The 111,046-nt window shown below is 31.9% G+C and overlaps 4 protein-coding genes and 2 long non-coding RNA genes across 10 annotated transcripts; 2 read left to right on the top strand and 4 right to left on the bottom strand.

The window, feature by feature from the left end:
* Nucleotides 1–2,785: 2,785 nt before the first annotated feature.
* Nucleotides 2,786–39,758, bottom strand: LOC139528123 (syntaxin-like). Of its 2 annotated transcripts, none has more exons than XM_071323952.1 (11): nt 39,619–39,758; nt 37,435–37,515; nt 36,224–36,323; nt 27,031–27,105; nt 25,259–25,332; nt 16,291–16,399; nt 13,251–13,324; nt 12,179–12,316; nt 11,189–11,299; nt 8,193–9,779; nt 2,786–7,169 (listed from the first exon to the last, which is right to left on the bottom strand). In XM_071323952.1, the coding sequence occupies exons 1-10, from the start codon at nt 39,649–39,651 to the stop codon at nt 9,699–9,701; spliced, it is 876 nt and encodes a 291-aa protein (XP_071180053.1). In that variant the 5' UTR covers nt 39,652–39,758; the 3' UTR covers nt 2,786–7,169; nt 8,193–9,698. The 2 variants fall into 2 exon arrangements, with proteins under 2 accessions (XP_071180053.1, XP_071180055.1); XM_071323954.1 differs by having other exon boundaries at nt 8,193–8,497.
* A 27-nt stretch (nt 39,759–39,785) lies between these two features.
* LOC139528125 (GTP-binding nuclear protein Ran) lies at nt 39,786–47,977 on the top strand. 4 transcript variants are annotated; one of them, XM_071323957.1, is made up of 7 exons: nt 39,786–39,864; nt 43,183–43,225; nt 43,826–43,910; nt 44,540–44,665; nt 45,495–45,682; nt 46,332–46,502; nt 46,888–47,977. In XM_071323957.1, the coding sequence occupies exons 2-7, from the start codon at nt 43,196–43,198 to the stop codon at nt 46,930–46,932; spliced, it is 645 nt and encodes a 214-aa protein (XP_071180058.1). In that variant the 5' UTR covers nt 39,786–39,864; nt 43,183–43,195; the 3' UTR covers nt 46,933–47,977. The 4 variants fall into 4 exon arrangements, with proteins under 4 accessions (XP_071180058.1, XP_071180057.1, XP_071180059.1 ...); XM_071323956.1 differs by lacking the exon at nt 39,786–39,864 and adding an exon at nt 39,957–40,054; XM_071323958.1 differs by lacking the exon at nt 39,786–39,864 and adding an exon at nt 40,039–40,263.
* An 8,493-nt stretch (nt 47,978–56,470) lies between these two features.
* Nucleotides 56,471–81,270, bottom strand: LOC139528124 (18S rRNA (guanine-N(7))-methyltransferase-like). The gene is made up of 11 exons (XM_071323955.1): nt 81,153–81,270; nt 77,189–77,226; nt 76,001–76,096; nt 75,359–75,441; nt 69,702–69,798; nt 69,240–69,336; nt 60,461–60,511; nt 59,414–59,499; nt 58,888–58,995; nt 57,370–57,459; nt 56,471–56,842 (listed from the first exon to the last, which is right to left on the bottom strand). Exons 1-11 carry the CDS (start codon nt 81,195–81,197, stop codon nt 56,788–56,790), a joined length of 846 nt encoding a protein of 281 aa, XP_071180056.1. The 5' UTR covers nt 81,198–81,270; the 3' UTR covers nt 56,471–56,787.
* LOC139528106 (uncharacterized) lies at nt 70,840–73,502 on the bottom strand. Its single transcript, XR_011665526.1, has 3 exons — nt 72,966–73,502; nt 72,151–72,219; nt 70,840–71,389 (listed from the first exon to the last, which is right to left on the bottom strand). It is a non-coding gene; the product is annotated as an uncharacterized lncRNA (long non-coding RNA).
* Nucleotides 78,292–80,854, bottom strand: LOC139528126 (uncharacterized). The gene is made up of 2 exons (XR_011665531.1): nt 79,776–80,854; nt 78,292–79,204 (listed from the first exon to the last, which is right to left on the bottom strand). It is a non-coding gene; the product is annotated as an uncharacterized lncRNA (long non-coding RNA).
* Nucleotides 81,271–81,669: 399 nt separating the features above from the next.
* Nucleotides 81,670–82,311, top strand: LOC139526546 (dnaJ homolog subfamily B member 9-like). The gene has a single exon (XM_071321705.1). The coding sequence runs from the start codon at nt 81,670–81,672 to the stop codon at nt 82,309–82,311; it is 642 nt and encodes a 213-aa protein (XP_071177806.1).
* The last annotated feature ends 28,735 nt before the right edge of the window (nt 82,312–111,046 follow it).

Here is a 111,046-nt window from a genome sequence, read left to right as displayed (position 1 = left end):
AAATGTTAAGCAAACAAAATGAAACTACCAAGTAAGCCTGAACTGCTTGCCACTGTACATTAAGCAAACAAGATGAATCTACAAGTATCCCTGTAAGCCTGAACTGTTTGCCACTAAATGAAACTACCAAGTAAGCCTGAACTGCTTGCCACTGAACATTAAGCAAACAAGATGAATCTACAAGTATCACAATAAGCCTGATCTGTTTGCCACTCAACATTTAACAAACAAGATGAATCTACAAGTATCCCAGTAAGCCTGAACTGTTTGCCACTGAATGTTAAGCAAACAAGCTGAATCTACCAGTATCCCAGTAAGCCTGAACTGTTTGCCACTGAATGTTAAGCAAACAAGATGAATCTACCAATTAAGCCTGAAATGTTTACCACTGAACATCAAACAAACAAGATGAATCTCCAAGTAGTGCAATAAGCCTGAACCGTTTGCCACTCAACGTTTAACAAACAAAATGAATCTACAAGTATCCTGGAAAGCCTGAACTGTTTGCCACTGACTTTAGAGCAAACAAGATGAATCAACCAAGTAAGCCTGAACTGTTTGCCACTAAATGTTAAGCAAACAAAATGAAACTACCAAGTAAGCCCGAACTGCTTGCCACTTGAACATTAAGCAAACAAGATGAATCTACAAGTATCACAATAAGCCTGATCTGTTTGCCACTCAACATTTAACAAACAAGAGGAATCTACCAGTTTCCATGTAAGCCTGAACTGTTTGCCACTGAATGTTAAGCAAACAAGATGAATCTACCAGTATCCCAGTAGGCCTGAACTGTTTGCCACTGAATGTTAAGCAAACAAGATGAATCAACCAAGTAAGCTTGAACTGTTTGCCACTGAATGTTAAGCAATCAAGACGAATCTACAAGTGAGCCTGAACTGTTTGCCAATGAACATATAGCAAACAAGATAAAGGAGTAAGTCCGGTAAGACCCCTTTTTGGCCCCAAAATATAGCAGTTTTACAAAATTGTTAAAATGTAAACGTTTAGTTATTTATTGGACAGTAGAATGCTTCTGCTACATAAATATGGGCTGTTTTTGACATTACAATGCACATATATCGGGTACTAGCACCATTAAGTCATGCTAAATTACTGAAATCTTCACAATTCTAGCATTTTAGTTAAATTTTAGACGGTTTTCGTGCCGCATTGGTGTTCATCCTTAATATTGAAATGTAGTTGTATCTTATGATAATAGATAACATATATAAAGGTTGAGGATGAACACGGATGCGGCCACTTTCATTTTTGACAAAAACCATCTGAAAAGTGACATTTTTCGGCATATTTGGTAGATTTTTCATATTTAAGCTTGAATCGGATCGTTTGTAATGACTAAATCAGTTAAAATCTTTCACAAAAACTAATTGATTCAAATCAAATAGACACTTAAATGTTTAAAAAGTGGTCAAAATCTTTCGTCAGATGAACCTGAAATTTGAGGCCAAAATCGGTCCTTACCGGACCTACTCCTTTACAAGTATTGCAATAAGCCTGAACTGTTTGCCACTGAATGTTAAGCTAACAAGATGAATCTACCAAGTAAGCCTGAACTGTTTGCCAATGAACATTTAGCAAACAAGATAAATTTACAAGTATTGCAATAAGCCTGAACTGTTTGCCACTCAACGTTTAACAAACAAGATGAATCTACCAAGTAAGCATGAACTGTTTGCCACTGAACATCAAACAAACAAGATGAATCTCCAAGTATCGCAACAACCCTGATCTGTTTGTCAGGCAATGTAAAACAAACAAAGATGAATCTACCAGTATCCCTGTTAACCTGAACTGTTTGCCACTGAATGTTAAGCAAACAAGATGAATCTACCAAGTTAGCCTGAACTGTTTGCCACTGAACATTAAACAAACAAGATAAATTTACCAAGTAAGCCTGAATTGTTTGCAATTGAATGTTAAGCAAACAAGATGAATCTACCAAGTAAGCCTGAACTGTTTGCCAGTGAACATTAAGCAAACAAGATAAATTTACCAGTTTCCCAGTTAGCTTGAATTGTTCACCACTGAATGTTAAACAAACAAGAGGAATGGACAAGTATCTCAGTTAAAATACTCTCATATATATATATGTCATTTGAACTTTGCAACAAATTACTGCTGCAGAAATAGCTCTTTGTATTCTTTTTTTTTTTAATAAAGTATAAATCAATGAAATTCAGCAGGAGCCCCAACTTAATATTCAATTTCTCGTAATTATGAATGAATAAAGAAACTGTTTTGTACTTTGATTGATTGCTGGTTGGTTTGTGTTTTTTTAATCCTTTACAGATGCAGCAAAGAGATCAATTTAGTTTAACATAACAATTCTTCTCAGTTTACTATTTTCTGTTGTGACAAACAATGCTATGTTCTATTTTTCTGACTTTTGTTGTCTGATTTTAAATGTCAAGTACAAATTTTAAAAATGAAGTGTTTTTTTCAATTGTAGTAAAATACTGTCAATTCAGAAATTATTGCTTGCATTTATTATTGCCAATTTGTCATTTTATACTAAAATGTGTTCGAAATTTTTGCAATATTGAGAAAAATCACGCTTAATTTGTGTAAAAAATTTCAAAATGCCAGTTTAAATTATTGCGATTATAAACCTGTAGCATTTTTGAGAATATATGAACAATGCAATAATTTCTGAATTTACAGTAACTCCTTTCTTAGGTTTTAAATCTGAAATTACACCAAGCGATACAAAGAAAAAGAATGTGCAAAAACAACGACATCAAAAATAAGGAAAACAAAAAACTTAAGATGAAGAATTCTTTATTCTACATAATAAATATTCATGAGTGTTAGACTTTATAAATATTCATGAACAGAGCCTGAACTGACAAACTATACATGTAAAAAAATGAATATTACACTAATATAAAATAATCACAAATAAATACACATTACTAGACAACAGTAAAGCTTAAGAGAATAAAGACGAATATACAGAAATATTATTAACTGCAACCATGTAGAAATTTCTAGACAAAATGGCACAAAGAAGTAAAACTGACTTGAATTCTTTAACAAACGGATAAACTTAAATTTACTGGTGGGAGAATAGAACTGGACACAACAGGGAAATTGAGGAAAATTTAATAATTGCTATTTGCTTTATAAGAATCTAATTGATACTAAATCAAGTTGATCATTGGCATTATCTTAATAAATAAGAATTGCTTTGAAGTTGTGATGACTAAAATCCCTTATTATGGTATGTTGTACAAACTGATATATAACTTAGACAGTATACATTGCAGTTCATACGTAGCAAAACTCAATTAATGTAGGAAAATACATGTATGTGTCTATTGCTATATATAGACTAGAACTATAAACATAAATACATGATAAAAAATTGTAAAACTAAAATTCAAGCTCCGTTCAGAAAAATAACAACTTATATATATGTGAGGTAACAATGATTAACAGTTTAGATGGGTAACAGAGCATAACATCTGGCCACATTGCCTAAGACACGTGGCTTTGATGCCACATGGCCACACATGGGATTCTTTGAAGAGTCAAGAATGGTGGAACAGGGAAGACCAATAAGTTATAAAAATAAAACTTTTTAAAGAAAAATAATGCTGTAATTTGAACATTTATACTGACCATTTTAGCTTACTTGATTCTATGATGGAAGAATCAACAAACTTCTATTGCCAAAACCATACAAGTGTTAACCACTATTTTGTTCGTACTATTTTAACTTGATCAAGAGCTGCTTTGAAATGCATGGTAACATTTACCTGGTTTCAAAAACTAACAATTGTTTTTTAAGGAAGCTCTTTGAACAAGCCAATTGCCTGAAATGTGTACACTTATATTGTTTTGGGGGTAAGTTCGCATCATATCTTCAATCAGTTATTCAAGTAATTATTGTGATCCTTTTAACATACCTTTTTAATGTTTATAGCCCTTTTATATTTGATTAAACTCAAGGGGATACAGATTTTACTTGAGATAAGAATTCATGTGGGATGAAAACAAATTAATCTAATTTGTCAGGTCCTTTCCAAAATACATTTTTTTTTACTCAACTAATGGTAGCAGTGGAACATGTTATTAAGCTTATGTTACTCATGTCATGGTTTATAAAAAAATATGGTCCCCTAGGTTAAAGTCTCATTAATGTTGATATTGGACCCATTGTACAATGTATTAAGATCACACAAATCTTTAAGCTTTTATTGTTTCAAAACACAATGAGTGATTTCAAAGGGGCAAACACCTTTCCAAATCTAGCAAAAATTGCCACTTTTTTTCAATACTTAATTTATTAAATTTCACTTTTTTTCTATGAACCCTTTTTTTTTTTTTTAAATCAGAACATGGTATCTATCCATTAAATGCACATTTTGTTTTCTTCATCTTCTTGATTTATGTTTTTAATTTTTAACATTAATAATTGAATTCATGATTTGATTTGAATGTAGAAGTCCTGTAGAATCACAGAATGATTGTCACAAAAATAGAATAATAATTGATCGTAAAACTATGTGCAGGTGACAAAAACTTTTATAAGAGCTAATCCATTCAAGCAAATGTTGAGTGGGGAGAGTGAATTTTTATTTTTCGACAAAAGTCGTTTACGGTTTCTGGTCCATTTGATGAATGCAAAATTTTTTCCCCAAAGAAAATGTGTTGGTTGTTTGGGGAATTCCTGAGGGTCTCTACCCTCCCCACTAAATGGTATTGTGTGATAAATAGGACTTCAAATAACAACAATGAACAAAATACAAATACACATGTACTTCGCAAATGAACAAAATCACAACTAATACATAAACATCAATTTAAATGCACATTCTATTTATTTTTAAAATTGCACCAAAAAAAAATAATAAAAAAATAAGCAACAAATCAAAATGAATTTATAATTTCTTTAAGTGATTTGAAATCATGTCATAAATCTGATCAAAAACTTTTGATAATTACAATATTCTATATTTTTTTCTAAAACAACCCTTAAATTCGCTAAATAAAAACAGAAATTAAGAATCTATAATTTCTAGTAACATTCAATTAAATTTAACACATAATTAGAACAGACTTTCATAAAAGCAAAACAGGCATATTAAGGAAATCCTACTGACCTAATTTTTTGTGTCCACCATTGATATTATTTTGAAATCACAAATTTTTATCTATATCTAAGTGAATAATGCCAGCAGGCAACATAATAAGATTAACAACAATAATTATATACACTTATATTGCACTAAATCCAAAATATAAGCGCTACAATGAAAATGAGCTGCAACATATAATAGTACTACAAAAAGCATGATAACGTACAACCTTATTATGGTATAATTACATAATAACCTTGTTAATAAGAACCCTGATTTTTTTTCTCTCTTTTTTATAACAATTCCTCAGAGATGGGTAAATTAAAAAAAAAAAAGAAAGTTACCTTTATTTATTTGTGTTTTTGAAGTGATTTTCGAAAACTAAACTATATTCTTCAGTAAAATGTGAATGCATATGCCGATAGCATACAACACAATTTGAATAAGGATCACAATTCAATCAAAGTACAAAACTTACATTTTATCTTTTAGTCATCATAATCTAATTACAGAACCATATCATAGTCACCTTATATTTGCAAGTTTGATTCACAAGGTAGTATCAAGCATGAATGGTTTTGAAAGTTATATATTTTCAAACTTTTTTAGGTAAGAAAAATTTTGACAGTAAAGGTATTTGAAATCTAACAAGGTATTAGTGTACTTAGTAAATTTGCCTTGGAATTCGGAAATACAAAGAAATGTCTTCCATAGTAAAATTTATGTACATTGTACCTAAAATTCACAAAATGCTGGATATAAACCCAGTTTTAAATTTTTTTTAAATTTTCAAAATTGAACAAATAAAGCACAAATAAATTTCATTAATAATAATCAACTAAATTGTTATTCTTATTCGATTAATTTTATATTTCCTTCCATTCATTTAAAATAACGTAACTAGAATGAAAATGAAACTCTGATTAATCAAAAGTATAAATACAACCAAAATAAATTAAATACAACCAAATTTCTTTCAAGTATGCAGTGGTTTTGTCTACAGAAATGCTGAAATTTTCGAAAAGACCATGTCTACAGCTTGAACTCTTGAAAAATACACTTACTTCAAACAAATGACATATAAGGACTAAATGATATAATGTCATCATTGATATACATGTAGCTATAAAATTTTGATTAGAAATAGAAAACAAATTTAATCTTAATGCATCTAGCTCTTTTGAATCACACTGTATGTATTGTAAATTTTCAATATATGCCTACACTGAACAATTATTTTTGACACAACATGAAAGAAATTTGCTTGTATCTAAGAAAAGAAAACATATTTACATAAATAAAATTATTGCACATAATCTGGATTTCAGAGGTCCTGGGGTCTGACATCTCAATAAAATGCTACACTTCAACTTTCATATACTAGCTATATACAACTTATGCCTCACAAGAAAGTTCTCATTAGCAGACGACAGTTAGAATAGGTACATTAAATACAGTTTGAAACCATAGAGAATGGTTTCTATCTTCAGGTTATATTTCTGTACAAACTTGACATTAGAAAGTTCGATTAATTTAAAAAAAAAAATTTTGCTGATACATTTTGTACCATTGTAATCAATATGAATATTTATGCAACAGTTAAAGTAAATGTATAGCATTTTATTAAAAGAAAAAAGTTTTCTCTTCAGAAATCACTGATAGCACTAAAAAAATCTACATGTAAGTTTTGTCATCAAGAAAATATGACAGATCTTTGCACTAAATCACTGCCTCCCTCCAGTTAAAAAAAACATTTTTTTGGAAATGAGTGGTTTTTCACTTATCAAATATTCATTTTTAAAATAATGCATTAAGTTTGTTCTTATTATATCAAATAGTGGTAAGTGGGATCATATCCGTCAACTTATTCCAAAAGACACTACCAATTATCCCTATATTACAAATGTTTATTTTTATCGATCGATATACAAAATTTAATCCTCAACTTTCATCATTGATTTCTGTGACACAACAGAAAATGACCGTCAATGACAAAAATGTGTTAACCTATCAGCATCTTGGCTTTAAAAAATAATAAAGAGCATTGAAGTTTCAAAAATAAATCTAAACAAGAATGTGTCCAAAGTACACGGATGCCCCACTTGCATTATTATTTTACATGTTCAATAGACCGTGAAATTGGGTAAACAATCTAATTGGCATTAAATTAGAAAGATCACACCATAGGGAACATGTGTACTAAGTTTCAAGTTGATTGGACTAAAACTTCATCAAAAACTACCTTGACCAAAAACTTTAACCTGAAACTCACACTTTAATTTTCTATGTTCAGTGGTCCGTGAAATTGGGGTCAAAAATTTAACTTGGCTGTAAAATTAAAAAGATCATATCATAAGGAACATGTGTACTAAGTTTCAAGTTGATTGGACTTCAGCTTCATCAAAAACTACCTTGACCAAAACCTTTAACCTGAAACTCACACTTTCATTTTCTATGTTCAGTGGACCGTGAAATTGGGGTCAAAACTCTAATTTGGCATTTAAATTAGAAAGATCATATCATAGGGCACATGTATACTAAGTTTCAAGTTGATTGGACTTCAACTTCATCAAAAACTACCTTGACCAAAAACTTTAACCTGAAGCCAAAAACTTTAACCTGAAATTTGCACTATCATTTTCTATGTTCAGTGAACCGTAAAATTGGGGTCAAAACTCTAATTTGGCATTTAAATTAGAAAGATCATATCATAGGGCACATGTATACTAAGTTTCAAGTTGATTGGACTTCAACTTCATCAAAAACTACCTTGACCAAAAACTTTAACCTGAAGCCAAAAACTTTAACCTGAAATTTGCACTATCATTTTCTATGTTCAGTGAACCGTAAAATTGGGGTCAAAACTCTAATTTGGCATTTAAATTAGAAAGATCATATCATAGGGCACATGTATACTAAGTTTCAAGTTGATTGGACTTCAACTTCATCAAAAACTACCTTGACCAAAAACTTTAACCTGAAGCGGGACAGACGGACGAACGGACGAACGAACGGACGAACGAACGGACGGACGAACGGACGCACAGACCAGAAAACATAATGCCCCTCTACTATCGTAGGTGGGGCATAAAAAAACAGAAGACAAAAAAAGGGCGACAGTAAAAGTGCAAAACCAATACCATATAAAGTCGGTAAATCATGAAAATGTAAAGCGCTGTTGAACAGACAAAATTTTTCGTCTTAAAACAAACTGGTCTCAACACAAGGTAGCACCAGCGAAGGCAAATTGATCAATCAGCACTGAGCATTTCTGGTCATTTATAATTAGGCACATGCGTTATTCCTTAAAATACTTAAGATAAAGTTATACCAAGAATAAGTGCTATAATAGCTAACAAAACAATGACACAAACTATAATCATAATCAGTTTCTGAAACGAGAGAGAAAAAAACAACATGTATAAACAACATTTAGACATAGAAAATAATATCAAAATAAAATAAAATTGTAATGCTGTGTTTAAGATTGGTCTTTTGTTTCAAATGCACCTTTACAATTATCTTCAAAACAAAATGGTGATTTATTTATCTCGCAGATATAACAACATGCTTGGCATCCCAAATAAAATAGTTGTATAATAAGGTGAAATACAGTACAACATAAAGGCTTCGAAAGCTTGTGTAGTTAGAAATATACACAACACCACATAAATCAAGTTCTATCAGAATAAATCACTTGATAATCCCCCCCTTAAAAAAAACAATTAAACCGTAATACTGAAATGACTTTTTTGAAACTCAGAAAAGCCTTTTTCTGAGTTTCTTAATTCCGAAAAGATTAACAAAAGTATTTTTGTACTTAAGCACAGGCTTATATTTCGAGTGATGTGTATATTTTTATATGGCAGAATATTTTACAGTCACACTCCCTCATTCTAAACACCAGTATTTATTGCTAATATTTTCATTTCAAAATTCATAAACTGAAATGCAATGGTTTGCAATTTACTGTTTCAGAATCTAATTGACTGTATGTAATTTCAAAGCTCGTATTTAGAAAATGAAACATACCCGTAGCCAGGGGGGTTCGGATGAACACCCCCTTGAAATCAAATAAGCACTGTTAAAGTCAACGTTTTGTTCAAATTGTGACTGTTAAAGTCGAGTTCATGAGTCCAATGAACCCCTCCCCATGGAAATTCCTGGCTACGGGCCTGTGAAAACTATGCTAAATCATGGATTGAAATTAAATTATTTCGACATATGGTAACTTAATCAAAGAACTTCAGTGCATTTAAAAATAAATAATACCCAGAGTGCATTAGATTGTGAAAAGTTTCTTGTCACAACATTTTGGTGTTTGGTTTTGAAATTATTACCCAGAATGCATTAGATTTTAAAACAGCTTTTTAAATCCGCACCTGGTATTCTCTGAATTGAGTTTTCATCTCAAAATAAATTCTAAATATAAATTGACCAGCTGATGTTTTTTTTACATGCTAAAGTGTGACTGTAAATATATGTAGGGAAATGGTTTAACAATATTTGGTGATCCTGTCATAAAATGATGGAAAACAGTTGTTCATAGGTTTGAGCAAAAACGAGACTTAACATCATAATAGTATTAGTTCACTAAATTCCAACGCTTAAACCAATTATAAGTGCTATAACAGCCAACAATACTATCACACATATTATAATCATTATCATTTTCTGAAATGGAAGAAGAGACAACATTTAAACAACATATAGACAAGCATGCAGAGGAATTAAATTTCACCAGTGGTTTGATGGCTACCTTATTTTGACATAAACACTAAATGAGTTTAAAGTTTCCAAATAAAATAATGCTTGTGTGGATAATAGTTTGATTGATTGTTGGTGTTTAATACTATTTTTAGCACACTTGGCTATATCATACCAGCTATTTTCATTGGAATAGGAAATTTATATACCAGGAGAGAGCACACTTGGCTATATCATACCAGCTATTTTCATTGACGAGGAAACTTGAATACCAGGAGAGAGCCACCCCCTTTCTGAAATCCTCTAGTCAATTAAAATCAGAGTAATTCACACCTTGCCACAAGCAAATTTCAAACTTTATTTTTGAAAGGATACATTAACGGCTGATTTATACTTTGACATTTTTCATCCCTTTTTGATTATTGAATAGACTGATATCAAGAATCTCAATATTTTCAATGGATCAAAAAAAAATTCAGATTCTGACCTCACAAATTATGTTGGACATAATCTTGAATGACATCTGGACCAATTTGAATATTTAAAACAGTAATGCTCCATAATGCAACATTATTGCTGAATTGATGCATTCACATTATTTGATCAGCCCATGCTGCATGTTTATAAATATTGTTAAGTTCAGTCATTGATCATGATGAAAGATAATTCAGAATAGCTCTGTCTTTGGGCATTAAGCATATTTATAATATATATGCTTTTAGTTTGGGTCTTTTTAGAAATTTTCAAAACTTGACCACACAAAATTAGTAATAATTGATTAATAAAAGTAGCCATCAAAACATTATGCATATTTGACAAAGGAGTTAAAATGATAATCATTATTAGCCAAGAAAAGACCTGTAGAATTTGTTCAATTGAACTGGATATTAATTAGTAAACATGCAAGCTTTGACAACATCAATAAAGATAACTTATTGAAATTTCTCTTAAACATCATGAATATAACTGAAGGACATGAACAGATAAAGCTTGTGCAGACTTGAGTGTTAAAATAAGCGTGAGAACAGACAACATTTACTCAGGTATATATATAAACATTGGATTGGATAGGTTTTGGTGATTGTTGTGCAACATCTCCTAGCTGTATGCCTAGATTTTGCTTATGACTTTGAGTGCTCTTACATATTCTTGACTTATGATTTATTTTTAACATTTGTTCTTTTTTATTCTGATTGTTACTCATCTTTTCCAATGTATTGTATAAACTTACCTTCCTATCTAAAAACGTTTTTATGGTTGTCATATAATAATTTTAAGTGTTTTTGAATTTTGTTATTTTAAGCATACCCAACTAGGTTTACTTAAGAATTTTAAAGTATCACATTTGAAAGTGTATTTTTTAATAGTTAACTTACCCGCCGTGCTTTACTTTGGTATTTTACAGCTTTTTTAGTGTCCATTTTGGCTGTTTCTATATAATCAACTGCTTGTTCAACATTATATTCTATACGATCTATCATTTCACCCTATAATGACAAAACAAGAAAAAACCTACTTCATTGCTTAATAATAAATTATTAAATCGTTTGCTGAAGAAATATGTACCTGTTTCTGATTTCCATAGTGGAAATAATTCCAGTTGTTGAAATTTTACACAATTCCATAGATTTTGTTCATAAAGATATTTAAAAAATAAAGGACAAGGATAAGTTATATATCCCCACATCCCCTCAGAAGTCAGAATAATAATTATACTATATTCTTATTCCTAATTAAAACACTATTTAACATTCTTATCTTCTTACTGTTCACAGAAGATATGGGCTCATTTGCACTGTCAAGTTAACCAATCAAAACATATGATTAGAAGGAAGATTTTACTCATGTTTAATATAATCTTATAAGTTTGTTTGTACACCGACTCTCTACTGTATTTTTTGTATCAAAATACTGTTTCCTTATAGTGTGGTGATTGGACCCTTAATTTACTGATCATGTCATTATTTTAAGTCTTTCATTTTGACCTTTATACACATTGATATTGTCATTTATGCTCCATTCACAAAAAATCTTCCACAATTTTTTTTATCATAAATTACACTGAAATGTAAATGTTTCCTTAATATTTGTTACTGGTACCATTTTTGTGAAATGATTTGCAGATTCGTAATCTCATGTTAAGGCTGTTCCATTAAAACATACATGGTACCCAGGGAAGGCATTTTAAAACAAAGTGACCACCCATAGAATCAATTTTAGAGTCTTGCATACATTTAAAGCCAATTAAAAACAATATTTCACACACACCCATAGTGGCAAATTTAAGTTGTCTTCCCTTGCTCCCATGTATGTTTTTATGGAACAGCCCTTATTGAAAATACATCACATGTTTAAACTAAGCTCACCTGTTGTTCTACTAACATAGCCATATCCATAAACATGTCATGTAATTCACGTATACTATTTTCTAATTTTATAATATCGTTGTGTCTAGCTTCAATATCTGCAAGTGTTTGTTTAGCTTGCTGTGTTTCCATTATGATCTACAAAATACAGAAGACAAGTTCAGTTAAATTTTCATTAAAATATGTAGATGTATTTCATATACTTTATAATTTTACTGATTTTCAGAGTGCAGTTTAAGGTGGTAGACCTTGGTTCAGGGAGATAACTCTTTAAATCAGTTATGTGCTTGTTTAAGTCAAGTTTCATCAATGTTTTTCAAGCATTTACCTGAAACAGATTGAAAATAATCTATGTAACCTAGAAGCTTAGACTATATTTTTGAAAATGGTTTACACAAACGTACTGATGATTTTAAGAGTTATTTCCCTTAACCTAGGTCTACCTCCTTAAGAAGCAACCAAAAATGAAAATAAGTAGATGTGGTATGATCTCCAGTAAGACAGCTTTGCACGAGAGACCTGCCTCATGAACTTTAACTGTAGCTACTGAGCTAATTCAGCAATGCTTAGACTTGATAATTTTGACTATTCAAATCTTTTCACACCCAAATGGAAGAAGTGGCAACATACTGTGAACTAGTAAAAAAAACAAGTTTAAATATATCTGTTTCTTTTTTTTTTCCAATTTGCATTTTTCATTGTGTTTACATATATGCATTGTGCCATAAGATACATTTTTCAAGCTTAACTATGATTTTATGTGGTTAATTCTTATTGGACATCATTTCAACACAAAATATGAATCGGACAAAAATTCTGCACCTACCACAAGACTTAAATTAACAATCCTAGAGAGAACACTGAAGCAACTGAAGGTTTCTACAAAATTATGACTTTTTATTTGAAAGCAGTCTATTTGCAGTGCTAACCATGAATAATCACAATATACAAATTATTTTGATTTTGTTATCATCAGGCAGGCCTTCGGCAGGGATCACTACATAAGGTGAAGTTAATCAGGTCCTTAGTTTTGGTTTTACATATTGTTATTTAAATCTTTAAAAAATCTTACATCTTGCGTAAATATTTTAGGATTTCCTGATTCCAACATATCTTCTAACTGTTCATCTGTAGTTGTTCGACCAGCTGAAAATGTAAAGGGATGATTTAAATCTAAGTGAAGTGTATATGTACATGTTTATGCATATGGTGACTATACCAAAGTAAATCTTAATGTTAATAAAATACATTGATGCTTGCCATATATCAAACACAGGTCCTTTAGCACTGAAGGCAAGCACACTAGCTCCAGACCACAATGTTAAATTTATATTGTTATATTTTCACTTTTAAGCCATCATAATAAAAATGCTCTATTCAAATTATCTAACTTAATTATTTTGGCAATAAATCAGTCTTTCAGGAAAATAGTGTGTAAACCAAGATAATGTACTCTATCTTTTGTTTTAAAGTATAGTCAATTTATCACATTCTGATGTTGACTTCAGACAAAACAATTCTGATGGATTGGCTTTTAATATTTTGTAGCATATAACATTGGTTGGAGAGTTGTCTCATCGGCATTCATGCCACATCTTCTTATATGTGTTGTGTACAAGTTGTAATGTTGTACAAATATATCTATATATACAAATTATAATTTGTACAGATATTTTGTACAAGTTGTCAGTGTTTAATTTACCGCTTAACACAAATGGATGATGCAAGCACACAGTCTTTTGTTTTGCATATTTCTGTCATATTTCCACAACTTCATGGTACAGTCTAAAACTGAGCATTGATACAAACACATTATATGAACACAAAAAGACTTTTTACGGATATGATTTTGGTATAAGGAGAAAAATAATATAAGAACTTAAATTATGTACTGTTTTAGGACAAGGGGAATAGCACTTAATGTTAGGTTAAAGTATATAAATTTGAAATTAAGACATCAAACCAATACATTTCAGAAGATAAACTTTTATCACCTGGTGCAAGAAGGTGTGTATCAAAAAACTTATAACTTGTACAAAAACCCTGTACAAATTATAATTTGTACAAACTTACATCTTGTACACAACATATGTATATATTCAAGGAGAGGTGTTTGTGATATTACTTTGAATCTGATTTTTTATTTTCTACTACAAAAGATAGGTCAGGAGGAAAAAAATATATTTAACTAGCCAAACTCTTAACCAAAACATTCTTAAGGTTAGGTGGTGTACTTGCACACACAAATTTAAAAGCATTTCAAATTGTTCCAGCGCTAAAATTTATGGCCGTACACTGCTTTGTGGCTTAAAAAGTAAAATTGAGGTCAAATCTTGTCAAAGGTCAGATTCAATAACCTACTTTTTCATTATTTACATTTTAAATGGTTACTTGACCAACCATCTTTACCATTATGCCAAAAAGTTAAGCTTTTGTCAAAAGATTTAAAAGATAAGGACTGTGGGCACGTCTTTATGAGAACAACAAGTCCCCCCTTTATTCAAAAATGAAAATTTTATCACAAGGAAGAATTAATATATTTCATAAGTCCATTGGTTTTTTCAGGACTTTTTGTTTTTAATAATGTTAAGAATATCAATTTCATGTTTTTTTTTTACAATATATCATATCCTGACAAAAGTTCTTCTATAAAAATATTTAAATCCATTGCAGATTAACATAAGGGAATTAATATTCCAATACTTTCCCAACAATTTTGTCAATAAACAGTATAAATCATGACTGTCGAGAAAGCAATAAATCATCGGAGATAATTAATCACAAGTCTTATCTCTACTGGAAATAATCCCTTGAGGGTAAAAGTCAGAGGCAGCTTTATATGATTAGGTCTGGATAATCTTTTCTATAAGTTATAACCGTATTTATGTAAAAATGTAGTGCCAAAACTTATAGTCCCAATTGCTGCCAATTAAAGAAATCAAAATTTTAGACTGAAAACAGCAAAGCCTTATAAATATTTAGAAGGCATGTTAAGGGGGTAGACCTTGGTACAGGGAGATAACTCTTTAAATCAGTTATGTGTTTGTAAAAGTCAAGTTTCCTCAATGAATTTTAAGCATTTACCTGAAACAGATTGAAAATAATCTATGTAACCTAGAAGCTTAGAATATATTTATGAAAATGGTTGACACAAACGTACTGATGATTTTAAGACTTATTTCCCTTAACCTAGGTCTACCTCCTTAAGGCCCCTTTAATGGCCTCTAATAATTTTTTTTTTCGAAAATCAAAATGTATTAATAATCTATCAATAATCTTCCCATAGATCCTCAAAGGACATAATTATGAAATTTACCCTTCAAGATATTGATATATATATCTTTTAGATTGTGCAAAGAAAATTGGTTTGTTTTGACATCTCGCACAGCAAGAGCTAATAAAAAGTATGTCTTTCTTTCAAGATTTAGTTTTGATTTTCAAGTTTGGCTGTTGCTGGTATATATATTGTCATAATAGTGTTTTTCATATTGTCGTATTTATAACCACATGTAAAAGTTACTTTGCAATCATAATCATGATAATAGAAACATTTGCACCTCAATGGTCATATCATTTAGTGCTAATCTGGGTATGAAATAAACAAAATTCTACATATCATGCTCTTGCTTATTGTTGCATTCTCTTCAAGGCAGCATTGTAAACTCTTGATTCTTTAATTTATTATAGAATTTTTCACAAGACCACAGTTTTTATTGGTAGAGGAAGCCAGAGTGCCGGGAGAAAACCAATGACCTTTCGATAGGAAAACTGACAAACCTAGTCAATTAAGATTGGAGTCGAATGCATCCGCAAGATCGGGGTTCGAACTCACAACCTAAGTGTTAACTGGCTAGTGATTACAGTAGTAACTACTTAGATCAATCAGACACTGAGCCCCCTCCCCAAATATGCTTGATTAACTGGCTCAGTTCTCATCACGGATCAACCATTTATGAATTTGTTTGCATGTGTTGTCCCAAATGTTGAACAAAAAGTATGTCCCTCATCAAGCTACAAATAAACAAACTCTTGTTCATAAACTTACTTATTTCTAACTGCCGTATTATTCTGCCTTTACATCTTTCTCTATAGTCTATTTGACATAAACTTACTTATTTCTAACTGTCGTATTATTCTGCCTTTACATCTTTCTCTATAGTCTATTTGACAGGAATTGTAATCATTCATAACTTCTACAAATTTTCGAGACAAAGTTGCATGCTGAAATAAAAAAACAAACTCTGTAAATGATGTTTATAAATGAATAAAATATTCAGAAACTAAATAAGGTTGCAACTTGCAACTCCCCCAGTCAAGGTTGCCCTTAGACGGATAAGGCTATTATTTTTAGGTCCATTTTGATCATATAGCTGTTCTTATCTTTCGGTAATTATAGATCCTATGCTGTAAAATATTTGGCTTCAGCATTTCTAATGGAAGCAAATCCAGTGAAATTTTTGGGGAGTAAAAAATCTATACAGTTAAAAAAAAAAAAAGATGCTAGTAGCATAAAGCCCATGCCAGTACTTGTAACGGTTTGAGAATTGATTTTAGAAAACAATTTCACAGTTGGGAAGATATCCGACTCCATTTACAGTTATCCTGGTAGAGACACAGGAGCATCTTTATAGTGCACATAGACAGAGGTGATTATATGTGGAATACACAAACCTGTCGAGGAAGAAATCACTTTTTTTCATTATCAAAATTTATATAGAACTTCAAGAAGTTATGAATTTAAACAGCTCCTAGGATTCAGTTGGTAAATGGTGAAAAACAAAATGCTGCAAAAAGTTCCTGATCAATAATACCTTTTAATTAAGTGTTTCTCCTTTTTTATATAGATTAGACCGTTGGTTTTCCTGTTTGAATGGGATACACTAGTCTTTTTTAGGGCCCTTTTTAGCTTACTGTTCGGTGTGAGCCATGGCTCTGTTAATGTTTGGAATGCTGTACTTTGACCAATAACAGTTTACTTTTTACAAATTGAGACTTGGATGAAGAGTTTGTCTCATTGGCACTCATACCACATCTTCTTATATTTACTAAAACCAACTTAAACCTGATAGAGGAGAGATGGGAAAACATAAATTAATGCTCTTTTACTGTCACAGGCAGGGGATAAATAGATCAAGGTGCACTTGATATATCAGCATGTGCTAGATTTTTTTTCAGATACACACAAAAAATTGATGGCTTTATTTATAAAATGCTGGCTTGTTTCTATGGGTTTCTCGACTTATTTAATTGACCAACATGAAAATGTAAGAATATGCAGAAAGTTGTGTTAAATCCACTCAAATATGCGGTAATGCTGTCAATGAAATAGTTATCTAAAAAAGACTACAGCGAAAACTTGTACAAATTTATCAGTTAGCTATGTTTATCTATTTAAGAAGTAAGATTTAAAGCTTGTCTGTTTAAAAAAAACACATAGTAACTTCTTGATATTTTTATATTTGTAATGTTGTGTTTCATTTGATTTTGGGTGAACAAAAAAGGCTGCCACAGCAATCTCAGACTCAGCAACGGTTTATTTTTGTGGGATGCTGTCTTATTCATTTCTACCCAATTATATATAATTCTAGTCAGAACAGGACATGCTAATAATAACATTCATCATAAGAAAGACAGAAAAATGCAATTGATCCACAAAAGATCTCAAAAACATTTAATTAATAAAACATTTCATGGAAAAATTAGTATGTCTTGGAAAAGATAGAAAACTATTCCATATGAAAACAAGCAGCTTCTTAGATAATTTTGAGTAGGCTTGCAATGTTTTAAAAAACCTGATGCACTTTTGTTTGTAACTAATTTAATACCAGTACATGAAATGAACAATACAATCTATTTCAACTGCCACAAATATCCATTAATCCTATCAGAGGTTTGTCTGACCCATACCGATTATAGTGCATCACAGAAAGTATTGCATGGTTTGTGTCCAGACAGCCAATAATCTTTACTGTTATTGCTTAAATTTTCTCTCATTTAATTGAAACAATTTTCCATTCAATGAAGCAAGATAGAACCCTAGATACTAACCTCTAGAATTTTTTATTTTTGTAAGATTGTGTTGCATTTGTTTTTGGGCGAGCTAAAAAAAGACTGTCAGAGGTCAGAGCAATCACAGACTAAATGACCTCTATATGTTTTTGGGTTGCTGTCTCATTCATTTTTACCTACTGTATATCTAATTTTACTCCTAATAGGACATTATCATAATAATATTCATCATGTGAAAGACAGAAAATTGCAAATGATCCACAAAAGATCTCAAGAACAATGACTTAATAAACATTTCATAGAAGAAGAAAACAAATAAGTCATGGAAAAAACTATTTCATATGAACACTAGCTCCTTGGATAATTTTGAGTAGGCTGGCGATATATAAACCTGATGCACTTTTAATTGTAACTAATTAAATACAAGTACATGAAATGAAGAATACAATCTATTTTAACTACCACAAATATTGTATAATCCCTTCAGAGGTTTGTCTGACCCATACCGATTATAGTGCATCACAGAAAGTATTGGTTTGTGTCCAGACAGCCAATAATCTTTACTGTTATTGCTCAAATTTTCTCTCATTTAATCAGAAACAATTTTCCATTTAATGAAGCAAGTTGTGACCCTGGAAACTGAGAAGAAATGTTTTGATCAATTTTGAACAATAAAAGATATGTTACAAATAGTCATAAATCTAATAATTCAATAATACTGAGAGTATCTGATTGATCAATCCCTAGCTAAAAAGTTTGAGTCATCAATTCTTTCAAAAAAATCATCAATATATTTTATTTATGACAATATGTAATATGGAGTAAGATTATATATTCATATGTATATGGTGTATTCTGCAGACTAAAATCTTTCTTATGCATGATTCTTTTATAAATTTAATCTTCATATGAATTCTGCAGACTAAAATCTTTCTTATGCATGATTCTTTTATAACTTTAATCTTCATATGAATTCTGCAGACTAAAATCTTTCTTATGCATGATTCTTTTATAACTTTAATCTGCATATGAATTCTGCAGACTAAAATCTTTCTTATGCATGATTCTTTTATAACTTTAATCTGCATATGTATTCTGCAGACTAAAATCTTTCTTATGCATAATTCTTTTATAACTTTTCCGTCAGAAATTGTTACATTTTATGTAGTTACTGAAATTGGATATCTAATATAACAGGAAAGTATCACTTGTACTGTTATGTAATGTGGAACAAATAGGTTTTCTTACATACTAAATTTGAATTTGACCTTATTATGCCCACTTCACAGATATCAGCTTGCCATGAGAACAATGTTAAAATATACAAACAAGTAAAACCAATCCACTTCTTAAATGAGTATGATAAACAAGTATTTGAACATTTTAAAATTGCCAGATACTCGGTCCTAAAATGTACCAGAAAATGAAGATATCTTATATGATCTTATATGTATGTATTACACAAGATGTGGGGTCCATTTCAATGAAATGCAACCTAATAAGTTCCCCTAAAAACTAGCTATCTAGAAGTCAAAATGTCTCAGAGAAACCATATTTTCTCTCTCTTAGTCAAACAACATTCATTATAATTCAGATTTTTTTTTATACATTACTATGGGAAAATTAGATAATAAAATTGAAAGTTTCTTGGTCCTTATATTTGTCACAGCAAGATATCTTACATATATATATCAAACTAGATGTGGGGTAAATTCTCTTTAAAATAGCAACTTAACAACCTGCACCCCTAAAATAGACATCTAGTAGTTAACATGTCATTGAAAAGAAATAAAATCATTGCTTAGAACAAATAACAACATGTAGTACACAAACAATTTAATGATTCTTTGGTCAGCTGGAACCACCATATATAGAATTATTACCCACATCAAATTAACCAAATTAGGAGACCAAAGACCCATTAACATCTAGCCTATAGGGAATAATACTGGTCAGAAAGACAGGTGACCAATGGACAATCATTTATCTGCTAATTATATCAGCATGTGGTCAATGGTGTAATTATCTACAGCTGTGGTCACTAACATGTTATTAGAGTTGACGTAAGGACAATATCCATATATGGGATGATTTCCTATGGGCTACAGACTTAACTTCTGAGTAGTAAATGATTCAACTCTTGAATTTCCTAGCAATTTTGTAGGATTATGATTTGTGGAAAAATATCAAACGAGCTGTGTCAGATAGAAATAGACCTTATACAAATGAATATTAAAACATATATAAGAACCCTACAAAACAGCCCAAAAGTTATTTTTTTATAGAACCCTACAAAACAGTCCAAAAGTTATTTTTTTATAGAACCCTACAAAACAGTCCAAAAGTTATTTTTTATAGAACCCTACAAAACAGTCCAAAAGTTATTTTTTATAGAACCCTACAAAACAGTCCAAAAGTTATTTTTTTATAGAACCCTACAAAACAGCCCAAAAGTTATTTTTTTTATAGAACCCTACAAAACAGTCCAAAAGTTATTTTTTATAGAACCCTACAAAACAGCCCAAAATTTATTTTTTTATAGAACCCTACAAAACAGCCCAAAAGTTATTTTTTATAGAACCCTACAAAACAGCCCAAAAGTTATTTTTTATAGAACCCTACAAAACAGCCCAAAAGTTATTTTTTTATAGAACCCTACAAAACAGTCCAAAAGTTATTTTTTATAGAACCCTACAAAACAGCCCAAAATTTATTTTTTATAGAACCCTACAAAACAGTCCAAAAGTTATTTTTTATAGAACCCTACAAAACAGCCCAAAATTTATTTTTTATAGAACCCTACAAAACAGTCCAAAAGTTATTTTTTATAGAACCCTACAAAACAGCCCAAAATTTATTTTTTATAGAACCCTACAAAACAGCCCAAAAGTTTTTTTTTTATTTGTATCTGTATGTTGGTGGTATCAGTTTGTAAATTTCATTACATTACAGTCATTACAGAAAATCATTAAAGTTTACAAAGACCTCTATTTTTTAGAATTTTGATCATTTGATTTCTTGTGCAAATACAAACTATCATTAGTTAATTAATTCTTTATTATGTCCTAAAATCATGTATAAGGCATCTGCCACATATTTGTTATAAATGATTAAATATTGCAATGTTTAGCCAGGACTTTTTATACAAATCAAATCAAAGATAATTATATTAGGATTTGTTTTCAATTAGATATAAATTAAATACAACAAAATTCAATTTTATTCTAAATGTAAATGCTTTATACAAATAAATTTTGAGAATTGTTTATTTTTCTGATTTCAACACTGGCAGGTGATTTTAATCTTAAAACGACATTTAATTCATTTATACATATTGATAAAAAGACTATTGTTTTCTGAAAAATCACAGTCCACCCTTTCTTCAACTCTTTTAAAATTTTATATGTAATCATGTATAAATCTTTTTTTAATGTACAACTATTACATTGAAAGTCAATATGTTTTCACAGAATATTAACAAGTTTATAATGATTGTCTCAATGAAGTTGGCATGAGAGAGAAACTACAGTATTAAATGGTTATTTTCACTGCCATAATAACCTATTTGAAATAATTGTTTTGAGAGTTTGGACAAGGGGACCTATTCCTTTTTTACCTAAAGCCTAGAACTTTTTTATTTCTTGGCCTTTATAATAGGCATTATAGCATTCCATAGTTATTATCAAATAATTGTTTTATCCTTAGAGAAAGTTTGGAAAAGTGAACCAGAACCTATTCCTTATTTTTATTTAGATTTGTTACCTTAATCATAGAACTTATTTATTTCTTGGCCTTATTAGACATTATAACATTCTCTAGTTATTAAATTTTTCGTACTAATCACAATGCTACATAAAACTAATATGTATCCAAACATGAAAGAGAATCTACAGTCCTGTTCTGTGTCAAGTTGAAAATAATCAAAGATTTTCTTTAACAATTATATAAGAATCAATAACAAATCTATACATGGAGTTTGAAGACAATGTTTTTAATAACAACACTATATCAGATAAACAAATAAAAGGCTATATACATCCCACAGTACTGAGAAAACAAGTGATAGTATAAAGCTGAAATCAATGGTTAAAGAGTAGGAGGATAAAAGAAATCAATTCTCCGTTAGTATATATCTATCAAACAGATAGTATAACCTTTAAGTCTCAAAATATTGTAATTTGTAATTCCAGAAAAAGGTTTTATTCTTATTCATGTTTTTTAGTTTTTCTTTTTCATTGAAAATCAGTGGCTGACTTAGAAATTTTCATAATTGGCTGCTCCAGTCATGCTTCAGTGATTTCATAAATAATCAACCAAATTTTTCCTGCAAAAGAGGGAGCCCTGGAAAGCCCTCTTAATCCACCTCTGATAATGACTTATGCGAGATTGCAATTGACATAAAAATGGGAAAGAACAACAGCCATTTTCATCATCCCAAATATTCAACCAATGATTTGTTTTGGTACTTTAAGATTGGCAACAGCAGACTTTATATGTCTCACTTCTAGGAAATGTATGAGACAGTGACTTATAGGAATAGCAGGATCCCTTACAACTCTTGTATGTGATATGCCATAAAGACCATTATTGTATGATGCTTACTGATGCACAACAAATATGATAATCACAAATTTTCAATTGTTTCAAGCCTCACAACAGGTTGAATTTCATGCTATATGGATTTGGTTTATAGAAAATGCATATTCCAGTTATACATGCTGTGTATCAATAAAAAATTAAAATCCGCCTTCTAGCAATACAAACATGAATGCTATCATGACCAATATAGCATAATTCATTCCCTGTATTTTATCGACTTGAAACATTTTAGAAAGGATTTCTACAACTGCTGAAAACAAAGAGGATTTCTCGTCATCTTTAATTAAAAGTTTTAGTAGTAGCAAAAATTGATATTCAATTACAGCTTCCAGCAGAAACTTTTTCCAAATGAAAAAAATATCGATGTTTTAAAAAGGGAAGTTTTCCAATATTCTATTTCACAATTCATAACATAAAACTGTAATCACTTCACATCTGTGAATTGAAATTCATAATTTTAAAAGTTTTAAATTTCAAATAATGATTTTTAGTGAGATAATAACATGCAACTGCAGCAAATTTTAGTGTAATCATTAGGGCATGAATCATATTTACTTAGCTTACTTTAAATTTATATTTAAGATTTGATCGGAAAAGTCAAAATCTGAAATGTAGCTGGGACTTTCATCCCAATAATTTCACAGTTGAATAACCATATTGAATATGGCAAAGTTCCAAATGTAAAAAAGTGTTTTTTTCAAGCTTTATGAAATTATCTTATTCTATTATTCAGTGTTTTCTGATGAATTAGATACAAATAATGCATTTTATGCATGCACTTATAAAATATAGAGTTTATAGTATAAATTGCATCATGTTTTTTTTTTTATGATTTACAAATCTATAATTTATTAAAAGGATGTCTTAATTGTCTAACTTTACACATGAACTAAAACCTCTATCTTTGATGAAATTTTCCTTAATTAGTAAATGTATCTTAGTCCTACAGGAATAATGTCTTACTTTCAAAGAGCCGATATCACAAAACACAAAATTATAGAGATAGGGTAGCTCTGGATTTTTTTGTGTGTGAATATCTTGCCAACTGAATTTATTCCCTCTCCTTATGCCCTACTTTGCCACTTGCTACTTGTGGTGGACAAGTAAAAGAGAAATTCTTAGATAAAGAGAAGAGTTTTGGAGTAAAGAGACACTCAACAGGATGTAGCTAATTGAAAGTCAAAAGCATAAACTGCAACCCAAGTTCAAACTAAAAAGTAAACTGTTATCCTTTCATGATATATACATGTATGTTGGTACTCAATGACTATAAGACATTGAAATTGATTTCCGATACTAGAAAAAGTTTAATATTTTACCATTTTTGTCTTGCTCCATTTAGAAAGCTCCTTTTCCAAATTAACCTTGTATGTTATATCATTTTACAATATTATATAATTTCCTAAGACTTAATGTTTTTTTTTTAATTTTCAATGCCTTATTGACAGATTTATATCATTTAAAGATTACAGAATTATTCAATTTTCAAGAATACTGCATTTAAAACCTTAAACAATCATAATATGTGTATCAAGTTTACTATGACTACATCATCATTTATTTATTGTCTTTTCGAAATGCTGGAACTAGGGACTTGCCAACTGAATTGTGTCCCATTCCTAATGTTCTAATTTTGCCACTTGCTACTTACATTTACTTAAAGTAAAGTAAAAGAAATTCTGAGATGAAGTGAAGATTTTTGGAGTAGAGGGAAAACGTCAGACACAGGGTTTCCAGTTTCCTGTTCCATAATCGATACACCAATCACACAAGCAATTGAGTTTACAAATAGTCCTCTCCTGCAATCAACTTAATGTACAACCATTATATAGACAGCAATAATTGATGACTGTAAATCGTTTTATCAGATGAATATTATTCCCATGAGTACTCTGCATATAAAAATTCATGACGTTAAACATAGACTCTCAAGCTATGATACCATATATTTAATAGGGAATGAGAAGAGACACTCGATCCATCTTGGGAACCGCAAACACCAGACTGAATACATTAGGTTTCTGCTGATGTGGCAGATATCCTAACATTTATGAAACTTTTTAGAAATACTGTGTGCTAAATTATAACAATCTCAGAAGTCAATAAATAGATTATCGAGGTCCCCTTCATGATAAGAGGGCCTCTTTAAGCATACCAGTATAATGAAAGAATCATGTAGGGTAAATGCTAACATAAAGAGGAAATATTTGTTGTTGTTGTTGGGTTGCTGTCTCCTTGAGTTATACCTAAGCCTCTTCTAATGTCACAAGTGTACAATGGTGATGTCACGCTTGATGGTTTGTTTTAGACATCAGGGGTTTATTTTTTTAATATGGCCATATAGTGAACCATGTAATATAGAGTATATTTAATCAAACCTTAACTAGTCAGAAACATATCAAATGTCCATGTGATTTGACCTTAAGTTTGCATATGTAAATATGTTTATTTATATATATCTATAACTCTAACCTGTGTTTTACGTATTCGTAAATCTGCCGATGATTTATTGGAATGTTCTTCTTGTTCTATATTTTGTTCTATCACTGAAAATTCAAAAGATGTCTTTATAAATATTTTTTTTTCACTAAAAACTTCCATTTAAATTATTTTTTTAATACAACAAGGGAAAATATTTATCTAAAAAATGTAAAATCATTTTTGCTTTTATAATACATGTACAAATCAAAGCCTGAACATGAAAAATGTCAAAAAAATCACAATCAGATATCAGTTTCTGGTTTTATATAATAATAGAACCCTGGCAAAACTTTATACACTATTAAATTGTACATTTTAATTACTGTGGATGCATTTATTTTCATGGATACCAATATTTTGTGAATAATCAGAATTGAAGAAAAATCAAAGTTCATGGATATTTGATTTCAATGGTTCTGTACTTATGAGTACTGTAATCTCAGAAATTAATGTGAGGTTTTTATTATTGCGAAAAATGTGACAGCTGTAAACGCAATTATTTAAACTCGCGTTTTGAAATTTTTATATGAATTAAACAGGATTTTTCTCAAAATCGTAAAAATTAAAATCACATTTAAGTCTAAAATGACAAAATCACAATAATAAATGCACGCTATAATTTCTGAATTTACAGTAACTAAAACCAATTTTGGGGAGGTACAAAGTGTCACTAGAGGGCACCACTAACTATTTATTATGTTTGTTGGCGGTAAAAGTTCAAATTTTTATCTAACAAATATTGCACCTTTTAATGTGTTGGTAGTACACCTTTATTTCATCAGTGGTAGCCAAAAAGAAACAGAAAATTTAATGCTAAAACAGTGCAATGCGTTTCAACATTATATACATGTATAGTGAAAAAAATTGAAATGTCAAGGTCTTAATTTTATATACAGTAAAAAAAATCAAAACAATGTCAGGGTCTTAATACTTTATAACAGTGAAAACATTTAAACGGTGCCAGGGTCCTATTATTATATACAACGAAAACATTTAAACGGTGTCAGAGCTTTACATAATGACAACCAATTACTGGGGTTTTATTGATGACTATTGACTAAAACTCTTTCTATAAATGTCATCTCCTCGACACATCTGAATCAATATAATACAAATGTTGCATTTGTTGTCAGAGGAAATTCAATTAAACAAAGTTAAACTTCAATAATTCTAATGGACAATTTTGACTTAAAGCTCTGCAAATGGATTTTTGAACTCTTTAAAATTGCTAGTGTGAAATGTGTGTGCAAAAAACTGATGATAAACTTCAATCATGGAAAAGCACTTCATTGGAAGATTTCTTACAGTTCTCTTTTAATTCTTTGTAAAGGTTTCTCAAACTAAGACTTCAGTAATCATACAGTGACATTGTTCTTTCAACACTATACATATTCTTTGAATAATTTGATTCAATTATAATTAAATGATATCACCGTTTAATCATTTTTCAATAAAATTTAACAGATCAAATGATACATCAACTGGTAAAAATAACTAGTATGTGCTCTCAAACCTTCCTTCTTTGTCTTTCTATAACATATTTCATAGGGAGGCCACTAACTTTAACAAGGAAAAAGCAGCTGTCACATGCACACAATTTGAAGAAAAGAAAACAGGGTAAAGTTGTGCTCCTACAGGAGTACTTATTTGCTTAATATCTTTATGGCTATATATAGCTAGTTTTCCTTGATCTTATAATTACCAGGACTGAGCTTGTAAAATTGTGTCAATATATTACATTGTATAAACAGATGAATACAAACCTTTTAATTTACCCCTGACTTTATTTGCTGTTTTCTTTATATCTGACATTAATTCTTCTAATTCTTCTTTCATTTCTGAAAAAAAAACAATATATCAAAATTAACTTGTTTGTAAAATGAAACACTTACATGTACATGATGTATATAATTTTATAATTGTAAAAATAATTTACAATTTTTTTAAATAGACAAGCTCTTGTCAAACAATATCATCAAACTGTCATGAAGTCAATCAAAGGATATACACATAATATACTTTGTTCCACAAATTTTAACATTTGATGACCATTCAAACTTTTTTTTGTTACAGGTCAAGGACTGAAGATAATTTCAGTGGAGGTAGTATTACAGCCAATTTTCCTGAAATCACATGTAAACTTCTGTTAATTTATCCTCTGGATGTAAATAACAAGTTATTAACAACTATACATTGTCTGGGTCTAACTCGCTTTTCTGGAGTTGCCTAAATCATGAACTCTTCAAATGGTATTAAACATTGTGGTACAATTTCAGAGCAATTGAAATACTTATACACAACTTATTGTCCTGAAACTAGATGAATGTTTGTTTTGGGCCCTAATTCCCAAACCTTTGGGACTACAACCTCCAAAATCAATCCCAACCTTCCTTTTGTAGTAATAAACATTGTGTTAAAATTTTATTAGATTCTTTTTACTTATACCAAAGTTATTATCCGGAAACCATCAGTCTTTGGAGGACGCTGACAATGCCGCCGACGACCACAATCTTGACGTGATACCAATATACGACCAAATTTTTTTAAAACTTTGTGGTCGTATAAAAACATAATGTCCCTAGGTGGAGCATAAACATTTCATTTAAACCACACTTAAATTCCAGGTTAACTCTTAAATTTGCTCTTGACCCAAAAATCTAAGAAAATTAGTATCTTGTATATATAATAATGAATCCAAAATATGTATAAATATGCTAAGATTCTTTTTGAAGGGGACTAACAATTAGGGCCTGATTAAGGTCATAAAGCAGAATATAATCAATGGTTATGAAAATAAATCAGATTATATCTAGTATTATGATCAGACTAAATTATTCAATTAACTTTCAGAAAAAACATGTCTCAATCGTAGGAAGTTCATTTGAATGGAAGAATCAGAAAATAACACATGTAAATCAATCAGTTATTTAACAATAGCTTTTATCTAATATATTTTTTCTTTAGGGCCTTATTTCATGCAGTCTACTGAATTACTATAACTATAATGATATTTCAGAGTAAATCACCAGTAATTACCATCACTTGCAATGAATGATTACAAAATTAAGTGATTTTAAACAGAATTACATATACATGTACTTTACTATATCATATATATAATATTAAATCTATATCATATAATTTAATGACATCATCACATTAAGTCTTGTTTAACTAGAGGATAGAGATGGGAGCTCTTGCCATTACAGAAGCTTGCTGCTGTGGCCAATCCAGATGGGGAGGGTCTGGAAGATGGAACCCCCTTTTTTTGGACAATCAATACATTTGAATGGGACATATAGTTGGAACCCCCCCCTCCCCCCTTTGACCTGGGTTTGGAACTCCCCCTTTTAAAATGGCTAGATCAGTCCCCTGTGCTGTCTCATCAATCTTAACCTTATTTCTCCTTTTTTTCAACATCAAGTTGAATTCTGCGAAAGACAATTCATATCCCTTCACTGAATTAATTTCTTTTTGCTTTGGTACATTACTTTAATATCAAGTTGCTATCGGATGGAATATACAGTCACACAATGAATAAAAGAAATATATGCTAAAGTAACACCTTAGTGTGAAGTTTCACTGGAATTCATCAATGGCATACGTAGGAGGATTTACTTTGCATGTACAAGACAAGTACCATTATATCTATCAAAGAAACCCATTAAGGTTACAAAAATGTATAAGCTTCTCTTCAAGCTGTTGGGCTAAAATTAGTTAGTTCATATAGTAAACTTTTTTCAAACTTAAAAAAAAATATCATTGGATGGCAAGGAAAAGATGCAGTTATCAACAGACAAAGATTTTAACAGACAGATGAAAGAACAGAACCTCCCCAGTAATGTAATGGTTCTAAAGATATCTTTTTGTAAAGATTTTTTAATGGATGTGTTGAATCAATTTCTACAAAAAAGCTGCCTTTTAAAAAGTCTAAGTTATATAAAATTTATGGGGTGAAAAGAGTTCTTTCCATCTTCCATTTTTTTTACGTGGAAAAGTGGTATATTAATCATCCCCCCAATTTAACATATCTGTCAATTTAATGGTTCAACTTCAGATATAAATTGTTTTTAAATTAAAACTTGTGTTGTAGGCGGGAAATCACTATCTGTCTTAGACTTAACTTTCCACCTACACCATGAACACTGAATATATAATAAATTTATCATCCAAATTTGTTTGGTCAGCCAAAAAAAACCCCTGAAAAATTCCACATCTTAAAAACATTCCGTGCTGATAGTAATTGTGACTTCAACTCTAAACAATATATATATAAGTTTGCCTGACTAATTATGAACTCCTTCTCTTTATTGATTTCTAAACCTTATACAAGAGGGTGAGAAACAAGAGTTTTAAATGAACTATCTGGGTCATTGAGTTTTACCATAAATAGCTAGCCTCCAAGTGGTAGAAGTGCAATTAACAATACCAGATAGTACTACATATACAGTTCAAGTTGATATATACATGATATACCAAACATGCAAATTCTTCAGAAAAATTATAAGGATTATTGTCTACAAATAAAAGGTATTTTTATATAAATATTCCCAGGGTTAACTTGAATAAAAGCCACTTTAAACGATTTAACAAAATTCAAACAAAACATTTCAATGAGATTTTTTGGGACACTTTATAGCTTGCTGTTCGGTGTGAGCCAAAGCTCCGTGTTGAAGGCCATACCTTGACCTATAATGGTTTACTTTTATAAACTTAGAATTGGATGGAGAGTTGTCTCATTGGCACTCATACCACATTTTCCTATATCTATGTTAAACTGTTTTAAACAACAATTTAATCATAATCTTGCTTATATGCCTCAAACTCACTCTTAACCAAATTCTATCTGATTGAGCATGCATTTTGATTTCTTTTTTACTAGAAAGAGTCAAACCATTTCAGAAAGTATAATTCTGTTAGCATAGTGACAAGATTATAAAGTGCTTTCAAAATACTAAGAAATAGAAAACATTCTTGTGAGGTCCAGCACTAAATACATTCCCGACCAGCAAACTGAATTATTCAGGATAAGTCTGGACAACAAATAAGCCTCTGACTATTACAATTTAATTATGATCAATGTGCATTATATTGAGTTTTCCAAAACAAATCAAGTCAATTTTTTCACGCTTTTATTCCATTATCGTAAAACAAGTAAAGAGCTTATTGATTTGATGGTAGCTGCTGAAGTACTATTAAAAGCATATAGCTCAATTTCTAGCATGTTGTCAATTTGCACCAAATCATTGACGGCAATTCTTTTGTAAACAAACCCTCATAAAGACATCAATCTCATTCAATAAAGTACAAGAATGAAACATCAGGTTAGGCTTCATAAAAGTATTAATGTCATCAAATCAGATAGTTATGTTCAGAGATAGCAGTAAAGTAATATAAATTTTGAAATTATTGCAATGTTTTTTTTTAATGGGATAGTATAAGATTTCCAATGAAAAATATCCCATTCATAATTTCAATAGTGATTTCCCTTCATAATTTTGACAGCCACCAAAAATAAGATGTTCAAGAATCTCAAATAATTAATTTACACAGGAATTTTTGAATTTGAAATATTCTAATGGGCAAAATGGTTAAAAACAAGCATTCCGAGAGTATTGCATCGCAAATACATAGTCCCCTACAAAATGCTAAATTGATCTATAGCTTGTCAAGGTATAAACTATAACAAATATCAAATCAATATCATCAAGTATGTTGAAAAAAGTGTGTAAAACTGATTATTAAAGTGAATTTTCTAAGTTCAAGCTAGTTAAGGACCATATATAATTCTGCGCAAAATCATCAGACAGAAATAACATTTCGAACTTGGTCTATAATAAAACTATATATACGAAATATCAAATCAATATTTTCAAGCACAAGTATCAAAGTGTGGAAAACTGATTTGTCAGACTGACGGATGGGCAGACAGACAAATCTAGTCTCCTTCGACTTTGGAGGTAGGGGTCTCAAAAGGTACATAAGCCTTTTAGTGCCCATAAATTTTTCTCAGTGGTCTAGCCTCTGAATATTTCTTTTAGGTCTAAATGATACTTTTAGGTTGAAAACAGGTATTAAACAATGTAACCAGATGCTTTGCAGGGCGCAGCTTTATACGACCGCAGAGGTTGAACCCTGAACGGTTGGGGCAAGTATGGACACAACATTCAAGCTGGATTCAGATCTAAATTTGGATTGTGATTAAATAGTTGACACAGCATAGGTTTCTGACACAGAATGAATGTGGTCTAATGAACTCAAAATATTTTTTTTGCCTTTGAGCAATTCACTATATGCTGTTGAATATTAATCCTCTCAAAAAAATGTTTGAAGAAATTTTCTTTTTATTTATGAAATCTGAAATGAGAAAAATTTACCCCCCCCCCTATTTTTTTTTCACATCCCCCTTTCCCTTTTTCCAAAACTGATCTCAATTCAAATTTCTAATGGAGTTTGCAACAATAACTACTTATTTAAATACATCATAAAATATTAAAATGTAAAATAAAGTGCTTGTTATCACTGAAAAGTAAAGATTGTTTTAATTTATCAGTTGGTAATAAAGTGAATATACATTGTATATTTTATAAAACAATGATTTAAGTTGATTCAACTACTATTCTGGACAAAGAAAGATAACTCCAATTGAAAATTTCTTGCTATTGCACAATATTGTGCAATTAGATATTTTTTGCTATTGCGCAATACTGTGCAATTGAAAATTAGATTTCTTGCTATTGCGCAATACTGTGCAATTGAAAATTTCTTGCTATTGCACAATACTGTGCAATTGAAGATTTCTTGCTATTGCTGAATACGTACTGTGCAATTGAAAATTTCTGGCTATTGCACAATACTTAATATAATAATTTTGGATCCTGATTTGAACCAACTTGAAAACTGGGCCCATAATCAAAAATCTAAGTACATGTTTAGATTCAGCATATCAAAAAAGCCCAAGAATTCAATTTTTGTTAAAATCAAACTTAGTTTAATTTTTGACCCTTTGGACTTTAATGTAGACCAATTTGAAAACGGGACCAAAAATTAAGAATCTACATACACAGTTAGATTTGGCATATCAAAGAACCCCAATTATTCAATTTTTGATGAAATCAAACAAAGTTCAATTTTGGACCCTTTGGGCCCCTTATTCCTAAACTGTTGGGACAAAAACTCCCAAAATCAAACCCAACCTTCCTTTTATGGTCATAAACCTTGTGTTAAAATTTCATAGATTTCTATTTACTTATACTAAAGTTCAATGGTGCTAAAACCAAGAATAATGCTTATTTGGGCCCTTTTTGGCCCCTAATTCCTAAACTGTTGGGACCTCAACTCCAAAAATCAATCCCAACCTTCCTTTTGTGGTCATAAACCTTGTGTTTAAATTTCATTGATTTCTATTTACTTATACTAAAGTTATTGTGCGAAAACCAAGAATAATGCTTATTTGGCCCCTAATTCCTAAACTTAGAATCAAAACTCCCAAAATCAATCCCAACCTTCCTTTTATGGTCATAAACCTTGTGTTAAAATTTCATAGATTTCTATTTACTTTTACTAAAGTTATTGTGCAAAAACCAAGAATAATGCTTATTTGGGCCCTTTTTTGGCCCCTAATTCCTAAACTGATAGAATCAAAACTCCCAAAATCAATCCCAAGTTGGGATTCCCAACCTTCCTTTTGTGGTCATAAACCTTGTGTTAATATTTCATAGATTTCTATTCACTTTTACTAAAGTTATAGTGCGAAAACTAAAAGTATTCGGACGACGACGACGACGCCAACGGGATACCAATATACGACCAAAAAATTTTCAATTTTTGCGGTCGTATAAAAAGTCTTGAATCAGAATTAACATCCCCAACCACCAGCTATCATCCTGTTTTACATTGATTCAGTCAATACCAGAAAATGTTTATTTCTTGCAAGTACTACTATAGATATATAGAAATATGATCATTCATAATTCATAACTTTTTACAAACAAAACAACCATTGTGTGTCATTCAATTATCCTGCAACAAATCAGTTCCATTTGAACTTTATCTACTGTAACTTAATTAATAGTTAAGTATTGGGATGAATACAATGAAACAGCTTGTTTCATGGGATTTTACCTTACATTAATCTGTATGACCTGGGTTCAACCCGAGCAACTTTAATTTCAAAACCGGATATTTTTGAATAAATGTAAATAGAACGAACCAATGTTAAACAAATTTATTGTTTTATTTATATGTATAACTTACACAATAAACTATTTCAGGATTTTATTAATTTAAACAATACTTATTCAGGTAAATTTTCACATAACAATATAATATATCTATATTTAATTATGTGAATCAGATTAAGTGACTGAGTATCCCAATTATAAGAATCGCCAGATGTATGAAAAGATTCCTGAAATTGCAATTATCTATTTCTAATTCTGCTTCGTAATTGTAATGCTCACAAATATATATCTAAAGTTACCATTGTTTACAGAACATCAACAAATAAACAAGATATTGTTTGGCATTTGTACATGCAGATGAACAGTTTACTGTAAGGCATAGAAAGGACTAAGTAAGTCAGTAAGTATAGCCATACAGAATATTTATAACTTTTTACAGCCAATAAAGAAGTCATCAATGTATGTAAACCAATCTGAAGTAATTATTTGAAATCCTGGTCAATAATCTTGTTGCCCTTAGCTGTCTTCCTTGGTGTATCTACTTAGGGTCAGAGCAAATGAATTTTCCAGGAATTAAAAGGTTCTTGGTCTGCCACTGTATGCCCATGGAAGGTCTTATGTCCAAGATATCTCTTAATTGTTTTGTTTTAAATTGTGGACAAAATTGCTCTTTTAAATTTTCATTATGGAGCCTCCATGGGGGAAATCCCCTGCAAATAGTGATAGTTGGCAGGTATGGTTAAATATAGAAAGTCACATAAGCGCCAATATCCAAACACATTCATTGTCCAACTAACATCTCAATGTCATGAATGTAACTCTATTCAATGAAAATTGAACATACAATACATGTTCAGTTTGCTGATACAATCAGGCTTTAAACACTGTATAAATATTTCTTAAGTAGTTAATTTTCAAAATCTTATAAAACAAATTGGAAATAAGCGTTGATCTCCACTACTTTGGTGGTAATATCAAATACCTTTGAGGTGATAACATTAGAGTTTCCTCAAATCTCCACTAACAACAGAATACACATGTTGTAAAGGAAAAAATTGTGTTTGGAAAAAAAAATGATGTGTTTTTGAAAAATGATGTGTTTGGAAATTAAAACACAAGAATATTTGTCTAAAAGGACTCCATAAGAACTCCCTCTATAGCATTTCTATGTTGAGGGAACCACTCATTTGCATATAATTTGGTAAACACTGTATGTATTTTAGAGCTCCAGATAAGATTTTACAAATTGTGTTTTTACCTGGACATTTTTTTTACGTAATAGAGTGAAATCTTTTCTTATAAATGTTCAAGCTCCTAAATATTTTGGGCTTTCTCCACCAATATGACCAAGCTCCTAAATATTGAGGGCTTTCCCCACCAATATGACCAAGCTCCTGAATATTGAGGGCTTTCCCCACCAATATGACCAAGCTCCTGAATATTGAGGGCTTTCCCCACCAATATGACCAAGCTCCTAAATATTTTGGGCTTTCTCGACCAAGATGACCAAGCTCCTGAATATTTGGGGCTTTCCCCACTAATATGACCAAGCTCCTGAATATTGAGGGCTTTCCCCACCAATATGACCAACTCCAAAGCTCCTAAATATTGAGGGCTTTCCCCACCAATATGACCAAGCTCCTAAATATTGAGGGCTTTCCCCACCAATATGACCAAGCTCCTAAATATTGAGGGCTTTCCCCACCAATATGACCAAGCTCCTAAATATTGAGGGCTTTCCCCACCAATATGACCAAGCTCCTAAATATTGAGGGCTTTCCCCACCAATATGACCAAGCTCCTGAATATTGAGGGCTTTCCCCACCAATATGACCAACTCCAAAGCTCCTAAATATTGAGGGCTTTCCCCACCAATATGACCAAGCTCCTAAATATTGAGGGCTTTCCCCACCAATATGACCAAGCTCCTAAATATTGAGGGCTTTCCCCACCAATATGACCAAGCTCCTGAATATTTGGGGAATTCACCATCAAATATGACCAAGCTCCTGAATATTTGGGGAATTTACCATCAAATATGACCAAGCTCCTGAATATTTGGGGAATTTACCATCAAATATGACCAAGCTCCAGAATATTTTAGGTTTTACAATTTACACCACAACATTCTGAGGTTTTCCCCTCATCAAGTTATTGAATTGAGATTTCGAGACATGCAAGCTTTTAATTATGTCACAAATCAAGATGGTAAACCACCATTATCAGTTATCTTAACAAATTTCATTGAAGTATACACAATAGCAGTTTTATTTGGTATATACACTGATGATCATTTACAATGATATTGGAAGAACTAACAGACACACACAGACCAGAAAACATGATGCCTTCTTACTGTCATGGACTTAGGTATAAGAAATCATGCGCTATCAAATGGCATCAATATCAAACACTTTCATCACCATTAGATCTTTACCACAATTTCTTGCTCATATTTCTTTGCTTTATACACATTTATCAAATTATATATGAAATAACATTTTTCGAAAGATAGTAGAGCCCACAATTAGAATTCAAAATGGAAACAGGAAATGTGTAAACCAGACAACAACCCAACCAAAGAGCATAAAACTGCCGAAGGCCACCAATGGGTCTTCAACACAGCATAAAAATCTCACACATGGAGCTGGGCTTCAGCTGATCCTCAAACAATCATGTAAAATGTACAAATGTATACTAATTCAGGGAAATAATTGCTACACACTTTGTAATTAAGTTTGTATATTTGTAAAAAAAGTGTTTAATAACTTACTATCATCATTTTGTGGTGCCATTAAAATCATACTATGTTTTTTCTTCACATCTTCCACATTAGCTGATATTTTATCTATCATCCCCCGGATCTCCTCCACCTACAAATTTTAATATAAAATTTAATAAAAACAAAACAAAAAAAACAAAAAACTTGAGCTAAAATATTAAACAAAATAGACATACTGTGAATTATCCCTTCAATTCTTTGGTGTTACCAATCCAGTAAAATATCAACAGTAACTTGTAGGAACAAAATTTCAAAGGACATTTAATTCTCTGTCTCAAATGTTGTTTAACTTTTAAATTTGGTCCCATAAATTTTCTTATTTTACAGGACTAAAAACATTTATTCTAGTTTTGACAGAACCAGTATCCTATGAAAACTCAATATATTTTAAAATTGAGAAATTACAACAGCAATATGTTATCTGCAGGCTTAAAGAAGTCTCTTTTTTTTTATATATACCATATTGATATTACCATTAACAAAAAACTGCTGGAAGAAGTTAATTTAAGCAAATACATTCATAAATTGGTATTTTCATTAGGGGCAGTAACCCATATAAAGCATCAATAAATGATTTCAATATAAAAGTGTTTTGAAATTTTTAAGATGTTGTATATACATTTTTGTATATGTACGTCTGAACCAGTGACAACTCTACAACAGATTTATCCATCGGATCACCAGCAGTGATGGTGATACATGGCTGTGTACATTATGTATATACAACTCGTCTAAACATCAAGCCAACAATGTTAGATGTGTATATTGATCATACTTTTTTGCAGCTTTCAGTTTCTGATACAGTTAACGCCATTGTGAATCATGCCATTTCAAAGTGTTTAAGGAGCAGGTTCAGCACTTGGTAATTTTACATTATGTTTATAAAAATGTTGAAATTTTTGAGGTTTGTTTTTCTAAATACACCAACAGTCTGTGCAAAACTGTTTTAGGGTTTGTCTGACCAAAAGAGAAATTCAATTTTTCTTCTATATACATGTATATTCAACCAAAAAATCTTAAAAGTTCTGTGTGACCGAATGATTTTTTGTCTGACATTTTGTCGGTCAGATGGAGTTTGGGATACACTGCACCAGTGTGGCCACCTCAACATGCTTACTGTTTATGTTGCAATAAAATCATACTAGTCTGAGCAATAAATGCCAAAAAGAAATATTTTTACATAAATAAATGAAAGTTTATACCTGTTCAAAGAACATGTCCATGAAACCTCCAGTGTCAACATTGACAGCCACATCGTCTGCGTCATCATCATCACTCTGTGCCTAAAATAAGACAAACAACTACATTAACATTTTCATATAATTTGGTATGGTTTGAGTGTACATTTGTATTTATATTATATATAGTGATCAGCATCAGTCTGCACTTAAATCTTTCCATTTACCGACGACTTCTAGTTCGAAAACCAATATCCAACATTTTTCTTGTGTGTCATAAAAGCTTACTAGTCTGAATAAAACTTTACTAGTCTGGGGCATTAGACTTGTGGCTCAGGACCCAGACTGCGTAAACAAATTAATTTCTAATGTGAATCAAAGAAACAATTCATGTGGCTAATCTGCATGTACAATATATTTTCGTATCAATTTGGTACATCAACATTTATCCATTAATCAGCATTCTCCCCAGGCATGAATATATATATATGTGTTGAGGGTTTCCTTTAGTAACTATGTTTACTGACCCTAATATTGAGTGCCAACACAAAATTAAAATCAGTAAAGGAAACCCTTAACACATATATTTGTATTTTTTTAACAAACATATGAAATAAAATGTATTTCTACTCAGGCAATTAAAGCTTGACATATATTTGTACATGCATGTACATGTACTACATTGTATTGTATTGTACAGAAAACTGTCTATTGTTGTAGATCCTAAAATGCCATCAATAAGTTTTTATATATTTGTGTTTACAGTCTTCACGATGAACTGTAAAATCTACAGGCCCCTAGCTTATTTTTTGAAAATTTTTAGTTAGATTCTGTTGGCCGGTAAATATGATTTCTACAGGCCCAAGAGCAATTTTACAAGCCTGGGTTGCCACTCAGCGTGAAGACTGTATTTAGTGCTGATTTAGTTACATGTACCACACATCTCAATTTATTCAACTAACAATGTATTAACAGTACTAGTATGTGCAGGAAATATAAGTTTGTCAGTCATTTATCATGTTTGTCAGTAGAATAATTTTAATTTAATATTTGTATGTATGGATACATTTGTATTTAAAGTAATCTGTGCCAAATTAGTATTTGTATTTACCTACAATATTAAACACTTCTTACATTACCACCAAGAAGGCAAAAACTCCTAGATGGAATCAAGACAACTTGCCCCACTGCCAACATGGCCAAATCGCCCCATTTTTGTTTACTACTTCACCCCACTTTCTAAAACTATCAGCCCTTATGTTTACCAGCATGCCTCACTAAACTAATATATGGATTAAATCCTTTTAAATTTACTCCTTCCAACTCAACCCTTTTCAACATGATTTTATCAAAATTGGAAAATATGAGTAGACAAGTTGGTGAAAAAGTTCAGCTTCCTGTAGTAAGTTGCAAGCTCTATACAGGAAAATTCAGATACATTATGTACAATAATAATGGAGCGATATAAAAAAGAGCAGTTGAACAATGCAGTATTAAACTAATGCAGAGTTATGATCAGAATGTTTTCCACCAGTCAATACAGATAAGGGTGTCTTCTTCCAGATTATGAGTCGAAATCTGTAGTAAAGTGTAAATAATTTGACTCAGGCACTCTGGTGATTATATTAATAGGCCTACTTTTAGTCTATTAGTTTTATAGGCAGTGTGCAACATAAATTTCGTGTTCAGTTTACAGGAAGCTAAGTTTTTTTTTACATTCTGGTTAGGTTAAAAAAAAATTTAAGAATAGACCTATTAGGATTCACACCCCTAAGCAGTGGCGGATCCAGCCATTTTAAAAAGGGGGTGTTCCCAACCCAGGACAACAGAGGGGGGGGGGGGGTTCCAACTATTCCAACTATATGTCCCCATTCAAATGCATTGATCGGCCAAAAAAAGGGGGGTTCCAACCCCTGGATCCGCCACTGCTAACGCAAAAGAAGGCCATATACAATAATGCTGGAACAATAAACATGCTGGTAAATATATAATATATATTGCAGTACTTTACATGCATGTCTGTCACAGTGTCGGATTCCCCATTTTTCTTTGTCCATTATTGCCAAATTTTACAATTAATACTGGTTTAATTTACATGCATGGTCAATGTCTGTTAAGCATTTAAAGCAATAACAACTAAAGGGGGAGGGGTGTAAGAAATCAGTGTTAACTCAGACTCAGTCCCAACTTGGCCGGCTAAATTCTTACCGCTTTTAAAGCCGCAAGACGATCTTTGGTCATTTTTCAACTTAAGTGTATACTATTTTCATCAACTCATTAAGATCACTGTAGTCTTTGTATGTATTGTTACATGTTACTTCCAAATTCCGATGATACATAAGAAAATCGATACAATTTTAATATCGTCTACCATCATAACACTAGCAAGTGCGCAAGTTCATGCGGGGTTTCCTTCTTCCGGCTGTGTCGCACTTAATGAATTTTTTTTAGCGGGTAAATAATATTTGTTGTTGAATTTAAATTTTCAAAGATATTTCAAAGGACAGAAATCTTCCATCGCATAAGCTCTATTTTTGGTAGTTTATATAATCTAAAGTGACGGCAAATACCCGCCAAAACCAGTTTAAACCCCCCTTCCGGTAAATCTCTTGCGCCATTTCTTGACTGAAGAGGGACATAGCAGGTAAAATCGTCTGTCATCCTATGAAAGAAATCATTTCAATTACACCTTTGATGAATTATTTGTATAGAAAACAGCATGTTTTAATGTTTTATCACTTCATTTTTTATTAATTCCATTTCAACTCGTTACCACAAACAATATACCTGATCGTCTTTGTCATTCTTGAACTTGTAAACGTAAAGTTGACTGGAAAGAGATATACAATTCCTGTTAGTATTGAAACTTAATATTCATCATACAAAACTAATTGCGTATGACAACCTGAAGTTAATAGGCGATCAGACTTCCGCAGTCACTTCTAGAATAAATAAATAAGGATGCGTCAAATTCATTTATTTGGCGGAATTTTATGGTGGTGTAATTTCAGAATATATGTAAATACATAGAATAAACTTACAATTACACACTGGATTTATTCCATAGAGTTGTAAGCAAACCGTTAATGACCAGCTTTCAATATTTTTTTTGTTATTGTTTTAGAGACACTTGTATAATTTTATATTAAGAAATGTCACCTCAAACAGGCCCCCTCAAACATTGTTAAGCGCAAACAAACAAGAAACTTAGATGTAATATGTACTATGTATTGATAGAGCTTGTATTGTCATTGTTGATTAATGCTGGGAACCTACAGATCGTAATGATTAAATTGTAATGCCACACAGTTCATCAGCACTTAAATATGTTGAATGTCAAGGTCCTCTAGATTCGAGATGACAGAATCTCCTTTCAGTTTAGTGTTTACAGCTTGATTGATCTAGACAGTGATATACAGATTTAGAGTCTTAGAATAGAAAATAGTTTTCTATAATGATGTATTTTTTTAATATAAACAACTCAGACTCATATCCGATTAAATCATATCTATTTTAAAATTATATCTTGGAAAGAACTGGTTCTAACTGACTTTCAAAGAAATATTGCACAACGCACATACATACATACATGTACAGTATACATATACATGCAACAATATAGATAGTAAAATAACTTGCTGGTCATCTTAGGTGTTCATAAAAGTTGTGGTGAAAACTGACTTTGTTAAAGTAAGTGAATTCTTAAAACTGTTATATTGATAGTCATCCAAGTTTATCAAACTAATGTGCTACTACCATCTCTGGATTAAATATTGTTATGCAGGCCTGTGTTAATCTAAGTAAACTGCATTATTCATGACTTGGTGTAAATTTTAGGTCTAAGATTTTTTTATTAAAAGCAGGCCAGAGTATTTAAAAGCACATGAGGCAGATTTTACAGTATTGTGTTCTGTCTCCTACTTTCATGTTGCTAATGTGACGGAGACAAAAATGAGTAACGTTAGCGACATTTGGACATGTCACATGAGCAACAACATCTTTAAAAGTTAAATTCTAATGCAACAACGTTTGTAACGTTCATTTTCATTGGATAACGTCACTTTCTTACATGGCATCAATTGACAATTGATGCTATGGGACGTACGCGCAAGCGCAGACGACATATGACAGATTTTAAATACATGTTTTAACGTTGTTTTCTGTCAGTTTCATTAGAATGGAGATAACAATATTGTATTTTAAGCTCCGACGGCATCAATTTGGGATTTGATGGTCGCAAATACCCGTTTACTGTCTCCGCTAACGCGTCGCCAGTAAACTTAATTTGCGACCATCAAATCCCCAATTGATGCCGTCGGAGCTTAAAATACAATACAGTTATCTCCTAAATGTATGCACACAGTGATGTTTAATATATGCCTGGAGTAATAAAATTGTACAGTCTGGTTTAGAATTTCTAAATATACAGAATGTCATTTGCAGGTGTACTTTATATCAAATGAATACACAAGAAACCAAAAAATTAGTAACGTTAGCAACATTTGGACATGTCACATGAGCAACAACATCTTTAAAAGTTAAAATGTATGCACACAGTGATGTTTAAAATATGCCTGGAGTAATAAAATTGTACAGTCTGGTTTAGAATTTCTAAATATACAGAATGTCATTTGCAGGTGTACTTTATATCAAATGAATACACAAGAAACCAATTCGTAATAGTAACATTAGCAACATCTACTATCAAGACATTATGTTTTGTTGCGAACGTCTTTTTGATGGACGGAATACATTTAAGGTCCTCTTGTAAAGATATTACATACAACTTACCTTCTTTGCTTCCCCATCATGTGAAGGAACTGACTCCGAATCTATTTCTGCAAAGGGCGATATCGTAACTCCTATACAGGAGAGTTACAGATATAAATATATGTTGCTCACGTGACACTGATTTGGACGGAAACCTCGAACAGTAACGTTCGCAAAAAATAAAACAGCCAATGATATTGATTCCTCAAGTCCTTTGACCCCCTTACGTCATCCAAATTTAATATGATTGCTATTTTCAATTATTTATAAAACCCGGGATAAAAATAACTACAATGGGCTGTCTGAGAACTAACAAGAAAATTGCGATCGTGACATACCACAATGGACGGAAAAGACGTGACGTTAGCAACAATATTATTAAATTACCTTTTTTAGCCTTTACCAATAAAAATCTGCCTTAAAGTTATGATTAAAACACAAAAGAAGACTTTTTATTAAAATATAAGTCCATGTTATTAGGCTCCACTTATAAATAATACTTCAAAATTCCACTCCAAATAAGCTGGATGTCAGTAAAGTAGGTCATGATGTCTATTCCATGTCCAATATTTTGAAATTGAAAACCCTCTAATTCTAACATAAAACACAAACACAGAGTAATTTTTATTTTTATTTACTCAGAAAGACACATTTTATTCAATAACATAATGCATTACTCCATTTCACAGTCTGTTTCACAGTTTCAGCAATTGCTTTTTTGATGGATACAAAAAACAATAAATCCTTCTTATTGTAAAATCTGCCATGAACAATTTTCATTATCAAAATATCAAAAGGCATGCAGATTTGACAATTTGGTGAGATCCAAGATTAACAAGTGTCAACATGATTAACACTTAACAATTGCCATATGGTCATATCAACTCAGTCTTCTGTACTGCTCATTACCTAAATGTATGTTTATTTTATAATGTGTTTTTAAATTAGTTCTATATACAACTGAATTATAATTGTATGAATTACCTTTTTATTCTATTTTAGAAATTAAACAAACATGACAGAAACAGCAGCACCTACCTTTAAGGTAAGTTGTGTCCTTTATTTGATAGAAAGGTGAATATCAAGCTATACACAAATAAAAAAGATGATTGCCAATGAGACAACTATCCATCCAAGTTCAAACGAAATGGACAAGAAATCATAGGCAATCCTATGACAGTTTAAATTATTCGACATGTGCATGTTAAGATGCATGCAGGACAAATATAAGGATGCTGAAACACAATTGAAAGAACATTCCAAAATGTGTAAGCAGTTGAATAAATACTGCTTTTCTTGTAAAAATATTCTATTCTATAGAGTAAAATGTCATGTTCATTGTAAAATAGAACCTCATTCAGGCATCCATCATGTAACTTTGCTGTGTGGAATAATGAAAATTGAAGAAAAACTAGTTTGAATACACACAAGGTTTGATTGTATAAGATTAGTAAATAGATTTATATGTTTGATTCTTATACATGTACAAACTGTTTATTGGAAGAAATCTACAATTTATATTTCAAACATAATTTATTACTGTCTTCAATCAATCTTAATTTTTTTGAACAGAAGGTATTAGGGATAGAACAGCCACATGTCTTTATTTTCTTTTAAACAAATTTCAATACATTTATACTTGCAGCTTGTTCTGGTTGGAGATGGAGGTGTTGGTAAAACCACATTTGTAAAAAGACATTTGACTGGTGAATTTGAAAAGAGATATGTCGGTATGTTGTATGATAGATTTTCAAATATTTGTGTAAAACATATCATTTAAACTGTTTTGATCCATTCCCTGAATGAAGATGAATGATCAAAAGTGAAAATATGAAAATAAGAAGATTGTGGTATGCTTGCCAATGAGACGACTCCACAAAAGACCAAATGACATAAAAATTAATAATTCCTGGTCACTTCGTTTTTCAACAATGAGCAAAACTGCATAATCAGCTATAAAAGGCCCTGAAATGACAAATGTAAAACAATTCCTTCGAGAAAACTAATGGCCTGATTTATGTACAAAGTAATGAACCAAAAACTAATGTGATATACAGCAACAAATTATACCCACTGAATAATAGGCACATTTGTAATGTGCTGGGATAAAATGAGTTTGAAGGCTCCACCCTTCCCACATGTCTATCATTCATTTATGTTCACATATCCAAAGTATTACATTTACACGTATAAGATGGCCAATAAAATCAGTCTGTTAACATTTTGTGGTTAAACCAAAAGAATTTTAGATATTTTCTTTATTGCATTAAAATCAATGAAACTGATAATTTACCCCTTCAGCCACAGAACTTTAAAAATTGTTATTTATTTCATATCGGATATTTTCTTTTAATTACAGCCACATTAGGAGTAGAAGTCCATCCGTTAAAATTTCACACAAACAGAGGAGAAATGGTGTTCAATGTATGGGATACAGCAGGACAAGAAAAATATGGTGGTTTGAGAGATGGGTATTATATCCAAGGTAAGACTTCAAACACAGTACAATTTGAATTACGAATCTGCTTGAAAATTACAACTTATCAATAATAAAAGTTTGCATGTTCAGTTTCAATTTTCAATTTCATTGGTTTTGAATGAATACAAAAATAAGGATATGTGGTATGATTGCCTATGCGACAACTATCCACCATAATTCAAATCAAGTGGATGTAAGCAATTATAGGCAACTGTACAACCTTCAACAATGAAAAAACAACATACCTTTTGGTCGGCTATGAAAGTCCCTGACATGAAGATGTGAAATTGTTCAATTGAGAAAACTAGCAGCTTAATTTGTAACAAAACAATTAATATATATGAAAAACAAATGTGACAGACGAGAAACAACAAGAACTTATCTACAGGCTGCTGACTTGGGACAGACATGTAAATAGTGTGCCATGGTTAAAAACCCTCCCCAAACCTGGGACAGTGGTCTAGCAGAACAACACAAGAACAAACTTTTGACTCCAGTTGAAAAAGGCTTAGCTCTTCAGGTGGATATTGGATGTGTACTTATACATCCCAAAAATACACGTGCTATATATCTGAAAGTACTTGCAGTTACTTACAGCTAATTAGATTTATGGAAAATGGAACCATTGGATCTCAATCTTAAATTTGTTCTTACCAACTAAGATGAAGCAGTATTCAATGGTCATAGTTCCAAATACATCTGAAGACTGTAATTTTATGCGTATGTATTGTGATCATTTTTGATAAATCTTTTTACTTATTTTAAATGTTTTGTTTATTTTGTGAAATTGTCTGATCAATTTTGTCTTAACATATATTTATTTAATTGTTTTCAGGTCAATGTGCCATCATCATGTTTGATGTAACATCTCGAGTAACCTACAAAAATGTTCCCAACTGGCATCGAGATTTGGTACGAGTGTGTGAGAACATTCCTATTGTTTTGTGTGGTAACAAAGTAGACATCAAAGACAGAAAGGTCAAAGCCAAAGCAATTGTATTCCACAGAAAGAAGAACTTACAGGTATTTATTAAAGAAGGGGAGACAATAGAGTTGCAAAAGTTTTGATTTATTTTCAACTTCAAAAATAAGTTGAAGGAAACAAATTAAGTAATTTTAAATTGACTAAAGTCTTGATGCATATGAAGCTTATTTTTGAATCTGAAAGATAACTACTTGAATTTTATGACAATCTTTGAATTTAATCAACTTTTTTTTGTCTTGTATTTCTCCAATATTCATCAACAGAAAGACTCCATCATCAAAATTTATTAATTGAAAGAGAACAAAAACCTTTACTTGTACCATATTAAAAAAATCAACACTCCTTGAAACACTACAAAACAACCTATACAATCAACAATTGAACCCTACCAAACACTTGTTAATCTTGGTTGCTACGAAAGGGTAGGCAGGTGCCACACCATATGTGGTAACCATGAAGTGGACCATGAGTAGTACACATTCTGTATTGAGAAAAACAAATCCTTTAAGCATATTTAAAAAATAAATCTTGTTCTAATATTTTTCATATTGTTTAATTATATTCATTCAAGTTATAATCTATAAAGTGTTGATTTGTTTATACCATAGTTGCACTATCATCTTGTGACCATCATAAAATTTGTTTCTAAGATTTCATTTAAAATGAACATTTTTTTTTAATTTTCAGTATTATGACATAAGTGCCAAAAGTAACTACAACTTTGAAAAACCTTTCTTGTGGCTTGCTAGAAAATTGTGTGGTGATGCTAACTTAGAATTTGTAGCTATGCCAGCCTTAGCTCCACCAGAAATCCAGATGGACCCAAACTTGGCCTTCCAATATGAACAAGAATTAAAGGTAAGCATAAAATACAATATCCAAATATATTGAAAGACACTTGGATATTGGCATACAACTGCAGGCAAATCTTTCACTATTAACATGACATGTATTTAAAGAAAATTTCAAAGACACTAAAAACCAATACATTCAGAAGAAATGCACGTCATTATGCACCCATAAAAAGGAAGCCAAAATTATAAGGTTTGAGGTCAAACAAATCATTTTGAAATGTTAATCCTTATTTAACACAGGTTGTGAAACTTTAATATTGTATATATATTGAAATGAAACTTCTTAGATGCTGAGCATCATCTTTTTTTTTTTAGTTGCCAACTAGAGACTGCTAGATTTTAGATATAAATGTACATGTAGTAAAATTCATAATTATTTTTCATTGCAGACAGCACAAGATGTAGCCCTCCCTGATGACGATGATGATTTATAATGAGTGTCTGAACTTAGTCTGACTATTTCATGTGAAGTTTTTATCCAAACAAAGTAGCTGACAAACCTTGCAGATGGGGAAGACTTTTGATTGGTTGGACATTCAGAGAATGCCAATATTTAAATTTACTCCATTTAGCATAATATGGCTCATTTTATATCTGCTCCCTCTATTATAATAATAGCGGAATGCCTTTTGGTGCAATTTATATACATGGTTGATGCCACATTGTTAGCTGCTCTGTTGTCATGGTGATTGATCTGATATTACGATAGGACTGCACACGTCATCTTTAAGAAAGCTTTGGATTTGTCATCGCTATAGAAAAGAATTGTTCATTTGGAGAAAAATTAAAAGCTGTATATTTTACCATTTAACTCCGTAAAATGTGTCATCCTATAAATTATGTGGATATTTAACATACTAAAAATCATGTTATTTATTTAATTGGAAATACAGTGTTAATTTGAAGCATTCTTAGCTAGGGTTGTATATTATTTATATTCTTACTTGGATCACAATGTAATAAAATAGATGCTGCTCAAAAGGAGAGATGCTATTTATAGAAAGTTGAAGTGCGAAAGGGTTGTATGAAAAAGAAAGTTGCTATTTTGGACATTTTACACTATTTTGTCATATTGTGAACTTAAATTTTTAGGTCAGGGCTTCATAATTTTATTAAAATGTTTTTTTCATAGTTACCAAACAACATACAATAACAATTTTGTTTTTTATTTTTAGTGCAATTTACTTTAAATTCATTTTGTGGTGAAAACTTCAATTAAATGTATAAAATAAAAAATTATGAAGCCCTGTATAGTCAATACATTAAATGCTATTATTCTACTATAAATGCTTTGTTAGATCCAATTTTTACTTGTCTCACAGATTTGATATAACAAAAATATGTCTTTTGTATTGTATTGAGAGAAAGGTTCAATTAGATTTTAAATGAATTGATATTGTAAACTCGTTTTATGTGGAACAAAGCATTTGTTTTATGTGATTTTCAAAAACAACAGAAAATAAATATTAAAAGTGATAATGTGTTGATATAACATGAATGCCTTCACAACGTAAATCCAGCTTGCCAGATTGCATAAATAGTGACTTCCCCAAAATATGTGTATATGGTAACACTTCTTGTTAGCAATCTGGCCTGTAGCCAGAAATTTTCGAGGGGGGGTTATATGGACTCGGGAACTGGTTTTCAACAGTCACAATTCGAACAGATGTTGACTTTAACAGTGCTTATTTGTTTTCAAAGGGGGTGTCGTCCAAACCCCCTTGGCTATGGGTATGGCATTTTGAGTTTTAATGATTTCATGGGAAGAACAAAATGACCAGTTGTCACTTGTTTTAAGCTAGATGGCTATTTTAAGAAAGAAATTCACTTCAAAACACTGTTCCAATATAAAATTTAACACAATACAAAAAAGATGTAGTATGATTGCCAATGAGACCAAATGACACAGAAATTAACTACTATAAGTCACAGTATGGCCTTCAACAATGAGCAAAACCCATACTGCATAATCGGCTATAAATGGCACCAAAATGACAAATCTAAACCAATTCAAACTAGAAAACTTACGGCGGAATTTATGTAACATTTCAATAAACAACAACCACTGAATTACAGGCTCCTGACCTGGGACATATACATACATACAGAATGTTGCGGGTTAAACATGTTGGTGGTTCCCAACCCTCTCCCTAACACAAGAACGAACTATTAAAATCAGCTGAAAAAGGATTAACTCAACAGATTGATTCAAATAGAAATATATCTAACAACCAGATGCTCTGCAGGGTGCAGCTTTATACAACAGCAGAGGTCAAACCCTGAACGGTTGGGGCTAGAATGGACACAATATTCAAGCTGGATACAGCTCTGAAGTTTTGTTTGTGATTAAATAGTTGACACAGCATAGGTTTCTGACACGGAATGAATGTGGTCTTATGAACTTACAATATTTTTTTTTGCTTTTGAGCAATTCGCTATGGCTTTAGACTGCTGTTGAATATTAATCCTCGCAAAAAAAAAATATTTGAAGAAATTTTCTTTTTAATTTCCGAAATCTGGAATGAGAAAAATTTAACCCCCCCCCCCCCCCCTTCACCCTTTTTTCACGGTAAAATTAATATTTATTAATAGTAACTTCTAAAAAAATAAATGGGGGAATGTGTCTAAAGAGACACAGATGATGCCCCTAGCATATAACGTTATAAAGGGACATTACTCAAGAACTAAAAGTGAAGCTGCCAAAAATTGAACTTAAAACTGAGTTTAGAGGTATTAAGCATTATATACACATTTCATTAAATTTAGTTGAGACAAACTTAAGTTAAGAGAACAGAAACTAAAAAATTCTTCAATTTTTCCATTTGAAAAGGGGCATAACCCTAGAATGGTAATCAAAGTGCTTGTAATCACTGAATGGTAAAGACTGCTTTAATTGATCAGTTGGTAGTAAAGTGAATATTGCATTGTATATTGTATATAGCATTGATTTAAGTTGTTTCAACTACTATTCTGGACAAAGAAAGATAATTCCAATTTTCAAAGATTTCATAAAGCATTGGTTTTAGGTGATTCAACAACCATTCTGGACAAAGAAAGATAGCTCCAATTTATTCTCTTGAAACTACAAAAATGCTTGTTTCTGCCCCGTTTTGACTCTTTATTCCTAGACTGTTTGCTCCATTGCCCACAAAATATATCCCAACCTTCTACTTATGGTATTAAACATTGTGGTACAATTTCAGAACAATTGAAATACTTGTACACAACTTTTTGTACTCACACTAGATAATTGCTTGTTTTGGGCCCCTAATTCCAAAATCTTAGGGACCACAACCCCCAAATTCAATCCTAAGCTTCCTTTTGTGGTTATAAACATTGTGTTCAAATTTTATTGATTTCTATTCACTTAAAGTAATTATCCGGAAACCACCCGTCTTTGGAGGAAACTGACAATGACGACGACGTGATACCAATATACGACCGCAAAAATTTTTGCGATCGTATAAAAACAGGATGTGGCTTTTATTCACACCACCTGATAGCCTCGAGGTGTCATCTGTGAATTTCACTGTCAGATAGGTAACTCATTCGTTCGCCAGTACATGTAGTGCAAAAAAAGTGTTGTGCAATCGTGAGCATAATTTTCTTAAGTCATTTAAGTAAAGTTCTATGAGGCTGCAGATTCTTCAGTGCCTAGTAAAAAGTTCAAATCATGCATACAAATGTATGGTATAATTGTCGAGCCTGCAACTTTTTGCAGAAAGCTCGACATAGGGATAGGGTTCGGGCGGCAGCAACGTTAGCTAACTTCTTAAAAGTTTTATATTTTAGAAGGTGGAAGACCTGGATGCTTCATACTTTGTATATAGATGCCTCATGTTACAAACTTTCCGTCAGTCACATGTCCAATGTCCTTGGCCTCATTTTCATAGTTCAGAGACTGCTTGAAAAAAATGTTAAGATTTTTTGTAATGTTCAATTCTCTCTTATTATTAGTAATAGGACAACTTTATTCGGTATGTGTGTACCTTGCAAGGTCCTCATGCCCGTCAAGACAGTTTTCACTTGACCCGGACCTCATTTCATGGATCACTGAACAAGGTTAAGTTTTGGTGGTCAAGTCCATATCTCAGATACTATATGCAATTGGTCTAGTATATTCGGTGTATGGAAGGACTGTAAGGTGTACATGTCCAACTGGCAGGTGTCATCTGACCTTGACCTCATTTTCATGGTCCACTGGTTGAAGTTAAGCTTTTATACGACCGCAAAATTTGAAAAAATTTTCGTCGTATATTGCTATCACGTTGGCGTCGTCTGCGTCGTCGTCGTCGGCGTCGTCGTCGTCGTCGTCGTAATACTTTTAGTTTTCGCACTCTAACTTTAGTAAAAGTGAATAGAAATCTATGAAATTTTAACACACGGTTTATGACCACAAAAGGAAGGTTGGGATTGATTTTGGGAGTTTTTGTCCCAACATTTTAGGAATTAGGGGCCAAAATGGGCCCAAATAAGCATTTTCTTGGTTTTCGCACTATAACTTTAGTTTAAGTAAATAGAAATCTATGAAATTTTGACATAAGGTTTATGACCACAAAAGAAAGGTTGGGATTGATTTTGGGAGTTTTGGTTCCAACAGTTTAGGAATTAGGGGCCAAAAAAGGGCCCAAATAAGCATTATTCTTGGTTTTCGCACAATAACTTTAGTTTAAGTAAATAGAAATCAATGAAATTTAAACACAATGTTTATGACCACAAAAGGAAGGTTGGTATTGATTTTGGGAGTTTAGGTCCCAACAGTTTAGGAATTATTGGCCAAAAAGGGACCCAAATAAGCATTTTTTTTGGTTTTCGCACCATAACGTTAGTATAAGTAAATAGAAATCTATGAAATTTAAACACAAGGTTTATGACCATAAAAGGAAGGTTGGTATTGATTTTGGGAGTTTTGGTCCCAACAGTTTAGGAATAAAGGGCCCAAAGGGTCCAGATTTAAACTTTGTTTGATTTTATCAAAAATTGAATAATTGGGGTTCTTTGATATGCCGAATCTAACTGTGTATGTAGATTCTTAATTTTTGGTCCCGTTTTCAAATTGGTCTACATTAAGGTCCAAAGGGTCCAAAATTAAACTTAGTTTGATTTAAAAAAAAATTGAATCCTTGGGGTTCTTTGATATGCTGAATCTAAAAATGTACTTAGATTTTTTATTATTGGCCCAGTTTTCAAGTTGGTCCAAATCGGGGTCCAAAATTAAACTTTGTTTGATTTCATCAAAAATTGAATAATTGGGGTTCTTTGATATGCCAAATCTAACTGTGTATGTAGATTCTATTTGGTCCCGTTTTCAAATTGGTTTACATTAACGTCCAAAGGGTCCAAAATTAAACTAAGTTTGATTTTAACAAAAATTAAATTCTTGGGCTTATTTGATATGCTTTATCTAAATATGTACTTTGATTTTTGATTATGGGCCCAGTTTTCAAGTTGGTCCAAATCAGGATTCCATATCAAGTATTGTGCAATAGAAAGAAATTTTCAATTGCACAGTATTGCACAATAGCAAGAAATATCTAATTGCACAATATTGTGCAATAGCAATTAATTTTCAATTGGAGTTATCTTTCTTTGTATAGAATAGTAAATGATAATATATGTTGGAAATTTACCAGACATGACTATGATGTCATTTTCTATTTTTATTTGCCAATAACTTTATGTAAATAACTTCATTGGAAATTTGCCAATATAAAATGTTGCTGATGAAGCTTTTTTTCCTTATCTTATCTAAAATGTTTTTAGATAATGTATGTTGGACATTTGCCAGACATGACTATGATGTCATTTTCTATTTTTATTTGCCAATAACTTTATGTAAATAACTTCATTGGAAATTTGCCAATATAAAATGTTGCTGATGAAGTTTTTTTTATTGTTTTATACAATAAACAATGTATATTCACTTTTACTACCAACCAATCTTTACCATTCAGTGATAACAAGCACTTTATTTTACATTTTAATATCTTATGATGTATTTAAAAGAGTAGTTATTGTTGCAAACTCCATTAGAAATTTGAATTGATATCAGTTTTGGAAAAAGGGAAACGGGGATGTGAAAAAAAGGGGGGGGGGGGGGGTTTAAATTTTTCTCATTTCAGATTTCATAAATAAAAAGAAAATTTCTTCAAACATTTTTTTGAGAGGATTAATATTCAACAGCATAGTGAATTGCTCAAAGGCAAAAAAAAACCTTTTAAGTTCATTAGACCACATTCATTCTGTGTCAGAAACCTATGCTGTGTCAACTATTTAATTTTAGATTTAAAAAGTTTGAAGAAATCTTTAATTGATTTGTAAAATCTTGACATTTGTTTTGTGTAAAAAAAAACCATATAATGTCAAAAATTTGATCACAATCCAAATTCAGAGCTGTATCACGCTTGAATGTTTTGTCCATACTTGCCCCAACTGTTCAGGGTTCGACCTCTGCGGTCGTATAAAGCTGCGCCCTGCGGAGCACCTGGTTGAGTTTTGGTATATTTTTCTAATACTATATGCAATAGGTCAACAATATTTGGTGTATGGAAATATTTTATGATCTATATGTCAGTCACGCAGGTTTTATTTGACCTTGACATCATTTTCACAGTTCATTTCTAAGTGTTATTAGCATTTGTGTTTTGGTCTGTCTTTCTTAATTTATAAGCAATAGGTCAACTATATTTGTTATATGGAAGAATTGTCAGCTGTACATGTCTTCCTGGCATGGTTCATCTGACCTTGACCTAATTTTCATGGTTCATTGATCAATGTTTAGTTTTCTTGGTTAATTTTGAGTTTATGTGACAGTTGTAATGAAGCTTTATATTTAGGACTATCAACATAGTATCAATGATTAGTAAAAAAGGCTAGACATTACAGGGTGTGCACTCTTGTTATAATGTGTACATGTTTAAGCACGCTTTGACTTTTTTTTTATGCCCCATTTATGAGCATTGTTTTCTGGTCTGTGCGTCTATCAGTACGTCTGTCTGTCCCGCTTCAGGAAAATAAAAGCTTTTGTTCGAGGTAGTTATTGATAGAGTTGAAGTCCAATCAACTTGAAACTTAGTTCACATGTTTCTTATGATATGATCTTTCTAATTTTTTTTGTCGCAGAAAGCTGGACATAGGGATAGTGATCTGGTTAAGGCACCAGTGTTAGCTTACTTCTTAAAAGCTTTATATTTTAGCAGGTGGAATACCTAGATGCTTTTTACTTTGAAAACAGATGCCTCATGTTACGAAGTTTCTGTCAGTCACATGTCCAATGTCCTTGACCTCATTTTCATGGTTCAGTGACTACTTGAAAAAAGATAAGTATTTTTGTAATGTTAATTTCACTCTTAATATGAGTAATAGGATAACTATATTTGGTATGTGCGTACCTTGCAAGGTCCTCATGCCTGTCGGACAATTTTCACTTGACCTCTTTTCATGGACCAGTGAACAAGGTTAAGTTTTGGTGGTCAAGTCCATATCTCAGATACTATAAGCAATAGGTCTAGTATATTCAGTGTATGGAAGGACTAAGGAGTACATGTCCAACTGGCAGGTGTCATCTGACCATGACCACATTTTCATGGTTCAGTGGTTATAGTTAAGTTTTTATGTTTTGGTATATTTTTCTAATACTGTATGCAATAAGTCAATTATATTAAGTGTATGGAATGATTGTAAGGTGTACATGTCTACCTGGCAGGTGTCATCTGACCTTGACCTCATTTTAATGGTTCAGTTGTCAAAGTTAAGTTTTTGAGTTTTGGTCTATTTTTCTAATACTATATATGCAATAGATCAACTATATTTGGTGTATGGAAATATTTTATGATCTATATGTCAGTGGCACAGGTTTTATTTGACCTCATTTTCATGGTTCATTGCTCAGTGTTAAGTTTTTGTGCTTTGGTCTGTTTTTCTTAAACTATAAACAATAGGTCAACAATATTTGTTGTATGGATGAATTGTTAGCTGTACATGTCTGCCTGGCATGATTCATCTGACATTGACCTCATTTTCATGGTTCATGGTTCAGTGACTACTTGAAAAAAGATAAGTATTTTTGTAATGTTAATTTCACTCTTAATATGAGTAATAGGATAACTATATTTGGTATGTGCGTACCTTGCAAGGTCCTCATGCCTGTCGGACAATTTTCACTTGACCTCTTTTCATGGACCAGTGAACAAGGTTAAGTTTTGGTGGTCAAGTCCATATCTCAGATACTATAAGCAATAGGTCTAGTATATTCAGTGTATGGAAGGACTAAGGAGTACATGTCCAACTGGCAGGTGTCATCTGACCATGACCACATTTTCATGGTTCAGTGGTTATAGTTAAGTTTTTATGTTTTGGTATATTTTTCTAATACTGTATGCAATAAGTCAATTATATTAAGTGTATGGAATGATTGTAAGGTGTACATGTCTACCTGGCAGGTGTCATCTGACCTTGACCTCATTTTAATGGTTCAGTTGTCAAAGTTAAGTTTTTGAGTTTTGGTCTATTTTTCTAATACTATATATGCAATAGATCAACTATATTTGGTGTATGGAAATATTTTATGATCTATATGTCAGTGGCACAGGTTTTATTTGACCTCATTTTCATGGTTCATTGCTCAGTGTTAAGTTTTTGTGCTTTGGTCTGTTTTTCTTAAACTATAAACAATAGGTCAACAATATTTGTTGTATGGATGAATTGTTAGCTGTACATGTCTGCCTGGCATGATTCATCTGACATTGACCTCATTTTCATGGTTCATTGGTCAGTGTTTATATTTCTTGGTTAATGTTAAGTCTATGTGACAGTTGTAATAAAGCTTTATATTTGGGACTATCAACATAATATCAATGATTAGTAAAGAAGGCGAGACATTTCAGCCTGTGTACTCTTGTTGATGAAGTTGAAGTCCAATGAACTTGAAACTTAGTACACATGTCCCCTACGATATGATTTTTCTAATTTTAATGCCAAATTAGAGATTTTACCCCATTTTCACAGTCCAAATAATATAGAAAATGATAGTGCGAGTGGGGCATTCGTATTCTTAGGACACATTCTTGTTATTCATTGATCTATGTTAAGTTTTTGTGGTTTGGTCTGTTTCTCAGATAAAGAATGTTGTTGTTAAATCCATATTTTAAAAATTAGTTTAAAATTAGTTTAAAACATTATTTATCCTTAATTAGATACAAGAAGCAATAGATCAGCTGATCATCAAGTTTTTGAGCATGGTTATCGTACTGAAGAACCAGAAATAAAGCAATTGAATTAATTGATTTGATGTTTCTAAAACTAGTTTTGTACCTCTAATACTGAGTAAAGTTTTATGACAGAGAGTCACAGTCTCGTGTACTCCATTATTGGAGAAAGGTATATTTCAACTAGTACTAATCAATAATGAACATCTATCATTTTCAGCCATATCAAAGCAGAATAAGACCAGTTGAACCAATTACAATTCATCAATGTACTGTATATTAAAAAATCTCACTTGCATTTATATTTGTGATTGTTGCACAAGACAAATATTTGAGATTTATTAAATTTTTGCACATAAACAATACTATCAATACAAATGTACTATTAATTTTTTTTAAAACAAAGTTTATATTTTTGCAAAACCTATCCTGTCACAATTTTCCAATACATTTGTATTTACAGCTGATAGCATTGAGTGTGAAGGTTAAGGTAATATCTTTTGTTAGCTTTCTTCCTAGCTGAACCATGAAGTCATTGTACTACCCTCTTTTGAAGTAGTCTAGTCCTACAGACAGATAGATTGGTTATCTGTCGGAATCGTCTACTCTTAAAGAAGGGTAGTTTAAAGTTTAAATAAGGTTCCTGCAAAGTGTCTATCTGATCTTTTAATTTCACTGAATATAAAAAATAATAGTTTTAACCAAGAATTGTATCCAATGCCATCTAATAGCAATGTTTAGATTCAAATTAAAGATGAAATAAGGATTTGCATAAAGACATTTATTGTAATATCTAACAATACAGATTAACAAGGTAGTTTCTGTTAACAATTAAGAAGTGGTTTTTGTTCATAAATAACAAACTGATCTTAAGCCAACCAAACAGTCTTTGTTCCAAAAAGTATTCTAATATCGTCATAAAATTTATATCAGTAAAATATTTGTTTGTAGCAATTTTCTTGGTTCCACAGTTGATAAATTTGCATAGCCATATTCACATATCTTTTTGTACAATCTTTAATAAGCCAAGGCAGCGAAGTAAATTACACACATCATTAAAGTTCATAAATAAACAATTTTATTTTAAAAGTGTGCTTTCCTCTTTCTTCCTGTGTATTTTGTATCAGGTCTACATTCTCTACAAAACAAAAAGAATAACAAAATAGTTCTTTTATAAGTAGTACAGATAATAATTTACTGTATATTCAGATATAATTGTGAACACTAATTATTGTGATTGTTGAACAGTGGACTAATTTGTAAAATTAATTATTGTGATATAAGAAATTGGTGGGCATAAAAAATTACAGGCAATTATCAATAACGTTTTGTTTGTGTTTTGTGAAATATTGTTTGTCATTAATTAATTTACAGTTTTTCCCATGGTGTTGGCAGTTTGTCTTCGACTTATGAGGGGTCTAAACCTAATATCCTGCTGATCATTTAAAGAACATCGTTTGTAATTTCAGGTGTCCCGTACCTTTCATTTTTTGTTTTCATGCAAACTGATTTAAATTTCATGTGTCATGTTAAAAAAAATTTCGTCCAATCTAACATCATGCTGACACCCCAATGAGACCCACTAATGAGATTGAAAAGCCAATTTGGTATATTTTGTCTCTTGGACACTTGACAACCACATAGTTTTTATGATGTTTTACTTACTTCCCTTGTCTCCTCCTTCTTTCTTTTTTCTCTAAAATCCAATCTTTACTTTTCTTTGGATTTTTACCTCTTAACTGTTTAAAGCTTTGTCTGTAGAAATAGAAAAAACTTTCAGAGTGATTTTATATATATATATAAAAAAAATAGTATAATTTCAAAAAAATACTTTGTTACCATTGATTTTTCATTATTATTTTTTAACAATACATTACACTATCAATTATCAATTTTTCAATATGTTATTAAATCATAATTCACCATTGCAAAATAAATCTACCTAATACTTTCCAAAGCATGCACTAACTAGAGGCTCTAAAGAGCCTGTGTCGCTCACCTTGGTCTTGTGCATATTAAATAATGGACACGGATAAATTCATAACATAATTGTGTTTTGGTGATAGTGATGTGTTTGTAGATCTTACTTTACTGAACATTCTTGTTGCTACAATTATCTCTGTCTATAATGAACTTGGCCCAGTAATTACAGTGGAAAATATTTTCTACAAATTTACAAAAATTTATGAAAAATGTTAAAAATTAACTATAAAGGGCAATAACTCCTTAAGGGGTCAATTGACCATTTTGGTCATGCTGACTTATTTGTAAATCTTACTTTGCTGAACATTATTGCTGTTTACAGTTTATCTCTATCTATAATAATATTCAAGATAATAACCAAAAACAGCAAAATTTCCTTAAAATTACCAATTCAGGGGCAGCAACCCAACAACAGGTTGTCCGATTCATCTGAAAATTTCAGGACAGATAGATCTTGACCTGATAAACACTTTTACCGCATGTCAGATTTGCTCTAAATGCTTTGGTTTTTGAGTTATAAGCCAAAAACTGCATTTTACCCCCATGTTCTATTTTGAGCCATGGTGGCCATCTTGGTTGGTTGGCCGGGTCACGCCACACATTTTTTAAACTAGATATCCAAAAGATAATTGTGGCCAAGTTTGGATTAATTTGGCCCAGTAGTTTCAGAGGAGAAGATTTTTGTAAAAGTTAACGACGACGGACGACAAGGACAGACGCCGGACGCCAAGTGATGGGAAAAGCTCACTTGGGCCTTCGGGCCAGGTGAGCTAAAAATATAACAACTGCTTAATAACATACTGTTTTTTTCTTCATTTTGGTGCATAAACAATATAATTACCCACAGTATCAAACATTTGGAAATGGCAATTTTTTCTAATAAAGATATTGCATCGGATTATTTTTCAACAATCATTCACCGACTTCATATATTAACCTACATCTGTGTGCTTTTATTTCTGGCAAAATTACTTTTGTCACTATCCAAATAGATCTGTATTTAAGTTAGTTTTCCCAAAAATATATTCAGTCAAAATTTGTGTGTGCCTATCTGTCAAGGTACTAACAGGCCAGTACTTTTTGTTGTTGTATCAATTGAAAATTTAAAGTCATACTAACAATATTTCTGCACAAAGCCCTTTAAAAATTTAACTTTACTTATAAGTTTTAAACTGTATCCCTGTTTCAACCAAATTGTACCTTTTATCACTGTAAGCTACTTGATTTTGTGAAGTATTAGCACCTTCTGTACCAAGTCCCTTAGGGAGCTGCTGTGGTTGGCCTCCAGCAAATAAACATAAAAACATTCTACAAAATAAGATGTTAACACTATTTAAATGCATCCTCAAGTATTGGGGAGCAAAATAAGATGTTACTTTATTTGATAGCTCAGAAAAGTATTGAGTAGCAACATAAGAAGTGTTCAATTTAAATTTACTCAAAACAAAAACAAAAAAAGATTCTGAAGTCAAGCAGATTTCAAACAATGGTCCTGGATCATTTATTGTGTATCATTCATGGTAATTTTTCTATTTATTGTGTGCAAAATTCACATTAGAAACTACATGTATGTTGGTTTTGGGTTTGGGTTTTTAAAAGTCTTTTCTAACCTCCCCATATCCACTTGATGAAAACAGTAGTAAATTCAAAAGATCTTCGTAAAATCAAAATTGACAGCAAATTTTTTTTTTAATGCTTTATGATTGCTATTGTACAAGCAACATACTTTTTAGCCTTTGTACTGTTAGGAAAATCTACAACTAGACCTCCTGTAAACCCTGCCTTCATTGCTTGTTGTGTTATCAATTCTAGCTGAAAAAGAAAAATATGAAGATGAGAAAAACTAGGTCCAATGATAATGCTGCCACTGACCAAACTATAAAATTGAACACAATCAAGTAATAACACTGTTACAGTATTTCTCATCTTAAATCTCATTTCATTAGGTTAATACATATCTTCAACCTAATCTTACTTTACCAGAACAAATGCATGTTTCAAATTTTCATTACATAAATGCTTGAATATGTACATCAAATGAAAATGAGAATATAAAACAAGTAGGTGAAGTGTTATGTCAAATGTATCAATAGTATGACATATCAAACTGTATTAAAAAAAAAATTTAATTAATAGACCACTTTCGAGTTCATCCGTCACCGGAAAAAACTCGTCAATTATACGCGCCTTTATGCCGTCATTTACCAGATAAAGGGGGTCGCCTAATCCCTGCACTATTTACGTTCATCAAGCGTCTTAGTGATCGTCATTGTGCAGGATAAACAAGAAATAATGGTTGTTCTGTGGGTACTTAATAACAATTCCCTTATGACAGCAATGCTGATTGTCAATTTTGAGAATTCAATTTGCCGAATAATTTGTACAATATAGAATTATAGTTTTCCAACCACTCGCTCAACGTTGGAACGGAAGTGACGACGCCCCTAAACGCACAAATGATGTTCACTAAAACCAGAGTTTTTGACGGAAATGCATCGAACTCGAAAGTTGTCTATTGTATCAATAAACCATTTTTTGAGACGTTTCGGCCATTGGCCTTCTTCAGTTCTTTATCATGTTTATTTTTCCTCACAACTTCATAGCTGACATTACATTTGTATTTCCTTTTCAATCATTGAAAAGATGTTTTTTTTTACCGTCAGGATAATAGGCTTCATTCAGCAGTTTTGGTTTATCATTTTTTTTCTATGACCATGGTGTTAAAATCTGAAAATGTACAAGATATAACAATGGCTTATTTTTAAAAATATACCTGTTGACTGTTTTCTGGATATAGCTGGAATACAGCTTTGCCTCCTCTACACTGGAAATATATTTTTTTTTTCAATAATAAAAGTTAAGTATATTCTAAGCTCCAACTTTTTTTAAAAGTATGAAAAAGGGTAATCACCAAAATTAAAGAAATTTACTTTAGGCTCTTGATGTTTAACAATAATAAGAGTTTAAAACCCTTAAGATGGTATGGGAGTCTAAAATAAAAATGATAGAATTTGTTCATACTTTGCCAAAATGTAGTATCTATTGATATATGTTCAAAAATATAATAAAAATGATAGGTCACCACACATTTTCTCAAGCTACAGGTTGCAACAAAATGAATGGATTATACAGGAAAAAACACAATTTTGTGATTAGAAACTAAACAAAATGATAGAATTGTAAAATAAATTAGGAAACGATAGCTTTCAGACAATGCTTTGAGAATATCAAAAGAAAGGATAGTGTCACCGTACGTTTTTTACGCTTAAATTACAAAATAGGAAAATTCCATGTAGATTCCTTCAGAAAATGCACTGTTTAGAGTTACCTCCCCTTAAAATTCCAATATAAAAACATTTAAAAACAAAAAAAAATAATCTTCACTTGTGAAAAGATTAATATTTATAAATTTTATTCTTAGAATTGTTTTTTAAATGAAAATTTACATTAGATATATGTAATCCTGTATCATATTTGCTTACTTGATAGAAAATCTGGACCTTAGGTTCTCTGTTTTTTACAATCCAAGATGGCGAAAGACACCCATACCACCTTAACTAATCATGAACATATGGCATAAAGATTCAATAATTCTTGATTTGAATGTCATAATATCAGAAGCCATCACCAAATTATGGCAAATATCACATCTTAAAACTGTTTGCTTACTTGTCTCACAACAAAAACTATCATTACACAATTTTTTTTTGCAAACATGCCATCAATTTAATTGAATCTGAGTTTCAAGTGAGTAAAATCCATATAATACAACTAGAGGCTCTCAAGAGCCTGTGTCGCTCACCTGTTACTGTATTTACTGATGTCGGCCATCTTGGGTGGTAGGCGGGGTCATTAGACACTTTTTTAAATAGATACATTAGTAATGATTGTGGCTAAGTTTGGTTAAATTTGTCCATAGTTATAGAAAAGAAGATTTTTGTACAAGTTACAAAAATGACGAAAAGTTGTTCAATATTGACTATAAAGGGCAATAACTCCTTAAGGGGTCCTCTAATAATTTTGATCATGTTGACTTATTTGTAGATCTTACTTTGCTGAACATTATTGCTGTTTACAGTTTATCTCTATGTATAATAGTATTCAAGATAATAACCAAAAACTGCAAAATTTCCTTAAAATTACCAATTTTAGGGCAGCAACCCAACAACTGGTTGTCAGATTCATCTGAAATTTTGAGAGGAGAAAGATCTTATTCTGATGGGCATTTAAATCTTGAAAGATTTGCCCTAAATATCTTAGTTTGAAAGATATAAAGCAAAAACTGCATTTCACCACTATGTTCTAATTTTAGCCATGTCGGCCATTTTGTTTGGTAGGCGGGGTCATCGGACACATTTTTTAAACTATATACCACAATGATAATTGTGGCCAAGTTTGGTTAAATTTGGCCCAGTAGTTTCAGAGAAGAAGATTTTTGTACAAGTTACAAAAATTGACGAAAAGTTGTTAAAAATTGACTATAAAGGGCAATAACTCCTAAAGGGGTTGACTGACAATTTTGGTCATGTTGACTTGTTTGTAGGTCTTACTTTGCTGAACATTATTGCTGTTTACAGTTTATCTCTATCTATAATAGTATTTAAGATAATAACCAACCAGATGCTCCGCAGGGCGTAGCTTTATACGACCGCAGAGGTTGAACCCTGAACGGTTGGGGCAAGTATGGACACAACATTCAAGCTGGATTCAGCTCTAAATTTGGATTGTGATTAAATAGTTGACACAGCATAGGTTTCTGACACAGAATAAATGTGTTCTAATGAACTTAAAATTTTTGTTTTCTCTTAGAGCAATTCACTATGCTGTTGAATATTAATCCTCTCAAAAAAATGTTTGAAGAAATTTTCTTTTTTATTTATGAAATTTCAAATGAGAAAAATTGAACCCAATTTTTTTAATCACATCCCCCTTTCCCTTATTCCAAAACTAATCTCAATTAAAATTTCTAATGGAGTTTGCAACAATAACTACTCATTTAAATACATCATAAAATATTAAGATGTAAAAAAACTGCTTGTTATCACTGAATGGTAAAGATTATTTTAATTTATCAGTTGGTAGTAAAAAGTGAATATACATTGTATATTGTATATATATAACAAAGATTTAAGTTGATTCTGGACAAAGAAAGATAACTCCAATTAAAAAAAAATCTTGCTATTGCACAATATTTTGCAATTAGATATTTCTTGCTTACTATTCTGGACAAAGAAAGATAACTCTAATTAAAAAAAAATTTGCTATTTCACAATATTGTGCAATTAGATATTTCTTGCCATTGCGCAATACTGTGCAATTGAAAAGACTTGCTATTGCACAATACTTAATATAATAATTTTAGATCCTGATTTGGACCAACTTGAAAACAGGGCCCATAATAAAAAATCTAAGTACATTTTTGGATTCAGCATATCAAAGAACCCCAAGATTTCAATTTTTGTTAAAATCAGACTAAGTTTAATTTTGGACCCTTTGGACTTTAGTGTAGACCAATTTGAAAACAGGACCAAAAATGAAGAATCTACATACACAGTTAGATTTGGTATATCAAAGAACCCCATTTATTCAATTTTTGATGAAATCAAACAAAGTTTAATTTTGGACCCCGATTTGGACCAACTTGAAAACTGGGCCAATAATCAAGAATCTAAGTACATTTTTAGATTCAGCATATCAAAGAACCTAACTGATTCATATTTTGTCAAAATCAAACTAAGTTTAATTTTGGACCCTTTGGACCATAATGTAGACCAATTTGAAAACGGGACCAAAAGTTAAGAATCTACATACAGTCATGACAGTTAGATTCGGCATATCAAAGAACCCCAATTATTCAATTTTGATGAAATCAAACAAAGTTTAATTTTGGACCCTTTGGGCCCCTTATTCTGTTGGGACCAAAACTCCCAAAATCAATACCAACCTTCCTTTTATGGTCATAAACCTTGTGTATTAATTTCATAGATTTCTATTTACTTATATTAACGTTATGGTGCGAAAACCAAGAAAAATGCTTATTTGGGTCCCTTTTTGGCCCCTAATTCCTAAACTGTTGGGACCTAAACTCCCAAAATCAATACCAACCTTCCTTTCGTAGTCATTAACAATGTATTTAAATTTCATTGATTTCTATTTACTTAAACTAAAGTTATTGTGCGAAAACCAAGAATAATGCTTATTTGGGCCCTTTTTTGGCCCCTAATTCCTAAACTGTTGAAACCAAAACTCCCAAAATCAATCCCAACCGTTCTTTTGTGGTCATAAACCTTGTGTCAAAATTTCATAGATTTCTATTTACTTAAACTAAAGTTATAGTGCGAAAACCAAGAAAATGCTTATTTGGGCCCTTTTTGGCCCCTAATTCCTAAAATGTTGGGACCAAAACTCCCAAAATCAATACCAACCTTCCTTTTGTGGTCATAAACCTTGTGTTAAAATTTCATAGATTTCCATTCATTTTTACTAAAATTAGAGTGCGAAAACTAAAAGTATTCGGACGACGACGATGACGACGCCGACGTGATAGCAATATACGACGAAAATTTTTTCAAATTTTGCGGTCGTATAAAAACTGCAAAATTTCCTTAAAATAACAAATTCAGGGGCAGCAACCCAACAACAGGTTGTCCGATTCATCTGAAAATTTCAGGGTAGATAGATCCTGACCTGATCAACAATTTTACCCCATGTCAGATTTGCTCTAAATGCTTTGGTTTCAAAGATATAAGCCAAAATATACATTTTACCCCTGTGTTCTATTTTTAGCCATGGCGGCCATCTTGATTGGATGGTCATCGGACACATTTTTTAAACTAGATACCCCAAGGATGATTGTGGCCAAGTTTGGTTAAATGTGGCCCAGTAGTTTCAGAGGAGAAGATTTTTGTAAAAGTTTACGGACGACGGACGCAGGACGCCAAGTGATGAGAAAAGCTCACTTGACCTTTCAGGTCAGGTGAGCTAAAAATCAGGTGCTCCGCAGGGCGCAGCTTTAAATGACTGCAGATGTCGAACCTTGAACAGTTGGGCCAAGTATGGACACAACATTCATGCTTGATACAGCTCTGAATTTGGATTGTGATAAAATTTTTGACATAATATCAGTTTCTGACACAAAGCAAATGTCAAGATCTTACAAACCTATTATGCAATATTGTGCAATTAAAGATTTCTTCATAAAACTTTTCAAAAATTTGGAATTTGAGAAATTTGGGAAAAAAATTGAAAACTACTAGTCTACTACCCCCTCCCCCTTTTTTTGCAATAAGTCAAAAACCTGACATTTATTTAAACATTATTTACAAATAGTGTAAGGGAGGTAAATCTTAACATACCAAACATTGTATGTTAACTGCTTTTGAATTACCTCCCTTACACTACTTTAAAATTGTCTAAACTGTCCATTGACCAAAAAACCTAGTTTTCCCCTGTGTTTGACCAAATTCCAAAACATATTGAGCCATAACCCCCCAAAGTCATTACTTCACTGGGGTAAAGCTGATGACCGTAACTGCATTCACGGTCATCCCAAGATGTCGGATGAAAAATTAGGTCAGTTTCTGTATTGTCTGTTAAAGTGTTTCTATATCATTTTCTTTACAAATCATACATTTAAACGATGTAAATTTATAAAAGAATCACTCGAAAATCACTAATTACTTCCGAGAAATGTGCATGAAACGGGAAATTCGATGTGAAAAAATCGTTAAGATGACGGTAAATCATAATCAAAATATTTTCAAGATGACCGTAACATAAAACAAGGATGACCGTGATTGTTAAAAAGATGACCGTAACTTGTAAAGGATGACCGTAATTTGTAAAGACTGACTGTAAATTATATAGGACGACCGTAACTTTTATAGGATGACCATCAATTCTAAGAAATATCCGTATTGTATTCAAAGCTTTTTTGTTGAGTTTGTCGATCTCAATAGGGGCTCGGTTAGCGGATATAAATATGTTTCATGAATTTCTTTTTTTAAACTATAATATAATTGGCCATATTTAGGATTTATAACAATGATAGCAAATTGCATATTTCTCGTAAACAATGAAATATTTATTGATATCGACGTTAAAATTTTAACACAAATTGACAGCGATACGACGAAAATTTGAAGAAACATGAATGTGTCCCTAGTACACGGATGACTCATCTACACTATCATTTTCTATGTTTAGTGGACTATGAAAATGGGATAAAACTGTAATTTGGCATTAGAATTAAAAAGATCATACCATAGGGAAAATGTGTACTAAGTTTCATTTTTATTTAACTTGAAGCTGGACAAACGGACAAACAAACAGACGAACGGACGAACGTACGCACAGACCAGAAAAACATAATGCCAATAAATGGAGCATTAAAAACACTAATAATACATACGAATATTTGGTAATCGAGCACATGTGTATGGTTCCAGAGGAAGCAGATTAAAATCTTAATTTGTCTTGATATATGTAGGCGGAAACACTTTTGAAATAGAACAAAAGAATCGAAGCTCTGTGTTTATCGAGAAAGCGATAAATGTTAACTGTAATGTTTGATATAGTAACAAAATTTTAAAAAGTTAATAGAAACAAATAAAACGACGATTTTCTTATTTTAAAAACACCATTTGCATAAGTTTTCAATGTATCTATTACATAGTAATGCAAAACAATAAGATATCAAGTCGACGACATGGTTCTTATCGGGGCCTTTTATAGCTGACTATGCGGTATGGACTTTGCTCATTGTTGAAGGCCTTACGGTTACCTATAGTTGTTAATGTTTGTGTCATTTTGGTCTTTTCTTGATAGTTGTCTCATTGGCAATAATACCACATCTTCTTTTTTATATATAGTAGCTATAAGTTGGATGTAGAAAATGCATAACCTCAGATTTTTTTTTTATCACGGATGGAGAACATATCAATCTTTTAATTCAGAAATTTTCGTATCTGCCCTTCCATTGTGTGAATCAAGAAAAAATTCCCCAAAACAGGTAACGATTGTATCGAAAAGAGAAAAATCGAGTGCACCTTTTTATGTTAGGGCATGTTTGGGGTGTATATTTTGTCTTTAAAACGTACAAAGCAAGAGTATTTTATATAGCATCTCGCTTCAGATTCTATCATTATTATATATCAAAGCTACAGGTTGATTTTATAACGTAAAAAATGACAGTACGAAAAGATGAAATGTATGGGTCAAGTGAGATACCTATCTAATGAATCACAAAAACAGAGTAGGTGTGCTCAAATAGCTATTTTTTCTAAAAGTACTTGACGACAGTCTTTTAATTTGGATGATGAAAATGGATATCTTCGAAAAAATATGATTTTCTTGTGTATGATAACTAGGGTTTATAATCACTGAAAATGTTTAGTCTGCCCTTCCACGAAATATTTAATTAGAATTTTTTTAAATGCTTAAGAATTTTTAAAAATTCCATCTGACATCCAAACAGACAATATTTTTAAGTTGAATCAATGCAGACAAGATCATTAACTAATGTTCATTAGCTAGTAGATACATGCATTTGTCTTTTAAAATATAACTGACATATAACGATCGATCGTAATGGTGCTATGTGGATAAATTTATCAGTTTTCAAGAGCAAAATTGGCAGAGCGTCATCCCTACAATGGCTTCCATTTCTACGATTGTGAGCATGAACTGGCGTAATGGGGAGATAATTTTGAAGAAGTAGAATCCTGACTGTATGAATAAAATTTCTGTATGTATACAAATCGACAACGTTCCGACTTGTGATACGCTTTTCGTACAATACTATTTTAAGGATCTACTTTGCTGGAGCTCACCTTCACTAGTTTATTCGAATGATATTTTCAAAATATTTCTGTTATTTTATTTGCACGACAAAATGAAAGACGATATAATATCAATGGGTGTACATGCAATTTTTTGGCATTTTTAAAAATGTGTATTTATTATATGTCATTAAAAGGAATCCCAGAAACAAAAAAAATCTTTTGTCGAGCAGTTGAAGGCTGTGCACCGCATTTTTTTCATTATGCTTGTAAGGTGTCATTTTATCGCGCTTTTGTAGCATGTTTTCCCTTCCTGTTCATTTGCATGTCTTTTGGCAAATTCATTTTAAAAATTAAACCCTCTACTGTAAAACAGATACATATGGTAATCTTTGCATTTGACGCACGTCTTATTTTCTTCTACCTATAGGATAAAACTCTCATATTAATATGTGTATACCAACACGATTAATCATTTGATACAAAAAGATAGTTATATAAATACGGATATTTCTTAGAATTTAGGGTCATCCTTTAACAGTTACGGTCATCATTTACAAGTTACGGTCATCTTAAAAGCAGTTACGGTCAGCCTTGTTATGAATCGCTGATTCTGTTACGGTCATCTCGATTGTGATTTACGGTCATCTTGGCGATTTTTTCAAATCGAATTTCCCGTTTCATGCACATTTCTCAGAAGTAATTAATGATTTCCGAGTGATTCTTTTATAAATTTACATCGTTTCAATGTATGATTTGTAAAGAAAATGATATAGAAACACTTTAACAGACAATGCAGAAACTGACCTAATTTTTCATCCGACATCTTGGGATGACCGTGAATGCAGTTACGGTCATCAGCTTTACCCCAGTGATTACTTACCATCCCTTAATGGTATGAAAACTTGTGGTATAATTTCAGAGAGATTCATACACTTAAACACAAGTTATTGTTTGACAACTACAAAAATGCTTATTTTGGGCCCCCTTTTTGGCCCCTAATTCTTAAACTATTGGGACTACAATCCCCAAAACCAATCCCAACCTTCTTTTAGTGGTATTGAACCTTCTGGTAAAATTTATAGAGATCCATTCACTAAATCTAAAGTTATTGTCCGGAAAACCTAGTTTTCCCCCTATTTTGACCCTAATTCCAAAACATTTTAAGCCATAACCCCCCAAAGTCATTACTAACCATCCCTTAATGATATGGAAACTTGTGGTGTAATTTCAGAGAGATTCATACACTTAAACACAAGTTATTGTTTGAAAAATACTTATTTTGGGCCCACTTTTTGGCCCCTAATTCCTAAACTGTTGGGACCATAACCCCCAAAATCAATCCCAACCTTCCTTTAGTGGTATTAAACCTTCCCGTAAAAATTTATAGAGATCCATTCACTAAATCTAAAGTTATGGTCCGGAAACTTAATGCATCTTCGGAAGACGACATGATACCATTATACGACGCAAAAATTTGTTTGCTGTCGTTTAATAAGGCGATGTGGTATAAAGACAACTCTCTATCAAAGTCTCAAGAACTTGATGTATTATATACATTTTAAACATCTATGATTATCATGAGGCCTTCATCAATGAGTAAAATCCCATATTGTATAGTAAGACATAAAAGGCACTAAATGACATAATGTAAAACAATTAAAGCGAGAGAAACCCAATGGATTCTTCTAAAACAATAAACAAATATTGTACACAGCAACCTAGGAAAACAATGATGGCTATCATGCGTAATACATTTACATATATTCTTACCAGACAAGCATACAATGTAGTGAAGAACTGGAATAATCTCTTTGGTGGATGGTGATATTTCTTATCTGCATTACACAACCACTGTAAAGCTGATATACTGAAAAGAAATAGTTCAAACTTAGTTAAGATCTGTCTAAATATCATTTAATTGATCAAATCAACACCAACTACCAATATTAACTTGATGATTTTTTTGTGTAAAATAATAAAGAATTCTCTAGGAATTCTTCTGAAATTTACCCGTAGGCAATAATATCATAAATTAATCTAATATTAAACTGATAAGAAAATAGAAATTTGACAAAATGCCTCTACCTCCTTTTGGAACATTTGAATTTCCTACCAGAACAACACTTTTTATAGTACTGTTGATGCCACTGTGAAACAATAACCAAATAACTAGATTACTGGATGAATAAAAACTACAGAATTCCAATGTTTTCAGCCGCTCTGGATTTTTACCTAATGACTGCATCAAATGTTCCTGCCTTGAAGGGCATACCCTCCCCCATATCACTCAACACAAGATCTCCTTCAGATTCTTTATCTACTGCTACATCTACAAATTTCAAAAATATTAATAAAGACATGTCAGCTGCACAGGTTGTGCTTGGTATGAAAAGTACTTAAAATGTTTTGGTATAAACTTATGAATCCTTAATATGCTACATGCATACTTAATCTCTGAGAAATAATACAGCTATATAAATTTGAAGAAATTTAAAAAAAAACCAAGAATGTGTTCAAAGTGCACGGATGCCCCACTCTCACTATCATTTTCCATATATTCAATGAACCGTGATATGGGGTAAAAAATCTAATTTGGCATTAAAGTTAGAAAGATCATACCATTGGGAACATGTGCAATAAGTTTCAAGTTGATTGGACTTCAGCTTCATCAACCAGATGCTCCGCAGGGCGTAGCTTTATACGACCGCAGAGGTTGAACCCTGAACGGTTGGGGCAAGTATGGACACAACATTCAAGCTGGATTCAGCTCTAAATTTGGATTGTGATTAAATAGTTGACACAGCATAGGTTTCTGACACAGAATGAATGTGTTCTAATGAACTTAAAATTTTTGTTTTCTCTTAGAGCAATTCACTATGCTGTTGAATATTAATCCTCTCAAAAAAATGTTTGAAGAAATTTTCTTTTTTATTTATGAAATTTCAAATGAGAAAAATTGAACCCAATTTTTTTAATCACATCCCCCTTTCCCTTATTCCAAAACTAATCTCAATTAAAATATTTAATGGAGTTTGCAACAATAACTGCTCATTTAAATACATCATAAAATATTAAGATGTAAAAAAACTGCTTGTTATCACTGAATGGTAAAGATTATTTTAATTTATCAGTTGGTAGTAAAAAGTGAATATACATTGTATATTGTATATAACAAAGATTTAAGTTGATTCTGGACAAAGAAAGATAACTCCAATTAAAAAAAAATCTTGCTATTGCACAATATTTTGCAATTAGATATTTCTTGCTTACTATTCTGGACAAAGAAAGATAACTCTAATTAAAAAAAAATTTGCTATTTCACAATATTGTGCAATTAGATATTTCTTGCCATTGCGCAATACTGTACAATTGGGTATACATTTACAATTAATTCTCCATAGGCCGTAATGGTAACGTTTTCCTCCGTTGCTCAGTCCATATCGTTTACTTGAACATGTATGATGGCTCATATCGAAGCTGATACATTTATACATGTCTGGTTAAATTTTCGGGGTGGCAAGTGAGATTACTTTTTTCGCAAATTGCTGGACCCCGGAAGATGGTGAAAAATGTCACTCTCCTCATGAAATAATCCCAAAATTCTGATCATAAAATTCAATAAAAAAATTGTCCGTTCTAATAATTTATTTCAGGTCAAATCTACATCTTTCTTTTCTCATCACATCAGCTCTATAAAACAGTTCTTATTGTTCATTTATGTCCATTTTTAAAATCACAGCATCCACAATTGTATGGCGGACTAATATTTTTTTTTAATTACGTCATCTGAGTTCCTCATCTCAAGGTCTATTAGGGATCCTGACCCATATTGAAATCAATACTTCTGATTTTTCCAAATATTTTTATGTGATCTTTATCGGTATAACATTCTGAATAAATCTGTGTATTTTTGTCCATTTCTGAAAAAAAATAAAGTTGTTTTAGCACTATAAGGCAATGACACTTTCGTCGCTATATTCATTTATTTTGAATACAATGTGTATGTATAATTAATTTCTTCCAGAATACATTCACTAGTCAAAACAAGGACAAAACTTCTGATTATAACCTTTAATTACAATACACAGACCCTGTTAAAGCATTCTATAAAATTTTCTTGTGTCTTAAAGTGCATTTTGGCAGAGAAATTATGCAAAAATGAAGATTTTATAAAAAAACCAACACCAAAATAATTATTCTTACTAGTGGAAATCTGGTATTTAAAACTGTGGAAAGCACTCTAAACTACTGGGAAAGTCATCCTTATCATATAATTAGAGTGCAATATAGTGCAAATTTTCAAAACTTGTCCTTTCACATAATTCTATTTGAGAAAAAATGTTTTTAACATGTATTTCAGTGAAACCTTTTATCAGTGAGAAATCCACATGAGGTTTTAAAGGAAACATTGTGACATCACATGTATTATGGCGTCATTAAATAACGACAGATCAAAATAGTGCTAAATATAGTTTGCAGTGTTACGTGAGAAACAGTTGCCGCAAGATTTAACTCGAAATATTGAGTCGAAACGATCTGTAACTAAGCCTTTCCATTCAATATCAAGACCATAGCAACAGTTTTCATATTTGCATATTTTTAACATACCGACTGTAATTTCAATTGCATAAATATCATAAATAAACAATTTAGAGCTTGCCTAACAAAACAAAATGCTTACCAGTTATTCAGGACTTTTTTAAACCTCTAGTTTGCCATCTCAGGTTAAAAAGTAATGATATGTCTGGAACTGAAATAAGACCAAAAAAAATTACTCAGGCTGTGTTATCATTTGATTTAAATACATAAGTATTATTGAGAGAGAAAAATCTATTTCTTGAAAGTTTAATTACAAAGAAAGACAAATGCTTCTCCCTTGTGGCTTAGTAACCTTCATTTAAACCTTTTATATTAGAAGCAATGGGTAGTAGCTAACTAGCTTAATAGTTGAATCGGTGCAGAAATATTGTTTTCAAAAAGGTTTGACCCTCCCCCTTTTTCACTGAGAAATGACAATATCTTTTGTTTTGCTCAAGTGCATTAAAAATAATAATTCTTGATTTTCTTAAAACATGTACATGTGTTTTCTGTTTTTTTGCATATGATATCTACTGACCAGGGGTCAAATCATTGGATAAAAGCACATGCGATGATGTATCTCACTTTACTCGTATGAAGTGTGTTATCTCCCATGATTATCAGGTATTCCTGTAGACCGAAGTGATAATTACATAACAAAGACTATATTGTGTCATGTTTACTTACAATTTAATAATATTTAAAAGTTATTTCTTGCCTTTTTCAATATAGTAAACAAATTCCTTTCGGATATCTCGGAAGTAAACAAAGTTATGATTGTGCCTAAAAAAAGTGTTCAGCCCCGTGCCAGTAATGCATTTTAAAAGCGAAAATTTCATTGAGTTTTTGCTGATCTTTATCAATAATATTTATCTTAAACCATTTATAATAACTAGGTATAAATAAAAAACTACTAACCATCATTTTCGGTGGTGTACAAGGTGAAATCATCCATAAATCAGCCTGAAAACTTCTGGAATTAAGCTTCTAATTTGGGTATACATTTACAATTAATTCTCCATAGGCCGTAATGGTAACGTTTTCCTCCGTTGCTCAGTCCATATCGTTTACTTGAACATGTATGATGGCTCATATCGAAGCTGATACATTTATACATGTCTGGTTAAATTTTCGGGGTGGCAAGTGAGATTACTTTTTTCGCAAATTGCTGGACCCCGGAAGATGGTGAAAAATGTCACTCTCCTCATGAAATAATCCCAAAATTCTGATCATAAAATTCAATAAAAAAATTGTCCTTTCTAATAATTTATTTCAGGTCAAATCTACATCTTTCTTTTCTCATCACATCAGCTCTATAAAACAGTTCTTATTGTTCATTTATGTCCATTTTTAAAATCACAGCATCCACAATTGTATGGCGGACTAATATTTTTTTTTAATTACGTCATCTGAGTTCCTCATCTCAAGGTCTATTAGGGATCCTGACCCAATTGAAAAGACTTGCTATTGCACAATACTTAATATAATAATTTTAGATCCTGATTTGGACCAACTTGAAAACTGGGCCCATAATAAAAAATCTAAGTTCATTTTTGGATTCAGCATATCAAAGAACCCCAAGATTAAAATTAGACTAAGTTTAATTTTGGACCCTTTCGACTTTAGTGTAGACCAATTTGAAAACAGGACCAAAAATGAAGAATCTACATACACAGTTAGGTTTGGTATATCAAAGAACCCCATTTATTCAATTTTTGATGAAATCAAACAAAGTTTAATTTTGGACCCCGATTTGGACCAACTTGAAAACTGGGCCAATAATCAAGAATCTAAGTACATTTTTAGATTCAGCATATCAAAGAACCTAACTGATTAATTTTTTGTCAAAATCAAACTAAGTTTAATTTTGGACCCTTTGGACCTTAATGTAGACCAATTTGAAAACGGGACCAAAAGTTAAGAATCTACATACACAGTCATGACAGTTAGATTCGGCATATCAAAGAACCCCAATTATTCAATTTTGATGAAATCAAACAAAGTTTAATTTTGGACCCTTTGGGCCCCTTATTCTGTTGGGACCAAAACTCCCAAAATCAATACCAACCTTCCTTTTATGGTCATAAACCTTGTGTTTAAATTTCATAGATTTCTATTTACTTATACTAACGTTATGGTGCGAAAACCAAGAAAAATGCTTATTTGGGTCCCTTTTTGGCCCCTAATTCCTAAACTGTTGGGACCTAAACTCCCAAAATCAATACCAACCTTTCATTTGTAGTCATTAACATTGTGTTTAAATTTCATTGATTTCTATTTACTTAAACTAAAGTTATTGTGTGAAAACCAAGAATAATGCTTATTTGGGCCCTTTTTTGGCCCCTTATTCCTAAACTGTTGAAACCAAAACTCCCAAAATCAATCCCAACCGTTCTTTTGTGGTCATAAACCTTGTGTCAAAATTTCATAGATTTCTGTTAACTTAAACTAAAGTTATAGTGCAAAAACCAAGAAAATGCTTATTTGGGCCCTTTTTGGCCCCTAATTCCTAAAATGTTGGGACCAAAACTCCCAAAATAAATACCAACCTTCCTTTTGTGGTCATAAACCTTGTGTTAAAATTTCATAGATTTCCATTCACTTTTACTAAAGTTAGAGTGCGAAAACTAAAAGTATTCGGACGACGACGACGACGCCAACGTGATAGCAATATACGACGAAAATTTTTTCAAATTTTGCGGTCGTATAAAAACTACCTTGACCAAAAACCTTAACCTTAAGCGGAACAGATTGACGGACGAACTCACAGACCAGAAAACATGATGTCCCTCTACTATCGTATGTGGGGCATAAAAATGTCTTTTTAATTGCTGTCAGAATAAAGGCTGTTGCAAATGCAAATACTAACCAAAGTTTGACAAACAAGTTTGGTTATATATTTATTGACATACATAAGTTTAGCATTTAATTCTGAAAATGAATGAAATTATCTTTTTTTCTTTATTTTATCCAGTAAGTAAATAGTCATCGTGTTGGCAGTTGGACCTTACAGGTTTGTTGTTGTTGTGTGTTTACAAACTCATAATCTACCTGGTAGATCAGCAAAGGAGAGGTTGTGAGCATAAACACTGGTTTAACCAAAGCACATTATGTGCATGTACCATGTCAGGCTATCTTGACCATGTGTTTTTCTTAGTTGTTTGTCTATCAATTTGCTCTACATATTTAGAGTCAGTCTTTTGATAAGATATTATACTCTATTCAATGGATTTAGAGAAAATATAAGCAATTTGTACTGCATGTATCTGTATTTGTTTTATTTCAGTTTGACTATATAATCAATAAATTACCAAGCATGGAGGGACTAATATCCACACCTATCCAACAGTGTCCATTATCTGTCAAACATTCACCACTTAGTCCAGATCCACACCTATAAAACACAAACATTCATTGATTTAGTGAAATATCATATATCTAACATTATAAATTAACTTTTTTCTCTAAGACTTGTGTTCAGCACTTTGAAAAAATCTGCAGAGATTTCCACAATCGATAGAAGATGTGTACATTATCGATATTATTGACAGTGCTCATGTTTTCTTATATTAACTTTAAACAGTGACTTTAATTCTTTGTTTTTGATTTTCTGATATATATATTTCATGTACACCAAATCTCTATAATAGAGGAAATAAAGTTATATATATACAAATTATTATTGTAATTATACAACTTTGTTCTCATTTTTGCATAATACTAAATAACATATTGTCATTTCTACTATTTAATAACTCCAAGTTCCAGATTATCATTCTCCATGCATTAACAATTATACTATAATATAATAAAATATGAAAAATATATAGCTATAAATAATGGTAGTTATATCTTTAAAAAAGTATCAAAATATATACTTATCAAAAGAAACCATTTCAAATGAATTATTTGTCTGAAAGTGCAAGTTTTAAAGAAATAAATAAAACAATTACCCAACATCTAATATAAAACATGGCTGATCTTCAGGTAATCCCAGTAGTTCAATAGCTCTTTCTGACAACTGATTCTGTATTTCAATCATTCGAGTACTATCAAATATAAAATACATAATGATGTTACACTTAAAACTTTTTATTCTATCGACTGACCTTTTTCCACCAAGTCCACAAATAACAATGAATCAACAACATATTGTTTATATGCGTTTAAGCAGGTTTGACTGTTAAACATGTTAAATATTCAGAAGTGGTTTAATAAAAGTTTGACTATTACCATATTTTATTAAAAGATGAGGTTCAACTTTCTTTTTTTTTTTTTTTTAAAGATTTGAAAGTTACAGTATTCAGAAGTGGTTTAAGTAAGGTTTGACTAACGATTCGCCGAAAGCCCTGAATTATCGCCTATACAAGACATCACACAATTTCAAACACTACCTTAACGTACTTGATGATAAAGATGTAATAACAATGTCGCAGTTTAGGACAAGGAACCATAAACTGCCGATTGAAAATGGTAGTTGGCAAAACATTCCCCGAGAACAGAGAAAGTGTCCGTTGTGCAGAGTTGCTATAGGTGACGAATTCCACTATGTAATGGAATGCAGCAGTCTCTTGACAGATAGAACACTACTTATTGACAAGAAATACCTAACGAACTTTAATGTTTTAAAATTTAATGCTATTATGAACCAAAAACAGAAATCTAAACTTCGAAAATTGTGCCAATTTATTAGAATTATAAATTACAAACTGGATTCTCTCTGATGTTAACCTGTCGGCTATACTGATCATACCGTTGTAGAAAGCTCATATTTAATGCTTCCTCAACAAATGTATATATGCAATGTAATGTAAACTAATGTGTTTTTCTGTATACCTTTGTCCAACTTAGGTGATACCAGAATAAAATGATATATATACTAATACATTGTAACTCTTTCTCTATCGGAACAGAAATAGTTTGTGTAAGGTTTGACTGATATACATTGTAACTCTTTCTCTATCGGTACAGAAATAATTTGTGTAAGATTTGACTGATATCCATTTTGTACATCTTTACTCTATGTTTTTCGGGGCAAATTAGTACATGTACATGAGGTACAATGTTACCCTGTACTGAGAAATCTGATAAGAAAAAATAATTAAGTATGTTTTTATCTTAATTTGCACACTATATCTTACTTTGATGTGTATTTTCTGGCTTCATCTTCATTGTAAAACTGAAATACAACAAAAATGTAATAAAATATATGCAAAACTCATGAGATAACAAGAATGTGTCCCAAGTTCACGGATGCCGCATCAGCACTATCATTTTCTATGTTCAGTGGACCATGAAAATGGGATAAAATCTCTAATTTGGCATTAAAATTAGAAAAATTATATCATTGGGAACATGTTTATTTAGTTTCAATTTGATTGTACTTTAACTTCATCAAAAACTACCTCGACCAAAAACTTTAACCAAAACTTTAACCTGAAGCGGGACAGACGAATGGACGAACAAATCAACGGACGAACAAACCAGAAAACATAATGCCCATAATTTGGGCATAAAAAAAAGTCAACAAATTAATATAAGATATGTAGGGGCTATTTCAAATGTTAATTTGTCAACAACATTTAAGATGATGGCAATGTTTGGTTTTGCACATTATATAATTTTGAAACTCAATTCTTAATTCACATTATATTTGTGACATTTACTGATTTAAGTTTAAATATCAGAGTTTTAAATCAGAAATTGATCTGCACAGAAGATTTGATTTTGTTAAATTGTTATAATAATCAATGTAATCAATATGTAATCACTTGCATGAAATTTAACTTAATTAATTCAAATTATTGGGCATCATAATTCAGACAATAAAAGACTATGTATATGTATTTGTATTGTATTTGATGGTCCCTTGGATGTCAGTTTTAACAAAAAAAATTTGGTTAATAGATTTTTACCATTTCTTTTACAGATTTTCTAGCTGTAAACTTAGTCTAAATACTTTCTTTTAGATAAGTTAAAAATCTAAATGATCAAAGAAAAGATTTGGCAATGTATATTTGTGAAAACTGAGATGTTCGAGTAAACTGAATCCACATTATGTTTCTTTCTATATTAACAAAAATCATGTAAACATGGTCATGATGGTGTAACCGGAGGGGTTTTTACGTTGTGTATTTTCTGTGTCAACTTTAACATATTTTACCCCAGACCGTGTAAAGAGTAGGTATAGGAATCCTGAGTCTCTGATCCTTCATATTTGGCTTTGCAAAACTTAACGCTAGCAAGTTTTCATAGTTTATTAGCAAACTACATAATTCAACAAATATCAACAATTTGTAAAGATAAAAACATGAAACATGAATATAAAAAGCAAGTTAAAATTCACATAAAAGTGACATAGCTTAATCTGTCATTTTAACCTTTGTCTAGATGCATTATAATTCTAGACACAATAGCGACATTGTGTCTAGATGCTGTGAAATGCATTACACCTTTCGTGTAGACAACACCTTTCGTGTACACAGTGAGCAAGGTCTGTGCAAGACCAGTTAGTCAGCAAAGTCTGTGCTAGACCTTACGTGTAGACAGTGACTGAGGTCTGTGCAAGACCAGTTAGGCAGTGAGGTGTGCAACACCAGTAAGCTCTTACTAAAAAGCTAAAATAAGCGGTTGTTTTATCAACCAAATGGCTTATGAAAACAAGCCCAGTACAATTATTTAAATCATCAGTTATTTAACAAATACTATTCAAATATAAACACTCTATAACTAAATTATAAGTTGCAAATTCAACAAAATATGAGAATAAATTCAATGAATTATAGCACCATAATGTAACTAAATATATAAACATGTTAAACAACAATTTTTATCAATAATTCATATTAACAATAGTAATTAAATGTTAATTTTACAACAGTCCATTTTAAAGGGACATAATACTGTTCTAAAACATAGGGTCGCCGTTACATTCCTCCCTCCTTAAAAAAAACTGAAGCCATGAAGTTTAAAAACAAGGCTGGTATGAATTTCCATTATATACAAACAGTATATGCATCCATATATATATTGCACACGGAACACATTCCAATTCCTTTATCAATTGAACACTAGAAATGCTGGCCATATCATCTCCAATATCAGTTATAACACTCGTATATATTATCTCATATCATCACCATCACTGAAAACAAGTGCTGAAAAATTTAATAACAAAATTAAACAAATAGTTAAACTGAATCGTCACCCAGTAAACTGTTGTGTCAAATGCTATGGAAATAATGTAACTGTCTAAAATGTACTAGATATTCTGTATGTGTTTAAGAGATATTTACTATAGAATAAAACAATCATGCAACAACCAGCACTTTATTATAAAAGGCCAAAAGCGATTACGTGAATCAGAGGCTCACATTAGCGATTAAAACACGTCAATCGGGCAGAAACAATTATGTTGGCATCCAAGCTTATATCCACATAAACATGATAATTTTGAAGCAAGTTAGCATAAAATAAAATGATGTAGGCGACAGCCCTTTTCATGGGTCTAAAGGATACAACAATGAGGTACTTTACAATGCTGTTCCTGTCGATTCATACACATGCATCTTGAGCTATGTGTAATTACTGAATGTGTTAAGTAAGACAAATATGATCAAAATATACCATTCTATCTAAACAATCTAAGTTAAGCTTTCTTTAAACCATTTGAATTTTTTTCATCTATGCAATTAATTGCTTATACATTCTATAAATATCAATACATACTTTATCTCTGTGCCAATCTAAAATCAGTCTTTGTAAAGTTAAACTGAAATGATTACTCATCATTATTTCATACATATACATGGCAATATCTTTTAAAATCAAAATTAACATCAAGCAAGCATAATGACATTTATTTTACAATATTAAAATTTGACAATTTACATAACATATTTAACTGTATCAATAGCATAACCGCCTAATGAGAAGATCAGATGTTTCACCTCAGGATCCCACCGCTGCCACCAAAATGTAACCGGAGGGGTTTTTACGTTGTGTATTTTCTGTGTCAACTTTAACATATTTTACCCCAGACCGTGTAAAGAGTAGGTATAGGAATCCTGAGTCTCTGATCCTTCATATTTGGCTTTGCAAAACTTAACGCTAGCAAGTTTTCATAGTTTATTAGCAAACTACATAATTCAACAAATATCAACAATTTGTAAAGATAAAAACATGAAACATGAATATAAAAAGCAAGTTAAAATTCACATAAAAGTGACATAGCTTAATCTGTCATTTTAACCTTTGTCTAGATGCATTATAATTCTAGACACAATAGCGACATTGTGTCTAGATGCTGTGAAATGCATTACACCTTTCGTGTAGACAACACCTTTCGTGTACACAGTGAGCAAGGTCTGTGCAAGACCAGTTAGTCAGCAAAGTCTGTGCTAGACCTTACGTGTAGACAGTGACTGAGGTCTGTGCAAGACCAGTTAGGCAGTGAGGTGTGCAACACCAGTAAGCTCTTACTAAAAAGCTAAAATAAGCGGTTGTTTTATCAACCAAATGGCTTATGAAAACAAGCCCAGTACAATTATTTAAATCATCAGTTATTTAACAAATACTATTCAAATATAAACACTCTATAACTAAATTATAAGTTGCAAATTCAACAAAATATGAGAATAAATTCAATGAATTATAGCACCATAATGTAACTAAATATATAAACATGTTAAACAACAATTTTTATCAATAATTCATATTAACAATAGTAATTAAATGTTAATTTTACAACAGTCCATTTTAAAGGGACATAATACTGTTCTAAAACATAGGGTCGCCGTTACATTGGTAAGACAATCTCTCTCCCTAATCTTACATGTTGGACTTATAATTTGTCAATGAGATATATATTGTTCTCAAAACAGGGATATTTTTTTATTTATTTTTCATAAATGGGTACCAATTTTTGTGGTTTAAAGGTTGATATTTTTTTTTTATTTAAAGAGTCAAGAGATCTAAAACTGCAATGAGATGTCATTTCAAATATAAAATATTATTTGGATTTCTTATAATTGCTGACACAAGAATACAAGATCCATAAACACGATTTCACTGTTTTTGAAAAGCAACTTTTGAGATGTTACTGACTATTTCTGGAGGAGCTTGTCTTTCTGGTCTTCCACCATGTGCCATTGTTGCTGTTTGACACTTCAATTAAAACTCAGAGTCTAGGTACCGGCCTCAAAAATTTATTTCTTCAAATCCCATTAAAATGAAATATATTCTGCAATGAATAGAGTAGCATTAGAACAATTATTTAACTCTTGGATATTGAGAATGCTCTGGCAATTTCATTAATCAATTACAATACATTAGGTTTGAAATAGTTGAGATCAGACTTTTAGAGGAATTATTTTATATTAACCGAAGATAATATTTGATCTCTATCTTTTGAACTCTTGACGCGTACGGGATTACGCAACGGTGTTTGTTGACAGGTTGTACAGCACCAATTTTTGCAAAATATGCATTGAATATGAACTAGAAATACTTGAATACAATTCTATATATGAAACAATTACCAGATAAACCTCCATTTATTGATGGATTGAGTTAAATGGGACAAATTGAATGAAATTAAAACCAAAACTTAGCTCTGAAGGTCATGAATGCTAAATATTCTGTAGGCAGGGGAATTTCCTCAGGTTTGCAAGGGACTAGCATTTTATACAGTCCTTTCTGTATTGGCCAGACACGATGGTCATCAAATCATAGAAAACAAAAATCACCTTCATATTATTATGATATCCTTGGAATAACCCCAAAAGCTAACCAGCAGCAAATTAAGCAAGCTTACTATACCATGTCGAAGAAATATCATCCAGATGTCAGCCCATCTCCCGAGGCCCACCTCAAGTTTCAAGAAATTTCTCAGGCATATGAGGTATTAGGAAATTCGTCAACTAGAAGAATGTATGATCGAGGTGTCAATAGACCCGAATATGCTAGAAGAAAAGAAGAACACCACTCTGACCACAAAGGCGGTCAATTTTATCAACAACAAGGCTTTGCTAAAAGGGGACAAAGGCCAATGACTGGGAGAACATCGATTTATGACTTTGATGAATATTATAGAATGCATTATTCTGATAACTTTAAAAGGAAGCAACGAGACATTGAATTTGAAAATCTTAAGCAAAAAATTCATGAAGAAAACGAGAAGATGCACAATGATTTTAAACCTATATTTTCTTTCTCTGTGGTTTTATGTATATTTTGCTCAATAATTTATTCCTTAAATACATAAAATATTAGGTAATAAGATGAATTCAATAACTTTATTATGTTTATATACAGTTGTAGTACATTGTATGTGTAAACATTGATGTGTACATGAACATGTATAATTAAGTAAATAAGATAAACATTGAAAATGGTCAAGTTTCCCCTAGTTTTATTGTCCACGCCTGCAACTTTTAAAATTATTTATATGATCAGGATTTATACAAAAATTGAATTTTCATGATATTATATTTATACAAGAAATATATATGCAGAAAAAGTCTTCATCTTAATAAAAACTCAAAATAATATACATTGTTTAAATTTGAAACTTATCAACTTGAGGGAGAAAAAATCTAATTCTGTCAGAATGTCAGCGCTGAGATGTTATTAGCCTGATTTTTCTTTAACTCATAGAATGTTTCATACATTTGTTGTCTCCCTTTAATTTTAAAACAAAAATATGTCTATTAGTGTTCAGCTGAAACATTTGACCTGAATCAAATGTAGCATTTATTGACTTCTTTAAGTCTACATGTACAATGTATATATGTTATTGATATAAACTGATAAACTAATTTTAAAAGGGTGCAGGCATACCTTTACACAACTATCATGACTATGTTTATACATGTACTGTTACAATCTATCAGACATATATCAGATTTACTTTTATGATATGAATTCTGGCAAAAATATCTAAAAAAAAAGCTATGAAGAGTTATAACTGTCAGATATACAATGGTAAATATTCATTCATTTAAAAAAGATGTGGTATGATTGCCAATGAGACAACAGTCACAACACTGACAAAATGATTTCACTGAGTGAAAGTTTTCGAATTATAATGTAGGAGTTACAGGAACAACCTTAGCTTGTGTGAAATGTTTTTTTTAAACATGATAATTGTATATTGTTATACAAGTAGAATTGGTAATTTATTTGGTTGTAAAATGTATTTTTTAATAAATTTTCTTATAATAATGTATTTCATGCTCCTAAACAGGCTAAAAAAAATCAGAAAATGTAATAAATATTTGTAGGTTCGATTTTTTATATATCTGCAGACAATAGCTATATTTGTTCTCTCCAGAATGAAAATTTAAGTGAATTATCAAAATGTTTATGATATTAAGGTATAGTTTAAGTACATGTATGAACCATTTTGTATAGGTATATATAATGGCCAAGTTTCTTTTCAACAAAACAAGAATTTGTATCACTATACAAATCATTGAACAAAATAATCAACTACATGTGTATGTAAAAAACATTCTTTTTAGTTCCTGTTTCTTAATTATCTTTAATTGAATATTTTTGAAATTTGATTTAATATTTTTACATTTTTGAAAAAAAAACAAAAACCCTTTTATAGAATTTAAGGGTTTCAGATTTGAGCGTATATGGTTACCACTTTTTGGAGCATGATGTTGGTTTTATTAAGTTCTATTTTATACATATTGTACAGGTACATGTATAACATTGGTACCTTTAGTGAAAAAATGAAATGGTACACTGTATAACTATTTTTATTTGTTTATTTTATTATAATATGTAAAACAATTTTATGTCAGTAACGTTTTGCTTGCTGAAAATTGTGGTGTCAGATCAGGAAATGTTTGTTAATTGTTATATTGTACAGATCATACTATTTATAAAAGTAAATCGGCATTGATTGTTATACAAAAAAGAATGATATTCAATTAAAAAACAATGAATTCAGACTTATTAATTTAAGTTAATTTTTAGCTCACCTGGCCCAAAGGGCCAAGTGAGCTTTTCTCATCACTTGGCGTCCGTCGTCGTCGTCGTCCGTCGTTAGCTTTTACAAAAATCTTCTCCTCTGAAACTACTGGGCCAAATTTAACCAAACTTGGCCACAATCATCATTGGGGTATCTAGTTTAAAAAATGTGTCCGGTGACCCAGTCAACCAACCAAGATGGCCACCAGGGCTAAAAATAGAACATAGGGGTAAAATGTGGTTTTTGGCTTTTAACTCAAAAACCAAAGCATTTACAGCAAATCTGACATTGGGTTAAATCCTACATCAGGTCAAGATCTATCTGCCCTGAAATTTTCAGATGAATCGGACAACCCGTTGTTGGGTTGCTGCCCCTGAATTGGTAATTTTATGGAAATTTTACTGTTTTTCCCATCACTTTGCGTCCGTCGTCCGTCGTTGTCCGTCGTCGTTAACTTCTACAAAAATCTTCTCCTCTGAAACTACTGGGCCAAATTAAACCAAACTTGGCCACAATCATCATTGGGGTATCTAGTTTAAAAAATGTGTCCGGTGACCCGGCCAACCAACCAAGATGGCCGCCATGGCTAAAAATAGAACATAGGGGTAAAATGCAGTTTTTGGCTTATAACTCCAAAACCAAAGCATTTAGAGCAAATCTGACATGGGGTAAAATTGTTAATCAGGTAAAGATCTATCTGCCCTGAAATTTTCAGATGAATCGGACAACCCGTTGTTGGGTTGCTGCCCCTAAATTGGTAATTTTAAGGAAATTTTACTGTTTTTATACGACCGCAAAAATTAAAATTTTTTGGTCGTATATTGCTATCACGTTGGCGTCGTCGTCCTGCGTCGTCGTCGTCGTCGTCCGAATACTTTTAGTTTTCGCACTCTAACTTTAGTAAAAGTGAATAGAAATCAATGAAATTTTAACACAAGGTTTATGACCACAAAAGGAAGGTTGGGATTGATTTTGGGAGTTTTGGTCCCAACATTTTAGGAATTAGGGGCCAAAAAGGGCCCAAATAAGCATTTTCTTGGTTTTTGCACTATAACTTTAGTTTAAGTGAATAGAAATCTATGAAATTTTGACACAAGGTTTATGACCACAAAAGGAAGGTTGGGATTGATTTTGGGTGTTTTGGTTCCAACAGTTTAGGAATTAAGGGCCAAAAAAAGGGCCCAAATAAGCATTATTCTTGGTTTTCGCACAATAACTTTAGTATAAGTAAATAGAAATCAATGAAATCTTAACACAAGGTTTATGACCACAAAAGGAAGGTTGGGATTGATTTTTGGAGTTGAGGTCACAACAGTTTATGAATTAGGGGCCAAAAAGGGGCCCAAATAAGCATTATTTTTGGTTTTTGCACCATAACTTTAGTATAAGTAAATAGAAATCTATGAAATTTAAACACAAGGTTTATGACCATAAAAGGAAGGTTGGGTTTGATTTTGGGAGTTTTGGTCCTAACAGTTTAGGAATAAGGGGTCCAAAGGGTCCAAAATTGAACTTTGTGTGATTTCATCAAAAATTGAATAATTGGGGTTCTTTGATATGCCGAATCTAACTATGTATGTAGATTTTTAATTTTTGGTCCCGTTTTCAAATTGGTCTACATTAAGGTCCAAAGGGTCCAAAATTAAACTTAGTTTGATTTTAACAAAAATTGAATCCTTGGGGTTCTTTGATATGCTGAATTTAAAAATGTACTTAGATTTTTAATTATTGGCCTAGTTTTCAAGTTGGTCCAAATGGGGGTCCAAAATTAAACTTTGTTTGATTTCATCAAAAATTGAATAAATGGGTTCTTTGATATGCCAAATCTAACTGTGTATGTAGATTCTTAATTTTTGGTCCAGTTTTCAAATTGGTCTACATTAAGGTCCAAAGGGTTCAAAATTAAACTAAGTTTGATTTTAACAAAAATTAAATTCTTGGGCTTATTTGATATGCTTTATCTAAATATGTACTTTGATTTTTGTCGAGCCTTCGACTTTAGTCGAAAAAGCGAGACTAAGCGATCCTACATTCCGTCGGCGTCGGCGTCGGCGGCGGCGGCGGCGGCGGCGTCCACAAATATTCACTCTGTGGTTAAAGTTTTTGAAATTTTAATAACTTTCTTAAACTATACTGAATTTCTACCAAACTTGGACAGAAGCTTGTTTATGATCATAAGAAAGTATCTAGAAGTAAATTTTGTAAAAATAAAATTCCATTTTTTCCGTATTTTACTTATAAATGGACTTTGTTTTTCTGCGAGGAAACATTACATTCACTCTGTGGTTAAAGTTTTAAAAATTTTAATAACTTTCATAAACTATCCTTGATTTGTACCAAACTTGGACAGAAGCTTGTTTATGATCATAAGATAGTATCAAGAAAAAATATTTCGTAAAAATAAATTTCCACTTTTCCGTATTTTACTTATAAATGGACTTAGTTTTTTTTGCCAGAAACAAAACATTCACTCTGTGGTTTAAGTTTTTAAAATTTTTATAATGTTCTTAAACTATCCTGGATTTCTACCAAACTTAGACAGAAGCTTGTTTCTGATCATAAGATATTATTCAGAAGTAAATTTTGTAAAAAAATAATTCACTTTTTCCGTATTTTACTTATCAATGGACTTAGTTTTTCTTCCAGTTAACATTACATACAGTCTGCAGTTAAAGTTTATACAACATTTATTAGATTCATAAACTATCCTGGATTTTTTACCAAACTTAGAAGCTTCTTTCAATCAAAAGACAGTATCGAGAGGGAAATTTTTATTGATGTTTTTCCTCATTTTGTTGAGTCTGCAATTAACAGCAAAAGTAGGCGAGACACTGGGTTCCGCGGAACCCTTACGAATTTTTAATTATAGGCCCAGTTTTCAAGTTGGTCCAAATCAGGATTCCATATCAAGTATTGTGCAATAGCAAGAAATTTTCAATTGCACAGTATTGCACAATAGCAAGAAATATCTAATTGCACAATATTGTGCAATAGCAATTAATTTTCAATTGGAGTTATCTTTCTTTGTATAGAATAGTAGTTGATAATATATGTTGGAAATTTGCCAGAGATGACTATGATGTCATTTTCTATTTTTATTTGCCAATAACTTTATGTAAATAACTTCATTGGAAATTTGCCAATATAAAATGTTGGTGATGAAGTTTTTTTTATTGTTTTATACAATAAACAATGTATATTCACTTTTACTACCAACCAATCTTTACCATTCAGTGATAACAAGCACTTTATTTTACATTTTAATATTTTATGGTGTATTTAAAAGAGTAGTTATTGTTGCAAACTCCATTAGAAATTTGAATTGATATCAGTTTTGGAAAAAGGGAATCGGGGATGTGAAAAAAAAGGGGGGGGGGGGTTTAAATTTTTCTCATTTCAGATTTCATAAATAAAAAGAAAATTTCTTCAAATATTTTTTTGAGAGGATTAATATTCAACAGCATAGTGAATTGCTCAAAGGCAAAAAAAAACTTTTAAGTTCATTAGACCACATTCATTCTGTGTCAGAAACCTATGCTGTGTCAACTATTTAATTTTAGATTTAAAAAGTTTGAAGAAGAAATCTTTAATTGATTTGTAAAATCTTGACATTTGTTTTGTGTAAAAAAAACCCATGTAATGTCAAAAATTTGATCACAATCCAAATTCAGAGCTGTATCACGCTTGAATGTTTTGTCCATACTTGCCCCAACTGTTCAGGGTTCGACCTCTGCAGTCGTATAAAGCTGCGCCCTGCGGAGCACCTGGTTGGTTATTATCTTGAATATTATTATAGATAGGGATAAACTGTAAACAGCAATAATGTTCAGCAAAGTAAGATTTACAAATAAGTCAACATGACCGAAATGGTCAGTTGACCCCGTTAGGAGTTATTGCCCTTTATAGTAAATTTTTAACCATTTTTCGTAAATCTTAGTAATCTTTTACAAAAATCTTCTCTGAAACTACAGGGCCAAATTAATCCAAACTTAGCCACAATCATCATTGGGGTATCTAGTTTAAAAAATGTGTGGCTTGACCCTGCCAACCAACCAAGATGGCCGCCATGGCTAAAAATAGAACAGAGGGGGTAAAATGTAGATTTGGCTTATAACTCTAAAACCAAAGCATTTAGAGCAAATCTGACAAAGGGTTAAATAATCTATTAGGTCAAGACTATCTGCTCTGAAATTTTCATACAAATCGGACAGCCTGTTGTTGGGTTGCTGCCCCTGAATTAGTAATTTTAAGGAAATTTTGCAGTTTTTGCTTATTATCTTGAATATTATTATAGATACAGATAAACTGTAAACAGTGATAATGTTCAGCAAAGTAAGATTTACAAATAAGTCAAACATGACCAAAATGGTCAGTTGACCCCTTAAGGAGTTATTGCCCTTTATAGTCAATTTACAAAATATTTTCCTCTGTTACTAATGGGCCAAGTACATTGTAGATAGAGATAATTGTAAGTAGCAAGAACGTTCAGTTAAGTAAGAACTTCAAACACATCACCATCTGACACCAAAACACAATTTTGTCATGAATCCATCTGTGTCCTTTGTTTAATATGGACAGACACCAAAGTGAGCGACACAGGCTCTTTAGAGCCTCTAGTTTTGTTTGGCCATTTTTGGGTACCCATTTTGTATTGGCACATCCTCTTAGATTGTTTTGCCTTTTTCTTCACCATATAACGCTATTGTGCACTTCCTATGTTTTTTTTTATCCATACTATTTTTAGCTCACCTGGCCAAAAAGGCCAAGTGAGCTTTTCTCATCACTTGGCGTCCAGCGTCTGTCATCGTTAACTTTTGGGCCACTACTGGGCCAAATTTAACCAAACTTGGCCACAATCATCATTGGGGTATCTAGTTTAAAAAATGTGTCCGGTCAATTTTTAACCATTTTTCGTAAATCTTAGTAATCCTTTACAAAAATCTTCTCCTCTGAAACTACTGGGCCAAATTAATCCAAACTTGGCCACAATCATCTTTGGGGTATCTTGTTTAAAAAACAAGTGTCCAGTGACCCGGCAATCCAACCAAGATGGCCGCCACGGCTAAAAATAGAACATAGGGGTAAAATGCAGTTTTTGGCTTATAACTCAAAAAACAAAGCATTAAGAGCAAATCTCACATGTAGTAAAATTGTTTATCAGGTCAAGATCTATCTGCCCTGAAATTTTCAGATGAATCAGACAACCCGTTGTTGGGTTGCTGCACCTGAATTGGTAATTTTAAGGAAATTTTACTGTTTTTGGTTATTATCTTGAATATTATTATAGATAGGGATAAACTGTAAACAGCAATAATGTTCAGCAAAGTAAGATTTACAAATAAGTCAACATGACCGAAATGGTCAGTTGACCCCGTTAGGAGTTATTGCCCTTTATAGTAAATTTTTAACCATTTTTCGTAAATCTTAGTAATCTTTTACAAAAATCTTCTCCTCTGAAACTACAGGGCCAAATTAATCCAAACTTAGCCACAATCATCATTGGGGTATCTAGTTTAAAAAATGTGTGGCTTGACCCTGCCAACCAACCAAGATGGCCGCCATGGCTAAAAATAGAACAGAGGGGGTAAAATGTAGATTTGGCTTATAACTCTAAAACCAAAGCATTTAGAGCAAATCTGACAAAGGGTTAAATAATCTATTAGGTCAAGACTATCTGCTCTGAAATTTTCATACAAATCGGACAGCCTGTTGTTGGGTTGCTGCCCCTGAATTAGTAATTTTAAGGAAATTTTGCAGTTTTTGCTTATTATCTTGAATATTATTATAGATACAGATAAACTGTAAACAGTGATAATGTTCAGCAAAGTAAGATTTACAAATAAGTCAAACATGACCAAAATGGTCAGTTGACCCCTTAAGGAGTTATTGCCCTTTATAGTCAATTTACAAAATATTTTCCTCTGTTACTAATGGGCCAAGTACATTGTAGATAGAGATAATTGTAAGTAGCAAGAACGTTCAGTTAAGTAAGAACTTCAAACACATCACCATCTGACACCAAAACACAATTTTGTCATGAATCCATCTGTGTCCTTTGTTTAATATGGACAGACACCAAAGTGAGCGACACAGGCTCTTTAGAGCCTCTAGTTTTGTTTGGCCATTTTTGGGTACCCATTTTGTATTGGCACATCCTCTTAGATTGTTTTGCCTTTTTCTTCACCATATAACGCTATTGTGCACTTCCTATGTTTTTTTTTATCCATACTATTTTTAGCTCACCTGGCCAAAAAGGCCAAGTGAGCTTTTCTCATCACTTGGCGTCCAGCGTCTGTCATCGTTAACTTTTGGGCCACTACTGGGCCAAATTTAACCAAACTTGGCCACAATCATCATTGGGGTATCTAGTTTAAAAAATGTGTCCGGTCAATTTTTAACCATTTTTCGTAAATCTTAGTAATCCTTTACAAAAATCTTCTCCTCTGAAACTACTGGGCCAAATTAATCCAAACTTGGCCACAATCATCTTTGGGGTATCTTGTTTAAAAAACAAGTGTCCAGTGACCCGGCAATCCAACCAAGATGGCCGCCACGGCTAAAAATAGAACATAGGGGTAAAATGCAGTTTTTGGCTTATAACTCAAAAAACAAAGCATTAAGAGCAAATCTCACATGTAGTAAAATTGTTTATCAGGTCAAGATCTATCTGCCCTGAAATTTTCAGATGAATCAGACAACCCGTTGTTGGGTTGCTGCACCTGAATTGGTAATTTTAAGGAAATTTTACTGTTTTTGGTTATTATCTTGAATATTATTATAGATAGAGATAAACTGTAAACAGCAATAATGTTCAGCAAAGTAAGATTTACAAATAAGTCAACATGACCGAATTGGTCAATTGACCCCCTAAGGAGTTATTGTCCTTTATAGTCAATTTTTAACAATTTTCATGAAATTTGTAAATGTTTACTAACATTTTCCACTGAAACTACTGGGCCAAGTTCATTATAGATAGAGATAATTGTAAGCAGCAAGAATGTTCAGTACAAACACCATTTTGTCATGAATCCATCTTCGTCCTTTGTTTAATATTCACATAGACCAAGGTGAGCGACACAGGCTCTTTAGAGCCTCTAGTTGGTTATTATCTTGAATATTATTATAGATAGAGATAAACTGTAAACAGCAAAAATGTTCAGCAAAGTAAGATTTACAAATAAGTCTCATGACCGAAATGGTCAGTTGACCCTTTTAGGAGTTATTGCCCTTTATAGTCAATTTTGAACCATTTTTCGTAAATCTTAGTAATCTTTTACAAAAATCTTCTCCCCTGAAACTACTGGGCCAAATTAATCCAAACTTGTCCACAATCATCATTGGGATATCTAGTTTAAAAAATGTGTCCGATGACCTGGCCAACCAACCAAGATGGCCGCCATGGCTAAAAATAGAACATAGGAGTAAAATGCAGTTTTTGGCTTATAACTCAAAAACCAAAGCATTTAGAGCAAATCTAACGGAGGTTAAATCGTATATCAGGTCAAAATCTATCTGCCCTGAAATTTTCAGATGAATCGGACAACCCGTTGTTGGGTTGCTGCCCCTGAATTGGTAATTTTATGGAAATTTTACTGTTTTTGGTTATTATCTTGAATATTATTATAGATAGAGATAAACTGTAAACAGCAAAAATGTTCAGCAAAGTAAGATTTACAAATAAGTCTCATGACCGAAATGGTCAGTTGACCCCTTTAGGAGTTATTGCTTTTTATAGTCAATTTTAACCATTTTCCTTAAATCTTAGTAATCTTTTACAAAAATCTTCTCTGAAACTACTGGGCCAAATTAATCCAGACTTGTCCACAATCATCATTGGGGTATTTTGTTTGAAAAATGCGTCGATGACCCGGCCATTTAACCAAGATGGCCGCCACAGCTAAAAATAGAACGTAGGGGTAAAATGCAGTTTTTGGCTTATAACTCCAAAACCAAAGCATTTAGAACAAATCTGAAGAAGGGTAAAATTGTTTATTAGGTCAAGATCTATCTGGCCGTAAATTTTCAGATGAATCGGAAAACCCGTTGTTGGGTTGCTGCCCCTATATTGGTAATTTTAAGAAAATTTTGCTGTTTTTGGTTATTATCTTGAATACTATTATAGATAGAGATAATCTGTAAAAGCAATAATGTTCAGCAAAGTAAGATTTACAAATAAGTCAACATGACTGAAATGGTCAATTGACCCCCTAAGGAGTTAATGTCCTTTATAATTAATTTTTAACAATTTTCATTGGGCCAAGTTCATTATAGATAGGGATAATTGTAAGCAGCAAGAATGTTCAGTAAAGTAAGATGTACAAACACATCACCATCACCAAAACACAATTTTGTCATGAATCCATCTGTTTCTTTTGTTTAATATTCACATATACCAAGGTGAGCGACACAGGCTCTTTAGAGCCTCTAGTTTTATTATGTCGCATTTATGAGCATTATGTTTTCTGGTCTGTCCATTCCTTTGTTTGTTCGTCCTTCTGTCTGTCCCGCTTCAGGTAAAAGTTTTTGGTCAAGGTAGTTTTTATACGACCGCAAAAATTGAAAATTTTTTGGTCGTATATTGGTATCACGTTGGCGTCGTCATCGTCGTCCGAATACTTTTAGTTTTCGCACTCTGACTTTAGTAAAAGTGAATAGAAATCTATGAAATTTTAACACAAGGTTTATGACCACAAAAGGAAGGTGGGGATTGATTTTGGGAGTTTGGGTCGCAATATTTTAGGAATTAGGGGCCAAAAAGGGCCCAAATAAGCATTTTCTTGGTTTTCGCACTATAACTTTAGTTCAAGTAAATAGAAATCTATGAAATTTTGACACAAGGTTTATGACCACAAAAGGAAGGTTTGGATTGATTGTGGGAGTTTTGGTTCCAACAGTTTAGGAATTAGGGGCCAAAAAAGGGCCCAAATAAGCATTATTCTTGGTTTTCGCGTAATAACTTTAGTATAAGTTAATAAAAATCAATGAAATTTAAACACAAGGTTTATGACCACAAAAGGAAAGTTGGGATTGATTTTGGGAGTTGAGGTCCCAACAGTTTAGGAATTAGGGGCCAAAAAAGGGCCCAAATAAGCATTATTCATGGTTTTAGCACCATAACATTAGTATAAGTAAATAGAAATCTATGAAATTTAAACACAAGGTTTATGACCATTAAAGGAAGGTTGGGCTTGATTTTGGGAGTTTTGGTCCCAACAGTTTAGGAATAAGGGGCCCAAAGGGTCCAAAATTGAACTTTGTTTGATTTCATCAAAAATTGAATAATTGGGGATCTTTGATATGCCGAATCGAACTGTGTATGTAGATTCGTAATTTTTGGTCCCGTTTTCATATTGGTCTACATTAAGGTCCAAAGGGTCCAAAATTAAACTTAGTTAGATTTTAACAAAAATTGAATCCTTGGGGTTCTTTGATATGCTGAATCTAAAAATGTACTTAGATTTTTGATTATGGGCCCAGTTTTCAAGTTGGTCCAAATGGGGGTCCAAAATTAAACTTTGTTTGATTTCATCAAAAATTGAATAATTGGGGTTCTTTGATATGCCAAATCTAACTGTGTATGTAGATTCAAAATTTTTGGTCCCGTTTTCAAATTGGTCTACATTAAAGTCCAAAGGGTCCAAAATTAAACTAAGTTTGATTTCAACAAAAATTGAATTGTTGGGCTTTTTTGATATGCTGAATCTAAACATGTACTTAGATTTTTGATTATGGGCCCAGTTTTCAAGTTGGTTCAAATCAGGATCCAAAATTATTATACTAAGTATTGTGCAATAGCAAGAAATTTTCAATTGCACAGTATTCAGCAATAGCAAGAAATCTTCAATTGCACAGTATTGTGCAATAGCAAGAAATTTTCAATTGCACAGTATTGCGCAATAGCAAGAAATCTTCAATTGCACAGTATTGTGCAATAGCAAATATTTTCAATTGCACAGTATTGCGCAATAGCAAGACATATCTAATTGCACAATACTAGTATTGTGCAATAGCAAGAAATTTTCAATTGGAGTTATCTTTCTTTGTCCAGAATAGTAGTTGAATCAACTTAAATCATTGTTTTATACAATATACAATGTATATTCACTTTTACTACCAACTGATAAATTAAAACACTCTTTACCATTCAGTGATAACAAGCACTTTATTTTACATTTTAATATTTTATGATGTATTTAAATGAGTAGTTATTGTTGCAAACTCCATTATAAATTTGAATTGAGATCAGTTTTGGAAAAAGGGAAAGGGGGATGTGAAAAGAAAATGGGGGGGGGGGGGGGTTAAATTTTTCTCATTTCAGATTTCATAAATAAAAAGAAAATTTCTTCAAACATTTTTTTGCGAGGATTAATATTCAACAGCATAGTAAATTGCTCAAAGGCAAAAAAAATATTTTAAGTTCATTAGACCTAACTTAGTTAGATTTTAACAAAAATTGAATCCTTGGGGTTCTTTGATATGCTGAATCTAAAAATGTACTTAGATTTTTGATTATGGGCCCAGTTTTCAAGTTGGTCCAAATGGGGGTCCAAAATTAAACTTTGTTTGATTTCATCAAAAATTGAATAATTGGGGTTCTTTGATATGCCAAATCTAACTGTGTATGTAGATTCAAAATTTTTGGTCCCGTTTTCAAATTGGTCTACATTAAAGTCCAAAGGGTCCAAAATTAAACTAAGTTTGATTTCAACAAAAATTGAATTGTTGGGCTTTTTTGATATGCTGAATCTAAACATGTACTTAGATTTTTGATTATGGGCCCAGTTTTCAAGTTGGTTCAAATCAGGATCCAAAATTATTATACTAAGTATTGTGCAATAGCAAGAAATTTTCAATTGCACAGTATTCAGCAATAGCAAGAAATCTTCAATTGCACAGTATTGTGCAATAGCAAGAAATTTTCAATTGCACAGTATTGCGCAATAGCAAGAAATCTTCAATTGCACAGTATTGTGCAATAGCAAATATTTTCAATTGCACAGTATTGCGCAATAGCAAGACATATCTAATTGCACAATACTAGTATTGTGCAATAGCAAGAAATTTTCAATTGGAGTTATCTTTCTTTGTCCAGAATAGTAGTTGAATCAACTTAAATCATTGTTTTATACAATATACAATGTATATTCACTTTTACTACCAACTGATAAATTAAAACACTCTTTACCATTCAGTGATAACAAGCACTTTATTTTACATTTTAATATTTTATGATGTATTTAAATGAGTAGTTATTGTTGCAAACTCCATTATAAATTTGAATTGAGATCAGTTTTGGAAAAAGGGAAAGGGGGATGTGAAAAGAAAATGGGGGGGGGGGGGTTAAATTTTTCTCATTTCAGATTTCATAAATAAAAAGAAAATTTCTTCAAACATTTTTTTGCGAGGATTAATATTCAACAGCATAGTAAATTGCTCAAAGGCAAAAAAAATATTTTAAGTTCATTAGACCACATTCATTCTGTGTCAGAAACCTATGCTGTGTAAACTATTTAATCACAATCCAAATTTAGAGCTGAATCCAGCTTGAATGTTGTGTCCATACTTGCCCCAACAGTTCAGGGTTCAACCTCTGCGGTCGTATAAAGCTGCGCCCTGCGGAGCATCTGGTTGATGATGTTGAAGTCCAACCAACTTGAAACTTAGTATACATGTTCCTAATGATATGATATTTCTAATTTTAATGTCAAATAAGAGATTTTACCCAATTTTCGAGGTCCACTAACATAACAATGATAGTGCCTATAGAGCATCCGTGTACTTAGCACGCATTCTTGTTAGATATACATTATGTAAGAATGCAGTTGATGCTGTTGTTTGATTGAAGAAAACAATCTAATTTGATTCTTTGATCACTGTATTTGGCAATGTCTTGAGCATTTACTAGGGCCCTGTCTACTGGTGGTCACCCAGTATAGTGATCAGATTGTCTGTCTGTCCGTAACAAATTGTGTCCACTCTTTATCAAGAGAACCGTTATGATTTCAAACTTTATACTTGACAGGTATGTTAACCAACACCAGAGTGTGTGTCATAATGTTTGTACAACTTCCTAGGTTAAAGGTGAAGGTCAAAAACTTTGGTTTCAGTTGACAACCCCATGTCCAATGGTAACATGTCCTTTCTATATCTTGAGGACTCTTATGTTTTCATACTTTATACTTGACATACATATTAATCAACACCAGATGTTGTGTCATAATGTGTGAACAACTTACTAGGTCAAAGGTCAAGGTAAACAAAACTTTGGTTCCAGTTGACAACCCCATGTCCTATGGTAAAGAATGTGTCCTCTCTATATCTTGAGAATTGTTATGATTTGATACTTGACATACATATATACCAAAACCAGAGGGTGTGTCAAAATGTATGTACAACTTTTAATTCCTAAGTCAAAGGTGAAGGTCAAAAACTTGGGTTTGTGTTGACAACCCTATGTCATATGGTAATGATTGTGTCCTCTTTATCTTGACAACTGTTATGATTTCATACTTGATACTTGACACATAGTAACCAACACCAGAGGGTGTGTCATAATGTGTGTACAACTTACTAGGTCAAAGGTCAAGGTAAACAAAACGTTGGTTCCAGTTGACAACCCCATGTCCAATGGTCGAGATTGTGTCCTCTCTATATCTTAAGAATTGTTATGATTTCATACTTGACATACATATATACCAAAACCAGAGGGTGTGTCAAACTGTATGTACAACTTTTAATTCCTAAGTCAAAGGTGAAGGACAAAAACAAAACTTTGGTTTGTGATGACAACCCTATGTCCTCTCTATATCTTGAGAATTGTTATGATTTCATACTAGACTTGACATACATATACACCAAAACAAGAGGGTGTGTCAAAATAACTACTTATGTTAAAGGTCAAGGTCAAAAACTGGTTTCAGTTGACAACCCCATGTCATATGCTAAAGATACAGTTGGTCCGATTTTTTTTCATTCAAATTTTGAAGGTTCATTTAATTCAGGTGGAGACAATTTTACATGTGTTCCAATGTTTGGAGTACAATGTATCAATCATATATGTAGCTCCATAAAGAGGTGCCATCTCAAAAGTTAAAGCAGTAGGACAAGAGCTTCATAAACTGTAGTTATTGTTCCTAAAATATCCATTATTTTAACGTTTTGGGATGAAATCTATTACTGAGTGAAATTTGTTGATGGCTTAAGTGACAAGAAAAACAAAGCTCTACAAATATATTCCTTATAGATCCTTATAGCCAATGTAACATACATGTACCTTTTGTTTACACTTTATAGTTAACAGCATCCTGTTGATATGTGTATTGTAAGTGCTTTTGATGATATCAAACTTGTTGCATAGTTTCATATATATATATGAGTTGTAACCTTGCCAAAAAGTATTATTGAATAATACTGTCATGGTAGGGTTCCAGGAGATTTGTTTTTATACCACCGCAAATCGTATGATGTCGTTGTCTGCGTCGTAGTCGTCGTCCAAAGCATATTTAGTTTCCGGACAATAACTTTAGTTTTAGTGAATGGATCTCTATAAATTTTCAAAAGAAGGTTCAATACCACTAAAGGAAGGTTGGGATTGATTTTGGGGTTGTGGTCCCAATAGTTTAGGAATTAGGGGCCAAAAAGGGCCTAAATAAGCATTTTTCTTGGTTTTTGCACAATTACTTAAGTATAAGTAAATAGAAATCTATGAAATTTAAACACACGGTTAATGACCACAATAGAAAGGTTAGGATTGATTTTTGGAGTTTTGGTCCGAATTGTTAAGGAATAAGGGGCCCTAAAAGGGCTGAAATAAGTATTTTTCTTGGTTTTCGCACAAGAACTTTAGTATAAGTTAATAGAAATCTATGAAATTTTAACACAAGGTTTATGACCACAAAAGGGAGGTTCGGATTGATTTTGTGAGTTTTATTTCGCACAGTTTAGGAGTTAAAAGCTAAAAAGGGCCCAAATAAGCATTTTTCTTGGTTTTCGAACAATAACTTTAGTGAATAGAAATCTATGACATTTAAACACAGGATAATAACCACAAAACGGGAAGGTTAGGATTGATTTTGAGAGTTTTGGTCCCAAAAGTTTAGGAATTAGGGTCCAAAATTAAACTTTGTTTGATTTCATCGAAAATTGAATTGTTGGGGTTCCTTGATCTGCCGAATCTTATCGTGTATTTAGAATCTTAATATTTGATCCCGTTTTCAAATTGGTCTACATTAAGGTCTAAAGAGTCCAGAATTGAACTTAATTAGATTTCTTCAAAAATTGAATTCTTGGGGTTCTTTAATATGCTGAATCTAACCATGTATTTTGATTTTGGATATTGGACCATAATTAGTAGGGTGCCCAATCAACAAATTTGATCGATTTGCCATAACGGAATAACACACGGCTATATTTCACAGTGTAGATACTATTCTGTACGCTATCCGGAAGTCTCGATTTTCGAAGCGAGGATTTCCAACTGGCTAACAAAACGGTTTTGTTTCGGTGCCTTTTCTCATCATTTGTTTACTCCTATGTCTATAAAGTGCTTTGCATATCTTCAATGTATGTATATCATCATAAATATGAGTAACTGTAACAAAAACGTGCATTAGAATATAAAATATACGTGTGCATCACACCAACTTCATAGAAAAAAGTGAAATCGATAGACAATTTTGCTCTCGTAGTACAAAGCAAATAATCTTTTATTGCAAATATTTGCATCAGTTTACAGTTAAATATGTACTGTTTCAATATTCTTACCGTGTTTAAGTAGAATGTTCGTATTTCAAATAAAAAATATGTTTTCCTTCAGGGGCGGATGCAGGAATTTTCGAAAGGGGGGGTGCTAACCCAGGGCAAAGGGGGGGTGCAGGGGGTGCAAAACATATGTCCCGATACAAATGCATTGATCGGCAAAAATAAAGGGGGGGTGCGCACCCCCGGAACCCCCCCCCCTGGATCCGCCACTGTCCTTGAGGATCCCAAAATAAATTACTGTACGATCAGTCTAAAACTGACTGTATTCTAGAAGCGATTTCAGATTTTTTGTCTGTACGACCAGTCGTGATTTTAAAGAAAAAAAAACAACGGTAATTTGAAGGTATATACGTGTCTATGTGATATTATGAACTGTCCATGGAACTATAACGTGTAATTTCTTTCATCAGACAATACAAATATATTTCTGATGATTTTTGTAGACGGGAAAATAATTATATTTTTGTTCCGTCAGTCTTATTTAAAATCACATGCCTAAAAAGTAATACATGATTCGCTTGTTGACATTGTAATAGTGTGTCGTTGCAGTTATCTGTTTAGCTATTACATTTTTAAAGACTATTTACACCGTCTGCTGTTGACCAATTGGTGATAACATACATCAAGCTTGTCTCTTTTAAAGTTACAAAAAATAGATTGAGAAAGCTTTGTTTAAAAACTTTAGGTATTGAGGAAAGAATTAACGAAATAATACCCCGCCACTTCTATAGTCCATGTTTTGGAAAAAAACAAACCACCAAAAAAAAAACTAAATTATAGGTGCACAGGGGCATCATTTAATAAAGAATATGAGGAAGTTTTATTAATATATGGTAAGTTTTTGAAAGTTGCGTATAGTAAATGGGTACCACCCAATAAGGTAGTGGAAAAGTCCTTATCATGGAAATAGAAAACTGCTGAATTTTCGAAAAATCAAAATTAAAATTAAAATTAAAATTAAAAAAAAATCAGAATTGAATTAAATGATTAGGAATCTGAAAAAGATTCATTAAGTTATGATAAGTGTCTGAAGGAAGTTAAGGATATAAAAAAGGTACGCCCAATATAAGGCTATGACGAAGTCCGTATTTTAGATATAGAAACATTAAAAACATTTTTACCAAAAATTCGAAATAGAAGGTCCATAATACATTCATTGATTAAAAATGGAGCAATTTTAGAAAATTTTTAACGTTTTGGAGGTCCCGGTTGGAAATACCTGATGGATGCCCCCATATAATGTAATGTCCGTATCTTATATTAAGAAACCCCATACAAGATTTTTAATAAAATTCGAAATACATTCGGACATTCCTTTTTTTTATATAAATAAGGCCGTTAATTTTCTCGTTTGAATTGTTATACATGGTCATTTCGGGGCTTTTTATAGCTGACTTTGAGATATTGGCTTTGCTCATTGTTGAAGGCCGTACGGTGACCTATATTTGTTAATGTCTGTGTCATTTTGGTCTCTTGTGGACCGGGTTGTCTCATTGGCAATCATGCCGCATCTTCTTTTTTATATTATCATTTATGATATGGAATCCGAGAAAAAATAATTAATAGTTATACCAGTGACGGATTCAAGAAAAATGGGATCCGGCGGTTTAAAACCCCCATTTAACTATCAATGCATTTGTATGGGAATATATATTTGGAATCCTCTTTTCTCCTGGATTGGACCCCCTCTCCATTTAAAAATGTCTGGAAACCCCAATGTATATTAAGTGGTTTATGCAGATGTGCTTACAAAACCGGCGAAACATGTTGTACCGGTCCAACGGACGAACGGAAATACGGACTTCATTATCACTATAAACCACCGCTTTACAAGGTGGTGTACAATTGAGTGTGAAAAAGACAGATCTACATCCAAAACAAAGTGAAGGAACTGTGATCAATTATAGGCTACAGTACGGCCTCGAATGTTTGTAAATACATGCATTTTTATATAACAATTAAATCTGTGTGTTTGTACAATTTTAAGTATAACGGAGGACATTTCTGAAACTTATTATAAACAACAAACCTTCCTCTTATTTTAGCAACATTCAAACATCCTTATACTTAATGTAGTAAGCGAGTACACCCTATCAAGCTAAAACATGTTTGATAAGTTTTCAGGATGTGAATTTATTGAAATACATTTGTGTTATTTAGGAAAATGCCACCTTCTAATGTATCGTAAATAACTTGAAATCACTACTCGAATACAGTGAAATAAAGACTGATCATACAGTTTCAAAATATACAAGCGAGACTGATCGTACAGTGAGAAATTCAAACAAGTGTAATTTTCTTATTTCTGGCTTCAAAGATCTGGCTGAAACTTTTACCACCACTTAAAATATACTTTATTTAGTTAATTAAGTCTGGTTTTTACGTTAATTTGCACAGTAAGGGTGCACGACGATTGTTTTTAGGTTCACCGACTGATTTTCCTTAGTGATGCACTTGAAAATCTCTTGATTAAGGCAAAGATACGAATAATGAATGTGCTAAATTTAATTATAAACCATTTGTGAATATCGATGTCAGCTGAATTAATCGTTAAGCAATGTACAGATGAACATCTTACCGTTTAATAAAGTATATCCAACAAATTTAAAATGTGATCCAAAAAGTTCTCGCTTCGAAAATCGCGACTTCCGGATAGCGTACAGAATAGTATCTACACTGTGTATTTTATATCATTGGAAAGAGGAGAACAAACCTCATCGAAATACCGTTGTCGTCGTTGTCTGCCGTGGTCACGTCTTTTTTTAAATTCGGGTCAAAGGTCAAAGCAAAAATTTCAGAAAAATGCAGTCACATTTAGAGAGCTTGTTTCTCCTACATATATGCGTTTGGAGCAAAATAAAAACAACTAATTTATAGAAAAATATCTGTTGTATCTACATTTATAACTTATTTTATATTTTTATCGCCAAAAAATTTGCATATAGGGTGCAAATTTGAAATTTTCAAACAGCTGTTAAATAACAGTGACCTTGACCTATTTCAGTTTCTAAATTTGAAATGTTTGTATTCAATTCATTACAAGTAAGATCTAAAGATGTATTTTAGATCTTAACTTTAATAATTTGTCAACAACAAAAATGTGTTTTTCACGTCTTTTGATACTAGTAAGGTGTTCGTCAATTTATAGGTAAATATCATATTTATGTTATTGGGTGTGAAAGAGTATATATAAATGATTTGTTTCGAAATGTGTGCAACATTAACATTAAACTTGGTTGAATAGAAAGCTCTGTGTATAGCTTTGCTTTCCAGAATTAAAAAGTAATGCAAACGGAGAAAAAGGGGGGTTAAAGTTATAAAAAACAAAACGTCTATTAGAAACAGGTAAAACACCCCATCCTACATATACAGATGACTAACAATTGGCTATAGTGTTTACAAGTATTCCAAAAATATAGTAAGAGAGAGGGTTATGTGCAGCACCGATGTATTTTACAAACAATTGCAAACAAAAAAGGCGTGAGAAATCAAAAGCACATTAAAATGAAGACAAGCTGACAACAGCATTTCAAAAACGTGAAAAAAAAACAAATGCAAATAGAAAATTATGATCGAAGTATTCTTCTACGTTCTATGGTCTCCTGTAGTTTAAGACCACCAACCACGTCAAGGTCAGAGACCATATGGCAGGATTTTTTTGTTGTTTTTTTTTTTTTACATATCTTTCCCCACTAGATAGATTTTTAATAAATGTTTGGCTTTGAGCTTTCCTTTATGAAGGTAAATCCAGAAAAGCGCTTCGGACGCAAGAAATTATTAAACGTGTTGTTTTCAATATTATTACTATATTTCCCACGATTTCATCTTCATCTTCGTCGTCATCAATGTTTCTAACTGCAACCAGACGAGTATTTACATTTTGACAAATGTCATTTGCCTGACATGGGCATACATCTGTACATGATGGATTTTGTTCGAAGCAAATGCCAACTAAATCTTGCAGAAATTCATATGATATCTGACCTTCGAGATACAAAGGAACAAGTCGTTCTTCTTTTCCCATCCGAACTGAAGAGGAGAATGTAGGATATTTTTGCTATATGGAATATCATCAAATTTATGTCTGGAGTAAGGCTCTTATTACATATTGTTTAAAAGAAGATTCACAAGGAGAAAGTTTGACAAGGGAGAAATTTTAAATTGTAAAATTGAGAATGAAAATATGGAATGTACCAAAGAGACAACAACCCGACCATAGAACAGACAATTTTAGCCAATTTTACGCTCTATGTTTGGTCACGACAATTCAAAAAAACAATTAAAGTTATAAAAACAAACAAAACAAATATTTCCTAAAACAAAATAACGATCTTCAAACTAACTAGAATATTCAAAACATACAAATCGACCACACAACAAGCAAAAAAAGAGAAATGAAGTTAGTGACAATTGTCCTAGTTAATGACCTGATAGTATAAAGATAAAGATAAGATAAAGATATTTTATTTCCTAATCATAGGGCTCATAACAAGCATGTAATCACATAAAGTAAAAATAAAAAGCCTTTCTCTCCCACTCGCATACACTCACACATACAACTATCGTTCTGATTAAGGATGATTGATTTTACAGTACAATATGTAAATTAAAAAAATAAAATACAGTAAAAATACCAAGTATAAGCTACAAAACGATTTAAGGGCACCGAGAAAAGGCGTGTTTGAATCAAGTCAGAATTATCACTAAATTTGTGTTTTAAATTGCTATTTTCTTGTCACCGGTTAACATTAAACGAAAGATATTTAGCACACAGATGAACTATGTCTTATTGATGTAATCAGAGTAAAATTCCCGTGAAAGTAACGCAATAAATTTTCTTTCGTTCAAAATGTGGTAAATTTCAGCTAAAAAAATAGTCTTACTAAAATTATGAAATATTTATACTTAAGTTATATAAATCTTTTCAGCTTTCGTTATATGATAAATTTAATTTTTAAGCTAAATGATAAGTATCATTTAAACAAATAACACAGAAAGCAATAATTTTATTTTTCGTGTTGAAGATTGCCTGTATGAGGAGGTATTTTTAGGTACCCTAAGAAACCACAAAATTTTGAAAAACGTGACCACGGTAGCTTACGACGACATTCATGATTGGAAAATATAATGATTTTCCAATAGTTTGCATATAAATATAGCCGTGTGTTATCCGTTAACTTAAACTCGTTAACTAGACGTCTTTTTCGATACTGGGCACCCTACTAAATAGGTAAATGTCCAATTTCAAAGTTTTTAAGTTTAAGTTCTTAGACCACATTCATTCTGTGTTAGAAACCTATGTTGCGTCAACTATTTAATTAAAATCCAAATTCAGAGCTGTATCAAGCTCGAATGCAGTGGCGGATCCAGAAATTTTTATAAGCGGGGGCCCGTTGACTGCCTAAGATTGGGCCCGCTCCGGTCATGCTTCAGTGATTCCCTATATAAGCAACCATTTTTTTCCCAGAAAAGGGGGGGGGGGGGGTGCGGGCCCCCTAAATCCGCCTCTGGGTACAGCCAAGCGTTCTAACCAAGTCTTTATATCTATGAAAGAATTTGGTAAATGTTTTAGTTAATTCGTGGTCAAGAAATACCTGACTTAAAAAATTTATGAAAATTTTGCATCTTTGAGGTCTAGTATGTTCATTTCTTGAAGTTCTATGAACGTTAATACTGATCAATGCAATCATTTTGTCCTGTTATAGTATGCTCATTAAGACATTATTTTATTTAAAATATTCTAACTGTATTTTTAAAATGTCTGTTTCAATTCCTTATTCTCAACCACCAGTTTTTCAATTTCGTTTTCTAAGCAAGCAAGTCTTCTTTCAACACATGTAAATCTCTCAAATTTTTCATTAAATTCTTGCTTAAAAGATGTCATTTCACGTGTGATATTATCAACTTGAGATTTTATAGCTGTCATTCTATCACTCAAGGAATTAAGCATGTCAAGTTTGCTAATTTTGTTAACTTGGGATTCCAAAGCTGACATTTTCGCACTTAAAAAATCAAGCATATCAGGTTTATTTATATTATCAATCTGGGTTTCTAAAACTGACATTCTAGCACTTATCTCATCAAGCATGTCTAGTTTGCTTAACTTCCGATCAATTTGGTTAATTGCATCTAAAATCAATTGAAAATTATTAAGAGGTTGAGATTGCTGTTGTGGTAGCTTAGAAAGAGGTTCTGTTTCACGGATATTGGGACCTTGTAGAACATCAACTACTTCAGTTGGATATGGTTGGGAGTTTTGTGAGTTTATCTCCTCTCGGTCTGTGCTATGTGTTACTGTCGGAATATTAGAACTGCCACACATCTCGGACCGTACGGCATTCAAAAAATCTTCAGTTCCTTTAATTTCCTTCTTAAATTTACCTTTCACTGCATGTGAATATGCAATTTCTGCATATTTAAGGGCATCGTTTAAATTCCTTCTCAACCAATGTATCTTTGATTTAGCAATATAATAGCCCCATTTCCACCTATTTGATAATTTTTTCTCATTCAGCTTACTCAGACGCTTTGTAGCGTCATTAATGTCTTCTTCTGTTATAATTTCATTCTCTATTGTATTACCTAGAACGCCTATTCCTAATTGTAAATGGGCCAGTTTTATCTTAAAAATGTTTTGAAAATCGTTTGCAACTTGTTCGTATTCTCTTGTAAAATGATCAACGGCTTTACCAGCAATATTGAACAACTCTTGTTTTAATTTTTTGTCAAGACATTTTTCATATCTGAGACAAATGAAATTATATTTGATATAGAATACAAGCCCAGTTTCACGACAAGCAGGTACCAGCTCTGTATGCTGCTCTGCGATTTCTAAATAATCTCTATAAGCGTTTTCGTGCGAATCAGGGTCAGTCATTATCATAGCAGATGCCTTTCGAGCCAGGTACATCATATCAATTAATATAGGGTTAGTTGAAAATTTAGCTATTTCTTCTATTTCACGTAGAACGTCGGTGTTTTTCATTGTCTCTTCGTATCTTAAGCGTATGTTTTCACATTGTGCATCCCTCACGAAGAAGTATCTATCCGCTAATTTCTGTCGTCCTGTAACTGGTAAAGACCTACGATAGTTGTCGTTCTTCCATAAAGAAACTACTTGATTTACTTCCTTATCGAAAGATTTTTGATCACCAGTTAAAGAAAACATTTTAAGTCTGTGCCTAAATTCTACTAAATCTTTTCGATGATCTGTGAAAAGTCCAATTCTTATTGCATAATAAACTTTATCATTTTGAATTTTTTCTTTAAGTTTTTTCAGTATTTCATCTGTCAAAAATACAAATGCGCCTTGATACGAAAACGCTTGAAATATTTCTTCTAAAGTCATACAGTTGAAAGCCATTTTCATAAACAAATGAACTCTGTCTGTTCTTGTTTGTATTTGTTGAAATTTATTACATACTTTAGTGGGTAGCATCTCATACAAACATGGCAGTATGAAGATCGGATCTAAATCGGCCAATATTTTTCCATAAAGTTCCTTAAGGATCGCACACTTAATATCGTCCATTTTGTTTAAATGTTGATTAAATAGAATTACACATATTTTGAATGCAACTTGTTTTTTTGTGAATATGTTTAACTGCTATTGTTCGCCACGCAGGTAGAATAATAAAATTGCAGGTCAGTCATTTAAACACATCTGTGTGTACATGATTTAGGTGAGTGTATGTCGTAGAGAGATGACAGATTTTTGAAAGACCAAGATTTTTTTTTATCTGATATAATATGTAGTTTCATTCAAGTGTGCAATATAGTTAAAGATTGTCATGAGTGAAAAAAAGAGAACAACCAGAATGTTACCAAATATGGTTTATCTTTATAGACTTAACCCAAACTTAAAAAGTAAAATCACAATAATACAGAACTACGAGGAAAATTCACAAAAACGGAAAGTCCCTAATCAAATGTCAAAATCAAAAGCTCGGACACATCAAACGAATGGACAACAACTGTCATATTCCTGACTTGCCATGTTGTGTCCATACTTGCCCAAACTGTTCAGGGTACGACTTCTGCGGTCGTATTAGTAATAAGCCTGCGGAGCACCTGATTTTTTTCAATACTCAAATATAGCAGGGGCGGATCCAGCCATTTAAAAAAGGGGGGGGGGGGGGGTTCCTAACCCAGGACAAAAGGGGGGGGTCCAATTACATGTCCCCATTCAAATGCATTGATCGTTCAAAAAAAAGGGGGGGTTCCAACCCCCCCGAACCCCCCCCCCCCCCCCCTCTGGATCCGCGCCTGTATAGTGTTATCAACATCTATATAGCAAACAATTCAACTCAATTTTAAACTGATGTCATGTGTTATCTTTAATTTGCAGAAAGGTGTAAGTCTTTTCTGTCTTGATGGATATTGTGACTGTGAAATGAAGCATAACAATAAAAACACTGTTCCGTAGATTTAGGTTTTGTCACTTTTGTATGGATTTTGTGTCAAGAATTAAAACATAACATTTTCTCTTTTCCGTAATCTTGATTTGGTTTAAGGGATGTAATAAAAATGTTTTACTACAAGGAGTACATAAAAAGTAAAATAATAAAAATATGGAACTCTAAGGAAATTTCAAAAAAGAAAGTCCTTTATGAAATAGCAAAATCAAAAGCTGAAACACATCAAATGAATGGAAAACAATTGTTAGATTCCTGACTTGGTACAGGCATTTCCTTATGTATAAAATGGTGGAATAAACCTGGTTTTACCTATTATCTAACTAAACCTCTCACTTGTATAATAGTTGTATAGAATTCCATTATATCTACAACAATAAGTAAAACAAGTTGCTTTCTTTAAAAAAAGAAATGCAATCGTAAACCCAAATGCTTGTTTGGCATTATATATATATTTATAGATAATTGTTTAATAAAGATGTATTGTTTTATATTACTTTTGTTGTGCATAAGAATTAGAAACTGACATTGCCTGTTTACCTAATGTAATACCGGCTTCACACATCAACGTATAGATCCGACGTACGTCGGCCGTGGTAAAAAAAATCATGCACGCTACCAATACGCTAGTAAATTTGATGCATTCAACCTGTCAATCATATCTGTATCGTGTGCACAACGACCTAAAACGTGTATTGGGTGTGCGTAAAGCGTACCTATACGTTTCTCCTAGTCTTTCTACATTCCCGACTGCAGGTCTGTCTATATGTGAATGTTTGTCAATAAGTCTGTCACATTCGCCCGTCTGTTTACATGTTTACCAGTCCGTCTATGCCCACTGGTTCGTCTACATGTTCACTAGCTTTGAAATAGCTTTCGGTAAGTGCGATTATTTCAGTGATTTGTGTCTATTGTTTTTATGTAAGTGATTATTGTGCACCTTACCCATATTTTTAGGGACGCGAATTGCAACTGATATTTTACAGTTTTTTTCTTGCGATGTGTTGTCCTTATGGTTTGGTTCATTAGGGAGAGTTGGGTTTATGGCCACCACATTGTTTATGCACCAATGTCCATTCTAAAGCCAGGAACATGTAGTACAGTGGTTGTTGTTCATAATTCATGTCGGTCAAGTTTTTTTCGTAAATTATTTTGTTATCAATAAGGCTATTTAGTTTTGTTTGATTTTTGTTTTTAAATCTTAATGGTCGGGGCATTTAATAGCCGACTAAATAGAGTTTTTTTTTCATTTTTGGAGGCCGCTCGGTGGCCTTTAAAGACTTACTACCACGTCATCGTAACTCTGGTTGATACTTGTATCATTAGTGCTGGACCATGACCGATCCTATGCACCTTTGAGTCAGGCGGGATATTTTTGTAGATCTTGTACAGCTCAAACTAATGGGAGTAGTTCCTGTACTTCTATGTCTTGTCCCATGTTGCATGGTTGGAGAGGGTGTAATATCTTCTGTAGGTTTGATGAAGTTTCACCCGTGTCGGACTTCTTCTCCTAAATGAAAGCTTTAAGGCGACGAGTATTTTTGTATGCAATGTGCCCTTCACGTGTCTCAAACTTATCTGTAGCGTTTTCAACGCTCGTGCAGAGTGTATATTATGTACGTGCAGTTTACAGGTACTAGTATACGCTTGACAAACGGTTGAGCTGAATGAAATTTTTTATGTTCCATTAAAATTTTCCTGAAGGAAAAGCGTTCACCAAGCGTATACCTTTGCTTTTCGACGTACTTCAGACTTATGGAACGCGGGTTTAAATGCTTGCGTAGCGTTCCTCTGGTGAGCAACTAAGTTACGCATACGATGATACGGACTTTGTTAATTTTCTTTTTTGACTGATTATTTTACATTGTCTTTTCGGGGCCTTTTATAGCCGACTATGCGGTACGTGCTTTGTCTGTTGTTGAAGGCCGTACGGAGACCCATAGTTTGTACTTCTGTGTTATTTTGGTTTCTTGTAGATAGTTGTCTCATTGACACCAAACCATATCTTCTTTTTTATATTCGATATCTTATCGCCGACCTGGTTAAGTCTGCTAAAAATGCATGCATGATTCATTTTTAGGTTATCAGTCGTAATGAAAGTGGCACATTTACTTCGTAGTTTCATTGCTTGAAGTATCATTTCTTACATCTGCATGGTCAAATGTGTATTTTTTTAAAACAAATTTTAGATTTAGATTTCAGTCACGGTTATTTCCCCCCTTTTCATATTGAATATCTATACTTATCAGTCGCATTTTAATGACGAAAAGGATTCAGAGGTTATTATGTGACCTCCTTGTTTAAAAAAAAAAAAGTAAATAATGTTGCAATATTTAAACAAAGAAAATAACTTTAAATTTGCAATATTAATGAAATAGATACGGACATAACTTTCATAATTAATTTTAACGTTATTTTCAATAAACGATTTTTTTTTTTGAAAAATCCTCGTTTTTACACCTATTTGAGGCACGTATTTATGATTCCCATGTCCTTGGTCTATCCTAGACGTAAAATTTCAAAAAGTGCTAATACTTTTTTTAAAGATTTTATTTTTAATTGTTCTCGTTCAAAATATTTTATTTTTTCATTTTTAATATCTATTTAATTTTATTTTTAATAACCATTTTTTTTTATAAAAGTTGCAACATTTAACAAACAAAAAAACCTGTAATTTAATCATATGCAAGAAAGACTTCCCTTTAATTTCAGTATAAACAACATGTACATCTTCACTTAACGTAAAGAAAATGCTACTAAAACTCTTTCTAAAGATTTTATTTTTAATTATTCTCGTTCAGAATATAAAGAGCATTGTTTACATGAAATCTTATCTCATGTCTAGCACAGCTTGTTACATCGTTTGACTAATTAAAATACTACGCATGTAGGTTAATATTAGCAGCTTGTAATCGTGTGCAAGAAAGTATTATATAAATTTCAGATCATACGTAAAATATCTCTATAGCAACTTAAGATGCTAATGCATATTCAACAGATTAGTAAGCTATTGCGCATGCATTTGAAAAGTGGTCATAGCTATTGCGCATGTATTTGAAAGGTGGTCATGGAAAGAACAGAAGTGTTCCGAATAACATCCGGTGTTCCGAAAGACTACATCACTCGTCCAATATATACTGCGTAAACCCTCAGGGGTTTACCCAAGGGTTTACGCAACAAACAGTCATAATAGGCCAAACTGTGAAAAACTTGCTATTAACAACATGATCAAGGATTCATTCAAATAAGGTCATGGTCTGATGAACCCTGCCAGACTGACATGTTCACTCGAAACCAATTGTTGATAGATTAAAAAAAATATACTTTATTTATACAAAACTTGTACATGTTGCCAATTGACCATGGATATGATGTCAAGGCCAGATGATAACGCTAGACAAACTGAACACAATGCAATCATTACATATATATATTTACACCAAATATAGTTGACCTTTTGTATATGGTACGTGAGAAAGAGACATAACCTTGAAAACCTAACATTGACTTATGCAAAAAAGAATATAGAGGTCATGGTCAAATGAACCCTATTATTCAAACATGAGCTCCTCCCAATTTTTCCATACCCCGGGCAAAAACAGTTTACCTTTAACTTTTTTTTCTCTTTGATCGGGTTGTTGTCAGGCTTTGAAACATTCACAATTGCCATTCTCAATTTTAAATAGTAATTTAAGAGACATGCAGAAAAGACATGTGCTTCCTTAACATATAATGTTATGAGCTGCAGGTTTAACTATTTTTTTTAATATTCAACCAATCAGGTTTTTATTTGAATATTTGAAATCACAGGCACTCTTCTCAGAAAAAAATTTCCTATATAC

This window comes from Mytilus edulis, chromosome 6 (genome assembly GCF_963676685.1).
Source record: "Mytilus edulis chromosome 6, xbMytEdul2.2, whole genome shotgun sequence".
Lineage (NCBI taxonomy): Eukaryota > Metazoa > Mollusca > Bivalvia > Mytilida > Mytilidae > Mytilus > Mytilus edulis.
This window is presented reverse-complemented; position numbering and strand designations above follow the sequence as displayed.

Coding starts and splice junctions, on each gene's coding strand:
- LOC139528123 (XM_071323952.1), bottom strand. CDS start 39,651: ATGACCAAAGATCGTCTTGCGGCTTTAAAAGCG. Junction 36,324..37,434: donor TGGACATGTTCTTTGAACAG/GTATAAACTTTC, acceptor TAAAATTTGTAG/GTGGAGGAGATCCGGGGGAT. Junction 16,400..25,258: donor TACGAATACGTAAAACACAG/GTTAGAGTTATA, acceptor TTTTTATTTCAG/CATGCAACTTTGTCTCGAAA.
- LOC139528125 (XM_071323957.1), top strand. CDS start 43,196: ATGACAGAAACAGCAGCACCTACCTTTAAG. Junction 44,666..45,494: donor AGATGGGTATTATATCCAAG/GTAAGACTTCAA, acceptor AATTGTTTTCAG/GTCAATGTGCCATCATCATG. Junction 46,503..46,887: donor AATATGAACAAGAATTAAAG/GTAAGCATAAAA, acceptor TTTTCATTGCAG/ACAGCACAAGATGTAGCCCT.
- LOC139528124 (XM_071323955.1), bottom strand. CDS start 81,197: ATGGCACATGGTGGAAGACCAGAAAGACAAGCTCCTCCAGAAATA. Junction 69,337..69,701: donor ACATTTGATGCAGTCATTAG/GTAAAAATCCAG, acceptor ATTTCTTTTCAG/TATATCAGCTTTACAGTGGT. Junction 60,512..69,239: donor CTACATTGTATGCTTGTCTG/GTAAGAATATAT, acceptor ATATATTTCCAG/TGTAGAGGAGGCAAAGCTGT.
- LOC139526546 (XM_071321705.1), top strand. CDS start 81,670: ATGAATGCTAAATATTCTGTAGGCAGGGGAATTTCCTCAGGTTTGCAA.